The following is a 144,179-nucleotide window of genomic DNA, read 5'->3' on the forward strand; positions in this document are numbered from 1 at the left end:
TGGAAACCTGTGTAACAGAAATTTGTTAAATGGGCAGTTGAATGATTTTGGTGAATAGCTTCCCTTTCCCAACTGGATCAGTCTATCCTTACAACTCCAAATAGCAAGTTGGAGAAGATGAGAGTACAGTAGAAGGGACTTCCTCCAGTGTATCTAACAGGTTGTAAGGGTTAATTGTTTGTACTCAACAGTTGTAGGTAAAGTCATACACATGTACCGCACAGAAACCGACTTTTCGGTCCAACTCGTCCATGCCGACCAGATATCCTAAATTAATCCAGGCCTGTTTGCTGACGTTTGATCCTTTAAACCCTTCCTATTGATATACCCATCCAGATGCCTCTTAAATGTAATTGTAGCACTCTCCACTACTTCCTCTGGCAGCTCATTCCATACACGCACTGCCCTCTGCATCAAAAAGTTGTCCCTTAGATCCCTTTTAAATCTTTTCCCCCCTCATCCTAAACCTATGCCCTCTAATTCTGGACCCACGCAGCCTCGGGAAAGGATCTTGTCTATTATCCTTATCTATGCCCCTCATGATTTTATAAACCACTATAAGGTCACCCCTCACCCTCCGACACTCCAGGGAAGACAGCCTCAGCCTCTCCCTATGGCTCAAACCCTCCAATACTGGCAACTTCCTTATAAATATTTTAAGAACCCTTTCAAGTTTCACAACATCCTTCCATTAGGAGGGAGACCAGAATTGCACACAGGATTCCAAAAGTGGCCTAACCAATGTCCTGTACAACTGCAACATGACCTCCCAACTCCTTTACTCAGTGCTCTCACCAATAGAAGAAACCATACCAAACACCTTCACTAACCTATCTACCTGCGACTCCACTTTCAAGGATCTATGAAACTGCACTCCAAGGTCTCTTTTTTTTTTCAGCAACACTCCCTAGGACCTTACCATTAAGTGTATAAGTCCTGCCCTGATTTGCCTTTCCAAAATGCAGCACCTCACATGTATCTAAATTAAACACCATCTGCCACTCCTTGGCCCATCTGATCAAGATCTCATTGTAATCTGAGGTAACCTTCTTTGCTGTCCACTGCACCTCCAATTTTGGTATCATCTGTAAATTTACTAACTATACCTCCTATATCCAAATCATTTATATACAACGAAAGCAGTGGACCCAGCACCGATCCTCGTGGCACACCACTGGTCACAGGTTTCCAGTCTGAAAAGCAACCTTCCATTATCACCCTCTGTCTTCTGCCTTTGAGCCAGTTTTGTATCCAAATGGCTAGTTCTCCCTTTATTCTGTGATCTAACCTGTTAACCAGTATACCATTAGGAACCCTGTCAAATGCCTTACTGAAGTCCATGTAGATCACATCCACAACTCTGCCTTCATCAATCTTCGTTACTTCAAAAAAAGTCAAGTTAGTGAGACATGATTTCCCATCCACAAAGCCATGTTGACTACCCCAATCAGTCCTGTCCTTTCCTTTCCAAATACATGCAAATACTGTCCCTAAGGATTCTCTCCAATAACTTGCCCATCACCGATGTCAGGCTCACTGGTCTATAGTTCCCTGGCTTTTCCTTATAACCTATCTTAAATAGTGGCACCACGTTAGCCAACCTCCAGTCTTCCGGCACCTCACCTGTGACTATCAATGATACAAATATTTCAGAAGGGGCTCAGCAATCACTTCCCTAGCTTTCCACAGAGTTCTAGGGTACACCTAATAAGGTCCTGGGGACCTATCCACCCTTATGTTTCAAGACATCTAGCACCAACCACCTCCTCTATAATATGGGCATTTTCAAGATGTCACCATCTATTTCCCCACATTCTATTAGTTGTGGCCAGTCTCAGAGGCAGTAGTGTAAAACACTGTTAAAGAATGCTAATACTACATATGTGGAGATTGCCATTTCTCGGGAGGAATTTTACAAACTTTCCACCAAGCTTCAGCTGCACTATGCTGAAAACCTTCATAACAGCACAAAAGCAGCCTTTGCAGCCTCCACTGTCCACCTTTTCCACTGCAGCTACATTACTCAGTTGCAGCATCAACAGAAGCACCATCTACCTGCCTTCTCAACTGCATTTAACTCTACAGGGAATAGAGAATAGCAAGATGCAGCTGGGAGTAGTCAAGACCACAACAGAATGTCTTCAGGCAGAAGCTCATCTACTATTCCAGATGTGCCACCTCCTCAGGCTTTCATTATGGATGGGAGCTGCATCCTCAAGACAGTAGGTCGATTTACCAGTGAATCTACAGGCAGCTGTCACCTGTGCTGAAAAAGTGCATGTACTGGAAACCAACTTTCTAAAATATCTTCCAACCAACCATTAAACTCTGCCTTTCACTAATTTAAGTGCTATCTTGATATGAGGAAATAAGAGTCTGAGGTGAGTGATGTAATGGAAGGGGTCAGGTGATGGGATAAGGGAAAATTTTGAATGAATGGCATTGGACTGGTACTTCAACATGCTCCTGTTCTTTCTGTCTTTCTCAAGGTGAGTAGGTGAGTTTGTGGAGAGCAACCATTTGTGAGGAGCAGTTGAGGAATGTTTGAGAGGAGGCAGTAAAATATAAATATGTATGAAGTACCTAAAGAGTGAAATTACTCAGATTTGTTGATCTGGGGCATGTCGAGCAGGTCAGATTTATCCTTCATAACATTTGGAGAGCCCACCTCACTGCCGGCCCTCACCTCCCTCATCTGGAATTGCAGATCGGAGTACGACTGTTAAGGACCAGCTTTCCCTAATTTCCTTTTTGTTATAACTGCGGGTGGAAGTGTGCACTGTCACTCTAATCTGACTATTGCATATGGTCACAATATTAAAGATACTTTTTTTTCAGTTGCAGATTAATCAACTAGGATTCTTAATAAACAAAATTATTGGTTTAGGCACAATTTGTGTGTTTCTATGTTTTATGATGAGTCGGTCATTCAGTCCTTGGCGGAGCAGACATTCAGTGAATGGCGGAGCAGACATCATGATCTTGATGGATCATTTGTCTCAATGCCATATTCCCACTTTCTCCCCATACCTCCTTATGCCGTCAAAATCTGAAAACATATGAATATCCTTTTTGAATATATTCTGTGACTTGGCCTCCACAGCCTTCTAAAGTAGAGAATTCCAGAGGTTCACTACCCTTTGAATGAAGAAATGTTTCCTCAGGTACAAGTGACAATTAATTTAGATTAATCTGAATCAAAATACCCTGAGAATGTGACCCCTGGTTCTCGGCTGGGAAAGTATCATATAATCAAAGTAAAACTTAGTCAACTGAGGTGCAATAAATCCTAACATACACGGTCAGTAATTTAAAAATATAAATGCTTATCCCTTCAAATATCCCTAAAACACAAATGTGCCTCTTCTGGAAAAGAAAACCTATTTCTTTGCAGAGATTGGCAAAAACAAAATATTCTCAGGCAAAAGGATAAAAGTGTAGGATGTACCATAGCCTGATGCTTTGATGTTCAGACAAGTGTAGTCAAGTCACTCGTCATGCACAGTTGTATCTGAAGTCTTCGAGGAGAAAGTGAGGTCTGCAGATGCTGGAGATCAAAGTTGAAACTTTATTGCTGGAACAGCACAGCAGGTCAGGCAGCATCCAGGGAACAGGAGATTCGACGTTTCGGGCACAGGCCCTTCTTCAGGAATCATTCCTGAAGAAGGGCCTGTGCCCGAAACGTCGAATCTCCTGTTCCCTGGATGTATCTGAAGTCTCACAGACACTGCTCAGGTAATATATCATGGTGTTCTTGCAATCTTTCTTTTGAAAGAACAAATAGGGTTCATTCTGAACTCAACAAGAGTGTTTACTTCTTGAAAATGCGAGATATTATATTGACAGATGGTTCTTGGTAAACTTAGTCCCAGATCAGCTTTTCTTTAGCAAACGTTCCTCAAACTTAACAGGCTTTCCTCCAACTTTGTTTGTCCTTAGGCTTCTCTCTAACTTAGCTTGTTTTTAGCAGGCTCTCTTATTGAATCATATAAATAAGAACCTCTTAAAACCTGTCACTATTCAAAAACAGTCCCAGTAGGGATGTGCAGAAAAACAAGCACTTACCAAACTCATGTGATTTACAGGGAATTTTTTAAAAATAAAAATCTAAGTCCGCAGTGAGCTTCCAATTTAAAAAAAAATAACTGCTCCAAATATTTTCACAAAACTTGAAATAATTGTCTTTCAAAACTTAAGTTCTCCAAGAAATACTGTATACAATGTGTGGAAATTGTAGCATTAGGAAAATAGATCAACAAGCTTCTTAAAAATGTGTTCTCCTTGAGCAGAAAGTACTCCTGATGAAATGTTTGCGTCATCGCTTTCACTCTTTCTACTTTGTAAGGATGATCGGAAGTGGAACTTTGTTTGTCATAGGTAAGGAAAACCAAAAACCACCTTTTCATTTAGATTTCTGACTCAAGATCATCTTACTGCTCCAGCCAAAGGCAATATGATTCTGCTCCCAATGTTTCAGTGACACTTAGCCATCAAGACAAGGAATGCCAATGTAATTGCAGTTAAATCTCAACAGAGTGGACATAAACAAACTTTTTTCTCCAATTTGGAATCTAGTACAAGTGTGTGAAGTCTTAAAATCAGAACTCATCTATCTTGGAGTGAAATCAAAAGAAATCAGTGAAATGAGTACAACACAAATTATGTCCCCTGCACACTGATCCTCCAGCCATTTATCATCATTTGTTTTCCCTGTTCAATCTATTTATTGAACACACAGGAGAGAACCGCCATGTGATCGGACTTCAGCATTATCTCCAATCAATTTCAGGAGAAAGCCATTCTCTGACCAGTTCCAATGTGTTTAGCTTTTGTCCAGGCAATTTGAAGTCATTTGAGTGCAGATTTGATGACTGCCCCTGTATATTTTGAGTACTGTCACTTACAGGTATCAACTCACTCTTTAAACCGAGTTTGCAGCATCCAAAGTCCAGCCCATTGTTTTCGGTGAGGATAAAAACAGCCTTGCCATCAAAGTTCATCAAGTCATAAGGCTAATTACAAGAAAATAGGAAAATGAGTGATTTGTCCTCTTGTTACGACATGGAGTAAGCTCTTCTGCTTAATTTAAAACCAGCAACGCAGAAAAGATTTATCCCATGCAGTAATCTGTAAAAATCCAAGTGGCCAAGAACTATTTAAAGTAAAATTTCACAACTGTATTTCTTAAAGTATAACAGAGAATAATTAACTAACCACTATGTGCAACTCCTTACCCTAACCTACCTTTTATCTTCCCTTCTATAATACTAGTCCGATAAAACTTCCAATTAAGATTTACAAAACAACACCTCTTATCTCAAAACCAGGCACTTTTGGTTCTTCTATTTGGATCTTCCTGTTTCGTCGTTTTTTCTCAGGAATTCTGCTTCACAGGTTACTGATCGAAAAAGGTACTTTTAAGAGAGCTATTTTTCAGGCAGTCTTTCACATGCTGCGGCTTGGCAGTTCTCCTCCCAACTGTTCAATTTTTTCCCCAGTCTTATACCCCAGAGCATCGGATTATGTCGTTGACTTTTAAGATAGTCAATATACTCAATTCAAACTTGATTGCAAATTGGTATTTTTCAGGGAATAATTTAAACTGGCCTAATTTGAATCTGTTTTTGTCATTTCCAGGTAACCAGCTACCCCAGTAGCTGGAGCACATGTTACATTGTGTCTTATTGAGAACACTTGGTGCTGTCACAGCTAGCTTTTAATTCTCTTAAAAGGTATAGTTCACCCTCTTCTTCATAAACACTCTTTAAGAAAGAAACCTTTTAACACCCCACCCCTACTAAGACTTGGCATCCTTCTTGGAGTGATCTGTATGCACATGGTGCTTGTAGTATTTCAATAAAGAGGACTCGAGTCTAGACCCATTTGTTCCAACAAAGATGCTTCTCTTTTCTAATTGGGTTATAGTGTATAAACAACATTTAGCCAGATTAATCTGACAATTGGAGTCAAAATTTCTAATGTATTTTTCTGCCAAAGCTCTGTTAAAGGAACTTAATAATGCTCATAATCTTAAACTGAAATTGACTCTCATAAATAAAACATGCACTCAATCCCCATTCACCTAAAGTGTTAATCATGTAGCAATCTCTTTTACATCAGAAGGTTGTGAGTTTGTATTCCACTTCAGGAGTTGAGGACAAAGATGAAGAGAGTATACTGCACTGTTTGTTAGGTTAAGACATTAAACAGAGGGCCCATTTGTAATTTCAGTTGAATGAAGAAGAATTTATGATGCTGTTTCAAAGAGAAGCTCTGGCCAATTGACATTCCCTCAGTTGACATCACAAAAGCAGGTGTTGTAGTTCTTGTGGTATTACTGTTTATGGAAGCTTGCTGTACAAAAATTAGTTGGTGCACTTCAAAAGCACTTGATTGGCTGCAAAATATTTTGAAATATGTTGTGAAATACTATGCATAAATGCAAAACTTTTTTTTTTACCTTTTAACTGACATCTATTTGACCAAAGATACATGATGCAATATTTAACATAGAGTAAAATGATCTTGGTCATGTGGTCATCTTTTGTGTTCCTAAAGTCGCACTAAAATCTCAGCAGTAGAGCCTCATGCTGCTGTAAAATCTGCTCAATCATGGAATGTGCCAGAAGAGTTCTTCAATAAACATAATGTATTGTGGGTTAGTGATTAAATTAGTTGTTTAGTTTATTCAATATACCACAATTTCAGGCTGCATTTAGAGTACGTACTTTGTGTTTGTTTGTAAAACATTAAATCTGCCAGATTAGGGATGCAAGAAGCTGGTTTGAAAGTGATATGTATTACTGTTTGGTTGTTGTGAGATTTCTTTAGCAGTGCAAGGGTTTAAGTTCTTGTGACCTCAGAAATAGTCACTCCTTAATTGCCTAAATTTCCAAGGAATAATGGTTTTCCATTGTGCAACAGAGTTGGAGTTCTCCTGGTTAATTTCCTATAGATTCTTCCATTTCAACATAGGTGTGAGTGTGTAAAGTTTGCATCTGGCCTAAAGTTAATTAAGACTTCAAAGGCTCGCTATCCGTTTGCAAGTCAAACATCTCTCTCATTTATCACTTGCCACTCTCACTTCAGTCCACTCTGGAGAATTCATTGTTTTTTTTCTGACATAAAAAGATTGCTTTACCCAAACAACTCTGAAGTGGGAGTTTAATGCTGAGGAAAATGGAATTATCAGATCATTCAGAGAAGGCATTGTTCAATTCAAAATGTATATTCGAGTAATATATCAGTGGAAGTCTTAATATTACGAGAGCAGTGTTGACCAGTCGAACATCCTGAACTATTCCCTACTTTTTAAAATCCCTGTATTAGTTCTGTATTTATGATATTCTGACCTAGTTTATTTTAAGTGCTCACAACTGAATTTTTGTTTGGGACTTGTTTCCTGATGGCTATCTAGTTTCCTCGACCTTTGCAATTTGTATTCCATATTCTGTCTCACTATCGCTTTTCCCTGAGATGCATTCTTTTGCCCTGTTCTCTTATTTATGATTATTCTTACTCATCTTATCTACATTATTCAAGTTCACCACTTAGAATCTGCCATTATCAGCTATGTCTTCAAAATTAAATCACTTTGGCCTTGCAAACTGTCATCTTATCTTCAGCCACCCTTTCCTTCCGAAAGTTCATGTGTATATTATCTTTCTTTCCCAGAACTCCATGTTTCAATCTTTCCAATCTGGTTTCCTCATTGCCATTGTACTGAAGAGACATTTATAAATGAATTTCCCTCCTGATTCCTGTTATTTTCAGTTTTGCTAGGACTTCTTGGTGCAATGGTCATTCCAGTTCTGCCTTTTGATGTCAAGAGCAATCACTCACCTCATCTTTATAATTCTGCTCTTCTCTCCATGTTTGTGCAAGGCTTTGGTGTGGTCTGGGGTGGAGCAGCTCCGGCAGAACTCAGCTGAATTGATGAGAAGGGTGTTGCTGAATAAGTGCTGCTTGATATCAATGTTAGCAACACCTTCTATCACTCTGTTCATGATTGGGAGTAGACTCCTGAGGCAGTAGCTAGCTGGATTGGTTGTATCCTTTTTCTGAGCAGTACATACACTAATCATAAATGGCATCTTCCATGACTGTGACCATTGCCGTCCTCATGACCCCTGACTTATGGTTTTATGAAATGTGTATTGAAGCATAGTCAGTGTTGTTAACTGGCAAACAACAAGTACAGCAAGCTTCCACAGCCCGCAGTGTGATAATGGCAAGCAGTTTTTATGATTAAAGGATAAGTACTGGTCAGGACACTGGAGATAAGTCCCCGCTGCTCTACAGAGTAAAGCCAGGGAATCTTTTAAATCCACCTAACAGCCAGGAGAAGGTGGTACCTTGGCTTAATATCTCGTCAGAAAACCTGCTCCTTCAGTATGCACAGCATTCTGTTTTTGTTGCACTGGAGTGTTAGCCTTGATGTTGTGTTCAAAAGCTGGAATAGGGTTTGAATATTGCAACTCGAGAATGTGCTGCCAATTTAGCCAGAGCTGACATTTGTTATAGTCTGGTTCAAGCTACTCAAGTGTTGTTGGAGCATTACTCATCTAGGTGGTTTTAGAATTTAGGTATTGACCATTGCACATTCATCAGTGATCATTCCTATTCTGAAATAATGTAAGGAAGGCCAGTGCTGCAGCAACAAAAGATGAAAGATAGTTGGAGCATTACCCTGAGGACCTTCTGGAGTGAAGTCCTGGTGTTGAGGTAATAGACCATCCTCAGCCTCAACCACAGTCATTTTCTTTTGTGCACAATATGGTTCCAATCAATGGAGTGAAGAATTTCCCTCCTGATTCCCACAGGTTTCAGTTTTGCTATGACTTGGTGCCGTGTTCATTCCAGTGCTGCCTTGATGTCAAGAGCAATCACTCACCTTTGTAATTCTATTCTTCTCTCCATGTTTGTCCAAGACTTTTGTGTGTTCTGGGGTGGAGCAGCTTTGGCAGAATCCAGCTGTGCTGGTGAGCAGGGTGTTATACTGCATAAGTTCTGCTTTATATCACTGTCAATAACACCTTCTATCACTCTGTTCATGATTGAGAGTAGACAACTGAAGGAGTAATTAGCTGGATTAGATATTTTCTGACCAGTCCATATCTGAGCAATATTTCACATTGTCTGGTAAATGCCAGTTTTAAAGCTGTACTGGAATGTTTAAATATGGATGAAACCACCTTTGGCGGGGGGGTGGGGAGAGGGTAGAGAGAAAATCTCTTCACCACTGCAGCTAAGACATTGTGAGGACCCATAGCATTTGCTGTGCCTCGTGTCTTCCATAATATCCTGATTCATAAGCATTCATGACTTACTACGGTGCCAATTCCATATTGTTTTTGTTGTTGCAGCTACAAAATCCGAAATCAAAAATGCTGAAAATAAGAGGAGCAGCTGAACATAAAAATGTAAGAACAATTCAGTTTGGTTTCTCATGGTCATGGACATCATTTTTAAAACCTTAATTCAAGACTGAATTGTAAACTCTGAAGTTATGCAGGAAGGGTAATGTAGAAGTGGGAAAACACGCATCCATGCTACAGGGTCGCATTTCTGGGGAACTGTTGTATGTTATGCCCAACCTTGCCAACGATGGGACAGAGCATGAACAGACAATGACTCCAACCCACACCATAACGAACCTTTTTTCACTCTATGCTGATGTCACTTGACAAAATTTGAAATATTCATTCTTTTAAAAAGAAAAGGACCATTGGTTTAAAAGTTCAAGGATAGAATAAAAGTATCAGAAGGCATCAGAAACATTGCTCAGGGCAGTGCAGACCTCTCAATGCAGACCTCTGATGTGTTATGTTAACTTGTTTTTAAACAGTCGTGCACTTCATTGCTTGGTTGATTAAAGTGAAACTACAAAGCTGAGAAAGAATTATTCCTATTGAGAGCTTACATACCACATTCAACAACCCTCTTCACATTTTCACAACTATGGTAAACTTCAATGTGGCAATTGAGACTGTATTCCACTGTGTTCTAAATCAGCAACTTACCTTGACTCCGCTCTTTCCCCTTTGGTCCAGGAACTCCCCACCTACATTTGAGTCACAACCCATGTCCTCCACCTCTTCCAAGACTTTCACTTCCCGGTCCCCAGCACCTCATCTTCACCATGAACGTACAGACCCTTTACATCTGCATCCCCCACACGGAGGACCTAAAAGCCCTCCACTTCTTCTCTTGTAGGCCCAACCGATCCCCCTCCACTGACCTACTCATTCGCTTGGCAGAACTGGTCCTCACCCTCAACAATTTTTCCTTTGATCCCCCCCATTTCCAACAAACCAAGGGGGTAGCCATGGGCACTCGCATGGGCCCAAGCTATGTCTGCCTTTACGTAGAATTTGTGGAACAGACCCTCTTCCACAACTGCACTGGCACAGTCCCTCACTACTTCCTCCGCGATATCAGTGTCTGCATCGGTGCTGCCTCTTGCTCCTGTGAGGAGCTTGAGCAGTTCATCAACTTTGCCAACACCTTCCACCCTGTCCTCAAATTCACCTGAACCATTTGTGACACCTCCTTCTGCTTCCATCTCTGGAAACCAACTCACCACTGATATCCATTTCAAACCCTCTAACTCTCACAATTACCTCAACTACAGCCCCTCTCATCTACCCTCCTGCAAAAATGCTATCCCATGTTCCCAATTCCTCTACCTCTGCCACATCTGCTCCTAGGATGAGACATTCCACTCCAGGGCATCCAAGATATCCTCCTCCTTTAGTTTCCCCATCTCAGTAATTAAGGATGTCCTCAAACACCTTTCTATTTTCTGCACTTCTGTCCTCAAAGCCCTCACCCTAACAACAATAAAGATAGAGTCCCCTTAGCCCTCACCACCCCACCAAGCTTCAAATACAATGGGTTATCCTCCGACATTTTTGCCACCTGCATTCAGGCCCCACCACCAAAAATGATATTTCCTTCCCCCATCCCTGTCTGCTTTCCACAGGGAATGTTCAGTCCATGATTCCCTAGTCAACTCTAAACTCTCCACTACACCTGCAACTGCAAGAGGTGCAACACCTGCCCCAAACACCTCCCCTATCGCCTCCAGATCGGACAGAGATTCACCTGCACTTCATCCAACCTTATCCATTGCTCCCAATGTGATCTACTTATACTGGGGAGACTTGGAATGATTCTGGCTGGGTTAGCATTTATTGTGCAGCCTTAATTGGCTCTGAGAAGGTGATATTCTGCCTTGTTGAATACCTGCAATCAGTGCAGTATAGGGATTACCACAATGCCATTAGGGAGGGAGTTTAAGGATTTTGACCCAGCAACATCGAAGGAATGGTGATATTTCCAAGACAGGATGGTAAGTGGCTTGGAGAGGAAGTTGCAGCTCTTGTCCTTCTAAATGGTAGTGCTTGTGGATTTGGAAGATGTCAAACGAGCCTTGCAGTTTTGTTTGTAGATAATGTCAGCCATGTGCACCAACTGCCACCTCAAGTTAATTTCAAATTTATTACGACTTTGATGGGAGAAATACCTAACTATGCCATCAGTTTCCCCCGGAGTATAAACATGTTGATTCAGTTACCAAACGTTCAACTACTTCTCTTTTGTACTGCTACCCAGACTAAAAGAAACCACCTTCAGATTTTTTTAAATTAACTGAAAATAATCTGTTCGTGAAAGCACTAAGCATTTTAAAACAAATGGTAAATACTGGATAACGTCTAAGATGTAATCTGGAATTAAAGCAACATCGATTCATAGAGATATACAGCATGGAAACAGACACATTAGTCCAGCTCATCCATGCCAACCAAATAGCCTAAATTAATCTAGTCCCCTTTGCCAGCACTTGGCCCATATCTCTCCAAACCCTTCCTATTCATGTACCCATCCAGATGCCTTTTAAACATTGCAATTGTGCCAGCCTCCACCACTTCTGGCAGCTCATTCCATACATGCACCACCCTTTGGTCCCTTTTAAATCTTTCCCTACTCACCCTAAACCGTGGGTGGCACGGTGGCACAGTGGTTAGCACTGCTGCCTCACAGCGCCAGATACCCGGGTTCAATTCCCGCCTCAGGCGACTGACTGTCTGGAGTTTGCACGTTCTCCCCGTGTCTGCGTGGGTTTCCTCCGGGTGCTCCGGTTTCCTCCCACAGTCCAAAAAAGTGCAGGTCAGGTGAATTGGCCATGCTAAATTGCCCGTAGTGTTAGGTAAGGGGTAAATGTAGGGGAATGGGTCTGGGTGGGTTGCGCTTCAGCGGGTCGGTGTGGACTTGTTGGGCCGAAGGGCCTGTTTCCACACTGTAAAGTAATCTAATCTAATCTAATCTAATCTATGCCCCACCCCAGGGAAAATACTTTGTCTATTTTTCGAAAACATGCCCCTCATGATTTTATAAACCTGTATAAGATTAGCCCTCAGCCTCTGACACTCCAGGGAAAACAGTCCAACCTATTCAGCCTCACTCTGTAGCTCAAATCCTCCAATCCTGGCAAAGTCCTTGTAAATCTTTTCTGAACCTTTCAAGTTTCATAACAGCATCATCTTAATCCTAAACACTGATGCTCACATGATACAAAAAGACAACAGTCTCTGCAGTGGTGACATTCAAATAAAAAGCAAAGGGGGCGAAAAAATATTCCCTTGTGGACCAAGGCTGTGAAAGCAAAGAGTAAAGTATGAAGACTTCTCTTAAACCACAGAGATTCCGGTCATTGGCAATGAATTACTGACAGCCACAGACTAATGGGAAATGTTGAATTCACCCTGACTCAATGTTTTAAGATTTTATGAAGGTAGTCAACAATATTGATAAAGTTAAAAATCACACAACACCAGGTTATCATCCAACAGGTTTAATTAGAAGCACACTAGCTTTCGGAGCGTCGCTCCTTTATCAGGTGATAGTGGAGGGCTCAATCTTAACACAGAATTTATAGCAAAAATTTAGTGTGATGTAACTGAAGTTATACATTGAAAATTTGGTTGTTAAGTCTTTCATCTGTTTGAATACCATGATATAATATTGATATTTGGAAACTTCATCAAGTTCCCAGGAGCGTTTACAGAGGAAAGGAGAAAGATCTGCGGATTCTTAGGTGACTTGCTGACTACAAAGATATGTTAAAATAGAAAACTGAATCTCGAAAGGATTGTTGGTAACCATTAGCACAGAGGACCACTACTCTTTCAAAACCAGCTTTTCCTATAATTGAAGGCTGTAACTCCATCTCTCATCTCCCTGAAAGTGTTGCTTGCCTTTCTCCAAAATCACTTGATTTTCTGTGTATCCTACAGCACATGCAAGATTATTGACTTCATTTTTTTGATAAAACCATTTGATAAATCCTTTTAAATTCATGAAACATAGCCAAATCATTCCATATCTTCTATTCTTCCACTCAGTCCTTAAATATACATGTATATATTTACTGCTTTAATCTTCAATCTCTGTACAGTTTATCAAAGACAATGACAGCAAAGGAACTATTTTGGATTAGAGTCTGATAGTAGTGTTGGAAATGAAAATTGTTATTTAATGTACTGTACCTCCACACTGCTTGGATTGCTGTTGCCTTTGGTGTTACTTACTAAACTACTTGCTGTTAATATTTTACTAACTCTAGTGACAGTTCTACTGGATGGCTCAGTGGTTGGCACTGCTACCTCACAGTGCCAGGGACCCGGGTTCAAATCTGTCTGTATGGAGTTTGCACATTCTCCCCATGTCTGCGTGGGTTTCCTCCGGGTGATCCAGCTTCCTCCCACAGCCCAAAGATGTGCAGCTTAGGTGAATTGGCTATATGCTAATTTGCCCGTAGTGTTCAGAGATATGTAGGTTAGGTGCATTAGTCGGGCGTAAATGTAGGATAGTGGGGTGGGGGAGTGAGCCTGGGTGGGTTACTCTTCAGATGTTGGTGTGAACTTGTTGGACCGAAGGGCCCATTTACACACTCTGCGGATTCTATGGATAGTCCAATGAAAGGACTAACTGACTGCCTATTGTTGATTCTATTGACCCTAGTCTCCAATGAACTTATCATGAGGTAACTCCTGAGGTACACAGCCTGAGGCAGATGATGGGTTTTCTTTAAATTACCTCCACAAAGGGAAATTGTCAAGGTATTCTTGACAGAAACGAATGGTAGGGGCAGTCAATGTTACTATCAGATCCATCGCCATTACCTCAAACAGTATCAGCCAAAAAAAGCACAATAATTCGACCAAGGAAAACCGCAGTTCTGTACGTTCTCCAACCCTGGTGTCCTCGGTTATAACTCCTCTCACTTCTGGGTGGCAGGGACACCTGGGGTTTTGCAAATGAATAATAAATGTTTCGAGGGAAACAGACACGAGGGACCAGTTTAGTTTGGAATTATGGTCAGCATGGACTGGTTGGATCAAAGGGTCTGTTTCTATGTATGGGCCAGAGGTCTGGACTATTGAATCAAGGGCCCGTGTTTTGTGTGCTTATTTTTCCAGTCTGACTTTTCAGTGATCAAACCCTTAGCCTTGTGCCCTCTGCATTAGCCAAGCCATTGTATTAAACTACTGCTCAAAAGAAGTCTGAAAAATAAAAACAGATCCAGCAAAGGCACACCCAATTCAATTATTCCTCCTGCATTGTCGTCATCTACCATCTGTGAACTTGTGTCAAAATTGGGAGGGCTCTCCCACACTGCAAACGAACAGCAGCCTGACGTAGTAAAGATTTGTGACATCATGCCTTTCAACCAGTGTCCCAGAATCCTCAAATATAATCCCTGGATATGTTCTGTCCCACAGGCAGGACAGCCCAACCATAGTTACCACCAGTGTGGATTTGAGAGTCTTCAGCAATCTATGTGGATCTCATTAAGCTTCATGGCATCAGGTAAATTAACCACCTCTGATTAGCATGTTGAACATATCTTGAAAGAAATACTGAGGACAGCAATGTACATAACGCACTCTTGATTGGGAAATTCACTATTCGTCCTGGTACTGTAGTATGTGTATTGCCACCCTAACCTTATAGCTGTCTCTGTCTGAAGGACATTTGCTGCAGTGCTAGGTGTGCAATATATGGTGAGAGAAATAACATGAAGGAAAATCCAAAAAAAAAAATTCCTGCACAATTTCAGCCAATCTGGCAGGACCTATGAAGAGAGAAACAAGAGTTAGTATTTCCCGTCCAATATACCTCTTAAGAGTAAATAATGCAGCGTTGTCTTGTGAATTGTATAAATCGAGAAATCTAGAGGATTTTAGACTGTATAATAGGGTCAAGAGATCAAATTTGGAAAGATTTTGTAAATCAAAAGGCAGAGACAACGCAAAAGAGAAAGCTATTAAAGTGTGAAATACTAAAAGGAAGGATATTGAGTGTACAAATCTAAGAGTAAACCAACAAATAAGACTTAGTAACTGGAAGCATGGTGTGAAACAGATCTGTGCACAAAAAGAAATAAGTTAGTATGATATGGAGCTATATTAGAAACTCGGCTGCAGGGTGACTTGGATGGAACCTGAATATTGGAAGGTGCAAAAATATTTGTCAAACCAAAAAACTAGAAAAAGGTGGCGATGTGGAACTGTTAGTTAAGGATGATAATATAGTAAACTGAAACAGATGGGCAAGGGTAGCTCAGATGAGGAGTTCAAAGCATATTTTTAGCAGTGTCTTTGGACAGATGTTCTGCAGCTGACCAGACAGGAAGCCTTACTAGAACTGTTATCGTTCAATGAGATGAGATTAATTAAAAATCTCCCAGATTTTGACACAAAAGGGGAGGCATTCATTTTTGTTAATTCCCAGGTACAGAAATATAGAACATAGGAACAGGAGTAGATCATTTGGCCCTTTGAGACTCCCCTGCTATTCCGTATAATCATGGCCATTCAGCACCATCACAGACATTATTGCCATCTCCAATCACTTGGCTTTCTCGATTTAACTTATTTGAAGAATGTCACATGAGTTGTCTGGATAAGGGTTCACCACTGCCTGGCCTGCGATTTAATAATATCTTCATAGCACTATTTCTCCCCCAGTGTGTAAACTATTTCTATTTCAAACTGAACAGCAAAAGCAACATTTTCCACATTCTCTTTTTGTCTCTGCCTCCAATTTGAGATGGTGGGATGACCTTGGCCACACTCCAATCGGGAAGAACTGCTCTAGGGTTTCAGATATTGAAAGATGAGCACTAATGCATCCAATATTTCCAGGGCAGTTTCCTTTAGTACTCTGGAATATAGGCTATCAGATATGTCACTCCAGTAATTTCCCCACACCATTCCCTCCGAATGCTGATTTCCTTCTTATCCATTCTCTCGTGAGACCCCTTAGTCCCTAACGTTTCTGTAAGGTTATTTGTGCTCTTTTTGTGAAGACAGAACCCATCCGTGTGTTCATTTCTTCTGCCTCTTCTTTGATCCACATGAGACACATCAGAAACTGTAAGGGATCTACATTAGTTTTAACTAATTAGTAGTTCTCCCTTCACAAGAAAATCACAACAATGATGATTCAAATTAATAACATTAAGTGTCTATCAACAATGCGAGAAACCTCACCTGTATTGAACTTTCTGCCTGATCAAAATAAAGCATCAACTGTATTTTATAGGTCAGCAAATTTATAAAGTACGGTTCCTAAGATTTTGAACAGTTTCAAGATTGGACACCAAATCAAAAGCAACCGTGGTAGCATTCTTCTTTATTTTATAAGAAGACTTTTATGGTCAGATCATATATTATATAGGTAACAGGTTTATGAGAAACAAATTACAACATGTCCACACCAACCCTCCGAAGAGTAACCCACCCAGACCCATTTCCCTCTAACTAATGCACCTAACACTATGGGCAATTTAGCATAGCTAATTCACCTGACCTGCACATCTTTGGACTGTGGGAGGAAACCCACACAGACACAGGGAGAATTTGCAAACTCCACACAAGTAGTCCCTGGAGGCTGGAATCAAACCTGGGACCCTGGTGCTGTGAAGCAGCAGTGCTAACCACTGTGCCACTGCATATCTATCGTAAATAAACTTGATAGCTTGATGCTTTAGCTTGCTGCAGCAATGAGTTCCACAAATTAACCACCCTCTGGCTGAAGAAATTCCTCCTCATCTTAGTTTTAAACTGTCATTCCTCTCTGTCCAGGCCTCTCAATATTCTGTAAGTTTCAATCAGATCCCCTCCTTGTCCTTCTAAACTCCTTTGAGTACTGTCCCAGAGTCGTCAACCAGTCCTTATGTGACAAGCCCTTCATTTCTGGGATTGTTCGTGTAAACGTCCTCAGGATCCACTCTGAGGCCAGCACATCCGCCCTTAGGTACAGAGCCCAAAGCTGCTTCAGTATTCCAAATGTGGTCTGACCAGAGCCTTGTACAGATTCAGCAGTACATCCCTGCTCTTACATTCCAGCCTTTTTGACATGAATGTTAACATTGTATTTGCCTTCCTAACAGTCAACTGAACCTGGGTGTTAACCATAAGAGAATCCTGAACTAGGTCTCCGAAGTTCATTTGTGTTTCAGATTTCTGCAGAGTTTCCCCATTAAGAAAATAGTTTACACCTCTATTCTTTCTACCAAAGTGCAGAATCTTATACTTTGCCACATTGTATTCCATCTGCCACTTTTCTACCCACTCTTCTAGCCTGTCCAAGTCCCTCTGCAGCCTCCCTGCTTCCTCAGCACTACCTGTCCCTCTACTTATCTTTGTGTCATGAAACGATGGAAACATTGGTCTGAACAGGTGATGTCTGAACTTACTCAATCAAAATAGGATCTAACTCGAGAGCAAGCTGTCCAAAAATCAGTTTTACCACACCTCTCCTTTTTACAGAACACTTGAGAAATCTCTCCAGTCACTAGCATGAAATTGAAATGCACATCAATAGATAGCTTTTAAGAATGTTAAGGATATGCTCACTACCACTCCACTGACGTCATAGCCCATTACAACTCATCATATCCTATCATTATTGTTGCAAATCCCTCAGCCTTATGTATATCTTGCTTCAAGATTGCTGTTGGATGTTGGAACTCAAATCGCCATCATCAAGGAAGAAACTTTAGTGATTACATGGCCCTGTGAGAAATGTTCTGGTTGCTTTTTGGACCTCAGTGTCAACATTGAGACCAATCATCAATATTTAGTCTCTTTATTAAATGTAAAGGCATAAGCAAAAATTCACCTCTTGTACACAACCATTTTGCCTCACATGAGACTCAATGTCCATGGCAAATATCAGACATCAGCTAATGCTTTTTCCACAGCTGAGGTTGATATTTATTGGCATTTGATGGCAATGATTGTGGAGTTGAAGTACACTCTGATGCATAGACTTGACCAGCCTCCTGAAATAAACTCAACGTCATCAGGAAAACAACAAAAGAAAGATCCTGCAGGCATCAGTGTTTGCAAATACTGCACCCAAGGATTGTCTGGAGCTCAGTTAGCAGCCTGTATGATAAATTGAGTTGACTGAGCTTTATTGTCACGTACTCAAATGTGTGCAGTTTGCAATGTCACCGCTTATGGCGCCATCTTAGGTACAAGACACCTCGGTACAGATAATTATGTATTTGGTATAAAATTGAAGGAATAATAAATAAAGGTCCAGCATAAGAATAAAAAGGAAATAACAGTACTCAATTTATAGTCCTTTCAGATTACAGTCCATGCCAGCACCCCTCTCCTCTAGACCATGCTATCTCTAATTAGGGCCTCGCCTCCCTGCGATGGCCTCTAGTCAGGGACTTGCTTCCAGGACTCACCTCCCCGTTATAACCTCCAGTCTGAGACTCGCCTCCCGTCATGGCCTGTGTCCAGGAGTTGCTCCCTCCATTCCCCTCTAAGGAAGTTTTAAAAGGTAAAAGTTTAAAAAACACATACAAGAAAAGAGAAAAAAGATGGACAGAGTGGATGAGCTCTGGCATGGGAGGCCCAATCTGCCGTCATGTTGGCACTCCTTGTGCCTTTGTAGATTTACTTTGAATACAGATAATGCTTCTCTAGCATTGAGGATTTGCTGTTTTCTGGTATGTTAATTCCTTGTTCATTTGAAAATAATATTCTTCAAAGGATTCAGCAATGACTTAGGCATAACCAAGTGCAGACAAAATAGCTTGTGGAGCTGTTTGGTGGCCTGGGATCTCAAGTAGTTGGAGGACCTTGTTGCTAGTTGTATCACAGGTGCCATGTACAGAAATGAAAGAAGGTAACTTCTCAATCCTAAAGAATTCCGTTAGACCTTGAGCCCATTTAGAAATGGACTCTTTAATGTTTGAAGACTATTCTTGCCTTATTGTACTCGATTGCTACTCCAGATGGTTTGAAGTTAAAAATCTAGCATTGTTGACTATTACACCAGTTGTGAGATCCCTACATTCCAAATGGTTATTGTTTCCAACAACAGACCAAAGTTTGCTAAGAAAATCTTTAAAGCATTTGCAAAGACACTGGGGTTTCAACAAATCACAGGTTGATTTAGATGCCCTCATTCATGGAGAGGCAGAACAAGGGTTCAGACAGTGAAAAGTTTGCAAAAGAAAAGCCCATCTATTCTTACTAATCTGCTCGGTCTCCTCAGTGTTGTCCCCATTACAATTGTTGGTGGGGGTAGGAAGCCACTTAAAAACTCAACATTCTACATTACTAGGCCCAAGTGACAATGATAGAGCAATTCAGATTGTTTCTCAGAAATGTATCTGTTATTTACAACTGAAGGACCTTTCCATATGTCATTGCTCTAGTCTTTCCATCTCCCATTCTTACTGCAGGAACTACCTACTCAACGAGAACAAAATCTGGCACCACTAGCATGGTACCATGAAGCACCATTACCCTTGGGATATATTCCCCATTCCAGGCAAATGGAAAAGACTTCAGATCCCTTAAATATCTGATCTAATGAAAGGCGGCAGAGAAAATATAAACTTACGAATTTGACTGTGTGTTTCTACGCCTTGTCATAGACTGTCCTGACCCACTAATCAATAAAAAGGAATTAAGTTAAAGGTTTGGGAAGAGGTGAGAAATAGAAAAAATGTTTCAGTAAATATTGTAAAAAAAAAAGTTATTTAGGTAACTCAGTTCAAAATGTTTATGAATCTTAATGTTCATGACAATGGAAAAACGTTTAAGCAGGAGTTTTGTGCAAAGGGTTTTAGGCCCCTGCAGCAACCTTGAGAACAGGAGTACGCCATTCAGCCCCTCGAGCCTGTTCCACCAGTCAATGAGATTATAGCTGATCTGTGGCTGAACTCGATATACCTGCCTTTGGCTCATAATTCTTAATATATCCACTTCACAAAAAATGTATCTATCGCAGATTTAAAATTAAGAACTGACCAGCATCCACTGTCATTTGTGGAAGAGTTCTCCAAATATCTACCACACTTTGTCTGTAGAAGTGCTTCCTAGCATCTCTCCTGGCCACATTCTCTGAGTATGGCACCTACTTCTAGAATCCCCAACCCATGGAAATAATTTATCTTTACCTACCCTGACTCTTCCTGTTAGCATCTTGAAGACTTTGATCAGATCGTCCTTTAACCTTCTAAGTTCTCGAGAACACAGGCCTAATTTGTACAATCTCTCCTTATTACTTAAGTCCAGGCATCATTCTTGTCAACCTATGTTGTACTCCCTCCTAAAGTGTGGTGCCCAGATCTACTCACATCACTCCAAATGACATCTAACCAGGGTTTTGTATAATTGCAGCATAACTCCTACTTTCTTATATTCCAGTCCTTTCTATACAAGCCAGAATTCTGTTAGCTTTCTTCTTTATTTTCTGCATTTGTCTGGGACATATTAAAGATTTTCATACCTGAGCCCCTAAGCCTCTTCGGACATTCATTGTATCTAATTTCATACCATCCAGGAAGTACCCTGATCAATCCTTTTTAGTCCAAAATGGATAACTTATGCTTGCTTGCATTGAACTCCACCTGCCACAACTGTGCCCATTCATTTATTCTATCAACATCTCTTTGCAGCTTTATGCTATCAACGACACTGTTTACAATGCTCCCTAATTTTGTGTCATCAGCAAATTTGGATATTTGACATTCTAATATGTGACATTATCCAAGTCATTAATTAATAACGTTAATAGATCCTTGTGGGACATCATTGGTCACATCCTGCCAATTTGAGTACCTACCCATTATCACTACTTTCTGTTGCCTGGCACTCAAGCAATGTCTCTGCCATGTCAGTAATTTCCCCTCAGTTTCATGGGCTTCTCCCATAGTTAATAGTCTCTTATGTGGGACTTTAGGAAATGCCTTGTGGCAATCCATGTAGACAGCATTCATAGACATTCCCCTGTTCATTACCTTTGTCTCCTTTATCGCTTGGGTCCCTGCAGTCTTCAGAATTCAAAGTCAAGTTCAATAATTTGAGAATGTGAACACTCTTCGCTGTATTTTATCCATTCCACGCTGTACTAGGTTTCTCTCAGCATAGTCAGCCCATTTTCACTTACTTATGATACCCATTATCAGCTTTTCTTTTTCCTCACCTACCATTATCCATCCCTTTGTCTGCCTAACTGGAATTCTGTTTTTCTCTCTCTTTGGGCTTCATTTCCATCTATCTGCTCCAACTTCCCTCCCATCTTTAGTGTATGTACAACCTTTTCTGAGCTACTGTCAGTTTTGAAGAAGAGTCACTGGATTCAAAATGTCAACTCTGCTTTTTCTTCACAGACCTGCAAAGTTTCTCCATCAATTTTTGGTTTTGTTTCAGATTTCCGACGATCTTTGATTTATAGAATATTTTTCATTTGCCTGAATCATAGTCAAGAAGTCGATACCATCCTGAACAAAGTTAAAAATTACACATCACCAGGTTATAGTCCAACAGGTTTAATTGGAAGCACACTAGCTTTCGGAGCGACGCTCCTTCAACACAATCACCCGATGAAGGAGCGTCGCTCCGAAAGCTAGTGTGCTTCCAATTAAACCTGTTGGACTATAACCTGGTGGTGTGTGATTTTTAACTTTGTACACCCCAGTCCAACACCGGGATCTCCGAATCATCCTTAACAAAGCAACCTACTTGATTAGCACTCCATCCACAGCCTTTAATATTAATTCCCTTCACGCTGATTCGCTATGCAGTTGTGTGTGATACTGTGGGACTTGGTCAAGGCATCTCCAGAAGCACCTTCCAAACCTATAACCTCTACCATCTAGAAGGACGAGGGTAGCTGATGCATCGGATCAACTCTAAACCACACACAGCTTTGACTTGGAACTACATCACTATTCCTTCATTGTAGCTAAGTCAACATCTTGGAAATCCTTTCCTAACAGCATTTGGGTATACTCACACTCCACGGACAGTCGTGGTTTAGGAAGGCACCTCACTATCACCTTCTCCAGAGCAATAAATATTGGCCTAACTAGTGACATTCGCATGTCGAATGAATTTTAAGAAGTTGAATATAAAAATAGAACATAGAACAGTATGGCACAGGAACAGTGCCTTCAACCCACAATGTTGTACTGAACATGAAGCCAAATTAAACTAATCCCTTCTGCCTGCCCACGGCCCATATCCATGTTCATGTGCTTATCTAAAAGCCCTTAACTGCCCCAATCATACCTGCCTCCATCACTACCCCGACCAGCGTGTTCCAGACATCTACCACTCTCTGTATAAAAGACTTGTCTCTCACACCTCCTTAGAACTTGCCCCTTCTCATTTTAACTGCCCCAGTATTAGACATTTCAACTCTGGGGAAAATATTCAGACTGTCAACCCTATCTATGCCTCTCATTAATTTAGAAACTTCTATCAAGTCTCTCTACACCAACAACTCCCCCCCCCCCCCCCCCCAACCCCCAACCCAAACCCCAAGCCTTCACCGCTCCAGAGAAAACAGTCCTAATTTGTCCAGCCTCTCCTTATAGCTCATACGCTCTAATCCAGGCAGCATCCTGGTAAACCTCTGCTGCACCTCTCCACATCCTTCCTGTAATATCGCAACCAGAATTAAATGCAGTAGTCTTAAGTGCAGTCTAACCAAAGTTTTATAAAGCTGCAACATAACTTCCTGACTCTTGTACTCAATGCCCTGACCAATAAAGGCAAGGCGCTTATGTTTCAGTTACAAAGGGCACCAGTGAAACTCACATCTGGACTGCTGAGTACAGTATTGGTTACTGTATTTAGGAAAGGTGATAAATGCATTGGAAGCAGTTCAGAGAAGGTTTACCAGTCTAATACCACACCTCCTCCCTCACCTCTATCCAAGGCCCTAAAGGAGCCTTCCACATCCATCAAAGTTTTACCTGCACATCCACTAATATCATTTATTGTATCCGTTGCTCCCGATGCGGTCTCCTCTCCATTGGGGAGACTGGGCGCCTCCTAGCAGAGCGCTTTAGGGAACATCTCTGAGACACCCGCACCAATCAACCAAACCGCCCTGTGGCCCAACATTTCAACTCCCCCTCCCACTCTGCCGAGGACATGGAGGTCCTGGGCCTCCTTCACCGCCGCTCCCTCACCACCAGACGCCTGGAGGAAGAACGCCTCATCTTCTGCCTCGGAACACTTCAACCCCAGGGCATCAATGTGGACTTCAGCTTCCTCATTTCCCCTTCCCCCACCTCATCCTAGTTTCAAACTTCCAGCCCGCACTGTCCCCTTGACCTGTCCGGACTTGTCCGACCTGCCTAGCTCCTTTTCCACCTATCCACTCCACCCTCTCTTCCCTGACCTATCACCTTCATCTCCTCCCCCACTCACCTATTGTACTCTATGAAACTTTCTCCCCACCCCCACCCTCCTCTAGCTTATCTCTCCACATTTCAGGCTCTCTGCCTTTATTCCTGATGAAGGGCTTTTGCCCGAAACGTCGATTTTGCTGCTCATCGGATGCTGCCTGAATTGCTGTACTCTTCCAGCACCACTGATCTGGTTTCCAGCATCTGCAGTCATTGTTTTTACCTAATACCTACAATGGGCAGTTCATCTTATGAGGAAAGATTCAACAGTCCAGGCTTGTACCCACTGATTCAGAAGAGTAAGGTTGCTAGATTGAAACATTTAAGACTGTGAGGGTCTTGCCAGGTTGGGCGTGGCCTGCTGTTTTGTCTTATGAGAGTTTAGAACTAGTGCTTGGTGTTTAAAGACAAGTGCCATCTCTTTAAAATATGGATAAGGAGAAATACTTTTTCTCAGTGGGTTGTGAGTCTTTGAAACTCTATTCCCGAAAAGGTGGTGGACGCTGAGTCTTTGAATATTTTAAGGCAGACTTAGATAGATTCACATTTAGCAAAGATTTCAAAGCTTATTGGGGACTGAGTGAAATGAGATGTTAGATCTCATAGTTTCCAATGAGAGTTTGAATCATGGAATGGTATCAGGTAAACTTTATTACGATTTACAGCTTCATTTCTCCAGACCAATAAGGCATACAAAACGTTTTGCAATGTCTTAAGTAACAACTTCAAGTTTAGAGCGCCCCCACCCCTTGTTTACTGTTGTGCAGCGGCTCCGAGTTATCCCTTTGTAAAGGACTCTCTGTTACAGCATCCTAGAGAGCTCAAGCTTCCCTCAGCAATTTCCATGTATTTCCAGTTAAGCTAATCACATCACTGACCGACAGAGATGGGCAGCCTTGTGCTCCAACCGCACCCCCCGTCCCACCCCACAAAGTCCTTCCTGATGTTTCCCAGACTCTTATCTTCAGGCTTTTCGTAGTGGATACTGTATTCAAGTGACATTTGCCAGCTGCACCGTGTTAACAGGCAATTAATTGAATACTTGCCCGTCGCTTAAGGACCTTTTAAATTCTTTATTGCAGGAAAAACAAAAGAATATTGATTTTTACTAACTGTTATAATATCAGTTCCAACAAATTTATGTAGCTACACCTAATACTAGAATTCTTTAGCTCACAAGTTGTGTTTTAATATGTTCATTCAGTCTACATTCCAATGTCTGCTAATTTCTGGACCTCTGATTCATTTCTCCCTGTAATGATGTGGGGGCTGCTTTTACGATCTGAAACTGGTTTGAATCTGTTCCCTTAATGCTTTTAGTGATTTTTTTTGTATATATGTAATCTATAACTATTTCAGAATCGGTATCTGTAATTATCTGAAAAATCTTAACTAAAACCTACTTTTAATATTGTAACAGATTGATTAAATAATTCAAGAGAAACAACTAATTAGTGTGAAATGTTCTTACCTATGTCTTACGTATAAGTAGCATTCTAACTCAATCCAATAACTTTGATTCTACAGAGCTACTAGTGTTCTACTTGTGAAGACCACATTAAACAAGTATTTTCCCAAGTGCTGTCGGCCATTTTGTGCTGTTCAGACACGGGCAGTGCTAACATGAGGATTCATGTTTATAATCAGATCAGCCATAACCCCCAAACCAAAACCTATCGCAGGAAAATATAGTATTCGAAATATGCAGGACAGCCTTCTCACTGCTGTCATTGAAAGCTAGGATTAAAAAATTATCCAAACAGTGAATTTGTGCAGCCTAAAGTTACGAGGGCAAGATTATTTACAGAAAATGTAGAGTCATATCGTCATACAGCACGGAAACAGACACCTCAGTCCAACCAATCCATGCCACATTTAATCCCAAATTAAACTAGTTGCACCAGCCTGCTCCTGGTCCATATCCTTCCAAGTCTTTCCTATTCATATATCTTTGTCTTCCTCAGGAAGTTCATTCCACATATGAATCACTCTGTGTGTAAAAATAATTACCTCTTATGTCTTTAGTAAATCTCTCCTCTCACCTTAAAAATGTACCACTGGTCTTGAAATCCCTCATCCTAGGGAAAAGATAACTACCATTATCCCTATCTGTACCTCATTATTTTATAAACTTCTGTAAGGTCACCTCTCAACCTCCTATATTCCAGTAGAAAATGTCCTAGCTTATCCAGTCTTTCTTCATAACTCAAACATTCCACACCCAGCAACATCCTGGTAAATTTCTTCTGAACCCTCTCCAGCTCGATAATATTCTTCCTATAACTGGGTGACCAGAACTGGACACAATACTCCAGAAGAGGCCTCACCAACGTCCTGTACAACCTCACCATGACTTCCCAACTCCTATTAGAGTCACAGATGTACAGCACGGAAACTGACCCTTTGGTCCAACGTCCATGCCGACCAGATATCCCAACCCAATCTAGTCCCAACTGCCAGCACCCGGCCCGATTTCTCCTGGAGCATTGGAGGTTGAGAGGTGACCTTAAAGAGGTTTATATAATCATGACGGGCATGGATAGGGTAAATAGACAAAGTGTTTTACCTGGGATGGGGAGTCCAAAACTAGAAGGCCTAGGTTTAAGGTGAGAGGAGAAGGATTCAAAATGGACCTAAGAGGACGGTGCGTGTATAGAATGAGCTGTCAGAGGAAGTGGTGGAGGCTGGTATGATTATAACATTTACAAGGCATCTGGATGGATATATGAATAGGAAGAGTTTGGAGGGATATGGGCCAAATGCTGACAAATGGGGCTAGATTTATCTAGGATGTCTGGTCAGCATGGACAAGTTGGACCGAAGGCTCTGCTTCTGTGCTGTATATCTCTAAGAGTCTGTGACTGGGCAATGAAGGCAAGTGTGCCAAACACCTTTTAACCACTCTGCCTTTATGCACCCCTAAGTCCCTATGTTCTACAAAACTACCCAAGGCCCTACCATTAATTGTATAAGCCCCAGCCATGTTTGTTGTACCAAAATGCATTTATCCAGATTGAATTCCATATGTCATTTTTCAGCCCATTGACCCATTTGATCAAGATCCCTTTGTAATCTTAGAAAACCTTCTTCACTGTCTACTATGTCACCAATTTTCATCTGCAAACTTACTAACCATACCTTCTATATTCTCATCCAAACCATTTATATATATGATAAACAAAAGAGGACCCAGAACTGATCCCTGTGCAACACCGCTGGTCAAAGGCCTCCAGTTTGAAAATCAACCTTCAACATTAATCTCTGTCTCCTGCCATTAAGCCAATTAGGTATCCAGTTGGCAAGCGCACCCTGAATCCCAAGTGATCTAACTTTACTAATTAGTCTTCCATTCAGAACCTCGTTGAAGGCTTTACTAAAATCCAAATAAATAACGTCTACTGCTCTGCCAACATCAATCTTTTTGGTAACTTTCTCAAAAAACTCAAAACCTTTTGTGCGATTTGATTTTCCTTAAGTCAAGGAAAACCATGCTGACTATTCCTAATCAATTTTTATAATCACCTCCAACAATTTACCTACAACTGAAGTTAGACTAGGCACAGATCTTCTGCAAATCACCTGTCATTATTTGGACTATCCTTCTGCTCGAATATTTTGTCCAACTCTGACGCTGCTCTTCACTTCTTCCTAGATCTTAGAAATCTGGCTGTTTCATCAATGTAGAGCAAAACATCTCTCCAAAGGTTCTGCCACAGCATTGTAATGTCAGGAAGAAGACTGGATGTGTCCTCTTTCTATGGCAATAGCTAGTGTATGGCAAGTTTAAATCTGCAATGTGAACATTAGAGCATGAATGAAAGGGAAGGGTAGGTGGTTGGATGAAGTAAGTGGATATGGTGGCAAGTCAACAGAATGCGTGGGCTGGGTGGGTGAGAAGGAGGTATGGATAGGTCTGCCTGGTCAGAGGTTAGTATGGTAGGGGAAAGGGATACCTGGGGGTACTGGAGAGATCCAAGAATGAGTTGGGATTTGTGTCAGTATCAGTGACTGGGAGTCACTTCTGTCATTAAATGTTACAATTTTTCTGTCTAACCTTTCCTGAGTAACTATCTATATAAGTAATTTGGAACTATCAAAAGTCTCCAACTACAACTCGGATTTGGATACTTCTGCAGATGTTCCTGGGGAGCAGGGGAATTGTTTGTTAGATGTTCAGACATGCTGAGCAATACTAAGGAAGTCAACACAGCAGGAATTTCATGGGATCATGACGTGCAGTTTGGAATTCATGTTCAGTTGATGACAATCTAGAGACATGACAATTCAGGCCATAATGTAGATCAGCAAAAGATGGATTAGCAAATTGAGTAGCAACAACATTAGAATCAATTCACAAAAACTCATACAGAAATAGAAAAAAAAGATTGTAGATATAGCAGTAATTTTGTTTTTGTTTGGTGGCTTTCAATGCATGCTTTTCCAGCACAACTCTAATCTTGATTGTCAACAGCACCCCATAGTCTGCTGGGTTTCATGGGGTGACACAACTTTGGAAAAGAAGAAGAGAGCTCTAATGCAGAATTTCCAGTTCTTCTGCTTGTGATGTAAAATGTTCGAGAAACAAGTGAGGGAAGGTTCATTATAATATTTATTTGAGAGTTCTGAATAACAATCACACGCGTTACCATCAACAGTTAACACTTGTAGTCACACTGAGTTTTTATGGTGATTCAACAAACATTGGCCTAGAGAACTGTTACAGCATGTAGAAATTGTGACCACTGTCAGTATGCCAGTCATGATCCTATGTTGAGAGTGTGCTGCTGGAAAAGCACAGCAGGTCAGGCAGCATCCTATTCCTGTGATGACACGTAGAATCCCTATCAGTTTGTAACTTGAGACGTTTGCTTGGTGCCTGAACATGGAGTTCACCCTGACTGGGTGTTGCAGACTGGCATAGTCCAAGGTCCAGCTCTACATGTTGAGGGATGCAATTGGGGCAGCTGCTGCCAAAGCACAGTGGGGAAAGACCACTATCTGAGGTCTTCCTGCTGAAAGTAAATGGGAGTCTGTTCAGTTGTTGGACTCACCTAGTGCCTCAAATTGAGGACCTGGAACCTGAATACAGGCTGAGGTAACTAGTTGTTGTCAGGAACAATCACTTAACACATGCTCTTACTAACTTAAGTGGCAACAAAATGGCTTCTCAATGCAAATAATATGACAAAATGGCATCTAGGCTGCAAATTGCCAAGTCTGCTAAAAGCTGCATAAAATGGCTTTAACCTCTGTTACAGCGGTATCATTGACTAACCACAGTCTGCCTCAACAGAGATTAGCAGACAATGCTTCCTTTACTGCATAGCGATAACTAGACGAGATAAGACATTACTGGTCATCCTAACTGACCCTCAAGTGCAGATGCAAAGACTGTGTTAGTGAGATAAGGGTGACCCAAGTGTTGGAAAACAAAGTTGGTTCCAGGAAATATCTTTGGATGAGTAGGTGTCAGTTAAGATTATTTTGTAAGTTGATTGGTAATTGTCTGAATGTACTGTATGATTATGGTCTGTACCTTTCTTTAAGAAAAGTATAAAACAGTCTATGTTTTAAGCCATGTGCGCAGCTCCTCTGAGGAACACAAAAGTGTTTAATCTCTGTGTCTCTGGACAATATGCCCGGCCGTATGAAAAATAAAGTGTGAAGTCTTAAAGAAGCAGACCAATTGTGAGTACTTATTGACTGATCACGGAACAGAGAGACCCCTCCCCGGTGATCCAGATCTTCATTTGGCACCATGACTCAGACTCGGCACGGACGGTTTGTGGGCAGCGGTGTAAAAGCCTTGAGTCCTCCAATATTGAGTTTAGAGGAATCGGCCAGCCAGACATGAGTATTTTATCCATTTGGTTTTCCTCGTATTCAGATTCGGTTTGAAGGCACATTTGCTTATTGGTGATTGAACGTTTGTGTTTTGTTCCCTGGAGCTCGAGATCTGGGACTGTTTTGAATTTGATTTGCATTTTGGAAATTCAACATGATTTCTTTGAAGGTTAAGGATCCATCAGTGATTATGAAATGAAATATTAACCTCTGTTCTTCTTACAGGCCATGTCTGCCCTATTGTCAATTTCTAACTAATCACTTTTATGCTTACATGAAAGCCAATCTTATTTAATTTCAAATCAGTTTAATACGGAGGAAGACAGCATTATAATCTTTTTAAATAAAGTCTTCTCCTTTGATTCTGCATCATCTGACATCAGTATAAACTTGCTCTCAAATTCCCCATTATTTCATGATACTGCCAAAGGTCATTATCATCCCCCTCACCCCTACATGTTGTACTAATGAAAGAATTGACTCAAGGAAGTAAAGCAGTAGCACTAAATCTGGGCCTCGGGTGCAGAATCATTCTGTTCCAGGATGACAGCAGGTCTCTGCTCAATTTTAGTTATAATCTAAGCCTAACATTGAGGAAAATCACTTCAGACTTTAACATTTGCTCATTGAGTGGAAGAATTGCATGAACCTTGTTTAATTTAGTTAAATTTTGTAAAACTGGAAGTAATAAAGATAGATCCAAAATATCCCAAACTAACAGCATTGTTTTCAGAAAAGGATACTAGCAGATTTAATTTTTGTTTTAGACTCATTTGTTTCCACTTAATTTAAGACTGCTATGTCTCATTAGTGATTATGGTGTGCCATTCGTAGCTTTATTTTATATCAATTCCCCTCCCTCAATGGCAATTGAAGTTTCAGTTCAACATTAGGTTGTGATAAATCATGTAACAAAATTAACATCCTATGGTTAATATCACTGTCTTTGGATTCGGGCATTATTCATGCTTTAGAAGTCTTTTTGTTACCATGTGACTAGACAAGACCTCTTAAGGCAGCTGCAGTCATTTCATGGCCTATGGCATAGTAAATGAGCAATGACTGGTCAGGAACGCTTAAGGAACCTAATCTGGGATTTAAATTAAGGGACTAAAACCAGGTAATTATAATGGATTTCAGAATTGGAAACTGTATACATTTAAATATTGAATAATGAACAAATGAATTTCCAGTTTATATTGATGACTTTTCAAATGTCTTAGTCACTTGTTCAGTTTCTACCTCTGAATTACAGATCATGATTATTTTATTTATTATTTATTAATAATCAATTGTATTAGCCCTGAATCACAAAATCAGAATGAATTGGCAGGATCGCGTGGTTTTATTCCTTTACACGTTGTCAGTGATCTGTCTCGTTGCCTCATGGTTAATTTGAAGCATGGCTGCATTAATTCATTGCTAACTAGAGAATGGAAAGGTATGTTACTGGCCAGTTGAAGGAACTCTGCCTGTCATTGGGGGATAGAGGTATGTATAGCAGATGGAACTCCCAAAAGCTGGGAGGTGTTCAGAGCTGACTGTGAATGGGTAATGAAAAAAAGATGGACATGAGAAACAGTGTAAGGTCACTAAGGCTGAGCAATATACAAACAGGGTTAAAGCAACAACGCTGTAAAATAAAGAACTTAGATTCTACTCAGAATCCTGAGCCTTTGTCTGGCATACCGACCCTATTTGAGGAAGGGGAATTTATTCCTGGACAATCTCCTGATTGTCCCCCGCACACCACCACCCCCCTCCCCCATCCCATTACAAACCTCTCCTTCTTTTGAAAATGAAGCGTCCAGTCTTCATAGCCGATATTATGGATGAGTGGCCTGCGCCATCCTAAACCAGGGCCAATCCCAGCAATTAGAGTAATGTTAATGAAGCATGCCCCTGACCGCAAGAACAAACTGACCCAATTTGATTAGATTCCCTACAGTGTGGAAACAGGCCCTTCGGCCCAACATGTCCACACCGACCCTCCGAAGAGTAACCCACCCAGACCCATTTCCCTCTGACTAATGCACCTAACACTATGGGCAATTTAGCATAGCCAATTCACCTGACCTGCACATCTTTGGACTGTGGGAGAAAACCAGAGCACCTGGAGGAAACCCACACAGACACGGGGAGAATGTGCAAACTCCACACAGATGGTCCCTGGAGGCTGGAATCGAACCTAGGACCCTGGTGCTGTGAGGCAGCAGTACTAACCACTGTGCCACCACATATCTATCGTAAATAAACTTGATAGCTTGATGCTTTAGCTTGCTGCAGCAATGAGTTCTACAAATTAATCACTCTCTGGCTGAAGAAATTCCTCCTCATCTTAGTTTTAAACTGTCATTCCTTCACTCTGAGCTTCATATTGAGCCATTGTGCTCAATATGTCCAAGGGTGATACGGATGTAAATGCAGCAAAATTCTGGGAATAGCCTGTATACGAATGGCTTGTGTTACAAGACTAAAATATGTGGCTATCTTTCTGACGGAAGTGGTATACAATTGAAAAATAATCAGGAAGCTCAATTACCATTGTTTAACCCTATGCTTTTGCAACATTTTCCTCCTGGTGTCACTAACATGATCCAGACGAACAGTATGAACTAGTCCAGGACTTTCCAGTCGCAAATGAGGTGAGCGGTGGTTTTCTATTGGGATGGTCACAACCAGACTGAACCACGATGCAAGTTACATGTAAAACCAATTATATGCAGCGCCCTCGCGATCCCAAATGCCGTGTGCCAGCCCTGACAGGATTGATTGGGACCAGGATACCCACTGGGGCGGAACCTACCTCAGATGCCTGCCCTGCGACCACTGCTGAGCAACCTTTTCCCGAGGGGACCCTGGGAATGGGGACAGGCAAGCCCCAGTATTACATCTTAGAGACTGGGAACAAGACCGCAAAATCCCCCAGGGACAAATGGCTGGACCTTGCTTTAACTGTGGAAATGTGGCCACTGGGAAGTGATGTGTCTTTACTGTTACCTTGGAGCGAACGTGGGGAATTGACATGCTTGTGTCCTAACAAAAGGAAAATCTGCTAATACACACTGACTCTTCATTGTGCTTTTGGTGTAACCCACGATTAAGGAGCCTTGTGGGAACATAGAGGATCTTTAAGCCCCATGGGGGCAGCGTTAGAGTAATGCTGTTTTGTTCAATCAATCTGGCAGTTATCAAGATGTTCGGCTCATACTGAGGCAACTGATTCAGTTTCCAAAGTAATGGGCAGGTAGATGCAGCTGCCAAGCTGGCAGCCTCACACCCCAAACTTCTGGTCCCATTGGGTCCCCAGCAAAACCCGGATAGAGAGAATATTGGGATAGGTACAGAAATTACAGGGGAAGGCCCCTGCTGAAGAGCACAAACTATGGCTTCAAATAGGCTTCTCCCTCGATACTCAAACTAAAATGTGGGTGACCCCTGCTGGACAAGTTTGTGTTCCTTCTTTGCTGCGGCCTATTTTAGTTATGTGCATTTTTGTATATACTTGGGCAAGGAGGAAATGGTTTATACTCTATTACAATGGACACGCCGCGGCCTCCAACCTCAATGGGAGCAGCCCTTCCAGGTTCTTCACACCACCCCTACTGCTGATAAGGTCACTGGGCACCTCCATCATTGCAAGGTCATCGAACGAGCCCCTTGCAAGGCGGGGAGATGATGAAGATTAAACTTACCCTGTTAACTAGACTCTTCGTCATTGGCATTAGTGCTCAAGAAGGGCCTCTTCCTGTTTATCTGTGTGATCCTGATCAGCCAGAGACTGTGTACCATTTATGCCGAAAAGATGTCCTCGTGTGCCAAGAGACTGATACTTTCGATGCACGGAACGATATCAAGAATGACTTGCAATGGTCAACTCATCAAGAAGATCGGACAGTTCGTTTACAGTACAAGTCTTAATGGTCTTTACCCTGTCAAGGTGTTCGATGCCAGTTTGATTTCAGTTGTGCTATGGCCAGCCCTGGCAAGCCTTGCCCCTACCTAAAGAGGTCTAAATCTGCACGCCGCAAAAGAGAAAAGGGGGAAGTGTTAGCTTTCACTAACAATCCGTTTCTTCAAAGTCACAACAAAATATTTGGCCGAGAGGAAGTGGTCTGTTACGCCCTCACATCAGCAAAGGACTTTTTGCCCCCTTTCCAAATCCCAACGAAGGAGTATGGAATGTTTCTAAGGTGTTTACCGGACATAATGTTTCTCTTGACTATTACTTATCCCCACCAGCTGGTTGCTTGTGGACTTCCTCTAATAAGTCCGGGGTAGCCTATCCAAATTGTGACAACGGTAAGGGATGGGGGTGCATTTACGTGAATGTGAATAAGACTATTCGACATGTTTTGATCAAATGTACCAACCGCTACTGCTACCCTCTGAGTCCTCGTGCCTACTGGAGGAGTGTGTCTCTGTAATTGCTGGTATTCAGGCTCTTTGTTGTATGGGTAATGGCACCCACCTTCACGATGAGACCCCCAATGGCACCTCCATCCTCCCAGTTGTCGAAGGAAGGAACCAGTCTGGGACAATAACCACATCTCTTACCGAAAGACCCACCTCTTTTTACTGAACAGCATTCACCCTAAGCGCTCAGGCCAACCATACTTTGTAGCCATGGACTACCCATATGTTCAGGGAAGTCACTAAAACAGGCCTGAAGGATATGCTTTCAGAATTACGTCTATTCTCCCAACAAAACCTACTCGCCAAAGAGGGTGGGGTGTTAGCCATAATTAAAAGCAAGTGTATGATGGGGGTTACTGATCTCATTGAGAATATTACCAAGCATGTAGATGATATCTGCATCTTTGTCAACCAAATGACAGAAGGTACTGGATGGGGAGATTGGGGTTTTGGCTCATGGTACAACTGGTTGATAAATCTGGCCATGTATATGCAATTATTTTAATTTGTCTGTTTGCTGAAATTGCTATTGTTAAATGTATTATTGCCAAGCTAATGACTTCTTTTGACAACATCGGCTCCCCCCAGAAAATGCTTCTTCTCCGTCCAAATGAAGATGAGATGCGGTTGCAAATCTCTGCTTCTTCCTCAGAGGAGGAGGAGAAGGTATGGCAATCTCTAACATCCATTTGATTGGACTGATCTAATCTATGCTCTCCCATCCTATGGTGTAGTTATGGGATGACCAAAGAGGGGGGATGAAGATCTGAAACCTGAATACAGGCTGAGGTAACTAGTTGTCAGGAACAACCACTTAACACATGCTCTTACTAACTTAAGTGGCAACAAAATGGCTACTCAATGCAAATAATATGACAAAATGGCATCTTTAAGAAAAGTATAAAAATGTCTTTGTTTTAAGCCATGTGCGCAGCTCCTCTGAGGAACATGAAAGTGTTTAATCTCTGTGTTTCTGGACGATCTGTGCCTGGCTGTATGAGAAATAAAGTGTGAAGTCTTAAAGAACCAGACTGATTGATTGTGAGTGCTTATTGACTGATCACGGACCAGAGAGAACCCCCCCACTCCCACCCCGGGGGTCCAGATCTTCAAAATATATGTAAATATTAATATTATTATTATATGTGCAAGAGAGGTCTTTAGTTTATTGGATAGAGTCAAAGTCCAATGCTTTGTTTATTTACATGATATGCAGTAGTATAGACCCAATCTGCTTTTGTGACGATGTGTATATACAGGAGATCTTTTTATGAATGTAGTATATTTTTGAAATAAAAATAATATATTTGCTGGTGCCTACAGTCAGTGACATCCTATGGTATTGGAAAAGGCTGCAATGTGTAGACACTGATGCTTGCTTTGCACGCTCATCCCCAGGAAGTGAGAATGAAAGAAAGTATTCTCTTTCCATTGAGAGCCTCCCGTGACCTCCATTAAAGAGCAGCTTATTGCAAATCATGAGACATTTCTTATACCTCTAGCTCCTTTTCTATTATTTTCACATTGTTCAACAGATTTTGGTGTGCTGTAATTTGGGTTGTATAAATAAATCTGTGTAACTGAATAGAATTGAGTGGTGTCCATCTGGGACATTGCACATGATGGGAATCTCAAAAGTCCCACATCTGTGAATGTGATGTGTTTCCATTCCTGACATCAGCTATTCTATATATTCTTTGAGAGAGATTATCAATTTAATGTCATCAATAAAGAACACACTGTTTTAATGACTCGGTTTTAGCAGCAGTTAATCCTTGTTTGTATTCCAGTCCCATAGAAAATTGCATTCAAACTATCAGCAAAAATTTAAGTAGATTTTATAATTAGAATCATTTTAATCATTTTTAAACAGAATGAAATACAGTTTTGTAAATAGATATGTAGCTCTTTACATTTTTGCATATTATTGTATATTTCAATCCAGATTCTTATCCCTTTCCTTTATGGTGACAAAAATAAACAGTCACAAAGTAACAGTGCATTTTGAATGTGTTAAAACTTTTGACAACTGTTATAAATGCTGTAAAAGAATCTGTAACTTCTCAGAATATGTCAGAAGACATACAACACCAGGTTTTAGTCCAACAAGCTTATTTGAAATCACAAGCTTTCTTCTTGTGGTGCTCCTTCTTCAGGTGAAGAGTTCTTGGACTAAAACCAGGTGTCGTGGTTGTCTACCCCAGCGCAACACCGGCATCTCTGCATCTCAAAATATGGATCGAGATTGGTTGAAACTTGAGGGTGACCTTAGGCGTATTTGTTTGTGAGGATTTCTAGACTTTTAAGTAATATAGTTACAGCCAGGTACCATTTCACAAGTTTAGCTTCACTTTACTGTAAATTTGGCATTTCACACAGAAACTCAGCTCCCCAAAAGCGAATATAGATCAATCCCAATCCACAAGAAACACCTATCCCAAGCTGAAGGATCACCAGGAGTGTGTAAGCTTTAATCTACTTGTGTAAATATGCCCGGCTACACACATCATTAGGTTTGATGAGAATCTCAGAAGACCGGCACCCATTGCAGAAACCATTCCAATACATATTACGTGTATTCAAGTTAACCCAGCGACAGTTATTATACCAGAAGGCTCCTCTATTAATTTGTGCACAGTTTAAACGTGACCTATCCTGGTCTCGGTCAAATGTTGAAAACTTCATGTTATCATGTACAACACTGCTCGAAGTTGACACCATTGAATTGCCTGCATTTCCCATGTATCCACCTAGATGCAGCCTGTAACCACTTGTTTCATTCCCTATAGAGAATAGATCGTATTCAGCAAAACTGCTCTTGTTGTGCTTGCTTAACAGCAGGAATTTTACTTTGTAGGTTCCCTGACTTGTGATGTCATATATATATTCATTTCCTAACCAGTGATCCTGAAGGACGTTGCCAAAACCATACTTGTAAGCTGTCCAGTATTCTGTCCAGGTAATTTTAGAAGGAAAGTTATTCTTTTGAATCACAGTCCATCCACCACCGTCTGTCCTCATGTTGCAATAGACAACAATTGGAATGGAACCGGTGGGTTGGATAATGTAAACTCCACTTTTACCCCTGACTTTGCTGCAATCCGTGGGATAACCTGCAATATGGAAGATTGTTTTATTGATTTAATCATGAGATGAGATTTGAAGAAAACTAGCATATAGAAGGTCACGGCAAAGGAAAGTGGATGAAAGCAGGAAGAGATGAGGAAAGAGGATGAGAGATGGAGATAAAAGAAGGAAGCTATCAAGAGAGAAAAGGACAAAATGTGGATGGGATAAAGGAAAGGGACAGAAGGAATGGGTGAAGTAAGTTGCTGGGAGTCACGAAGAAAGTGACTCAAGGAGAGAGGTAAGAAAGAGAGTAGGGGAATGCATACAAGTGTGAAGCTGGAGATGACAGGCAGAATGTAGGAAGGAGAAAAAAAGACAAAGCAGGACAGAAGATAAAAACCAAATGTGGAGGAGGTGTGTCTCAAAGGAGGAAGATGAGGCAGGCAGCTGTAGGGAGGGGAATTCCAGATCTTGGCACTGTTAAAACAAAGGCTGCCCAAGAGTCCAAATCAAGGGGAACATTGATGCAAATTTTAAAATCAAAACTTGGTGCATGTTAAGACAGGGCAAGTAGAGTTTTGGATAACCTCCAGTTTATGGTGGATACAGCAGTAAGGAGTGCATTACAACCATCAAATCTAGGGTAATAAAGACACGAATAAGGGTTTCAGCAGCAGAGCAGTGGAGACAGAGATCAAATCAGGCGATGTTACTGAGACAATCTAGGAATATAGGATTACAATTTCATATCAAAGTCAGATGTGACATTAATGTGTCAAACACACTGATATCAGCTTTGATTGGTGCCAGGGAGAGAGAGCTTAAGTCTATTGCGTAAAAAAGCTTTTAACAGAGCTTATGACAGGGTCCCTAAGAAAAAATATTGACCACAAAGACAAAGCAGAATCCCCTATACTAACCTGATAAGGGTTTTTTTCCAAAACTTCTTGTGGTTCTTTCATGTAAATCTAACATATGCATGTTCCCGATTTCTTCTTCACAGTTTGCAGCACTCAGTGCTAAAAAAATGACTGCAGTCAAGACAGAACCTAAGGTTTATAAAACAAACAGCATTAAAAATTATGAGACAGTTGCAAAATCAAAATTAAGACACAAAGTGTAAGAATCAGGTGAGAGTCAAGGGGGTGACAATGCAAACTTTTATGAGAGGCATAACGCAAGAAACAGGAAAGGATGCCAATAGGGCAAAGGTTAGAGTGAGAAAGTCAAGATAGAGCATGGGAGTGAGACAAACATTACAGGAGTCACAAAGAATATGAAAGTGTAACAGGCCAAGAGGGTAAGACACTCCTCAAGGGTCAGAGAGAAAGCCAGACAGTATGTACTAGGGAGAGTATGAGGTGAACTTTCACCTCCTGTAGGTATGAGTCTAGTGAGATAAATATTTTTGAAATTGCAAACATGACCCTTCTCATCTGCCCCTTTTCAACTTTAATGGAAGATAGTAAAGGTGCAGCCAACTAACTTGCTTCTGAAAGCAGGTGAATATTTAATTATTATAATAAGGGCATGAGCATTATATTTAACTTTACTAACACACTTAACTACCCATGTTTCTCAGGATCCCAACAGTTCATAGGAGGGAAAGACAGCTCTGGGGGAATGCCTTTCCAGCACTGGCTTATGGCCCAGGAGGAGTGCTCCACATTGGCCTGCAATATTTTTGTATCTAGAACAAACTCCACTCACCCCAATAGGGCTTCCAAAACGTGTCTGCAGGTTTGGATGTCAGACTCACTTAGATTGGAGATTGACTCCCCTAAAGGTCTCTTGAGCAGCTATAGGCTACATTCCCCCAACTGTGGCTTGCTCTGTAGGGTTTCTGTATTAGAACATTCATCTTAAGACTGAGTGAGATATATTCAGGGTTGACAAGTGAGTAAAAGTGTTCTAGAGTAGACAGCTAATTTGAGGCTATATTCAGATCAGCAATGATCTTATCAAATGGCAGAGAAGGCTTTTGGGTTGAATGTCCTAATTCTAATCTTAACTGCTATGTTCATACTAGCCCATCAATCAGACTGATTTGCCAACTTAAAATCCTTTCAAAAGAATATTCACGTAGTGAATACCATACTTAGTCGTGTCTGGTGTAACCTGGATTTCCAGTTAAAAAAATCTGCATCCATCAATTGTTAGATCATTAGGGTCCTGTTGTTTTCTGTCCTTGCTTATTGGTAGATGAGTAAATATTATACAACAGGCTCAAGTTTTTGACACTTTAAGTATTTGCCACATATGCATAAGTTCATTAAATGCAACAGCTGAGTTGGTATCAGAACATTCAGCTCAAAGAGTTTCCAAAGTGATATGGTTATGTGAAGCAAGCGCCAACAATTTGGTAAGTGGAGCAGAATATAGGAAAAATGACAAGTGGGAAGAATGGGAGATGAAAATTTTATTTAAATAGACAATTATCACAGAATGCTGCAGTGCTAAGTGATCTGGATGACTATGTATTTGTAACATAAGTTATTTATGCAGGTTCAGTAAATAATTAGGAAACTAAATTAATGTTGCCCTTCATTCCAAATGGGGTGAAATATAGAAGTGGAATATGATGGTCATGATTGTAAGACAGCACCTAGAGCACTTATGAAAGTATTTTTTATTTTTTTTTATGAAAGAACTCATTTGCATTTCAGATTCTGAGGAAGCTTGATAGAATTGATGCTGAAAAGATATATCCTCTGTTGGTCAAATCTAGAACTGGACGGCCTAATTTCAAAGTTGCTCATTGTTCCTTTAAAGCAGAAATGTTGAGCAATTTCTTCTCAGGATATTGTGAATCCTAGAAGTTTCTATCTGGACAGCTCTGAGGGATGAATTATTGAATATATTCAGTATATATCCTAGTCGGACAGAATCGTAAATTATAAAGGAGTCTAAAGCTAAGGGGTGCACATAGGAGAGTGAATTTGAGATTATGTTCATATTTATTGGTACAGTAGTTTGAAGAGACCCTATCAGCTACCCCTATTTTTGTTGCGATCCTAGGCTGCCCTGTAAACTCCAACCCAACCCCCACCCCACAATCTGCCCAATTGTGATCTCCTCCAAGACCTTCCATCTCTCTGTGATCTCTTCTGCCTATGATCCCCGTGTACATCCAATGATGTCTTCCCCAACATTTCCTTCCCCCACAACCACCTTCGATCTTGTTCTATCTCCATTCCCTTCAATCTCTACCTACATACTACTGATACACTTACCCGTTTGACTGGAAGGAGGAATTCAGCAGCCAATCAGGCTGCTGTGACAAAATCTGAAGAAACAAATTAAAACAGGACCCGGAGCCAAGCTTTCATGGCTTTTCAGAAACCTGGTCTTCCAGGTTTCCGAAACATAACTCCTCTCACAGATTCAAACTTGTGCCTGGGTGCGAAAAGCCCTAAATGTGAAAGTGAAGGAAATACTGTATATCTGAAAGAGAGAAAGCAAGGCAGGCAGAAAGAATGGAATAAGAAAGGAGCAATGAGCAAAGCAATGAAGGTAGACATAAGGCAACCTGAGAGAATTGCAGTTTAAATAATAGGTTCATAGAATTATATGTTAAATTTCACATTGTTTAGCCAATGTTTTTAACTTAAACAATCTTTACATTCTAAACACAGATGATTAGAAGAACTTTCTTTGGTCATAGGCAGTTTCATTCTGTGATACAGTGATAGCAATTTCCCAGTTCACATCTTTTTACACTTTGTGAGATTTGAAATACCAATACGGTGTCCTTTACATTTACACTGCTTCCTTCCCTTTCTGCTCTCGTGAAAATGTATCACTCACAGGTGCCTTTCAAGCTTATCATCTAACTCAACTGGTCATCTTATCCGAGCCTGGAGGAAAGGGTCCAACAGGTCAGTTAGTGTGGAAACCTAAGTCCTTTCCATTTCCATCCTTGATGACATTTGAACTTACCAGTTGGATCACATGTGCAGGGGCAACTGATTGTGACATTAATAATCTTAATAACATTTAGATCCATTTACAGCTCCACTTGCCAGCTACGTCTCCTGCTTGTTGTTGTTCTTCAAAATGGTTACATTCAGCGATGTTGGGATGATATCGACTGATGACACGTACAATCAAATAGACTGAGGTACCAATTAATTCATCAACTGACATGGAAGAAATGACCCTTTGAGTTAAGTACTGAGGAGCACTCAATTTGCAGAGATGAACCCTACAAAAACCAGAATTTTGGGAGAAGAGAAAGCTGGAAACAAAATAAATTCTGTTTTGAGCATGTTTTTGTTTTGCAGAAAGCATTGAAATTTGGACTCACCTGCTTTGGTCGCCATCCTGGCTCAAACTGCGCAGAGTAAACTCAGCGTTGCAACCTCTACATTTTATACTGACTGAAATCAATGTATTTACATAGACACGCCTACACAGGAGTTTCAGCAGCCCTGGTCAGTGCTCATGCTTGAGATTCTTGGTAATTTGATATTGGTGCCAAGACAACTGACTAAACATTTTATTTTTAGAATTCCTCTTCACTGCTTAAGCTCTGCAATGATGATTGCTACCAATGAGGGCAAAAGAGAGATGATTAGGAATGAGTAAAACGAATTGATGGAAGCCAGAATATGACAATGAACAAAGAAATGGTCACCTTCCAATAGGCAAGGGTTAAAGAGATGATGGCAGGGTTGAATTGCATATGTGTAAATGTGCAGAGTATAGTGAGCAAAATTAGAGAACTGGAAGCAGGAATTGTTCTTGGGAGATATGACATAGAAACATAGCTAAAGCCAGAACAGGGCTGGATACTTAATATCCTGGATTATAATGGTTATAGTAGAAACAGGGTGAGTAAAAGGGGAGGAATTGGTCAAAGGTAATATCATTGTCCTTGACTAAGATGCAGTTTCTGAATTGAATATGGTTGAAGCTGAGGAACAGGTAGGAGGTAGTGACCTTGTTGAGTTTTTATTATAGACCTCCAAATAATAGGGAAGAAGTAGAAACGAGCATTTTGTTGGCAGATTATGGAAACCCGTAGGACAAGCAGGGTTGTGAAAGTTGGAAATTTTAATTTACCTAGGGTAGATTGGGAGAAAGGTGGAGAGTGGGATACAGAAGGGAAAGAATGCCAGCATTTTGTGCATTAGAACTATCGGGAACAGTACATTTCCAGTCCCATCAGGGAGGAAGCTATACTGAATCTGTTCCTAGGAAATGAGGCAGGCCAAGCGGAGAACGTGATAGAGTGGGGGAGCATTTGGAAATAAACCATGTAATAAGGTTCAATATGAAACTGGAAAGGTTAAAGATCAGCCAAGGATTAAGATCCCAAGCTGGAAAAGGGCAAATCTTAGGGTTCTAAAAGTTGAACTGGAGCTGGTTGATTATAAACACAATTTGATGGATGAAATAGTGTTTGAAAAATGGAAGACTTTCAAAAGAGAGATGAATAAGGTACAACCCACGTACATATTCATGAGAAATAAATGCAGGGTATCCAAAGGTATATGACTAAGTATGTTGATGAGAAAATAATGAAAAAAAAAGGAAACATTTGATGCAAATCGGAATAATAATTGCAATATAAATCAGGAAGAGTATCTTAAATGCAGGAGAGAGGCTAAGACTGGAATAAGGAAGGCTAAAGGGAAGCATGAGGAAAGGATGGCAGGCAGCACTAAAACAAATAGTAAAATGTTCTTCACATGTATTAATAGTAAAAAAATTAGTGAAGGATGGAGTGGGGCACATCAGGAACAAGCAGGTAAACTGTTCACTGAAGCAAAGGGTATGGTAGAGGTACTAAATAAGTATTTTGTTTCTGCCTTTACAAATTAGAAAATGGTGACAATGGCCCAGTTGAAAATGTGAGTATTGAGCAACTGAGTGGTATAGTGATAAAGAAAAAGTGCTAAAAAGGCTAACAGCATTTCAGTTAGTGATGTAGTTACATCTAGATGCAACTAGATTGCTGACAGAGTTTAGGAAGCAAATTGCAGAGCCTTGACAGAAATGTTCTAAGCCTCTCTGAACACAGTTTTATTCATAGAGGACTGCAAGATTGTAAATGTGGCACCATTGTTTAAGAAAGGGACAAAGGATAACCCAGGAAACGACAGACCTGTCAGCTTGACATCAATAGTGGGAGAACTGATGGAGATCATAATATGGGATAAGGCAAATATGCGCTTAGAGAAAAAAAAGTTAATACTGGACAGTTTACAGGGCTTTGTCAAGGACAGATCATGTCTGAAAAATGTAATTGAGGTCTTTAATGAGGTAACACAGGCAGTGGATGAGGATAGTACTGTGGATATTGTTTATTTGGACGTTCAGAAAGCATTTGATATGATGTCACAAAGCAGGGGTTGGTTTGCAAATTAGAAATGTTTGGGATTGGTGGGTCCTTGGCAACATGGGTTAGAAGTTGGGTGAAAGATAGGAAGCATAGAGCAGTATTGATGGGTTAGAGACAGGTTGAAAATGTTCCCAGGAATCGGTGATGGGGCCTTACTTTTTCTGACTTACAAGAATTATTTGCAGATGAATATTGAGGGCAAAATCTCTAAATTTGAAGATTATACCAAGTTACAGAGAATAGTGAGTTATGAGGATGATGCTGAGTGACTTCAGAGGGACACTGGCAAGTTGGCTAAATGGGCAAACACCTGGCAAATGAATTTCAATGCAGAGAAATGTAAAATGTTACACAAAAAAGAAGAAATGTCGAGACACAATACAGACATAGATGGTACAACTTGGAGGGGAGTCTAAGAACAGAGGGACCAAGTACATAATTCTTGGTGACCAGGCAAGTTGAAACAGTTGATAAAAAAGCTAATGGGATCCTTGGGTTGAGAATAGAAGCATGGAGGATAAAAGCAAAGACTGTGGTTTGTCTTCTTTGTCTTACTCTATACGAAAATGCTGTGAAAAGTAAATAACTGTAATCTCAATAGCTCAAAATTAACTCTTAATCCATCTACTGATTACTATATTACTAAATGGCAATATTGGGATCTATACTCCTTGAAGATAATGTGTAAAATGCTAGTTTTGCTGCTCAATGCTAAAAGAGCATAACTTACACTGAGGGAAATATTTGTGTAGAAATGGTGCTATGCAGACAATGTCATACAGTCACAGAGCTGTACAGCATGGAAGCCGACCCTTCAGTCCAACTCGTCCATGCAAATTGGATATCCTAAATTAATCTAGTGCCATTTGCCAGCATTTAGCCCATACCCCTCTAATTCCTCCCTATTTATATACCCATCCAGATGCCTTTTAAATATTGTAATTGTACCAGCCTCCATCACTTCCTTTGGCAGCTCATTCCATACACCTAGCACCTTTGTGTGGAAACGCTGCCCCTTAGTTCCCTTTTAAATCTTTTCCCTCTCAGCTTAAATCTATCTCCTCTAGTTTTGGGCTCCCCAAACTTGGGGAAAAGACCTTGACTATTTACCCTATCCATGTCCCTCATGATTTTATAAACTTATAAGGTCCCCACTCAGCTCCCAATGCTCCAGGGAAAACAACCCCAGCCTATTCAGCCTCTCCCTATAGTTCAAGCCTTCCAAACCTGGCAACATCCTTGTAAATCTTTTCTGAACCCTTTCAAGTTTCATAACGTCCTTCCTATAGCAGGGAGACCAGAATTGAACACAGTATTCCAACGGTGGTCTAACCAATGTCCCGTACAGCCTCAACATTCCCTTCCAACCTCTATACTCAATGCTCTGACCAATAAAGGGAAGCATACTAAATGTCTTCATCACTATTCTGTCCACTTTCAAGGAACAATGAACCTGTACCCCAAAGTCTCTTTGTTCAGCAACACTCCGGAGGACGTTACCATTATATGTGTAAGTCCTGCCCTGATTTGCCTTTCCAAAATGCAGCATCTCACATTTTTCTAAATTAAACCTTCTTCACTGTTGATTACATCTCCAATTTTGGTGTCATCTGCAAACTTACTAACCATACCTCCTACATTCACATCCAGTTCACTGTCAGTTAACCAGGGCCAGGCAGTGGTGGGCCCTTGCCCAGACAACTCATGTGGCATTCATCAAAGAAGTCAATGAGAAAGCCAAGTGATTGGAGATGGCAACAATGTCTGTGATGGTGCTGAATGCCCATGATCATACTGAGTGGCAGAGCAGTCTCAAAGGGCCAAATGATCTACTCCCATTCCTAATTTCTATGTTTCTATACCTGGGAATTGACAAAAGTCTGCTTAGTGCTGCTTGAAAACCTTTCGTATTGAAATCTGGGAGATTGTTTATATTGGCAATAGAGAAATTACATTTGTGTTCATGTCACCATCATAAATCATAAAGTTAATAATAGGGTGGGACACCTTTCAGGAACATCTCTCAATTCGATCAACCATGAATAATGGATATATTTTCATCACATGATCGACATGGCACTGATATAGATTGTTTGCCATAAATTATTTGGTAAAAGCACATTCCACTTACTGGAAAGATAATTATTTTGTGGTTTTCTGATCTGTCAAGGAAGAAGTTACTATATAATTAATTTGCCTTCAGGCAAAGAGGTTTGCATACTGGTTTGAATTTTTTTTCTCGTGTCATTTCAGGGAAATAATGTACAAATCTATTGGTCTATGCATTACAGTAATAAGAAAAACGTAGCATATTTCCTGTCCCAATTTCACCCCTGAAAGATAATTAGAAATTGCTGGAGAAACTCAGCAAGTCAGGCAGAACCTACGTTGAGAGAAACAGCATTATGTCCAACATGACTCGAGGGTGACCTTATAGAGGTTTATAGAATCATGATTGGGCAAGGATAGTGGTAATGGCAGGTGTCTTTTCTCTAAGGTGGTGGTGTTCAAGACTAGGAGGCATATTTTTAAGGTCAGAGGAGAAAGATTTAAAAAGAACACAAAGAGCATTTTATTTTCCCCCACACAGAAGGTAGCCCATGTGTGGAATGAACTTCCAGGGGAAGTGGTGGATGTGGGTATAGTTACAATGTTTAAAAGACATTTGGATAAGTACATGATTAGGAAAAGGTTTGGAAGGATATGGGCCAGGAGCAGAGCAGGTGTGTGGGACCAGTTTAATTTGGCATGGACTGGTTGGACTGTGCTGTATGACTCTATGAATCCTCTTCAGAAAGGTCTAGTTCCAGTGTTCTGACTGAGCCTTGGTTTCAGACCCCTTCTCCTAAATAGAGAAAATATGGTGAATTATTATCTGACTATAGTTCAACCACCCAGTCAAGAATTTCAGTGATCTCAACAGCTACCACTACATACAAAACTCTCAAAACGTAGACTGTGAGGTAAGCAACTAGAAGACAGTGCTGTACAACGCCGATGTCCAACTCAGTTACAATGCCAAAATATTCAGCATCCTTTTCTCTAGCCAGTGCTGTAAGGAATACTCCATGGTGACAGTGACCTGTTGTCAGAAGATCCTTAAGAACTTTAACCACTACACCTCTGTCCCAACACCTTGTATGTAGTCATTTTGGTTCTGAAGCCAAGATGTAGCTTTCATGTGACTTTGTAGCCAATCTTCCCTCGTGTTGCTGAGCTCACAATCCAGAGAATATTTACACACCCAATCAACTATGATCATTTTGATTAATTGCTGAAGTTGGTTCACTAGTAGGAACCTCCACATCTTCAGGAAAAGAATAATTGCTATGCTGGTCCAAGCAGAGTGAGATATTGCTCTTAGAACTTAATGTTGCTCAAGACACAGACTGGGGTAGCCATATAAATACAGTGGCCACAGGAGCCGGTCATAAGTTAAGAATACTGCAGTGAGTAATTATCTTCTGATTCCCCACAAAAGACAGAAAAAACATTGACTATCGAGATAGCTTGTCTCCCAGCAGAAATTTTTAGAATAAAAACAATGTACTGCAGATGCTAGAGATCAGAAATAACAATAGAAAGTGCTCAGGAAATTCAGTCAGTCTTACAGTATCTGTGGAGGGAGAAACAAAGTTAATATTTCAAGTCTGATATAATTTTCAAGGGTCTTTTTGAACTCAAAACATTAACTCTGTCTGTCTTTCTCCTTAGATGGTGCCAAATCTGCTGAGTTTCTCCAGCATTTTCTGTTTTCATTTCAGATCTGCAGCACTGTAGCATTTTGCTTTTACTTAAGCCAGTTCTCTTCCAAGTATTCCAGCCTTGACAGTTCTGCTCTTCTTTCTAATGAGATTTCTATTTGAACATTTCAATGTGTTCAACCTCATTGCTTTCTGTTTTGTTACTACTATTTGAGAAGGTGTTCACCATGGGCTGGTGTTGGAATCAGGACTGGCAGCAAGGCAGTGGGGTCAGATGCGGAGTTGGGGAAGGGAGATTGTGTCCAGTGGAAAGGAGGATTGGGTGCAGATTGAGATGTGGATATCATGGTCCTGGGGGTCATTGGCTCCTGGGGTGTGGGCTGTTGGGTTCCATGCAGGCTGTGAGCTAAGTTAGGGCCAATGTTACTACCAAATTGCCACATTCATACCATGCCTTGCAAGTGGAAATTCTATATGGATGTTTTGAATGAGCTCAAGTAATTACGTTCAAAACAAATATTTTTAATATTATTCCTTTTTATATTTTCTTAGGCGCAGTACAGGAAACTGGTGCTAGACCCTTCCTCAAAACCATTGTTGCACTGCAGAAATATAAACTGTCACAAAATCATCCATCCTGGAATTGAAATGGCTTGGATTAAAATTAAAAACACAAGTCACCCGGAAACTGGCTTCAACTTTTCCAGAAACCAAGAGGCAAACCAAACTGTGAAGCATGACATAAGCATTAATTGAGCTGTTTAATTACGGTCTGTTATTTCAGCAAGACATAGAGCCAGAATATGAATGATTAGCGACTCTATGCCATCTGTTGATCTATGTTTAATAAAAATTGAAAAACCCAGTGAATCATTTCCTTCAGCGATGTGGGCTTTTTAAAAGGTGTCAATTGGTTTCTTTGTACAGTTCAGTCCTGAAGAGTACAGTGAAAAGCGTACAAAGTCACCATTCTCCAGCACCATCTTGGTCACAAAACCAACATTAAAAAAACAGGAAAAATAAAACAGAACTTAAATGAAAGAAAACAGCCCACATCTTCAAGTTCCATCACAAAAAGGGTGTGTGGAATGTTCGACCAGCCTGTAAGTTTCATATCGATCACTGGCAGGAGTCGTATTCTACTGCTGCTGCCATGTACTGCGATCACTGGGAGGAGCTTTGCCGCCACCACTGCTGACCCTGATCGCTGAAGTAGTCGTGACCTTGCTGCCACTTCCATTGCTGCCTCAGACCGCCAAGAGGCTGCAGCCATTCCGTGCACAGCCTGCTCTCGTTGCTGTGCCGATGCCAATGACCCTGCCACAAAAGACTTCAAATAAAAGAAACAGAAAAAGAGCAAAAGAACAAAAAAAAAAGCAGATAGGAGTAGACGAATCCCAGGCACAGGAGCCCCAAGGAGCCCTGCTATTCTGCTTCCATCTTGGTAGCTGTAGGAGAATATCCAGCACTGGTTGGCAACAACAACAGCCAGTGATGCTTCTATATTAGATTCCCCACAGTGTGGAAACAAGCCCTTCAGCCCAACCTTCGACCCTCCGAAGAGTAACCCACCCAGATCCATTTCCCTCTGACTAATGCACCTAACACTATGGGCAATTTAGCAGAGCCAATTCACCTGACTTACACATCTTTGGACTGTGAGAGGAAACTGGAGCACCCAGAGGAAACCTACACAAACACAGGGAAAATGTGCAAACTTCACACAGATAGTCACCCGAGGCTGGAATCGAACCTGGGTCTCTGGTGCTGTGAGGCAGCAGTGCTAACCACTGAGCCACCATGCCGCCCATGCAGTTATACAATGTGTAGAAAACAGTTCAGAGATCTGACCACTACGATTGTGAATGTTAACAATTTGGCCTGAATATTGCTCTTCATGGCTAAGTTGGGGTACATTGGGTTCTTTGGATGCATTTCCACTGGGAGACCTAATCAGATTAGGTCTGATTAGGTCACTGTTCCTTACCGAATATGCCTCATTATCTACCTACCTCACCCATGGTGTCTCTCATGTCCAATTCTATCCCCATCTTACCACATGCTGTACCTGGAACAACTTGCAGAGATCAGCTTAAAGACCAGCATCCCTGTGCCACCTTTAAAATGCAGCGATGTAACTCGGCAAGCACTGAGATTTTGAAGCTGCCCTGCTTGGTCAAGGACATTTACAACAATGTCTGAGAAGGGGGAGATAGTACCTTTTTCTCAGAGGATGAGTAGAGTAGGCCACGACACTAGAGAATGGCAGCCTGGTCTGAAGTTGCCACCTGGGTCACTGCCATCCCCACAGTGCAGAGGAATGGCTAGCAGTGTCTTAGGAATGTCAGTGACCTTTTCTGCTGTGCTAGGGGAGGAGCTACATTTTTCTCTCCAGTACAGCAGACTCACCCAGTCTCTGCCACTGCACCCAATTCTCACCAAGGCTACCACTCTCACTGTTCCCTGCAACATCTTCCTGTGGTCAATCTCAACACTGCTCCTCCAAAATCCCCTACAGGCTGCACGGCCTCTGAACAGCTTACTCACTTACTTGTGACATCACACCAGCATTTCCACTATCTCCACAGAAAACAGCCAGCTCCACCAGCCAACCAACTCCTTGACCTTTCAGGACTAAAGAGGTTTTAGAGGAAACATTGATAAGGCTGCCTCATGCACCCCACCAGCTCAGATACTGAGATCTCATGGGAATGTTAGCTTTATAGAGTGTGAGCACAATCTGGCGAGCTCCTCACAGAAACAGCTCCCCGTAGTTGCCCAAGGAAGAAATGCATCAGATGACTGGCATTCAGAGGTCTGCTAGAGACCAGTTACCTGTTCAGCCCCAGGCAGGAGAGGGCCCTCAGCAATCAGAGGCCTTGTCCTCACGCACAAGGAATGACAGACAGGGCCTCATTGTCCAGGCGCTGCAGCAGTGCAGTGAATCATATGCTGTCTGGCTGCATCCATGGACAGGTTTGCAGCTGCCATGCAGAGCCAGGCCCACACCCAGGGACAGCTGGAGAGGAACACATAAATCGAAAGGACTGAAGGTATGCTGGCAGGGGGCAGAGTATCTGGCAAGCACTCTGCCCTTCTTCACACCCAGAGGAGGAACCACACATAGCCCTCCTCAGAAGTCTCCATTCAGGACACTCCAAAGGTAACTGGCCCCTCCACCTTCACTCTGCCTGCCCCCTTCTGACCCTGACCCAAGGAGGGTCAGCTTATCTCTGACAAGAAAACCCTTGGCATGTCTGGCCTGTCCAGACACAAGCTGTCCCCAGGATCGACTGAACAGACCTCCAGGGCCACTGCTGAGAAGAGTCCCTCCACCCAGGCTGTGAAATAACAAACTACCCGAGGATGTAGTGGAGGAGAAAGGAAGCAGAAAACGTGTTGAGGCACTTTGATGGTACAGATGATGGTGCACTGTGTATTATTTGACACAGATTTTATAAATGGTACTGCTCTGACCTTGCATTTGGTTGCTTGGTTATCTGTGTAGTCCTGAACCTAACTGTCCAGCATGAGGCATAACTTATGGCCTTACAGGATGGATCATTGATTGAAGTGACTGTTGAGGGACAGCTACAGCATCTGGAAGCAAGAGGAAGTGGGCATACTACCCCTTATCCTTCAATATCATTCTTCCTTCCCTTGGCTTCTGTATTGATGTTGGTGTGAATGATGTGGTCAGCAATGTGTGAGGCAGGGAGCACACAGGAAGCCAATCCATTCAAATCCCAGGGATTAGATACCCCACAGGTCTGTGTCCTCTAAGAGCACGACTATAAGAGTAACCTTTTCCTTTAAATGGCCTGACATTGGTTTGTCTTGCAGACTCCTCCCTGACAGTTTGAGACACTTGCCCCTCCCGGACGGAGTTTGATCGCAGCCAGTTTCTTCCCTATCGCACACTTTCGATTTCCAGCCCAATGGAAGTCTACAGTGAGCTCTCCTCACTCAGTGACTTCCAGCATCCACCTGTACCTGTTGGTGAGTCTGCAAACGTCGAGATCCTCTTCCTAATAGCTCTATTTGTAAACACCTAGTTTTCACAACTCCCATGGCCCAGAGCACCCCCCCCCCCCCCCCCCCCCCCCCACCAACCCGTCTAGATCAGCCTGGACCTGCCCATCTTTTCCATATGGTGTAACCATGCCAGGTATGGTCATTCACTGACCCCCTTCCTTATTGAAGCCAGGGTAGTCCTTACTGTGGATGGGCTTCCCTCCTACATGACCCTTCCCCTTTCCACCCACACCATATCCCCCACCCTTGCAAATTCAGTAGTTCCCACTTCATTATTGTTATCATCCCACACCCCAGATTGCAGCCACAATCCCCAGCAATAACTCTCCAAGTCTCCTTCCGGTGGCTGTGGCATCTTTACCATATCCCTGGCACCCCCATTTTCTTTTGCTTCTGTGGTTGGAACTGAATGACTGACCATGGCCCATCTGTTTCAGCAACCTAACCACACAGCCCTGATAAGAATAGACCAGGCATCTACTGCCTGGGAACCTCTGTGCCAACTTAAGCCCTGCTCCATTGTGGAGATACAGAAGTGGTTATGAGCCACTGCCTGGACTGCAAAGCTACAGACCCCGTGATTGAGATCCCCCTGACCATGGTCCATTTCCAGGACTGGTATAGGGCACTGCCCTTAATTACTATGCCAAGATCCCCGATTGATGGGCACTACCTTGGACTTCGATGAGACTATTACCCTATTTGAGACATGGCTACTGTGTGGTGTGTTCGCTGTATAAGCTGCTGGCACATGGTGCGGTTGTAAGATTGACATTGCATATTGCCACACAGCAAGATATATGCCCCCTTGATTGAGGACTCCTGCCAACAAGGCAAATTGCCTGGTGCTATACCTGTGCTAATTGGCACCACAAGGCAAGGCACAGATGTTGTGAGCATACAGGTAGGCACGAATTAAGTGAGTGCTAAAAGAATATTATAGAGGCAAGTTAGACTGCTAATAAGGCATATTAATTAATAACAAGCAATAATCGCTCTCAATTGAGAAACATGCCACATTATTGTATAAAAGATGGAGTGAAATGTTCCTGACATCGAGATAGGTCTCCCTTAACTTCTCATCTGATTCTCCTACAAATCCTACCATAGCTCATGTTACACAGATCCCTGCCTAACCTTAATCCTATAAGGAGCCACTCATGGTGTCTCTTAACATGGGAGGGCCACTCTATAATCTCCCATGGAGGATGTGAGAACCATCAGGAACATGCCAATGGCACCTCACATCAGGCATTCATGTGAGCATCCTTTGCAGGTTTGGTGGAAGCTCAAGCATTTGAGCAGTCTCTGGGATATACAATGAACAGAATGTCTGATTGAATAGAAAAGACTCTTTGGTGGGAACAATCATCTTCTACAATATTGCCTTCCACAGATTACTCAAGTGGAAAAACTTTCAGCTCTGTGGGTGAGAGTGACATAACAGAACATTTCTGCACTTCTGCCCCTCCAAACTAATACCCACAGTGGCATCTCCAGGCTAGCTCTGCCAGATTGCTCTGGCAGCAGCTGAATTGGAGCAGACATTGGCCAAACCTCCTCACGCTGTTGAGCGTATGGAGACCATTGTCTATAAACAATGAGGCTCTGTACATAAGGAACAACAGCTATCTACCATCTGTGACTAGACCAGTAAGTAAGAACTTTGTTGGTGTAGCAGACTGAAGAAAACTTCTCTAAAGAATACGACCATTGGGGTGATCACCTGAATATGAAATACTTGGAGGATTTGGAATGCCACTGTTTGACTTTATTACCTTTGGAACTTTTATAATGGTTTAATGTGAGCCTCTAAGACGTTTTGCTCAGAATATCATTTTTAAATGGTTTGAATCTCCACAGCATAATGGAGAGAATGATGAAAATGGTGTCAATGGCTTTCTGCAGGAGCACTCTTTGTAAGTGGTCAGCAGGCAATGAGATGCTCAGAATGACTGAACTAAAAACTGAGCACTGATACCTCTTAGTACAAGGTGCTTAAGTTCAGTTGGTGGATGGCTGGTTTGCAATGCACCATGATGCCAGCAGTGTGGGTTCAATTCCAACACTGGCTGAACATACCACGAAGAACCCTCCTTCTCAATCTCTGCCATTGCCTGAGATATGATGACCCTCCGGTTAAACCACCACTGGTCATTTCAATATGATGAGAGAGCAGCCCTGTGGCCTGGTGGGATTTTTTGATTTTATCTGGGCAGGTTGGTTATAGCTTAGCTGGCTGATTTGTGATACAGACTGATTCCAAATGTGTGGGTTCAATTCCTGCACCAGCTGAGGTTAATATGGAGGACTCTCCCTCTGCATGAGACATGATGATCCTCAAGTTAAATCACCATCAGTCATCTCTCTCTCATGAGAGAGCAGCCCTACAATCTGGTCAGACTATGGTGACTGTACCTTACATTGCGGGTGCTCTGACTCTGCTTTTCTGACATTGGGATGAAGAAGCATTGTATTGGTGCTGCTTGGAAAAGGTTTAGTTCAAAGCTAATCCATGTTTTTGCTTAGAAGTGCTTGTTTCTGACACTGGGTATGGAAAATAGAAAAGTGCTTTATTCCTCAATGTTGGTTTTACAGAATTGAGCACAAAATTATCCAAGTGCACAAGTTTAATTCCTCAACACTTCTCCAAATGTAAGAATGAATAAAAGATTGCCTGTGATGAAATTTTGTCATTATTCTCCAGCCATGTACTTCATACAGTCAGCTGTGATATCATGTCTGTGACTTTCTTCCCCATATGGTTAAAATTAAGACAATTAATGAAGTAATGTTGAATTAACTCATCATGTTTGGCAATTTGAAGCCACCCTTTACAGGAAATATTCTGAAAATGCAACTCGCTAAAAATAAATCCTTCCTTATATTCACAATTTTCAGTTAAAGAATGTGGCATGTTGGGAGATCGTTACTTTATCCTCATTGATTTACTGACAAGCCTACTGTCAAGTTAAAATTGTCCACAAAGTTAAAATGCTAAATATACAAATTACCTTCTGGGTAATTCTGTACATTTTTCTTCCTTATGAAATTATAATTAATTCAACCAATAGAGTTTTCTTGGAACCTGACAGATTAGTTGATACATTCTTACTGGATAATAAGGTGAACACCCAGAAAGTAAATATAAATTATTCCAAACACAATGTTGAATTAAGGAATGTAACATGCTAAGATTTTTGTCTATATCAAACACACCTTGTAGATATGAGACATTTCTGCATTTTAATGAGGGGAATTTGCTCTCAATGCAAACATGAAAACCATTTGGACAGTAAGGTATAACAAATTGTGAAGAAATGATTAGAGACCAGTTAATAGTTCAGAAATAATTAGCATGATAAATGTACACAAGAGCCTTGAAATGTTCACCTTCTTCCTCAACCGATGATTCCCTAGCACCATTGTTGTTGGTGCCCTCAGCCGGGTTCGACCTATCACCCGTGCTTCGGCCCTCACCTCTTCCCTCCCACAACAGCGAAAGGTTCCCCTTGACATTAGCTACTATCCCTCCGGCATCTACATCCAGAGGATCATCAGTTGCCATTTCCACCACCTTCAGTGAGATGCTACCACCAGGCACATACTCCCCTCCCTTGCCAGCATTCTGGACATCCCTCCGGGACATCCACTTTTCAATCACTCTGAACAACCCCCACCCACAGCCTCATGGCACCTTTCCCTGCAACCGCAAAAGGTGCCTGTCCATTCTCTTTCTCCCTCCTCAGTAGCCAATGGCCAAAGCAGTGCTTTACGTGCACTTCACAAACTCAAGTCTAACACATTTGCTGCTCACAATGTGGTCTTCTCTACACTTATAAATCGAAACGTAGACTGGGTAATCACTTTGCAGAACACATACATTCTGTCTGCAGAAAAGATCCTGAGCTTCCAGTTGCCTGCCATCTCAGCACAATACTCAGGTCCCTGGCCAACATTTCAGTCTCAGGCTTGCTGCAGTCCTGTAGGGAAGCCCAACCCAAGCTGGAAGAACAGCACTTTATTTTCTGCGTGGGGGACCCTGTATCCCTCTGGACTCAATATCGAGTTCAATAATTTTAGGGCTTGAGCCATGTCCTTCCCCTAAATCCCCACACATCAGGACTTATTAAGACACAGTCAGCTACTACACACAACCCATTGTTAGCCACTAACTGTCCCCATTAATACCTATTCACCCTCCTAGCCAGATCGTTAACCAATCCTTTGTCTATCCAACTGTTCTTCTCTCTGTTTGGACTCTATCCCTCCCTATTGTTTACTCCTTACCCTCTTCCTCCATTCTATCTTCTGCATATAAACCAACATTTTTCCAGCTACCAGCAGTTCTGAGGAAGGGTCAATGGATCTGAAACATAAACTCTGGCTTTTCTCCACAGATGCTGCCAGACCTGCTGAACATTTTTAATAATTTCTGTTTTTTTCACAACAGTTGCATTGTGCAGACATTGGCCAAATCTCCTCACACTGTTGAGCATATGGTGACCATTGTCTATAAACAATGAGGATCTGTACATAAGGAATAACAGCCATCTACCAAATCTGACTAGACCAGTAAGTAAGAACTTTTTGGTGTAGCAGACTGAAGACAACTTCTCTACAGTATATGACCATTGTGGTGATCACCTGAATCAGAAATACTTGGAGGATAGTTGAATGTTTGGAATGCCACTGTTGGACTTTATTACCTTTGGGACTTTAGTAATGGTTTAATGTGAGCCTCTAAGACTTGCTCAGAATATCATTTTTAAATGGTTTGAATCTCACAGCATAATGGAGAGAATGATGAAAATGGTGTCAATGTCTTTCTACAGAAACACTCTTTGTAAGTGGTCAGCCGGCAATGAGATGCTCAGAATGACTGAACTAAAAACTGAGCACTGGTACTTCTTAGTACAAGGTGCTGAAGTTCAGTTGGCTGGATGGCTGGTTTGCAATGCAGCATGATGACAGCAGTGTGGGTTCAACTCCCACACTGGCTGAACATACCATAAGGAACCCTCATTCTCAACCTCTCCCATTGTCTAAGATATGGTGACCCTCAGGTTAAACCACCACTGGTCATTTCAATACAATGAGAGAGCAGCCCTGTGGCCTGTAGGATTTTTGATTTTTGCAGGTTGGTTATAGCTTAGCTGGCTGATTTGTAATACAGACTGATCCCAACTGTGTGGGTTCAATTCCTGCACCAGCTGAGATTACTATCAAGGTCTCTCCCTCAAACTCTCCCTCTGCATGAGACATGGTGACCCTCAAGTTAAATCACCACCAGTCATCTCTCTCTCATGAGAGAGCAGCCCTACAATCTGGTCAGACTATGGTGACTCTACCTTACATTGCGAGTGCCCTGGATGTGCTTTTCTGACATTGGGACAAAGATGCATAGTATTGGTGCTGCTTGGAAAAGCTTTAGTCCAAATCAGACCCATGTTTTTGTTAAAAAATGTTTGTGGCTGACACTGGGTATGAAAATTAGAAAAGTGCTTTATTCCTCAATGTTGGTGTTACAGAAATGAGCACAAAATTATCCAAGCTCTCAAATTCTACAGTCTCATTTATTTCCTCAGCACTTCCTCCAAATCTGTGATGGAATTTTGTCATTATTATCGAGCCATGTATTTCATGGTGCCAACTGTGAGCTCGATATCGCTGTCAACTGAAATTCTAAAAGATGCCAGAGGTGTCAAATGAACTGGTGATTCACTATTAGAAAAGTAAACTTATTCAGTACAGGGAAAAGAAAAATGTCCGTATGGCAGCTGTGATGATTAACACAATTAAAATAGTGTTGAACTAACTAAACATGTTAAGCAAGGAATGTGAAATGTTGGGAATTCCTTACTTTACCCTCATTGGTTTACAAGCTGATAAGCCTTTATCGAAAATAGTCCAGCCAAATCTCTCTCGAATGGAATATTTATATAAAGATCCTGAGACTGTAAGCAATTAAATGTTTATGTTATCTTAGAGCTACTGCATCTCAAGAACATACCAAAAAGGTTGCATTATTTCAATGATGACAGGCATTAGTTCAGAGATATTGAAATTCTAAAAAAACTCTGAGTGTGGAATTTTCCAGTCAGTGAGATGTGAGCAGCAGTGAGGAAGTTGGAAACTATGGACAGGATGAAATACAAATCAGAATCTCAATGTTGAAAAATATTTTTGAGGTATTCCCTCAAGCCTACAGTGACTTGAGAGTCTTGCTATTGAGTAACAACAACATTATTTCCAAGCATTTGCACTTCATCAGTACCCCAACTCATCTTATTTCAACACCACTTCCAATTATTGTCTCCTTCACCAAGAAATTAAACAGTGCAAATTCCCACCGTATGATTCATGGTGGGTACCTGGTAGGTTTAGGCTATTGAATGCTTAGCCTAACCATCATGCTTCTTCATCCCAATGTCTGCATTTTGCAGGGATATCATCCTCCTCAAACTTTTGGCAAACCACCAGCCTCATCATGTCACCATACCTACTCTCACACCTCAACTCTTCAACACATTACGATGGAGCTCAGGACATTGGTAACTTGTATGTTCTGCAAGACTGGGAGAAAGTGAGGACTGCAGATGCGGGAGATCAGAGTCGAGAGTGTGGTGCTGGAAAAGCAGAGCAGATCAGGCAGCATCCGAGGAGCAGGAGAATCAAGTTTCAGGGATAAGCCCTTCATCGGGAATGAGCTCAGCACGGGATGCATTTTATGGTTCATAGCTTGCTTTCTTAGTCTTACTTACTTTGTGCTGACTTACAGACTGCCAGCCTCTAGTCACTTCACATTACTTTTTTACTGCACACTCACTGATTTCAGCACTGATTCAGAGGCTGCCAGTCTCAGTAGCTTACATCGATTTTTAATACAAAGTTAGAGGCAAGCAGTTTGCTACGGTGGGGAACAGAGTGATGGCAATGGACATGTCACTGTGCAGTGCTGTGCCAATTTGATGGCACATCTGCATGTGCTGGCAGTTCATACCTCAAACACACTGCATATACAACAAGCAAATGTCCATGTGTGAGAGTCAAGGAAAGCAGTACTAGTGAAGTGAAGGACTTTGCAATCAGGAGTATCACCACAGCTGGGCAAGGGGCTTGTTTGATTCCACTACAGGATTTGGCAGTCAGTCTGTTGTTTGGTCCCATCAGAGTCCAGGTATCCATCTCTTTGCAGTCTACAGCTTGGATCATCATCAGTCCTTCAGATCAAGTACAATTATTTCAGAGATTACAGATAGTTGGTTCGTGGTAGTGTGGAACCATCCATGCTAGGGCTGGGCAAGGCTAGTCAGGACTATCTGCTAGACCATGGTCAGCGCTGGTCGTTTAGTCACTACTGTTCTGGAGGCAGTCTATGGAACCCTGGGAAATATGGCCAGCTGAGGTCTGGAGATGGGCTTCATCATATTGGCTTGCTGAGGGAATGGTTAATTGTTTAACATTCTGTTGGTAATCTTGAGAACAGCCCCTAGTTGGTGCAGAGGACAAGTGGATCTTGTTATATTTGCATTCCCTGACTGATCATGGTCACCTCCTGGACAGAATTTGATGAGCCTCTTGGCTGGCATTGGTACTACCCCGTGACTGACCTTAGCCCTCTTCTCCCAGGACTGCTCCCCTTTGTCTTTCTTATCAATTGCAGTATGTCCTGGACCTTTTGTGTGTGGCTGACTCAATGTTTCATTATCCACCTGATTGAATGGTTGATTGTGAAATCATTCAAGGATATCAAATATAGACAGATTACATGTCATACTGACCATGGGGATAAAAGCAACAGTGAGACAATTCCAGCACCACTCCAATCTTGACTCTAACCTCCAGCATCTGCAGTCCTCACTTTCACCTAACAAACTGACATTGTATGGTGCTAAGATTAGGTATCTGTTGAGGCTTCAGCCAGCATATCATATCTGGGTGCTGTGCTGTGTCTCATGATAGCCAACAGCTTCTTAGGAATCCTGAAGAATCTCCTTTTGATACTTCTTTTCAGGTGAAAGAGAAATATTTTAAAAGGACGGGCAACTATTTTACATAGGGAGTGGTTTATGTGTGGAATGAACTTCCAGAGCAAGTGGTAGATGTGGGTACAGTTACAATGGTTAAAAAATATTTGAATAAATGCATGAATAAAAAAGTGTTTAGAGGGAAATGGACCAAGTGCAGGTAAGTGGGAATAGTTTAGTTTGGGATTATGGTCGGCATGGACTGGTTGGACCGAAGGGTACTATATGATTTATGACCGTACGAGTAACTCCATGTTTCAGAGTGCACATGGACTGCTAAGTTGCTCTGAAATGTTTCAGCATCCTCTGGAGTAGAGTTGAACTTGACAGATTTAGAGCTTATCTCAACAGACCGATATGCTGTGAGAGAGAGTGGACATATGAACTGTCCAGTAGTGTGTATCCTTGAAAATCTGACAGATAAAGTGAACCATCCCCTACAATGATTTGTGAAAACATCGCTTTCTAGTTTCACTTGTCAAAAAAGTGTAAGTGTGCAATGATGTGGGAAATCTTGCAAAATCCCTGAACATTGTGACTAGTCTCAATGGTGTCCATGTTAACATGCAACACCTTAGCTGCTGTCCTTAACATTATGAACAAGGAACAAGATTTGGCCTTTCAATCCTGCTCCACTATTCCAAAAAATGGCATCATCACTGATGTAAATTCAGCTTCAACTCTAGATTTCTTATTTTTATCCTATGACCTCTAGTTCTAGACCCTTGAACAAGAGGAATCATCCTTTCCACACATCCACTCAGTATCTTATATGTTTGAATTAAGTCAATTCTGCCTCTTCGAAACTCAGAGGATACAGATTTAGCCTGTTATAGTTCTTAATGTTTGAGGCTATCTGCAGTTAAGGAGTCAATAGCTTGTCACAGAGAAGCAATGCTTGGTCATTTCAACTTCTTTCATCCTGAGGATCTATAAAGAGACTGCCCATCTTTCACTTATCATTTGAAGATGAGAGCATCTCAAACAGGTCTGACAGTAAAAATTACATTAGGGTGGACATTTAATCAGTGCCAATAGTTACAAAAGTGAAAGTTTATTTACAATCATGTCTCAACTCCCTCTACATCTAAGTGTAGTCCTGACTTCAGCAGCAAAGGTGGATGGAATCTCCTTTGTGATTTTTCCTGTTGGCTGGAAAACTTAGGGGTTATCCCCAGTTGGCTGAGAGTCTCCAGCTCAGACACACACTCGCTCTCCTTCATTTGAATTTCTGAAATCTTAAGGATCACAGGCAGTGGAGAAGGCAAAGGGCTGAACATTCCTCTAAAGTATCTTGAGAGGAAGCTTCTGGAGACACTGTCTGATGTTCCTCCTCCTCCCTGTTGGTGCCTCTTGAGGAAGAGGCAACTGGAGTAGGCTTGAGGTCCTTTGTCTCCCACATACATTGTCATTGATGCTGAGCAATTATGGCTGGTGAAATGAAGTATAGGTCCATGCATAAATCTAGAAGACACCGAGTGTGCTGGAACTGATTCTGTAAGGCAATCTTCTTCCTGTCCAATGTTCTTTGGCCCAGTTTACTGAGTGCCTCTCACAAAAGTGCCTGGTGTTGCTGTGCCTTCCTGTGCTTGGGTGTGTCTTCTGCCTAGGGCTGAGCAGGCACCAGATCTCTGGCAGTCTTCGAAGTGCCAAACGTCTGGGGAGTTTCTCTCTGTGAAGATATGGTAGTGATGTGTTCACCAAACTGTGCTTCTAAGTCTAAACTAAATAAGGAACCAATGTAGGTGGAAGAGTCGAAGCCGGTGGAGAGTGTAGGTAAAGGCCTTGCTGGTGCATCCTCTGAGAGCTGATTGACCTCTTCCTCAGAGGTGGAGGTAGGACTGAAAATCTCTGGCATTGCCCACTTTGAAAAGGCTCGCTGAGTGCAACTACTGCCTCCGTATGAGAGGAAATCAATTGTCTAAGAGGGATAAAAGCTGTGGACATTAAGAATACATTTGCAGTGGTGTTAATGGGAAAGCAGTGCAGCACAGCACAGTAAGGCTTTTTCAACTGGTTTATCATTGAGGACTCCTTGACCCTATATCAGTAGTCACGCTCTCTGGCTAATTCCAATACTTTCTCTTCACATGCAGTATGGTATGATAAAGGTGGGTTTTCCAATCTGTTGTACTTAAGGAACGTTCACTTACATTTCTGCAATTCAGCTGCAAAAGCCCCTGTTAAGAAGTATTTCAAATTTCTCAACACAATTCCTCTGGACATACAGTATAAATCTATAAAAGCAATGATAAAAGTTCACGGACAACTTTCAATTTGCCTGGCGGGGAAAGGATAACGTTTCTATGGTGTCATTTGGACTGGGAAAATTGAATTTGGTACTGCACATTGAGGGTTTGGTTGCAATCACAGCCATCTGAGGGTGACTTGAATGTTTGTGTTTGTGGCTGACAGTGGGTGTGTAAAGTAGAAAGAAGTTTTCATTTCTTAGCTTCCTTCAGCTGAACACAAAATTCTCTGAGCACACACACACACATTTAACATTCTTGTTTATTTTCACAGCAATTTTCAAATATAAAATTTATCAGAAGATTGATTGTTGTGAAGCATTCTGTTATTATTCTTTACTATATTCCACACAGAATATGGTGGTGACTGGTGAAGACTTCAAGTTCTGTACTAATCAGGCATCGTGACCTAAACACTTTTTAACTTTGAATGCGGAATGGGCAATGACTGTATTGCATTGGCAGAGCATGAAAATAGAAATTCTAATTGGGAGAGATTTCAGTTAACTCACTATCATAAACTAGCACACAAATTTCAAATTGTCCACACAGTTAAAATGTTTCTTCGAGATAATTCTGTAAATTTTTCTTCCTTACATGACGATAAGTACTGAAATTGATAGTGTTTTTGGAACCTGACAGGTTAGTTGACAATTCTTACTGGATAAGCACGTGTGGGTGGCACGGTGGCCCAGTGGTTAGCACTGCTGCCTCACAGCGCCAGAGTCTGGGGTTCAATTCCCGCCTCAGGCGACTGACTGTGTGGAGTTTGCACATTCTCCTCGTGTCTGCATGGGTTTCCTCCAGGTGCTCCGGTTTCCTCCCACAGTCCAAAGATGTGCAGGTTAGGTGAATTGGCCATACTAAATTGCCCGTAGTGTTAGGTTAGGGGTATGTGTGGGTTGCGCTTCGGCGGGTCGGTGTGGACTTGTTGGGCCGAAGGGCCTGTTTCCACACTGTAATGTAATCTAAAAGTAATGTAATCTAAAAAAAGGTGAACAGCCAGAAGGTAAATATAAATTGTTCTATACACAATGGTGAGTTCAGGAATGTAGCAGGATATGATTTTGAATCAAGTCCATCGCCATAGCTGATTGCTTATTTTGTCTATATCAAACACATCTGGTTGTTAGGTGACATTTCTGCATATCAATGAGGGGAATTTGCTCTCAACCATCTTGTTTCAAAAACAAACTTAGATACTATTTTGGACAGTAAGGCATTACAAATGGTGAAGAATAGATTAGAGACCAGTTAACAGTCCAGAAATGGAGAGCACGATAAATATACACAAGAGTTGTGTAGCACGGACATTTTGATAAACAATTAACCTGCTGCACTTACGAACTACACAGTCAACACGGAAAATTCATTTCAAAGATTATTGGATGCACCCACGCTACCCATGGTGTCTAATGGTTGCAAGCATGATGCCGGAGGGGGAGTATTGGAGGGCTACAGCGCAATTTAAAGGCCCCCAGAAATTCTAAAGTGGGAGGAGCATTTTGCCTGGAAAAACTGTCAGGGTACCTGATAGTCAAATTGCTGTCATACGTTTAGGTCACGATGCCTGATTAGTACAGAACTTGAAGTCTTCACCAGTCACCACCATATTCTGTGTGGAATATAGTAAAGAATAATAACAGAATGCTTCACAACAATCAATCTTCTGATAAATTTTATATTTGAAAATTGCTGTGAAAATAAACAAGAATGTTAAATGTGTGTGTGTGTGTGCTCAGAGAATTTTGTGTTCAGCTGAAGGAAGCTAAGAAATGAAAACTCCTTTCTACTTTACACACCCACTGTCAGCCACAAACACAAACATTCAAGTCACCCTCAGACGGCTGTGATTGCAACCAAACCCTCAATGTGCAGTACCAAATTCAATTTTCCCAATCCAAATGACACCATAGAAACGTTATCCTTTCCCCGCCAGCCAAATTGGAAGTTGTCCGTGAATTTTTATCATTGCTTTTATAGATTTATACTGTATGTCCAGAGGAATTGTGTTGAGAAATTTGAAATATTTCTTATCAGGGGCTTTTGCAGCTGAATTGCAGAAATGTAAGTGAACGTTCCTTAAGTACAACAGATTGGAAAACCCACCTTCATCATACACCACACTGAATGTGAAGAGAAAGTATTGGAATTAGCCAGAGAGCGTGACTACTGATATAGGGTCAAGGAGTCCTCAATGATAAACCAATTGAATAAGCCTTACTGTGCTGTGCTGCACTGCTCTCCCATTAACACCACTGCAAATGTATTCTTAATGTCCACAGCTTTTATCCCTCTTAGACAATTAATTTCCTCTCATATGGAGACAGTAGTTGTACTCAGCGTGCCTTTTCAAAGTGGGCAATGCCAGAGATTTTCAGCCCCACCTCCACCTCTGAGGAAGAGGTCAATCAGCTGTCAGAGGATGCACCAGCAAGGCTTTCACCTCCACCGGCTTCGACTCTTCCACCTACATGGGTTTCTTATCTAATTTAGACTTAGAAGCACAGTTTGGTGAACACATCACTACCACATCTCCACAGCTGGTTAAGACAGAAATTCCCAGGCGTTCAACAAGAACCTTGGGTTCATGTCACACTACAGGTGACCTGATTGTACTTGCACTATACACACACACACTCCTACAGACCCATACATTCACGCAGACCCTCTCTCATATGCTCACACGTACATTCAGACATGAACCCTCTCACAGACTTTTACCCCTTCACACTCTCACTCATACACATACACTCATAACCCCCAATGCCCCACACACATACCCACATGCACGCATACACATGTAAGTTTGTGCGGTGAATTTGTACTTGCAGAATTACATTTTACTTTGCTCCAAAACTGCATGAATCCATGTAAGATTGTGTAAATCCATTTTTTAGATGAGAATCAGTCTGACCATTGTGGCACAAACAGCCTCACACAGGGCAGCTCACACCTTCAATACCTTATCTGGGCCGACATGACACCAATTGTTAAAGTTCACTTGAGAATGTAAGTTTTAAATGTGTTGTGATTTACATATGAAAGAACTGAAACCAACATGTCCCTTCTAAAAGATGAGAGACTTAACAAACAATCCAGGTCTTTTTCAATATATAATTTCAATTTCATTACATTATTTATTTTGCTATAAATTCTGTTTTACAATCTTATACTCCATAATCACCTGAAGAAGAAGCAGCGCTTCAAAAGCTAGTGCTTCCAAATAAACCTATTGGATATAACCTGGTGTTGTGTGATTTTTAACTTTGTCTTCCCTTTACTCTAAGGCTGTGCCTTGGATCCTAGTCTCTCCTACAAATGGAAACATTTTCCCAACATCTACTCTGTCCAGGCCATTCAGAATTATGTATGTTTCAATTAGATCCCTCCTTATCCTTCTAAACTCCATCGAGTATACACTCAAAGGCCTTAAATATTTCCTCATATGTTAAGCTTTTCCTTCCTGGGTCCATTCTTGTGAATCTCCTCTGAATACGCTCCAGGGCAAGTACATCCTTCCTGAGATATGGGGCCCAAAATTGCAAACAATACTCCAAATGTGGTCTGACTAGAGCCTTATAGAGCCTCAGAAGTACATCTGTGCTTTTATATTCAAGTCGTCTTGAAATAAATGCCATCATTGCAATGGCCTTCCTCAGTACTGACTCAACCTGCCAGTTAACCATGAGAGAATTCTGCACTAGAACTCTCAAGTCTCTCTGCACTTCAGACTTCTGAATTTTCTCCCCATTTAGAAAACAGTCCATGCCTCTATTCTTCCTACCAAAGTGCATGCCCTCACACCTTCCCACGTTGTACTCCATCTGCCACTTCCTTGCCCACTCTTCTAACCAGTCCAAATCTTTCTGCAGCCTCCCTGCCTCCCAATGCTCCCTGTCTCTCCAACTATTTGTATCATCTGCAAACTTAGCCAGAATGCCCTCAGTTCCTTTATCTAGTTTGTTAATGTATAAAGTGAAAAGTTGTGGTCCCAACATCACTTGTAACAGGCTGCCATCCTGAGAAGGACTCTTTTATCCCCACTCTCTGCTTTCTGCCAGACAGCTAAGCTTGTATCCATGCTAACATGTTGCCTCTAACACCATGAGCCCTTATCATAGTCAATAGCCTCCTGTGCAACACCTTGTCAAAGGCCTTCTTGAAGTCCAGGGAGATATCCATGTCTGCTGTTGTACAGTTTTTACTGTCAGATTGCTTAAATCACAACCATGTGAGAGATTATCAGCCTCTTAAAATATCCTGAGAATTTCCAGTTATCAAGCATTGCTTATCTATCAGACCATCAAACATAGTTGCAAAAACAGGGCATTCAGTCCATCTAACATGCTCCACTATTCATCGTGATCATGGCTAATCTGACAATCCTCAAGTCCACTTTGCTGCAATTTCCCCATAACCTTTGATTCTCTTACAGATTAAAATCTATCTCAGCCTTTAATGATTCAACAGTCAACAGTCTTCTGGAATAAAGAATTCCACAGATTCATTGTTCTTGCAGAGAAGAAATTCCTCCTCAGCTCTATCTTAATCCCTTATGCTAAGATTACGCTGTCTGGTACTAGATTCTCCCATAAGGGGAACCAACCTTTTCCTACCTATCCGGTCAGTTCCCCAAAGAGTCTTGTAGGTTTCAGTAAGGTCACCTCTCATCCTTGTATATTCCAGCGAGCACAGGCCCAACCTACTCAAGCTCTCCTCATAAAATAATCCCTCCATACCTGGTATCAGCCAAGTCAACATTCTCAGAACTGCCTCCAATGCCGGAATATCTTTCCTTAGATATGGGACCAGAATGTTTCACAGCATTCCAGTCATGATCTGACTCATGCCTTGAATATGTTTCAGCAAAACCATCCTTCTTTTATATTCCATTCCCTTTAACATAAAGGCCAACAATTCATTTGCCTTTTCTATTACTCACTGAACTTGGAAGTGAGTTTTTTGTGATGCATGAACGAGAACTCCCAAATCCCTCTGTTCCATAGCTTTTTACTGTCTTTCTTTATATAAATAATACTTAGCTCATCTATTCCTGCGAAAGTGCATAACTTCATACTTACTCACATTATATTCAACCTGACAAGTTTTTGCCCACTCACTTAAACAGTCTACAGCTCTCCGTCGGCTCTTTGTGTTATCCGAACCAATTGCCTTCTCAGATAGTTTTGGCTATGGTATAGTCACTTTCTCCATTCAACTAATTCGTATATGTTGTAAATAATTGTTACCCCAGCACTGATCCATGTGACATATCATTGTCATTCCTAAAATGATACCCCTCCCACCTTATCCCAACTCTCTTTCTTCTATTCATTAGCCAATCCTCTATCCATGCTGACAGGCTACCACCAATACCATGGGAACTTCTTAAATTGCCTGATGTGCAATACCTTCTCAAATACCTTTTGAACATCTAAATATATCCACTTCTTTCCTGCTTGCTACCTCTTCAAAGAATTCCAGTAAATTTGTCAAGCATGACTCCACTCATGAAGGCATGTTGACTACTTGATCATGTTGTGTATTTCTAAATGCTCGGCCTTTATAATAGACTCTAATTTTTCCCAACAACAAACATGAAGCCAACTGGCCTATAGTAACTTGCTGTCTCCTTCCTTTCTTAAACAAAACTCTTACATTGGCAGATTTACCTCCCCTCCCCCCCACACCCCCCAACCCCAAACCTCTGGGGCTTTTCCAGAATCAAAGAGTTCCTGAAAGATTACTACCAATGCACCCACTAACTGTAGCTACTTCCTTTAATATCCTAGAATGCACAATATCAGATACAGAGGTTTTATCAGTCTTTAGCCACATTGGTTTCCTTAGCTTGTTTTCTCCAGTGACAGTTAATGAACTCATTTTCTCCCCTCCTTTTGTTCTTTGAATTTTTAATAATTTTGGGATGCTATTTGCGTCTTCTACTGTGAGGACTGAAGCAAAGTGTATATTCAATCTCTCTGTCACTTTCTTGTTCCACATTCTTTTTCCTCCGCTTCGTTCTTGAAGGGATCTATGTTCACCTTGGCTTCTCTTTTCCTTGTTATATACTTCTAGAAGCTCCTACTAACTGTCTTGATATTCCTTAGAAGTTTACACTTGAAGTTTATTTTCTTCCTCTTTTGTTTTGGTTGTCTTTTGTTTGTTTTCAGAACTCTCCCAATTTTCTGGTTTACATTACATCTTTTTTCTTTCAATCGGGTGGTAACTTTAACTGCCTCGGTTGACCATGGTTTGCTAATTCCTTTTGTAGAATTCTTCTTCCTTATTGGAATATGAACTCACTGTGAGCCATCAATCTTTTCTTAAAAGGCTGCCATTGTTCCTCAACTGTCTTTGCTGCTAAACCCCTTCCACAGTCCACAGCAATCAACTATGTAAATTTCTTCATAATTAATCTTTGCACAGTTGTTTCTGGCCCAGGTTTATCACTCTCAAACTGAATGCTAAATTCTACCATGTTATGGTCACCATTTTCAATGGGATCTTTTACCTTGTCCTCATTTATTGAACGTGCCTCATTATACATCAATAGATCCAACATAGATCCATTATACATCAACAGATCCCTGGTTGGATCCACAACATATTGTTCTAGGAAACTGTCCTGAATACACACTATGAATTCTCTGACAATCTGACTATTCCAAACTACATGAAGATGAAAGTCACCCATGATTAATATACTGACTTTTTTTAACATGCCCTCATTATATCCTGATTTATTGTCTGTCCTGCCATAGAGCTGCTCTTAGGAGACCTATAGACCACTCTTACCAGAATATTCTTCTACTTTTTGTTTCTTAACTTTCACCCATATGAATTCTACAACTTCCACTTTAACACCAGTTCTTGCTAGCATTCCTATTCTGCCCTGTCATGCTGTCCCACTACTGTTTCCTTCCTGCCTGTCCTTTCAAAAAGTCACATTTCTGAATATTTACTTACCAGCCTTGATCTCCTTGTAACCATGTTTGTGAGATGGCGATAAGATTATACCCGTTAACCTGTCTCTGTGTGGTGAATTAATCTATTTTGTTCCACACACTATGCACATTCAAGTAAACGGATATTAATTTTGCCCTTTTACGATTATTTCCCTTTAGACCCTATTTACTGGTGTTTTTCTATATTTGCACACTCTGTCCCTTCCTATCATACTCTGCTAATTATTATGCAAGTAGCTGCCCTTTAATTCAGTAACATTTTCTTGCTTTGTAAGCCTAAATTTCCCATCTTCCAAACCATAATGCAACAGAGCACAAATTCTCCAAACATGTAAACTTAGTAATCTTGTTCATTTAGTAGTTTTCCCAGTGCTAAAGTGACTAAAATATTATTTGCATTGGAACTTTCTGTTATTATTCTTTGTTGTTTTCCCTATTGGGCAGGGTGACTGGTAAAGACCATTGTTTTGTGCCATTCATACATTGCATGGATCAGCTGTCACCTGGATATGGAACTGGAGACATTTGACTTTGTGCAGTATTGTAGAATCAGATTAGATTAGATTACTTACAATGTAGAAACAGGCCCTTTGGCCCAACAAGTCCACACCGACCCTCCGAAGAGCAACCCATCCAGACCCATTCCTCTACATTTACCCCTTCACCTAACACTACGGGCAATTTAGCATGGCCAATTCACCTAACCTGCACACCTTTGGATTGTGGGAGGAAACCAGAGCACCCGGAGGAAACCCATGCAGACACGGGGAGAATGTGCAAACTGCACACAGACAATTGCCTGAGGCAGGAATTGAACCCGGGTCTCTGGCGCTGTGAGGCAGCAGTGCTAACCACTGTGCTCACCATTATCGATGATAATGAATGGAGAGTTGTGAAATAGACTGCCAATCAACTATTACCATTTTAAGCTGAAAATGTGTTGCTGGAAAAGCGCAGCAGGTCAGGCAGCATCCAAGGAACAGGAGAAACGTCGATTCTCCTGTTCCTTGGATGCTGTCTGACCTGCTGCGCTTTTCCAGCAACACATTTTCAGCTCTGATCTCCAGCATCTGCAGCTCTCACTTTCTCTCGAAGATTATTACCATTTTAACCCCACCCAAAAAGTAAAATGAAGTTCCACTAGATTCCAATTCAATGCTGGTAACATTAAATATTTCCTTCTTTGAAATTCTTTTGAGTTTTCTTCCTCATATTAGTAGAAGTGATAAGTATTGAATGAAACATGTTATTTTAAACATTCCTTACTGGAGCCACTGAAAAGCCACAAGACCAAACAATAAATCATATCTTTCCATTCTGCCTTTCAAAGGAATGTGCCACTGAGTTTTTTTTAATCAGGTCCATCACTTTGTATTTTTATGACAATGCCACAAATCATTCAGGACGAACTTGCTAACATTTGAATGTCCACCTCCAATGTCTCTGTTTGAATGGATCATGACCTGAAATTCATCAGGTTATGTCTTAACATTTTCAGGATATAAACAGAATTCTGGGTATAAACAGTTGAAGATTACTGTCTATCATCTGCAAATACAGGAAGCTTTGGACAGGAAATTTGGACCTCCAGAATAATGATTAAGATCTATTATCATGAGTAGTCACACAGGAATGGGATGAATTTTTGTTTTGCCTTTGTCATAGAGATGCTCGAATGAATCTACTAGATTTAGCCCTTTTGAATTGCTCTTATGGCCAATCCACAGCCTCTGGAGGAACGTGTGCTTTGCCTACACTCCTTTTGGATATGCAGTACATAAAATCATAAGAAGGAGCAGAATCAGGCCATTCAGCCCATCTAATCTGCTCTACCACTTGATCATACCTTTCTCCTACCTTCTCCCTGACACCAATGATCCCCTTACAAATCAAGAACCGATATATATTTGTCTTAAAGACACTCAATGATTTGTCCTCCACAGCTTGCTGTGGCAATGAGTTTGACAGATTAACCACCCTTTGCCTGGAGAAATTCCTCCTCATCTCAATTCTAAATGTCACTCCATTCTGAGGCTGTGCCCTCAAATCCTAGCCTCCCCTACCAATAGAAACACTTTATCCATTCCACGCTGTCCAACCACACAGTATTCTATAAGTTTCAAAGAGATTCCCCACATCCTTCTAAAATCCATCGAGTATTGAATTATCTTTATTGTCACATGTATTCAAATGAGTAAAGCCAAAAATTTACAGTCACTGCATTACAGCATTATCTTAGGCATAAAGTTACCTAGAAACAGATACTCATGATCAAATCCTTAGGAACCAAATTCTTAGGAAAGGAATAAATAGTCTAGCATCCAAAGTCAAAGGAATAAATTTTAAAAATAAATAACAAGTTCAGAATACCAGTCTTTCTGACCCCATCAATGCTAGCACATAGCATCAAGGGAGACTTCCACTGCCTTGCCACCGCTTAAGCCAACCACACCAACATAGGAGTTGCCCCACTTTACGCAGCATCTTTTTGCTGTTGGGCTCACTTTGTGTTGCTGCTGGACGCACACTCATATCACAGCCAAGCATCTCTGGCTCTGGTGCCAGGCTAAACCGCTGCCAGGCCACATGTCCCGTACTGGCTGCAAATGTTGCTTAACCAGTGCTGAGATCTTGAAGAGTCCACTGCCGCCGGTGCTGCCGTCCCTATTTGCAGGAGGATAGTTTCTGCTCTATGCCCGAACAACGAGAGGACAATCCCGCTGCTGCTGCTGCCTCTATCCCCGAACACCAGTAGGACAATCCCGCTGCTGCTGGCATTGTACCCGAACACCGGGAGGACAATCCCATTGCTGCTGGCATTGTCCCCGAACACCAGGAGGACAATCCCGCTGCTGCTGCCTCTGTCCCCGAACACCAGGAGGACAATCCCACTGCTGCTGCCTTTGTTTCCGAACAACGGGAGGACTATCCCGCTGCTGCTGCCTCTGTCCCCAAACACCAGGAGGACAATCCCACTGCTGCTGCTGGCATTGTCCCCGAACACCGGGAGGACAATCCCGCTGCTGCTAGCACTGTCCCCGAACACCGGGGGGACAATCCCACTGCTGCTGCTGCCTCTGTCCCCGAACACCGGGAGGACAATCCACTGCTGCTGCTGGCACTGTCCCCGAACACCGGGAGGACAATCCCGCTGCTGCTAGCACTGTCCCTGAACACCGGGAGGACAATCCCGCTGCTGCTAGCACTGTCCCCGAACACCGGGAGGACAATCCCGCTGCTGCTGCTGCCTCTGTCCCCGAACACCGGGAGGACAATCCCACTGCTGCTGCCTCTGTCCCCGAACACCGGGAGGACAATCCCACTGCTGCTGCCTCTGTCCCCGAACACCGGGAGGACAATCCCACTGCTGCTGCCTCTGTCCCCGAACACGGAGAGGACAATCCCGCTGCTGCTGCCACTGTCCTGAACACCGGGAGGACAATCCCACTGCTGCTGCTGCCTCTGTTCCCGAACACCGGGAGGACAATCCCACTGCTGTTGGCACTGTCCCCGAACACCGGGAGGACAATCCCACTGCTGCTGGCACTGTCCCCGAACACCGGGAGGACAATCCCACTGCTGCTGCTGCCTCTGTCCCCGAACACCGGGAGGACAATCCCACTGCTGCTGCTGCCTCTGTCCCCGAACACCGGGAGGACAATCCCACTGCTGCTGCCTCTGTCCCCGAACACGGAGAGGACAATCCCGCTGCTGCTGCCTCTGTCCCCGAACACCGGGAGGACAATCCCACTGCTGCTGCCTCTGTCCCCGAACACCGGGAGGACAATCCCACTGCTGCTGCCTCTGTCCCCGAACACCGGGAGGACAATCCCGCTGCTGCTGCCTCTGTCCCCGAACACGGAGAGGACAATCCCGCTGCTGCTGGCACTGTCCCGAACACCGGGAGGACAATCACTGCTGCTGCTGCCTCTGTTCCCGAACACCGGGAGGACAATCCCACTGCTGTTGGCACTGTCCCCGAACACCGGGAGGACAATCCCACTGCTGCTGGCACTGTCCCCGAACACCGGGAGGACAATCCCACTGCTGCTGCTGCCTCTGTCCCCGAACACCGGGAGGACAATCCCACTGCTGCTGCTGCCTCTGTTCCCGAACACCGGGAGGACAATCCCACTGCTGCTGCCTCTGTCCCCGAACACGGAGAGGACAATCCCGCTGCTGCTGCCTCTGTCCCCGAACACGGAGAGGACAATCCCGCTGCTGCTGGCACTGTCCCGAACACCGGGAGGACAATCCCACTGCTGCTGCTGCCTCTGTTCCCGAACACCGGGAGGACAATCCCACTGCTGTTGGCACTGTCCCCGAACACCGGGAGGACAATCACACTGCTGCTGGCACTGTCCCCGAACACCGGGAGGACAATCCCGCTGCTGCTGCCTCTGTTCCCGAACACCGGGAGGACAATCCCGCTGCTGCTGCCTCTGTCCCCGAACACGGGGAGAACAATCCCACTGCTGCTGGCACTGTCCCCGAACACCGGGAGGACAATCCCGCTGCTGCTGCCACTGTCCCCGAACACTGGCAGGACAATCCCGCTGCTGCTGGCACAGTCCCCGAACACCGGGAAGACAATCCCGCTGCTGCTGGCACAGGCCCCGAACAATAGGAGGACAATCCCACTGCTGCTGGCACTGTCCCCGAACACCAGGAGGACAATCCTGCTGCTGCTGGCACTGTCCCCGAACACCGGGAGGACAATCCCGCTGCTGCTGCCTCTGTCCCCGAACACCGGGGGGACAATCCCGCTGCTGCTGGCACAGTCCCCGAACACCAGGAGGACAATCCCGCTGCTGTTGGCACTGTCCCCGAACACCGGGAGGACAATCCCGCTGCTGCTGCTGGCACTGTCCACGAACACCGGGAGGACAATCCCGCTGCTGCTGCCTCTGTCCCCGAACACCGGGAGGACAATCCCGCTGCTGCTGCCACTGTCCCCGAACACTGGCAGGACAATCCCGCTGCTGCTGGCACAGTCCCCGAACACCGGGAGGACAATCTCGCTGCTGCTGGCACAGTCCCCGAACACCAGGAGGACAATCCCGCTGCTGTTGGCACTGTCCCCGAACACCGGGAGGACAATCCTGCTGCTGCTGGCACTGTCCCCGAACACCGGGAGGACAATCCTGCTGCTGCTGGCACTGTCCCCGAACACCGGGAGGACAATCCTGCTGCTGTTGGCACTGTCCCCGAACACCGGGAGGACAATCCTGCTGCTGCTGGCACTGTCCCCGAACACCGGGAGGACAATCCTGCTGCTACTGGCACTGTCCCCGAACACCGGGAGGACAATCCTGCTGCTGTTGGCACTGTCCCCGAACACCGGGAGGACAATCCTGCTGCTGTTGGCACTGTCCCCGAACACCGGGAGGACAATCCCACTGCTGCTGGCACTGTCCCCGAACACCGGGAGGACATTCCCGCTGCTGCTGCTGCCTCTGTCCCCGAACACCGGGAGGACAATCCCGCTGCTGCTGCTACCTCAGTCCCCGAACACCGGGAGGACAATCCCACTGCTGCTGGCACTGTCCCCAAACACCGGGAGGACAATCCCGCTGCTGCTGCCTCTGTCCCCGAACACCGGGAGGACAATCCCACTGCTGCTGGCACTGTCCCCGAATACCAGGAGGACAATCCCGCTGCTGCTGCTGCCTCTGTCCCCGAACACCAGGAGGACAATTCTGCTGCTGCTGGCACTGTCCCCAAACACCGGTAGGACAATCCCGCTGCTGCTGCTGCCTCTGTCCCCGAACACCGGGAGGACGATCCCACAGCTGCTGGCACTGTCCCTGAACACCGGGAGGACAATCCCGCTGCTGCTGGCACTGTCCCCGATCATGGAGAGGACAATCCCACTGCTGGTGCTGCCACCGACCCCGAACTCCGGGAGGACAATCCCGTAGCTACTTGACAACACTACATTGGACAAACAGGCAGAAAAATAGCCACCCGGATACATAACCATCAACTACCCACAAAAGAACATGACCCTCTCTCACTAGTATCTTTATATACAGATCAGGAATGATACCACTTCGACTGGGACAACACATCCATCCTAGGACAAGCCAAAGAGAGATACACACGAGAATTCCTCAAAGTATGGCATTCCAACCGGAACTCTATCAACAAACACATTGACTTGGATCCCATTTACCACCCGCTGAGAAAAAGAACAGGAAATGACATCACCGTAGGAAATGATGCCACCACAGGAAATGACATCACCCATCCAAGGTAACTCAACATATAAATAGAAAGCAGGATACACCACCAGTGCTTCATTCAGAGGCTCACTGAAGATGTTACCTAGTATGGTGACGAAACGCCTGAAAACGAATGTTCCAGCTCAGCGAGCAAACCTACATCTAAATCCTTGTAAATCTTTTCGGTATACTTTCAAGTTTCACCACATCCTTCCTATAGCAGTGAGATTAGAATTCCACACAATATTCCAAAAGTGGCCTAACCAATGTGCTGTACAGCTGCAACATGACCTTCCAACTCCTATACTCAATGCTCTGACCAATAAAGATAAGTATACCAAACGCCTTCTTCACTATCCTACCCACCTGTGACTCCACTTTCAAGAAACTATGAACCTGCACTCCAAGGTCTCTTTGTTCAGCAACACTCTCTAGGACCTTACCATTAAGTATATAAGTCCTGCCCTGATTTGTCTTTCCAAAATGCAGCACCTCACATTTATCTAAATTAAATTCTATCTGTTACTCTTTGGTCTCCAGACCATCTGATCAAGGTCCTGTTGTACTCAGAGGTAACCTTCTTCGCTGTCCACTACACCTCCAATTTTGGTGTCTACTGCAAACTCACTAATCATAACTCCCAAGTGAATATCAAAATCATTTATAGAAATGATGAAAAGCAGTGGACCCAGCACTGATCTTTGTGGCACGCCACTAGTCACAGGCCTCCAGTTTGAAAAGCAACCCTCCACCATCACCCTCTGTCTCCTACCTTCAAACTAGTTCTGTATCCAAATTTCTTGTTCTTTCTCTATTCCAAGTGATCTAACCTTGCTAACCAATCTACCATATAGAATCTTGTCGAATGCCTCACTTAAGTCCATATCAATCACGTGATTCTGCCTTCATCAATCTTCTTTGTTACTTCTTCAAAAAACTCAATTAATTTAGTGAGACATGATTTCGCACACACAAAGCCATGTTAACTGTCCCTAATCAGTCCATGCCTTTCCAAATACATGTCAATCCTGTCTTTTGTTTAAACTTGCTCTAATAAAGCTAATGTAATAATAGTAAATTGTTCATTCTTTTGTTTAAGCTATAAAGTTGGTGTCTGCTATTGATTATTCACAAAGTCCAATCTTGGTTATTCAGAATGTCTGGTGAGGAATCACTGGGGTCAATTTTAAGAGTCTTTGAGTGTTTTAACTTCATTGTGCTGTGCATACACAGACAGGAACGCTAATTTGTTTTGATTCCCTATCTTTGTGTCATAACACTATTAACTGGAAATGTCTCTGCTCTTTGCCATTTCCAGTACCTTTCTATGTTTAAATTGGCATTTCAATTGGGTTCCAAAAAACAGATGAGAGGATGGATTCCTCCTACTGAGTTATACAATGTCACAAAAAGTACAATATGTTCCTCATACCAAAAAGGAAAGTGATTGTTCGGATTAAAAATTCAACATGTTACCCTCCTTCAGAGAACATTGTGATGAAAGATAATTTATGTTTATTCTCTGGGCTGCTTCTCGTAAGAAATGCTTAAAATAACATGTCAGATTAAAACATACCTCAGTGTTATCACTTGTGTTAATTATAGAATTATGAGGAAGCAAAAAAAATTCAAAAGAATTTCCAAGAAGAAATATTTCATTTTACCAGCATTGAGTTTACAATCTATTTGAAAAATATCTTGCATTTCTGGTAGAGTTTTAAAAATTGTAAGGATACACATTCACGGAGACAGAATGCACGAAATGCCCGACTGATTGTGCCCAACCCTTTGCAGATAATGCCTTTGACTGACTGTGAAGGTACTTTCTGATTGATCATAGATCCCTTGACTCAAGCAAAGACTACCCTTTGATTTTAAGGCATGACCATTTGGTTGAAACTTATGCAGTGTGTTTGCTGTGTAAGCTGTTGGCACATGTTTGTCCAACTCATCCATGCCGACCAGATATCTGAACTTATCTAGGCCCATTTGCCAGCACTTGGCCCATATTCATCTAATCCCTTCCTATTCATATATCCATCCAGATGCCTTTTAAATGTTGTAATTGTACCAGTCTCCACCACTTGCCCTGGCAGCTCATTCCATACATTCCATACACCCTTTGCGTGAAAACGTTGTCCCTTAGGTCCCTTTTAAATTTTTCCCCTCTGACCCTAAACTTATGCCCTCTAGTTCTGGACTCCCCCACCCCAGGGAAAAGAGCTTGTCTATTTATCCTATCCATGCCCCTCATGATTTTATAAACCTCTATAAAGTCACCCCTCAGTCTCCAATGTTCCAGGAAAAATAGCCCCAGTCTATTCAGCCTCTCCCTATAGCTCAAACCCTCCAACCCTGGCAACATCCTTGTAAATCTTTTTGGTACACTTACAAGTTTCACAACATCCTTCCTATAGCAGGGAGGTTAGAATTCCACACAATATTCCAAAAGTGGCCTAACCAATGTCCTGTACAGCTGCAATATGACCTCCCAACTCCTATACTCAATGCTCTAACCATTAAAGGAAAGTATACCAAACGCCTTCTTCACTATACTACCTACCTGTGACTCCACTTTCAAGAAATTATGAGCCTGCACTCCAAGGTCTCTTTGTTCAGCAACACTCCCCAACACCTTACCATCAAGTGTATAAATCCTGCCCTGGTTTGCCTTTCCAAAATGCAACACCTCACATTTATCTAAAATAAACTCCATCAGCCACTCCTCAGCCCATTAGCCCATCTGATCAAGATCCCGCTGTACTTTGAGGTAACCATCTTCACTTTCCACGACGCCTCCAATTTTGGCGTCACATGCAAACTTATTAACTATACCTCCTATGTTCACGTCCAAACATTCATATAGATGACAAAAAGCAATGGACCCAGCACTGATCCTTGTGGCACTCCACTAGTAACAGGCCTCCAATCTGAAAGGCAACCCTCCACCACCACCCTCTGTCTTCTACCTTTGAGCCAGTTCTGTATCCAAATGGCTAGTTCTCTCTTTTTTCCATGTGATCTAATTTTGCTAACCAGTCTACCGTGAGAAACTTGTCGAACATCTTATTGAAGTCCATATAGATCACGTCCACTGCTCCGTATAATTCCCTTCGGCTTTCAACTTTATCCTTCACTTATTATTTCTACAATTTTGGAGTTTTTAGCTACAAGATGTACTTCTGTCATGGTTGTTTTTGATTCTGTGGGAACTTGTTGAGATAAAACATGGTCAGGTGGGTGTGCTTCTGTTTACTTGTTGTGTAGCTTATGTCTATCACCATATTGTTGAGGGCAATAGCAGTGAATATGTGTGAGCACCAGAAGTATTCAAAATAGACAGACTGTAATACCAGATAGCATGTAACTCTGACTAATACCATCTCTTCGTTACAAACAACTGAACAGACACTCAATAACATGAGGCAAGCCCTATCAGAATGACTTCAGGTTGGCTCACTAAAGGTTGATTAAATCAGTAAAAAAAAGTATTGCTGTATATTGGAATGGTATCGTGTGCTTCTGTGCATACCTCTTACTCCTAGTCATTCAGACTATTGTTGTAATCTCCTTGGGTTGCAGGATCAAAGAGAGATAGAGCTGAGGCAACAAAGAAAATAAGTTTTTCATGGAGAAAACAGGAGGACTTTCAGCAAGAGGTTGCATCCTTTAAGTTGATTTGAAAGTACTTCTATCTGCACCTTAATCAGACCAGCTCCATTTCACAAGGAAAGCTCCTAGAGCCATCCCACCTCTTCGAACCAGATCTGCAGCTTCAGATGCAGGACCTCGTTTCTCTATGCACAGATGCTGCCTGGCATGCTGAGTATTTTGAGCATTTCCGATTTATGTTTCAGGTTTCCACATTGGCATACTTTGCCAATGATATCGTATGTTCCAAGACAGACATTTGTAAGTCTGCTCACTTCAACTCAAAAGAGAAAATGTCTATCATTCTGTTAGAGATTCATAGTTACCACAGTTGGATTTAGAATCATAGAGTCATACAGCATGGAAACAGTCCGTGCCAATCATGATCCCAAACTAAACAGGTTCCACGTGCCTCCTCCTGGCCCATATCCTTCCAAACCTTTCCTATTTATGTACTTGACCAAATGTATTTTAAACATTGCAATTGTAACCACATCCCCCATGTCCTTAGGTAGTTCATTCCACACATGAATCACCTTCTGTGTAAATGATTTGCCCGCAGATCTTTTAAATCTCTCTCCTCTAACCTTAAAAATGTACCTTTTAGCCTTGAAATTGTCCATCATATGGAAAAGACAGCTACCATGAACACTACCCAGTTTCCTTTTTTGTAAATGCTCACAACTGTGGCATCTCGGAGCTCTTCCAGGATGCTCTCCTCCTTCCATAAAAGGCAGACAGTGTTATGTGCAGCAGGACCTCTTTGCCTCCACATTTCAATGTTTCAGAGATACCATCTGGTCCGGCAGCCTCATTTTACTTTAGCTAGCAGACGGCCTTCACTACTTGGTGCAGGGCTGGGGTGTTGTTCAGCTTGTAGCAGTGTAGTGTGCTGTGGAATGCATTCAAGGATGCTCGAATCTACTAGAGGCCCCTGATTGAGGAGGCCTCTAGTAGAGGCCCCCCCAACCTCCCCCATGTTGTTTGATGGCTTCTTTGTGTTTAGTAAGAGTCACTTCATCCTTGGCCAGCAGTGGGGTGGGGCCTTGGGTGCTTGCTCCATAAGTGATCTTAACAGCACAGTAGAAACCCTGCAGACCATGGTTGTCAACCAAATTTTGGGTTTGCAGTGCTTTTTCCACCCACCATCTATTCTTTATGTCACAGGTTTGTTGTTGGATCTCGGCCTTTAGTCACCTGTCGGCCTTCCTTTTCTGTTCCAAGTGCAGTTGTTATTTTACAATCCGAAATACCATCCACCTCTGACTTTTAACTACAGGGGAACCTCAGCTGTCGACCGTTGGAAAGTCCTCCTCAAGCATCCTCTCCCTGTGGCTGAGGAACTCCCAGCTCATTGGCGCAGATCAAGATTCTTCGATAATTTTCTTCTCTGTCTACTACACCACCAATTTTGGTGTCATCTGCAAACTTAGTAAGCCATGCCTCCTATATTCTCATCCAAATAATTTATGTAAATGATGAACAACAAGTGGACCCAGCACCTATCCTTGTGGCACACCACTGATCACAGGCCTCCAGTCTGAACAACCCTCTATCACCACCCACTGTCTCCTACGATCAAGCCAATTTTGTATCCAATTGGCTAGCTCTGCCTAGATCCCAAGTGATCGAGCTTTACTAACCAGCCAACGGTTACTGTTTTACCTTCATCTGTCTTCTTGGTCACCCCTTTAAAAAATTGAATCAAATTTGTGAGTCACTATTTCCCAACTCAAAGCCATTCTGACTATCCCTAATCTGTCCTTGCCTTTCCAAATGCATGTAGATTCTGTCTGTCTGAATCCCCTCTAATAAATTACCCACCACAGACATTAGGCTCACTGGTGTGTAGTTCTCTCGCTTTTCCAGACAGCCTTTCTTAAATAATGGCATAACATTAGCCACCCTCCAGTTTTCTGGCTCCTCATCTGTGACTGCTGATGACACAAATAACACTACTAGGGGCCCTGCAATTTCTTCCCTGGCTTCCTATAATGTCCTGGGATATACTTGATCAGCTACCAGGGATTTATCTACCATTAAGTGAAAATTGGCCCTGTTAAAATTGCCCATAGTGTTCAGGGATGTGTAGGTTAGGTGCATTAGTCAGGGGTAAATGTAAGGGAATGGATCTGGGTGGGTTACTCTTCAGTGGGTCGGTGTGGACTTGTTGGGCCGAAGGGCCTGTTTCCACACTGTAGGAATTCTATATCTATATGTATTATGCACCTCCTCCTCTGTAATGTGGACTCTTTTCAAGATATTACTTCCTAATTCGCTGAGCTCCCTAGCTTCAATGTCTTTCCATGGATATCCCACAAATGTTTAAAGTGGAACAATGGATGAAAAGGGTCTGTGCTCTATTGCCAGTGTATTAACTGTATTTTATTGCAAAGAATAAGTCACAGACCATAGAGATGTACAGCATGGAAACAGACCCTTCGGTCCAATTCGATCAGATACCCTAAACAAATCTAATCTCATTTGCCAGCACTTAGCCCATATTCCGCCAAACCCTTCTTATTCATATACCCATGCCAGATGCCTTTTAAATGTTGCAATTATACCAGCTCCCACCACTACCTCTGGCAGCACATTCCATATGGGTACCACCCTCTGCACGAAAAGGTTGAATTTTAGAGTCCCTTTTAAATTTTTCTCCTCTTATCCTAAACCTATGTCCTCTAGTTCTGGACTCCCTCAACCCAGGGAAAAACCTTGTCTATTTATACTATCCATGCCCCTCACGATTTTATAAATCTCTACAGGATCACCCCTCAGCTCCACGGAAAAGAGCCCCTGCTTATTCAGCCTCTCCTTTTAGGTCAAACATGCCAACATCCTGGCAACATCCTTGTAAATCTTTTCTGAACCCTTTCAAGTTTCACAACATCCTTCTGATATGAGGGACACCAGAATTGCACACAGTATTCCAAAAGTGGCCTAACCAATGTCCTGTACGGCTACAACATGATATCCCAACTCCTGTACTTGATGCTCAAATCAATGAAGGAAAGCATACCAAACACTGCCTTCATTATCCAATCCACCTGCGACTCCACTTTCAAGGAACTATAAACCTGCACTCCAAGGTTTCTTTGTTCAGCTTAGGTATTTAATACCTAGCTCAGATTTTATTACAATGTATAAAAATAATATCTGGCTTAAACCAATTGCTTGTACTCTGCTCCCTCAATCCTAAATTTTTTCTCTCATCTATTATAGGGTGACATTTCTGTTGTTTGATATGGCATCTTGGGGGCTTCAGAAAAGCACACTGGAAAATGGAAAACAAGTTTCACCAAAGAGCAGCAATCATTGTGGACAGGAGAGGGAAGCAAGCAGACTTTTTCATGATCAAATTAGCTCCACACTGACAAGGCATGCAATAGATTGACAAAATAAAGCCAATTCTCAGTAGCAAACATGTCAGCAAAAATCTGAACTAGACTGACCTGCAGTGATCCAAAAAGAACAAAATAAGGTTCAATCATACTGCAGAAATCTCAGTGCAAGTTTATTCTTTATGTACCTTTATGTTCTACAATTGGTATATTAAGTAAAGTGGAAATTCACTTTTTAACCCCCATTTTTACTTACTGCCAAGACATTCTCCCCCCTTTACATCTCTATAATCGCTATGTCAAATTAATCAAACATTCGCATTCAACTCATGCTCTCGTGAAGCTGGTTTGACAGGTGTTGAGAGAATGTCAACACCTTTATTATACGTCACATGCATATAACTTTAATATGCATTACTCAAGCCCTTCAAATATAGTGTGCCTTCTAAACTCTCTGTGACTGGAAACCTGTTCATGGTGTAAGTAACTCAGTATCTATGTAGCTTTGCTTGTTGTTCTGAATTGCAATTTGCAATCTGTTATATCTTAAAAAAAATGAATTAAGCGGATCACATTTTTTACTTGTATGTGATTTTAAAACCATGTTCATTATATATAGTTTATAGAGGTGTTCTCTGAAAGATCTGACTTTATGGTCCACACACTTTACGCTGGTTGTTCTTGATCGATGTGTACTTGTTGATCTGAATACATTTATTGCTTTTATACAACAGAAGCATATTATAGGTTATATGTTAATAACAATGAGATACTTCATATATATTAACAAGATGACTAAGTAATATAACTGGTTTATAGACAGAGATATTTAATTAATGGCATGAATAACTTATTACTATCGAAACATATGCTAATGAGGTTTTAATCTGTAGTGCAAAAATAACTTACATTTATATCATGTCTTTAATGCATCCTAAGGTGTTGAACAAGAACTTTATTAAACAAAAGCTGACATCCTACAACATAAGAAGATATTAAAACAGGTAACTACACCTTCTCAAAGTATTAAGTTTTAATAAACATCTTAAAAAAGTGGAAAAGGAATCATGAGGAAGTTCTAAAGCTTCAAGTTTAGGAGTCAAACTTTCCAATGTTGAAGCACGGTGGCCCAGTGGTTAGCACTGCTGCCTCACAGCGCCTGTAGACCCGGGTTCAATTCCCGACTCAGGCGACTGACTGTGTGGAGTTTGCACATTCTCCCCGTGTCTGCGTGGGTTTCCTCCGGGTGCTCCGGTTTCCTCCCACAGTCCAAAGATGTGCGGGTCAGGTGAATTGGCCATGCTAAATTGCCCGTAGTGTTAGGTTAAAGGGGTAAATGTAGGGGTATGGGTGGGTTGCGCTTCGGCGGGTCGGTGTGGACTTGTTGGGCCGAAGGGCCTGTTTCCACACTGTAAGTAATCTAATCTAATCAACTAAAATTGTGGAAATAGGAAGTCAGAATTAGACCAGCACGTGGATCTTGGAGGATTGTACACCTGGAGAAGGTTCCTGAGATGCGGTGAAGCAAAGCCATGAGGTCTGAGAACAAGGATATAAGTTTAAATTTGAGACATTGCTGCAGGACAAGCCAATGTAGTTAAGCAAGCACAGGGGTGATGGTTTAACCAAACATGGTGTGAATTAAGCTATCTGGAGAAGAGATTTGGATAAGCTTAAAGTTATTAATTTTAGGCTATACTGTTAGTAATTTATGGTTGTACTGACTGACAGAGCAATAACTGGTCTGTTTCACTGAATAATGAATTTTAGCAAGCAACATGTAATCACCTTGAAGGGATATCTGATACCATGTAGGCATCACAGCTGCTAATGGATCCCTACACATAACTTTTTAAAGGAAAACTTTTAAAAATACAAGTTTAAAATAATCCATCAAATCAACAAGTAAATAAATTCTTCACTTACTATAGAAGTACAGTATCAGAAACACTGAATAAGACTCTGATGCTTTTTGTTTGAATACACAAATACACAGCAGCCTGTTGCAGCACGGAAGGTGATGCGATTAATTCAGTTATTCTGACAATTCTACAAAGTTATATTTGCACGCAAGCCTCTCATGTGAGTAATGTCAAGTCTACAATAGGTTCAGAATGTCATCAGTCACAGGGATGCTCATGAGTCATATCATATTTGAAGAGAAATTTTAGATCAATACATGTATTCAGCAACACTCTGTACCTCTGCAGATTCAACAAAAGAAATTGTTCACAATAAAGGAAGGAAATGTATTTTAATCCCAACTGATGGCATGACGAGACAAGATATATCCTATATATATTTATGTGTACTTATCTTGACTTTAACATGGTGGTCACTCACTGAACATAAGCACACAAGACTGCAGATTTCCTTTAACAATATAATAGAATTTTTTCACGTGAAAAAGCTATCTAAATATAGAACCTTAAAAATCACAGCAAACTAAGTCTCATATATTCTCCAGCACCATCACTTTACAGCATTTCAGATCCAAAGAAATTACACTTCAATATCTAATTTATGGGTTCAGTTTAACTGCGTTTCCCCAGTTCAGTCCTGTGAACTGTGAAGTCTTCTTAAATGAACACTGACAAGACTGAAAGGTTACATTTTCTATCTTTTACTAACTTGCAATTTCTAACCAAATATTCATGCATAGAAGTTTGACAAAAAATTAAATTTTAATCTTAAGGTAACTGTGATTTCCTGAACTGTCCAATACTCATTTCAAGAAAAAAACAACTAAATTTGCATCTGACCCCAGACATATTGCCTCCAAATCTGGCCTAAAAGCTTTCAATCTCTGAGTTTTGTTTTAAGCTAAAGTCAGTCCTTAGTTATTTTGAACCAAAAGTAAGCTATTGCCTTCGATGTTTACACTCGCTGTCGCAGACCACACCCTCACACTCCAGTATCAACAATCTTCCATTAACATTCCACGAGTTTTACAATCACCTGATCTCTAACCTTGTTTTTTAAAAAAAATTCTTCACAAAAGTAAGCACTAGTTTGAAACCCAAATTCTAAAAATGATATTAATGTATACAAATCACACACTCTTCATCACAAATGAAAATACCAGTGTTTTATGGTGCATAATTGGTTAGGGTGGACATGACTCATGACTTGATATCAGTTAGATGCTGTAATACCTATTTCTTTTTTGTTTATAATATTACATGAAATACGCAGCAATCAGATTTGTGCTAACCTTACAAATGCTCCTGTATCATCTATTCAAACAGGCTCTGGAGCTTTCCTTTCACTACAGTTGTTGTATTCCTTATTGCTTTTCAGACAACGGACCGTTCTTACTGGTGAGGATAATGGACCACAATTATTACACATTACTAATCTGGTTCAATTTTTGAAGTTCCATCACCTTCATGGTCCATCTCCGAAGCTTCCCTTTCCTTTCTGGAATTTTTTGTCTCCATTTCTGGGGAAAAGACAATCAAATCATATTCATCATAAGCCCACCAATCCCTTGGCCACCTTGACTACACTTCCTGCCACCCTGCTTCCTGAAAGGACTATAATTCCATTCTCCCAGTTTCTCAATTTCTGTAACACCCAATCTGATAATGGTTCCTCCCACAATGGAGCTTCCTAGGAATTGCAACAAAGAATCATCAAACTGATTCTGAGAACGACAGCATTGTCCTATGAGATCAGTTTGAGTAACTGGGCCTGTATTCTCTGACATTTAGAAGAATGAGAGGCAATCTCATTGAAACACACAAATTCATACAGAGTAGAATTCGTACAGGTAGAGTCAAAAGGTACATGGCCTGGCTGAGGGGTTGAGAATCGGGGACACAACTTCAGAATATGATGTAGAGATTTAAGACTGAAATGAGGAGGAATTTCTTTACTGACAGAGCACTAAAATGTTTCGAATTCTGTACCCCAACAGGCTGTGGAGGCTTAATCATTGATGGATTTCTAGATGTTAAACACAGGAAATGATATTGAGGTAGAATTGAGATTAAAGTTTGAATGGTGAAGCATGCTGAAAGGGCCAAAGAGCCTATTCCTACCCTTATTTCCTATCTGCCCATGTCTTTCATTTTGCTGAACTGAGAATTCCCCTCCACTGTGTTTGACAGGGCTGTCGAACATAACCAATCAATTTTCCACACTTCTGCTTTCACCCTTTTCTATCCCTCCTAGAAATGATAGTGTTCCCTTTGTCCTCATATTACAGATGATCAGCCATCACATTCAACTGATCATCCTCCACCAATTTCTGCCACCCTCGTTTGATGTCACCAGCTCCAAAGAAGAGTCATATTGACTTGAAACATTAACTTTGCTTTTCTCTCCACAGGTGCAGACAGACCTGCAGAGTATTTCCAGCACTTCCAGTTTCCATTTCAATTTTTGAAGCACCCAATGCAGGGTCTAGCTGTCAAGGCTGTTCTTTGATAAACAGTAAAGTTTGTCTTACGATATCTTCTGCAAAATAATATTTTGATATCCTGATGCATGCAGGTGCCAATATTAAAATGTAAAATCGATGACAGGATTATTCATGTAAAAATGTGAGAGATACATGGCCCCATGTAAGAAATATGGAGTTGGGTTGGTGGAAGTGTTTTTTGTACAGTTTTCAGGGTTGTCTCCTTTTTGTTCTTACTGAAGGAGTCACCAAAATAAAAAAAAATTAAAAAGCTTGAATATAGTCTCAGAGAATGTTTTGTGCAAAGAGATGTTAATTGAGCACTATAAAATCGGTGTCACTGTACGAGAAAATATTAAATAGTTTACAGACGGACAACTTAATTACAGAGCAAATATCCGATAAATAATCGTCTCACATTAATCTGCTGGCATCAATGTCATTCAGTAGATGGGGTGAAGTACAGTCACAGATCTTGCCTGCTTCTGATACTTGCACCTCTAAAAATTTTAGACACCAAAGGAAAGTTAGGTGTGAAGGTGCAGAGGTGAACGCATTTTCAGCATATTATGGGGCTAGGAGTTATTAGCAGTAGTATCGTAGTAATGTCAGAACTATGACAGCAGCAAATTTCCACTGCTGACCTTGGGTATTTGAGGAAGGTTCCCTAATTTGCACTCACATGGTGGTAGCCAATTCCATGTGGTTAACAAGCTAGAAATCTGGCTGAAAACTACAAAGTCAGACAGGTTTGCTGGGTGTCTTCAGAAAAATCATTGTGCAGCATCTCAACACCAAGGCAGAAAGCTCAAATCTACCGGTCAGTGCCGGTATTTATCATGTTGTCGAAACATCAATTCTCCTGCTCCTTGGATGCTGCCTGACTTGCTGTGCTTTTCCAGTGCCACACTTTTCGACTTTGATCTCCAGCATCTGCAGTCCTCACGTCCTCCTGTCCTCTAAGCAGCCAGGGATGTGGAGTCTCCAATCTGAGGTCCTATCCCTTCCTGCATCAATGTCCTTATTCCAGGCAACTAATGTACTACTTTCATAATGTTAATGAAATTCTAGGATAAGGTCATAAAATCAGGTAAATCAAATTAATTTTTTTGGCCACTCTGCCATGTTTCTGCTGGAGTAAGATGAGCATAGGACATTAGAACCGCAGACTCTGGATTCAATACCTTCCTGCATTTATAATCTGCTCCTTCAAATTGCAGTGGCAGTGACTGGAGGAGAAGACTTTGCTGGAGATGCTGTGACTACCATTAAATAGGAAAAATCAGTTTATTAAGCCAGTAAAGTAGTGGCCACACAGAAAATATGTATTGATACAATTTATTTATTGTGCTATATGGATTTAAGTCACTTCTTCATTGAGCTTTTCAAGAAGTAGAAAACTGTGCCAAAAGTCTGATGAATGATCATTTCTTTACAGGAGAATTACGAAAATGCAGCGAAGAACCTTCTTTCAGATTGGTTTCTTCCTTTTAGCTAGCATTGAAATAACTTCAGCAGGTAAGAAATATTATGATTAAAATTAACATTAAGACCACTTGCTTTCTAAATTTTCAAATGAAAACCATACATTAGTTCTACTGTAGTTTGAAATCTCAAACCACAAAAGCATACACATCTGCTGAGCTTGAATCAGAGGAATAACACGTCAGCTTCCAATGAAAGGTGATGAATTATGAAGAAAGGTTAAGTGTCTACAATCTAAAGACTAAATTACAAAAGTGAAAACCTACTGAGATATAAAGATTTAATTGTTATATGGCAGCTAAGCACATAGAGTCATAGAGATGTACAGCATGGAAACAGATCCTTCGGTCCAACCCATCCATGCCCACCAGATATCCCAACCCAATCTAGTCCCACTTGCCAGCACCCAGCCTATATCCCTCCAAACCCTTCCAATTCATATTCCCATCCAAATGCCTTTTAGATGATGCAGCCCCCACCATTTCCTCTGGCAGCTCATTCCATACACATACCACCCTCTGCGTGAAAAAGTTGCCCCATAGGTCTTTTTTTATATCTTTCCGCTATGCATGCTTTCCCCTAAACCTATGCCCTCTAGTTCCGGACTCTTCGGCCTGAAGGAAAATACTTTGTCTATTTATCCGATCTATGTCCCATATAATTTTAAACCTCTATAAGGTCACCCTTCAGCCTCTGACGCTCCAGGGAAAACAGCCCCAGCCTGTTCAGCCTCTCCCTGTAGCTCAGATCCTCCAACCCTGGCAACATCCTTGTAAATCTTTTCTGAACCCTTTCAAGTTTAATAGCATCTTTCTGATAGGAAGGAGACCAGAATTGCATGAAATATCCCAACAGTGGCCTAACCAATGTCCTGTACAGCCGCAACATGACCTCCCAACTCCTGTACTCAATACCCTGACCAATAAAATAAAGCATACCAAACACTTTCTTCACTATCCTATCTACCTGCGACTCCACTTTCAAGGAACTATGAACCTGCACTCCAACGTCTCTTTGTTCAGCAACACTCCCTAGGACCTTACCATTAAGTGTATGAGTCCTGCTAAGATTTGCTTTCCCAAAATGCAGCACCTCGCATAATGTATCAGACCTGAGGGTCAAAGCGCATAAATTTAAATGAATGAGAAATAGCTTTCAGTTATTAGAATGAATTTATTTGCATAAAGACAAACATGTACTTGGAACTTTTTCTCAAGCAAAGTAGTGAAGATAAATATATTAGATGGCTTGCTTCAATGGATGAAAGGCCTTTAAGACTTTTTCATCCTTGAGTTATCAAAACTGGACTTGTTCAGCTTATTGTATTCATTTGAGATGATGCTATTATTTGAGAATGACCAGAAACCTAGTTCCCTTCTCTCGAGGGATTATAGAGTATGGAATAAAATTGATATCATGATTGTGCTTGTCTTTAGTGCTACACGACTGCACAGAAATTCTACGAAACAACAGGAATGCTACTTCTGGGCTTTTCATCATTCAACCTGTCCGATCCCCTCCACTTGTGGTCAACTGTGTCATGAGAAACGATAGTGGCTGGACAGTGATTCAAAGTAGCAGCAGAGGTAGCAAGATCACGTGGACAGAGAGCTGGTCCACATATAAATATGGCTTTGGTGATGTTCTGAGTGATCACTGGTTGGGTAATGAGTACATCTACCTTCTAACCAGGCAAACTCGCTACAAACTGAGAATAGAGTTCATAAATTATCGCAATGCAATTCAATATGCAGAGTATTCCTCTTTTTACTTAGAACCTGAGAGTGGGAAGTACACAATCAGGCTTGGTTTATTTTCTGGGAATGTTATTGACCAAATGACAATACTTACAATGAATAGAATGATTGTTAACCAGGGTTTTAGTACTAAGGATAGGGATAATGATAACTACAGTCGCTGTTGTGCCAATGGTCGTGGTGGATGGTGGTTTGATGCCTGTGGTTCTGCACAGCTTACTAACAAGAACCCATATTGGACTGGAATTAGCATTAAGAAAGTTACCATGATGGTTCAACCACTGTGTTAATTGTGGCTTCACGAGCAATATCAATTTATTTGTCACTTATTTATTCAGTGGCCATTAACATCATATTGCTATTATGGGGAGAAAGCAAATTATTTCCATTATTACAAAATACCAGTAGTGTTCAGTATCCAGTCTACTCTTACTTCCACTATATGACCCCACATTATTTCAACTGGGAGGCATAAATATTTACCACTCCTCTCCCTCCCAGTTGCCCCATTATTCATTACACTCCTGGATCCAAACGCATTTACTATCCCAATAGTAAATGACTTGGAGCATCACAATATTCATCACTGTTCCCATTCCCCAGGTTGATAGTCACTGAATAAATTAAATCAGGTTCTTTGCCAGAGGAGATGTCTTTATTTCAGGATGCTAAAAATTGGTATAATCCGGTATGTTCATAAATTCATGTTTTTCATGTTACCACATAAATACTACAGCACACTATATGCAAGGAAAGCTTGACTTTTTTCACAGCTCAATCAATTTTTACAAAATTTGAATGCAACAAGTCATTTATCCAGAGCGCATGTGAACATGCTTGAAGCCTGGAAAATAATGGACAGCAACATGTAAATTTGTGAGGAAAGTTTATTGGCTGCCACATGGGCTGATTCTATTGGGGCAAGCCTGCATTCTAATTGGCCGAGAATTCCATTAATCTGCTTTAGCTCTTTTCCAGATCTACTTATGTTAAAAATTAGTGTATGTTTGATTACTGTAATCTTATCCAATAAACTTTCATGAGCAAAGACCTTATAATTATATGCTTTAAATGATGAGCATTTTGTACTGAAATTGCCATACAACTACTCAGTATAATCGACTATTTACATTTTTCAACAATTTCATTCAGAATTGATATAATTAGTGTTGCAATGTTATTCCACATTCAATTCATCTTCTCTTCAAAATTCTTTTTATCTTGTTTGTTTCGTGTGTCTGAGTCAACATTTGCATCAGCAGAAAGAATATCAAGTTCACGCACAAAGCAACCCATTGCTCATATCTTTTTTGATTGTGAAGAATCTAAAACTAAGCACATTTTAATACCAAGACTATGGAAGAGTTATTATTAGAGGGGATTGTTACAAATATAAATATATTAAAATAGTGTAGAGCAGAAGTTGATACAAGCATATAAAGATAATGTCACCACAGTCCTACCAGACCATATGACTGATGCGAACTGGTGGTAGTTTAACCAAAGGGTCACTACACCTTAGCAGGTGTGAGAATTAAACCCATGCTGTTGGCATCTATGTATTACAATCCAGCCATCTGAATGAATTGGTCCCCAAGCATGTACTTATACAATGGCAAAGCCATTTAGTTTCTATCACAGAGTCATAGAGTCAGACAGAATTAAACGCTGAAAAAGTAGAACAGAGAAATACTATTGGATAATAAAGTATTGGAAAGGTGTTCACAGGAAACTGAAATAGAGTTATAGTCACAGAGATGTACAGCATAGAAACTGACCCTTCGGTCCAACTCGTCCATGCCGAACAGATATCCCAACCCAATCTAGCCCCGTATGCCAGCACTTGGCCTATATCCCTCTAAACCCTTCCTATTCATATACCAATCCAGGTGCCTTTTAAATGTTGTAATTGTACCAGTCTCCATCACTTCCTCTGGCAGTTCATTCCATACACGCACCACCCTCTGCGTGAAAAAGTTGCCCCTTCAGATCCTTTTATATCTTTCCCCTCTCACCCTAAACCTATGCCTTCTAGTTCTGGACTCCCCCACCCCTGGGAAAAGACCTTGTCTATTTACTCTATCCGTGCCCCTCATGTTTTTATAAACCTCTATAAGGTCACCCCTCAGCCTCCGATGCTCCAGAGAAAACAGCCCCAGCCTATCCCAATATTGTGAAGTCAGATGAATCCAACAGCACAGAATCATCATATTTTGCACCACAGAAGGCCCATTATAGCCAATGCTGGCCATACTTTTCTCATTTTTATTTTTCAAGTATCCTTGTAATTCTCATTCAAAAGTCATTGCAAAATCTGCTTTTATGCCTTTTTTTGATGAAACACTGAACAAACCTGTGCAAAAATATATCTGCCTCTTTTTATGACAAACATGCATTGATAGCTTCAAATTACTGACTTAGTAAATATCCAAAACCATACTGCCTTCCTTATCTTTACAAATTCTTCCATAATTTAAACATCATCATCAAATTTTCTCTCAACTTGCTCTGTTCTGGTCTCTCTGCAAAATATCTCTCATCCCTTATATTATCCTAATCGATCTCTTGAAATCAGATCCCAGAACTGAAACCTGTAATCCAACTGCCACCCAATCAATGACATAAAAAGCTCCACAATGACCTGGTTGCTGTTGCGCTTCTTACTCCCATTTTTACAGCTTTAGAACCTGTATGTTTTCTTTACAGCTTTATCCATTATTTCTGCTAGACTTAACAATGTTGAGAATGCATAAAAAAACTTTGCACTACTAAGACCATACTATTCTGCTCATCATCTCCAATCACCCCTAGAAATATCAGAGACCAGGTAAATAATGACACCAGGCTTCAGTGATGGCTCTCTAAATGTACTCCTGAAAGCTGTCAAGGAGAGAAGGCAAGTTTTTCCTATGCATGGTAATGAGAGGCATCCCAAATGAAGAAGGCAGCCTGGACAGAGATGGCAATGGAGTTTTGTGCCCAGAAGTATTCAAAAGAATCTGGTTCCAGTGCTGCATGTGAATGAATAATCTGCTGCACTGTGCCTGATTAAGTACTACCGTATACTCAATGCTTCAATGGAGTTGCATTGTAAGTTGCCTCAGTCAATGTCAACAAAAAGATGAATCCTATATTATGTTTTATTATGTTTAACAACTTGCACCACTGTGGCACTGCCTCTCATGGTCTGCCAGATTTCACACTTAAAACAGAAAAGCACCTACAATACTCAGCCATTCACGCACGATCAGCTCACCAACCTTTCATCGCAACTCCATAAGACCATAAGACCATAAGACATAGGAGTGGAAGTAAGGCCATTCGGCCCATCGAGTCCACTCCGCCATTCAATCATGGCTGATGCGCATTTCAGCTCCACTTACCAGCGTTCTCCACGTAGCCCTTAATTCCTCTAGACAACAAGAATCTATCAATCTCGGCCTTGAAGACATTTAGCGTCCCGGCTTCCACTGCACTCCGTGGCAATGAATTCCACAGGCCCACCACTCTCTGGCTGAAGAAATGTCTCCGCATTTCTGTTCTGAAATGACCCCCTCTAATTCTAAGGCTGTGTCCACGGGTCCTAGTCTCCTCGTTTAACTGAAACAATTTCCTAGCATCCACCTTTTCCAAGCCATGTATTATTTTGTACGTCTCTATTAAGTCTCCCCTTAATCTTCTAAACTCCAACGAATACAATCCCAGTATCCTCAGCCGTTCCTCATATGTTAGACCTGTCATTCCAGGGATCATCCGTGTGAATCTCCGCTGGACACGTTCCAGTGCCAGTATGTCCTTCCTGAGGTGTGGGGACCAAAACTGGACACAGTACTTCAAATGGGGCCTAACCAGAGCTTTATAAAGTCTTAGTAGTACATCTCTGCTTTTATATTCCAACCCTCTTGAGATAAGAGACAACATTGCATTCGCTTTCTTAATCACGGACTCAACCTGCATGTTTACCTTTAGAGAATCCTCGATTAGCACTCCCAGATCCCTTTGTGCTTTGGCTTTATTAATTTTCTCACCATTTAGAAAGTAGTCTATGCTTTTATTCTTTTTGCCAAAGTGCAAGACCTCGCACTTGCTCACGTTAAATTCCATCAGCCATTTCCTGGACCACTCTCCCAACCTGTCGAGATCCTTCTGTAGCCTCCCCACTTCCTCAGTACTACCTGCCTGTCCACCTAACTTCGTAACATCGGCAAACTTCGCTAGAATGCCCCCGGTTCCCTCATCCAAATCATTAATATATAATGCGAACAGCTGTGGCCCCAGCACCGAACCCTGCGGGACACCGCTCGTCACCGGCTGCCATTCTGAAAAAGAACCTTTTATCCCAACTCTCTGCCTTCTGTTAGACAGCCAATCCTCAATCCATCCCAGCAGCTCACCTCGAACACCATGGGCCCTCACCTTGCTCAGCAGCCTCCCGTGTGGCACCTTATCAAAGGCCTTTTGAAAGTCTAGATAGACCACATCCACTGGGTTTCCCTGGTCTAACCTACTTGTTACCTCTTCAAAAAATTCCAACAGGTTTGTCAGGCATGACCTCCCTTTACTAAATCCATGTTGACTTGTTCTAATCAGACTCTGCTCTTCCAGGAATTTAGAAACCTCATCCTTAATGATGGATTCTAGAATTTTACCAACAACCGAGGTTAAGCTGATTGGCCTATAATTTTCCATCTTTTGCCTTGATCCTTTCTTGAACAAGGGGGTTTCAACAGCCATCTTCCAATCATCCGGGACCTTTCCTGACTCCAGTGACTCTTGAAAGATCTCAACCAATGCCTCTGCTATTTCCTCAGCCACCTCTCTCAGAACTCTAGGGTGTATCCCATCGGGGCCAGGAGATTTATCAATTTTAAGACTTTTTAAACTTTTCTGGCACTATCTCTTTCGTAATGGCAACCATACTCAACTCAGCCCCGTGACACCCTTTAATTTTTGGGATATTACTCATGTCTTCCACTGTGAAGACTGACGCAAAGTACTTGTTAAGTTCTCCTGCTATTTCCTTATCTCCCATCACTAGGCTTCCTGCATCAGTTTGAAGTGGCCCAATGTCTACTTTTGCCTGTCGTTTGTTTCTTATGTACTGAAAGAAACTTTTACTATTATTTCTAATATTACTGGCTAGCCTACCTTCATATTTGATCCTCTCCTTTCTTATTACACTCTTTGTTATCCTCTGTTTGCTTTTGTATCCTTCCCAATCTTCTGATTTCCCACTGTTCTTAGCCACTTTATAGGATCTCTCTTTTTCTTTAATACATTTCCTGACTTCCTTTGTCAGCCAAGGTTGTCTAATCCCTCCCCGGTTAATCTTCCTTTTCTTGGGAATGAACCTTTGTACAGTGTCCTCAATTATACCTACAAACTCCTGCCATTTTTGCTCTACTGTCTTCCCGGTTAGCCTCTGCTTCCAGTCTATTTTAGTCAGTTCCTCTCTCATGCCCTCATAATTACCTTTATTCAACTGTAACACCATTACATCCGATTTTGCCTTCTCCCTTTCAAACTCCAGACTGAACTCTATCATATTATGTTCGCTTCTTCCTAAGGGTTCCCTTACTTTAAGATCTTTTATAGAATCTGGTTCATTGCAAAGCACTAGGTCCAGAATAGCCTGCTCTCTTGTGGGCTCCATGACAAGCTGTTCCAAAAAGCCATCCTGTAAGCATTCCATGAATTCCCTTTCTTTAGATCCACTAACAACATTATTTACCCAGTCCACCTGCATATTGAAGTCTCCCATGATCAATGTAACCTTGCCTTTCTGACATGCCTTCTCTATTTCCCGGTACATGTTGCGTCCCTGGTCCTGACCACTGTTAGGAGGTCTATACACAACTCCAATTATGTTTTTTTTGCCTTTGTGGTTCCTCAATTCCACCCACACAGACTCCACATCATCCGACGCTATGTCATTCAAACTCGGAGAACTTCCCCATCTGATATATTTTCTTTTGTTGTCAAGAGCAATTGTAGAAATTGTGAAAAAAATTACACATGGATGGAGTTGAGATTTACTCCAGGGTGATGTTTTGGTAAGAATAAAGGTTATAACTCCATCTATAATCACAAAAAGTCTAAATAAGATTAAAGAGACAACAAAGAACAAGTTCCAGATTTCTTTTAAGATGTGTAATGACCAGAGCAATCATGCAAGGAAGTTCATCACCAGAGGTCAAAGCAATGCCACAAGCTGAGTAAGAGGTGAAGATGGTGATAACTCAAAGAGAGTTTCTGCCATGTCTTCATATTTGAGGTTCAGAAAGCAGTTGGGTAAGCTGATACAGACAGCTCACATAGAAGCTGAAACTGAAGGGGTTCTGGAATGCTATTGTATTAAAAACAGCATCCCAATGATGCTACAAGGAATGCATTGTTGTTCATCAGACAGTGATACTGCCCATTTAATATAAGTAGCACATGAAATTCCTACGGCAGGACATTTAGAATTTTAAAAACTCAAGCATCAATAAACAGGCATTTTACCTAGTCTAGAATTCATTACGAGGTAGGGCAGTGTTGTAAAATGTCATACATGTCAGGTAGTTAGAAAATTTCCACATGGAATCAAATTGGCACCTTTAATATTGACACCAAATTTTGAAAAAATACATTCAATTCACTATTAGTAGATTATAAAGGACCATTAAAACATAGAGCAGTACAGTACACCACAGAAACAGGCCCTTCTGTGCCAAACATGATGCCAAATCAAACTTATCCGTTCTGCCTGCCCATGTCCATATCCCTCCATTCCTTGCTTATTCACGTGCTTATCTAAAACCACCCCTATACATCTGCCTCTACCACTATCCCTGGCCGCACGTAGACAGGCATCTACCAATCTCTGTGCACAAAACTTGCCATCCAAATCTCCTTTGAGCGTTCCCCCTTTTAAATGGATTCCCGCTAGTTTGAAACACTTCAACTCTGGGAAAAAAGATTCTGATGTATTCTGGACATCGGAGTGCGTCTGGGAAAATTAACAAACAGTAAAATTCACAACTGATCTTGGAAGAACTGTTTGGGCGAAGTTCACAGCACAGAATTAGATAAGTTAATTGTTTTAAGTGGCCTACATAAGGTCTGCAGTAGTGAGTAGAGTGGGTTCTTTCTTGATGATATGTTTTTTGAGATATGTCTCTTGATTAAACTTCACATACAAGCCGTAACTATTAATCTAACTTGGGGCAATGTTTTGTAGAGGAACAAGACAGTGTTATTTTCTGGGTCTGTAGATTGTGAAGGAGCAAAAATAGCCTTCAGTAGTGATATGTGCTTCTTGTGAGATGTGGGAGTTTAAAGAGAGTTCAAGTGTTACTGCAGATTATATCTGCAATAAATTTTGTTGGTTATGAATCTTATCAGATCCAATGGATCGGTTGGAGAGACAGTTAGGAGAAATGAGGAATTTGCAACAGCAACAGTATGTAATGGATGGCAGTTATAGGAAGGGGGGGAAAGTCTCAGATACAGTCACAGAGATGAGTTAACTCCAGGAAAGGTAAGAGAGGTATGCACCTAGTGCAGGTGTGTTCTGTGGCTATACCCATTTCAAACAGGTATGCTGTTTTGGAAAATGTAGGGGGTGACAGATTCTCAGGAAAACATAGCACGAACAGCCAAGTTTCTGGTATTGAGACTGGCTCTAATGCAACAAGGGGCACATCGGGTTCCAAGAGATCAATTGTGTTAGGGGATTCTCTAGTCAGAGGTACAAGCAGACATTTCTGTGGCCAGCAGAGAAAAAGCAGAATGGTGTGTTGCTTCCCTGGTGCCAGGATCAAGGATGTCTCAGAGAGGGTGGAGAATGTTCTCAAGGGGAAAAGGGGCCAGCAAGAGGTCATTGTCCACATTGGAACCAACGACATAGGAAGGGAAAAGGCTGAGATTCTAAAGGGTGATTACAGAGAGTTAGGCAGGAATTTAAGAAGGAGGTCCTCCAGAGTAGTGATATCTGGATTACTCCCGGTGCTACAAGCTAGTCAGGGCAGGAATAGGAGGATAGAGCAGATGAATGCATGGCTGAGGAGCTGGTGTATGGGAGAAGGATGCACATTTTTGGATCATTGGAATCTCTTTTGGGGTAGAAGTGACCTGTACAAGAAGGACGGATGCACCTAAATTGGAAGGGGACTAATATACTGGCAGGGAGATTTGCTAGAGCTGCTCGGGAGGATTTAAACTAGTAAGGAGTGGGGGTGGGACCAGGGAAATAGTGAGGAAAGAGATCAATCTGAGACTGGTACAGTTGAGAACAGAAGTGAGTCAGTCAGGGCAAGCAGGACAAGGTAGGACTAATAAATTAAACTGCATTTATTTGCAAGGGGCCTAACAGGGAAGGCAGATGAACTCAGGACATGGTTAGGAACATGGGACTGGGATACCATAGCAATTACAGAAACATAGCTCAGGGATGGGCAGGACTGGCAGCTTAATGTTCCAGGATACAAATGCTACAGGAAGGATAGAAAGGGAGGCAAGAGAGGAGGGGGAGTGGTGTTTTGATAAGGGATAGCATTACAGCTGTACTGAGGGAGGATATTCCAGGAAATACATCCAGGGAAGTTATTTGGGTGCAACTGTGAAATAAGAAAGGGATGATCACCTTATTGGGATTGTATTATCGACTCCCTAATAGTCAGGGAAATTGAGAAACAAATTTGTAAGAAGATCTCAACTATCTGTAAGAATAATAGGGTGGTTATGGTAGGGGATTTTAACTTTCCAAACATAGACAGGGATTGCCATAGTGTTAAGGGTTTAGATGAAGAGGAATTTGTTAAGTGTGTCCAAGACAATTTTCTAATTCAGTGTGTGGATATGCCTACTAGAGAAGGTGCAAAACTTGACCTGCTCTTGGGAAATAAGGCAGGGCAGGTGACTGAGGTGTCAGTGGGGGAGCACTTTGGGGCCAGCAACCATAATTCTATTCGATTTAAAATCGTGATCTAAAAGTTGAAGTTCTAACTTGGAGAAAGGCCAATTTTGACGGTATTAGGCAAGAACTTTCGAAAGCTGATTGGGGGCAGATGTTCGCATGTAAAGGGACGGCTGGAAAATGGGAAGCCTTCAGAAATGAGATAATGAGAATCCAGAGAAAGTATATTTCTGTCAGGGTGAAAGGAAAGGCTGGTAGGTATAGAGAATGCTGGATGACTAAAGAAATTGAGGTTCTGGTTTAGAAGAAGGAAGCATATGTAAGGTATAGACAGGACAGATTGAGTGAATCCTTAGAAGAATATAAAGGCAGTAGGAGTATGCTTAAGAGGAAAATCAGGAGGCCAGAAGGGGACATGAGATAGCTTTGGCAAATAGAATTAAGGAGAAGCCAGAGGGTTTTTACAAATACATTGAGGACTAAAGGGTAACTAGGGAGAGAATAGGGCCCCTCAAAGATCAGCAAGATGGCCTTTGTGTGGAGATAATAAATGAACATTTTGCATCAGTATTTACTGTGGAAAAGGATATGGAAGATATAGAATGTAGGGAAATAGATGGTGACATCTTGAAAAATGTCCATATTACAGAGGAGGAACTGCTGGAGTCTTGAAATGCATAAAGGTGGATAAATCCCCAGGACCTGATCAGGTATATCCTCGAACTCTGTGGGAAGCAGGAGAAGTGATTGCTGGGCTTCTTGCTGAGATATTTGTATCATCGATAGTCACAGGTGAGGTGCCAGAGGGCTGGAGGTTGGCTAACGGGGTGCCACTGTTAAGAAGAGTGGTAAGGACAAGCCAGGGAACTATAGACCGGTGGTGGGCAAGTTGTTGGAGCGAATCCTGAGGGACAGGATGTACCTGTATTTGGAAAGGCAAGAACTGATTAGGGATAGTCAACATGGCTTTGTGCATGGGAAGTCATGTCTCACAAACTTGATTGAGTTTTTTGAAGGAGTAACAAAGAGGATTGATGAGGGCAGAGCAGTAGATGTGATCTATGTGGACTTCAGTAAGGTGTTCGACAAGCATCCGCATGGGAGACTGATTAGCAAGGTTAGATCTCATGGAATACAGGGGGAAGTAGCCATTTGGATACAGAACTGGCTGAAAGGTAGAAGACAGAGGGTGGTGTTGGAGGGTTGTTTTTCAGATTGGAGGCCTGTGACCAGTGGAGTGCCACAAGGATCGGTGCTGGGTCCACTACGTTTTGTCATTTATATACATGATTTGGTTGTGAGCATAAGAGGTACAGTTAGTAAGTTTGCAGATGACACCAAAATTGGAGATGTAGTAGACAGCGAAGAAGGTTACCTCAGATTACAACTGGATCTTGACCAGATGGGCCAATGGGCTGAGAAGTGGCAGATGGAGGTTAATTCAGATAAATGTGAGGTGCTGCATTTTGGGAAAGCAAATCTTAGCAGGACTTACACACTTAATGGCAAGGTCCTAGGGAGTGTTGCAGACCTTGGAGTGCAGGTTCATAGCTCCTTGAAAGTGGAGTTACAGGTAGATAGGATAGTGAAGAAGGCATTTGGTATGCTTTCCTTTATTGGTCAGAGTATTGAGTACAGGAGTTGGGAGGTCATGTTGTGGCTGTACAGGACATTGGTTAGGCCACTGTTGAAATATTGCATGCAATTCTTGTCTCCTTCCTATTGGAAAGATGTTGTGGAACTTGAAGGGGTTCAGAAAAGATTTATAAGGATGTTGCCAGGGTTGGAGGATTTGCGCTATAGGGAGAGGCTGAACAGGCTGGAGCTGTTTTCCCTGCAGCGTTGGAGGCTGAGGGGTGACCTTCGAGAGGTTTACAAAATCATGAGGGGCATGGATAGGATAAATAGACAAAGTCTTTTCCCTGGAATGGGGGAGCCCAGTACTAGATGGCATAGGTTTAGGGTGAGAGGGGAAAGATATAAAAGAGACCTAAGGGGCAACTTTTACCACCATACAGGGTGGTAGGTGTATGGAATGAGCTGCCAGAGGAAAAGGTGGTGGCTGGTACAATTGCAACATTTAAAAGGCATTTGGGGGGGATCTACGATGGCAGCGATCTGAGAAGATCACACTGCAGAGCTTTGCATTGCAGCAGGAGCAGGACGGTCCTTTAACCCACCCAACCCAGGTCATCAGGATTTCTTGGGGTGTTGGAAAGATTGTGGAGCCCCAAGAAACATTTAAAAATTGACTTACCTGCATTTTTAGCTGTCCAGAAATGCCTAAAAAGGGAGGAGGAGCATCTGAGGCCGGACCTGCAGTTTAGCCTGCAGCAGCCTCAGAGCAGATTACTCTCCAGGACCTGGTGAACCAGCTCTAGAAATCTCGCGAGATGTTGGGGAAACAGGTTGAAGAGAAGCTGGCTCCAGTCTCTCTCATGCTGCAGAAGCATGAGCAGCAGCTGGGAGACCTGGACAAGAGGACAGATGAGGTGGAGCACAGGGTCACAGTGATGGAAGCTGATGCCAGTTCATTCAAGGAAGAGATCCAAGCCCTGAAGACACAGGTTCATAATTTGCATGACCAAGTGGATGATCTTGAAAACAGGGGCATGAGAAAAAACATTCGGATCATCGGTCTGCCTGAGGGTAAGGAAGGTGAGTGGCCTGCAGAATTTGTTGATGATTAGCTGCCAAAGTTCCTTGATTGGCTTCTGAAATTCCTTGACTTGGAGACTGGCATGAGAGGATTGAAGATAGAGAGGGCTCATCGGGTTGCAGCATGGAGGTCGGGTCTGGGTCAACGCCCTTGTCCTTTCCAGGTGCGGTTCCATCATTACCGGGATAAGGAGATAGTCATGGAGGCTTCCAGGCTCCAGGGGAAGGATCCAAAGGCCCTAATTTATGAGGGGTCTAAGATCATGCTTTTTCAGGACTTTTCATCTGCGGTGATCCAGAAACGAAAATCATATGATGGTGTCAAGAGAAGATTGAAGGAGCTTGGTATTCAGTACTCCGAGATATCCGGCAGTGCTTCGGATCACCTTAGATGGATCCATGCATCTCTTTGACACATCGGAGAAGGCAAGAGACTTTGTGGACAAACTAACCTAATTTAAACAATTGTAGTATGCATAAATATTGTTGCTTGGGTATGCGTTTATCGCTCTGTAAAAGAAATGGAGGAAATCCAGTTGGAACTTTGTTTTTCCCCTTTTTTTCCTTCTATTGATAATAATTTGGTCAAACTATGTCTGGCAGTGGTTAAGATGTACATTTTAAATTTCTAAGTTAGGACATACTAAAGGATGGGTGGGGTATTTATTCCCCTCTTCTTTATATAAAAGAATGTTTTATTATTCATATTGATATTCTATGGGGTATTTATTCTTTTTAGCTTGTGCTTGCGATGCGGCTCTAGCTGGGAGAAGTGAAGGTGGTTGAGATGGTTAGATGCATATTTATGGGCAGTTCAGGATGGGTAGTTGCCCCCTCTGGGCAGGGGGTGAGTTCCCCTATTCAGCGCTATTGGCGCTTTATATGTTGGTTTGTTTTCTGGTTTTTGTTGTTTTATATTTTTAATAATTTTGTATGTTTGTTGAAGGTAGTGGTTTTTGTTTATGTAGTTTTTATATTTGGTGGACCATGCGACACTAAGGCTCAACAATTTGTGGTTCGGGTTCCTCCTCTCTGGAATTTAAATGTAATTGCAGAAGATTATGGCTAATGATTTGATTAAATGGTGTACCTGGAATATCAAGGGCAGTCACTCGCCAATTAAAAGGAAGAAAGTACTCTTGAGTCTTAGAAAAGAGAAGGTGGATATTGCTTTGTTACAGGAGACACATTTGGATGATAAGGAGCATCTGAAATTACAGCAGAATGGCTTTGACTGAGTTTATTTTTCATCATTTAATACCAGAAGTAGGAAAGTGGCTATATTCGTTCGGAAAAATCTCTCATTTAAACTGTTAGAATGTGTTAAAGACACATACAGGAGGTTTGTAATTCTTAAAGCCTTGATAAATGGGGAAGAATATGGCATTTTAAATGTTTATTGTTCCCCCAGCTCATCCTCTTAAATTCTTGGCAGACGCTTTTTCTAAACTGATAAGTCTCAAGTCTTGGCACATTATTATAGGGGGAGATTTTAACTGCCTCATGGACCCCACAGTAGACAGGTTGCCTAAAGGTCTCTTGATACCCTTTGCACAAACTAAACAGTTATTGGGTTTGTGTGGGGAATTAGGCTTGGTGGACGTCTGGAGGTGTCTCCACCCTACAGGTAGGGATTTCATGTTTTTCTCCAATCCGCACAGATGTCTCACGAGGATTGATTTTTTTCTGACCCCTGCAGTAACCCTGGATCTGGTGGCATCCTGTATGATTGGTAATATTGCCATCTCTGATCATGCTCCAGTGTACCTCATGGTTAAAATTAAGGATGTTACAGTGGATTCAAGGTACTGGCGAATGGACCCCTTTATTCTCATGGACAGCAAGTTTGTGGAGTATTTCCCGAGGGAATTTCCGGCATTCCTAAACATCAACATAGGCTCGGTTGATAGCTCATCTTTTCTCTGGGAAACTGCCAAAGCTTATGCCAGAGGGTTAGTTATTTCATATTCCACCAGTAGGAAGTGGCAGAAGGGTGAGCAGCAATGTCTCCTTGAAGCACGGTTGAAGGCAGCCGAGAAGGCCTATTTTGACAGACCCTCGTTGGTCAAACTACAGAGGGTTACGGCACTGTGGTCTGCATTAAATTCCATGCTCACGCAGCCGGCAAAGAAGGAGCTGGCTATTGCAAAGCAAAGGTTTTGCGAGCATGGTGACAAGCCAGGCAAATACTTAGCATACCTTGCCAGAAAGAGAAGTGCCCCACAAACCATTACAGCGATTTGGCAAGGGTCTGGGAACCTAACATGTGATTCTAAAAAGATTAATGTGGCGTTCCAGAGATTCTACTCTAAGTTATGTCAGTCTGAGAATTGTGAGGAGGGGCAGGCCAAAATGGAATCCTTTTTTAGAGATCTGAAGCTCCCGGGCGTGACTCCCGAACAACAGTCCTTTCTCAATGTCCCATTATCAGAGCAAGAAGTGCAGGAAGCTGTGAGGCAGCATCTGAGTGGAAAGGCGCCTGGTCCTGATGGACTTCCCAGTGAATTCTATAAGGAATTTATAAGTATACTGTCAGGCCCGATGCTGAATATGTTTAATGATTCATACAGTCATGTTTGTCTCCCACCATCTCTGAGAGAGACCAATATTTCACTTATCCTTAAAAAAGGGAAGGATCTGGAGGACTGTGCTTCATACAGGCCCATCTCGCTCTTAAATGTGGACTTTAAGATCCTCTCTAAGGCTCTTGCGTTAAGGCTGGAGACTGTGTTACCCTCTATTATTAAAGAGGATCAGACGCGCTTCATAAAGGGTCGCAGATCTTCCAATAACATTAGGAGGCTGCTTAACGTAATTCAAGCAGGCCAACAGCAGTCAATACAGGGATTGGTGATTTCTTTAGATGCAGAGAAGGCATTTGACTGAGTTAAGTGGCCGTATCTTTTCTATACTCGAGACCGGTTTGGACTGGGCGAAGTTTTCATAAGATGGGTAAAGGTTCTCTACAGTGTACCTCTCGCTGCGGTCATTACCAACGGGGTACGACCAAGCAATTTTAATATTTCTAGGGGCAGCCGGCAGGGCTGTCCCCTTTCAACATTACTTTGTACATTGGTGATTGAACTGTTGGCAGAGGCCATTCATGGGGATCTAAATATATCAGCTCCAGAAGTGGGGTCAAAATTACATAAGATCTCGCTGTATGCAGATGATGTTCTAATTTTCTTGACAAATCCAGCAGTCTCAGTGCCTTGCCTGAGACAATGCATTCACGCGTTTGGCGCTTTTTCAGGGTATAAGATTAATTTTGCTAAACCAGAGGCGATGCCTGTGGGTGGTCTTAGAAAATAGTTGGCTCTTGAGAGTGACTATAGATTCCCATTTAGGTGGTCACAGGGGGGTTTTGTGTATTTGGGTATATTCATAACTCCAGTTCTGGATTGGCTGTTCAAAGCCAATTTTACTCAATTATTTGAAAAAATTAAACAAGATCTCCAAAGATGGGAGCACTTCCAGTCTCATGGTTGGGTCAGATAGCGCTTATTCTCCCTCATTTGTTATACCCTATACAGATGCTCCCCCTGATTTTCAATAAACAAACACTCAGGAGACTGAATAGTTGGTTCAGCTCCTTTATCTGGCACCGTAACGGCCCCTCATTAAATTAGCCAAACTGCAGTTGCCTCATAGATTGGGGGGAGTAGACTTCTGGACATTAAAAATTTGACCTACATAAGTGATTGGGTTTATGCGGACCCTCTTTCAATATGGCTAGATATCGAAGTCTCCAAGGCAAGGTGCCCCCTTACCAGTTTGCTGTTTTTGGACAAGGTGAGGACAGTTAGGGAATATTGCCATAACCCAATAGTCATCAATACTGTTAAAGCACGGAGGGCAATTTGGCAGAGGGAAGGTAGTATTGGCAAAACATCTTTGTTTACGCCTTTAGTGGGTATGCCGAGTTTTCAACCAGGTATGATAGATTCAGGATTTAAACGTTGGGCAGCTAGGGGTATATCCTGTATGGGTGATTTATTTGAGGGAGGTGTAATGATGTCCTTCGATCAGTTAGTACGGAAGTACGAGTTACCTAATAGAGACCTCTTTCGTTTTTTTCAAATTAGGGATTTTATTCAAAAAAGGACCACACTTTTGACTGATCCCTACAAATCTGACATAGAAAGAGGGGTATTAAGGGCTAAGAGTACACTCTCTGTCAGTACTCTATATCACCAATTGGGGGGTGCCACCTCAGATGAGTCTGATCGACTCTGCAAGATGTGGGAAAGAGAGCTGGATGTTGAAGTTTCTGCAGAGGCATGGGAGGATATTTGGGAGAATGCAAGAAAGATATCAATTTGCGATTGGACCCATGCATTACAGTTGAAGATTCTCCACAGAGTCCACTTAGCCCCAGACCATTTGTCAAAATTTAAACAAGGTGTATCTTCAGCATGTCCCACGTGCAAGGTCTGCACGGGTACTCTTACCTATTGTCTTTGGTCTTGTGACAGGCTTCAAACATATTGGAGTGCTGTGGTGGGTGCAATGGAGAGGATTTTAGGTATGGGGTGGAGAAGGACCCTATTTCATTCCTTTTGGGCCTACCCACTATATTTCCTGCAGACTTGCATAAGGCAAAACTTTTTAGTATTCTTACATTCTGTGCAAGGAAGAATATCTTGCTAGTTTGGATATCAGAAAGCTCCCCAGGCCTGTCGGGTTGGTGGAAGATTGTTATGGAGCATATTCCCCTGGATTTTCTCACAAATATGGTACACCACAAAACTGAGAATTTTTATAAGACATGGCAACCCTTTTTGAAATACCTGGACACAGATTTATCTGCCACACTAACAAGGGCTTTTATATAGCCGTAACGATTGTGTTTCATGAGTCCAATATCCAGGGAGGAGGAACTGTGAATGTATGAGTGTTTTGTTTGGCTGGGCTAAGTTATTACTATTTATTTGTTTGTTGTTAGGTATTTATTTAGTTAGTTAAATAGCTAGTTTAGGTCTTTTTTAAATTTTATACTTCTCTATATATGTTTATACATTCGTATAGGAGGGTGGGTTGGGGAATTTTTTTATTATTTGGGTTTAGTTTTGAACTATTTTTGTACTGTTTTGAAATGCATTGTTTTGTATTTGTTGTAATATTTAAAAATCTATTTTTTTCTTAATAAAAATATATTATAAAAAAAGGCATTTGAATGGGTATATGAATAGGAAGTGTTTGGAGGGATATGAGTCGGGTGTTGTCAGGTGGGACTAGATTGGGTTGGGATTTATGGTCGGCATGGACGGGTTGGACTGAAGGGTCTGTTTCCATGCTGTACATCTCTGTGACTCTATGACTCTTATCTGTGCTCGTCATAATTTTGTAAACTTCTATCAGCTCTCTCCTCAGTCTCTGCCATTATAGAGGAAACAATCCTAGTTTTTCCAGCCTCTCTTTACAGCTCATACCCTCTAATCCAGGCAGCATCTTGGTAAACCGCTTCTGCAACATTTCAAAGGGCCCCATATCCTCCCTGTAATGTGGCAACCAGAACTGAACATGATATTCTAAATGTGTCCTAACCAATGTTTTATAAAGATGCAACATGACTTTGTGGCTCTTGTACTCATTGCCAAGAGTCAAAAAGTGTGGTGCTGGAAAAGCACAGCCAGTCAGGCAACATCCAAGGAGCAGGGGAGTCATTGTTTCGAGTTAAGCCCTTCATCAGCAATCCTGAAGAAGGGCTTATGCTTGAAACGTCAACTCTCTTGCTCCTCGGATGCTGCCGGACCTGCTGTGCTATTCCAGCACCACACTTTTTGACTCTGACCTCCAGCATCTGCAGTCCTAACGTTCTTCTTATACCCATTGCTCTAACCAATAAAGGCAGGTGTTACAACATGGCAGTGAATCCTTCCGTTAACTAAACCAAACTCCAAGAAAAGCTCATCTCACCTCGTAATCTATTAAAATATGAGTGACCGAGAACTCCCAAATTCCACTACTTAAAAAAAATTACTCTTTAACTCTACAAGTACACAGTAAGCAACAACTATTCACAACTCTTAGCCTTAATTTCTCGTAACTGCTTATTGCTTGCCTTGAAATCTGTAACAATATGCTGTTCCAATAAGACAATTATTATAATTATGATAACTTTATTTCAAAACCATACACCGGCTGTCGTCTTCGGTGTCTTCTTCTTCTGGCTGAAGATCTCCCTGGGTCATCTTTCTTTTTACTGCAAATTGTTTTATATGAAAAGATACCTTTTTTGGAGAATGGTTCCTAATTTCTTGGGTCTCTCTTGATGGCAGTTGCTCTGTCTCCAATTTTCAAAATGCCTGCATTTGTATATCCCTAACACCGTATCGTCTCATTGGTTCGATGTTCGATTGGGTTTTAGTACCCTGGGGCATAATTTAAACTGATTGGTTAAATTCAAAGTTATTGTCAAAACAGCAACCAAAATTCAGGTATCCATTTCACAGCCAAATGCTACATATTTTCAATTTTCCAGTACACTCTGAGACTGCCATCCACTCATATACACAGGTGTTTGTAAGCTCTCAGTTCAGAACAGCATTCTCTCCTAAAGATATAGTATTCACCTTCAACTTCTTAACATAAGCATGCCATCTGACTTCTTTACTGCCGTATCTACTTGTGTGGCCACTTTCAGGGAACTATGGACTTGGACTCCAAGATCCCTCTGTAAATCAATGCTATTAAAGGTCCTGCCATTAACTGTATTCTTTCCCTCTATATTTGATTGCCCAAACTGTAACAACTCACATTTACAAAGTCATAGTCACAGAGTCATACAGCATTGAAACAGACTCGGAGGTCCAACCATTCCATGCGAAACATAATCCAAAGCTCAACCAGTTCTACCTGCCTGCTCCTGGCCCATATCTCTCCAAACTTTTCTTGTTCATGTACTTATCCAAACGTCTTTTAAACATTACTGATGTCCGTCACTACCTGCACAGACGGTCAGTTCTGTGTCAGCCTAGTCAATTTCTCTTCCAGCCATATCGCTTGTAATAAACAGCTTGTCAATTTCACCCGATCTGGTTTGTGTGGAATCTGCTGTATTGGGCTAATTTCTCCAACAGTTTGGCGTTAGTCGGCAGGCCATTTTTGTCTCTCAACAGGGTAAGCGAACCTAAGATTTTAAATTGAGCCCAAGTCGGACCTGGCATTCAGACCTGCCCCAGCGGGTCAGACCAGAGGAAAGCTGGACAACTGCGGAGGGTGTCCACAATTCTGACCTCGTGACTGCAGCGAATTGGCTTCAGCTGCCACGACTTGGCCTGTCGAGGTAGACTGGTCAGTAAATAAATTAATCACCAAATTATTTAGCAGCCGGTTGCTGTGGCAATTCAGAATTGAGCTTAGATTTGGCCTATGGAGGCAGTCATTTGGGCTCATAAATTTGTGAACTAAATTTTAAGCTGCCAAGGCTCGGCCTGTGGAGGTAGTCTGGTGAGCAAATAAATTAAAGTTAACTAATTGGCAGCCGACAATTTGGAATTGAGCAGCCTTAGACTTGACCTGGGAAGGTAGTCAGGTGTACTCCTAAATTCATTACCCAACTTTTATAGAAACAGCAATTTGGCCCGTGCGTGATCCAACTTGAGCCAGGACTTGTGTCACGATCCTGATTCAGCCAGGGGAAAGATGGTCAGGCAGAGAAAGTATGGTAAAACTGAAGGAGAGATTCGCCAATTACATTTTCGCTTTAATACTAAGAAATCCACAGATCATGGGAAATTGACAGGGGCCCTGCTGTCTTGTGTTTGTCCGTGCTGTAGTCGGTCTCTATTCCCAGCTTAAAACAGAGGTCCATAAGGACCGCCCCGGGAACAAGTCTAACTTGTCCTGCTGAGGCAGTGCTCCGCGGACACCGACCCTCTCAAGGAAGTAACAAGCATCAGGTAACCACTTACACCTTGAGAGTAAGGTAGGGAATACCCTGTTTATACAGGTCACCAGCCAATATTGTTGGGGAGCAGAATAGGGAAGGTAGGTTTGGCGACCCTTCGTGGCTTGAGTTTAAATAAGTTTAGGGAAGTGGTCAGCACCCCCCACCCCCCAACCCTTAAATTAAAATCACAGTCCCGAAAACTCTGAAAAACAAAGGACCCCTCCCACCTCCCTTCCTTCACTACCCCACACTTACCTTGTTACTGAGGAACTTGATCCTGGGGGTTGGGATGAGGTGGCTGAGCTACTGGCTTCCCAGCTGCACAGGGCAGCAGAGAGAGAGAGACTGGCCGGCAACCTGTCAGAATTCAGGTTTGTACTCAACAGGGTCCTAGTGACCAGATGCATTTATTCACTAAACCCTGGAGAAACTTTTAACTCTGTGTTCGGCCTTGCATGCACATTTGCTTGCTGGGGATTGAATGTCTGTTTCAATCCCTGCAGCTCAAGATCCAGAGATGATTTGATTTTCAAAGTTTGTGCGAAGATTTGTAGCTCGGGTGCTCGTTGCTGTGGTTCTGTTCGCCGAGCTGGAAGTTTTTGTTGCAAACGTTTCGTCCCCTGGCTAGGCGACATCATCAGTGCTTGGGAGCCTCCTGCGAAGCGCTTCTTTGATGTTTCCTCCGGTGTTTATAGTGGTCTGTCCCTGCCGCTTCCGGTTGTCAGTTTCAGCTGTCCGCTGTAGTGGTTGGTATATTGGGTCCAGGTCGATGTGTTTGTTGATGGAGTTTGTGGATGAATGCCATGCCTCTAGGAATTCCCTGGCTGTTCTCTGTCTGGCTTGCCCTATGATAGTAGTGTTGTCCCAGTCGAATTCATGTTGCTTGTTGTCTGCATGTGTGGCTACTAAGGATAGCTGGTCGTGTCGTTTCGTGGTTAGTTGATGTTCATGTATGCGGATCGTTAGCTGTCTTCCTGTTTGTCCTATATAGTGTTTAGTGCAGTCCTTGCATGGTATTTTGTACACTACATTCGTCTTGCTCATGTTGGGTATCGGGTCCTTCGTTCTGGTTAGTTGTCTGAGCGTGGCTGTTGGTTTGTGTGCTGTTATGAGTCCTAGGGGTCTCAGTAGTCTGGCTGTCAGTTCCGAGATGCTCCTGATGTATGGTAGTGTGGCTAGTCCTTTTGGTTGTGGTATGTCCTCGTTGTGGTCTTTCTCTTAGGCATCTGCTGATGAAGTTGAGCGGGTATCCGTTTTTGGCGAATACCTTGTACAGGTGTTCCTCTTCTTTTTGCAGTTCTGGTGTACTGCAGTGTGTTGTGGCCCTTTTGAATAGTGTCCTGAATGTAGTGTACAAAATACCATGCAAGGACTGCACTAAACACTATATAGGACAAACAGGAAGACAGCTAACGATCCGCATACATGAACATCAACTAGCCACGAAACGACACGACCAGCTATCCTTAGTAGCCACACACGCAGACAACAAGCAACATGAATTCGACTGGGACAACACTACTATCATAGGGCAAGCCAGACAGATTAGATTACATTACAGTATGGAAACAGGCCCTTCGGCCCAACAAGTCCACACCGACCCGCCGAAGCGCAACCCACCCATACCCCTACATTTACCCCTATACCTAACACTACGGGCAATTTAGCATGGCCAATTCACCTGACCTGCACATCTTTGGACTGTGGGAGGAAACCGGAGCACCCGGAGGAAACCCACGCAGACACGGGGAGAACGTGCAAACTCCACACAGTCAGTCGCCTGAGTCGGGAATTGAACCCTGGTCTCTGGCGCTGTGAGGCAGCAGTGCTAACCACTGTGCCGCCGTGCCGCCCATAACAGCCAGGGAATTCCTAGAGGCATGGCATTCATCCACAAACTCCATCAACAAACACATCGACCTGGACCCAATATACCAACCACTACAGCGGACAGCTGAAACTGACAACCGGAAGCGGCAGGGACAGACCACTATAAACACCGGAGGAAACATCAAAGAAGCGCTTCGCAGGAGGCTCCCAAGCACTGATGATGTCGCCTAGCCAGGGGACGAAACGTTTGCAACAAAAACTTCCAGCTCGGCGAACAGAACCACAGCAATGATTTGATTTATTTGGCATTTGGTGATCTATGATCGTTTTTTTTAAGAAATTAAAGTTCTGCATAAGTTTTATTAATAAGGTTAAATTAATGCTCCCACCCTTCTCTGCTTGCTCTGCAGTCACTGAGAGCTTGTCTTGTCAATTTCTGGCTGGGTTTGTTCAGCGCTTAAGTGGTTGTTTACTTTGCGGTCTGCGATTACACGCTTGATTACCCCTTATTGCCAAACCTGTCAATCACTCCCTGCCTGTGTGCTCTGTGAGCGCTCTCTCTGTTTGTGTTTCCTCGAAAGCCGAAGCACAGCACTTAGAAATCAACCCAGGACGCCTTGGGAGCACAGACATTCACCCTCTGCCGGGAGAGCCAGCTGTGGGAGCTGGGCAACAGGCCAGGACCGAAAATGAACAAGAGTACCCAGAAAAGGCATGCTAAATACGTGAATTTCAAGAACAAGGAAGGAGAGGCTCTTGTTAAACCTGGGTCACAGGCAGACACAGGGGACAGCCGTTACATTATCCCCTTCACAAGGGACCTTCACACCTGGTCGCAAGAGAACTGGCCATATGGGGGTCCTTCAAAATTGATAAAACTGACTATTGGACCACAGCCATTACAGGAGGGCGAGGGCACGGGCACCGGGATCCCTCATGAGACACTGTCTACATGTTACAGTGTTTCACAAAATTTTGGGTCCTTGCCAAACGCCATCAGCCCCCTAAAGTAAAAGACCGCGGCAATAAAACTCCGACAGTGGAGACCCCAATCACCCCTGGCACAGCCCCGCCGCCCTACGCCCCACAGTCCCCAAAACTTCCCCGACCGGCCCCACTGGCCGACCTGCTGCGAAATGAAATGGCTGCCTTTGTTACCACGCAGCCCACAAGGAGCTCGCAGCAGGACACAGCAGCCGTCAGGCAGCCTGGCTCACTACCGCTACCCAACCCAGACAACAACTTCAGGGTCACAGGTAGCGCGACTGCTGCCCTGAAAAACCAAGGCACTGCCAACTTCCACGTATTGGATCTACTCCCCTTGATAAGGCCGGAAACCATGCAGAGGTCCGGGTCATGTTGCAAGATGCCCCAGACCCATTGAAACTACCACTCGCATTTTATAATTGGCTGCTACAACTCTCCACCATTTACAACTGTCTGCAGCAGGATGTGCAGATCCTGTTACAACTGGGCATCGACTGGGCGATGATTTGCTCTACCACTAGCTTCTCCACCCAACCCTGGGACACTGCTGCAGACTGGGAAAGATGGCTGGCAGCACTGTGAAGGAGAAAGTGAGATCTGCAGATGCTGGAGATCAGAGATGGAAATGTGTTGCTGGAAAAGTGCAGCAGGTCAGGCAGCATCTAGGGAACAGGAGAATCGACGTTTCGGGCATTAGCCCTTCTTCAGGAATGAGGAAAGTTGGTCCAGCAGGCTAAGATAAAAGATAGGGAGGAGGGACTTGGGGGAGGGGCGTCGGAAATGTGATAGGTGGAAAGAGGTCAAGGTGAGGGTGATAGGTCAGACTGGGGTGGGGGCGGAGAGGTCGGGAAGAAGATTGCAGGTTAGGAAGGCGGTGCTGAATTTGATGGATTTGACTGAGACAGGCTGGGGGGAGGGGAAATGAGGAAACTGGTGAAATCCGAGTTCATCCCTTGTGGTTGGAGGGTTCCTAGCCGGAAGATGAGGCGTTCTTCCTCCAACCATCGTTTCGCTGTGGTCTGACGATGGAGGAGTCCAAAGACCTGCATATCCTTGGTGGAGTGGGAGGGGGAATTGAAATGTTGAGCTACAGGGTGGTTGGGTTGGTTGGTCCGGGTGTCCCAGAGGTGTTCCCTGAAACGCTCCGCAAGTAGGCGGCCCGTCTCCCCAATATAGAGGAGGCCACATCGGGTGCAAAGGATGCAATAGATGATATGTGTAGAGGTACAGGTGAATCTGTGGCAGATATGGAAGTTTCCTTTGGGGCCTTGGAGGGAGGTGAGGGGGGAGGTGTGGGCGCAAGTCTTGCACCTCCTGCGGTTGCAGGGGAAGGTGCCGGGAGTGGAGGTTGGGTTGGTGGGGGGTGTGGATCTGATGAGGGAGTCACGGAGGGAGTGGTCTTTACGGAATGCTGATAGGGGACGGGAGGGAAATATATCCTTGGTGGTGGGGTCCGTTTGGAGGTGGCGGAAATGGCGGCGGATGATGCGCTGTACATGGAGGTTAGTGGGGTGGTAGGTGAGGACCAGTGGGGTTCTGTCCTGGTGGCGGTTGGAGGGGCGGGGTTCAAGGGCGGAGGATCGGGAAGTGGAAGAGATGCGGTGGAGGGCATCGTCGACCACGTCGGGGGGGAAATTGCGGTCCTTGAGAAGGAGGCCATCTGGGATGTGCGTTTTTGGAACTGGTCCTCCTGGGAGAGTTTCCTCATTTCTCCTCCCCCCAGCCTGTCTCAGTCAAATCCATCAAATTCAGCACCGCCTTCCTAACCTGCAATCTTCTTCCCGACCTCTCCGCCCCCACCCCAGTCTGACCTATCACCCTCACCTTGACCTCTTTCCACCTATCACATTTCCGACGCCCCTCCCCCAAGTCCCTCCTCCCTATCTTTTATCTTAGCCTGCTGGACCAACTTTCCTCATTCCTGAAGAAGGGCTAATGCCCGAAACGTCGATTCTCCTGTTCCCTAGATGCTGCCTGACCTGCTGCGCTTTTCCAGCAACACATTTCCAGCACTGTGAAGGAGGCAGGAAAAGCTACTGCAAGACAACATGCTGACTTTGGTGCTGTTACCCGGTGTCTACAGAAAGCAGACAAGCCCATGCCAGACTTCATTGCCCACTTTAGGGAGGTCTGGGAGTCGTCAGCAGACATCCCCTTAACAGAGAATGAGAAGCTGGCTGTACAGATTCTCGTAAATTGCATGCTCCCTACATATGCCCACATATACAAACTACATAATTTAACCTGGCAAACAACGTCCTGGGGGGACACGTTACACCCCTTTTGAAGTACTTATGTATGGCCCATGCAGATGACCAACATAGATACAGCCCTTCTTCTGACACAACAGCCCCTGCTAGAGTATGTCCAGGACCTTAGCAGGAGTATTAGTGTTACACACGAGCAGGTCAGGGCTGAATTGCCCACACCCTCATCAGTGCCCGTTCATCCATTCTGACCCGGGGACTATGTCATGATGAAATCACTAGAAAAGGATTCTCTCTCCCCTAGGTGGAAGATCCTGATGAGGACCCGGACAGCTGTGAAACTGGAAGGACGGCCCGAATGGACACATGCCACCTGCTGCAAGAGGGCTCCACAAGCAATGAACAAGGACCGGACAGAAGAAACATTACCCTGAACACCAAGGATGGATCTAGCTGCTCACTGCAGCCATCACCATCAGCACCCTCAGTCTGACCTGTCTGACCATCACACTGTAGCTTGCTGGTAAACAAGGACAAAGGGTGAGACACTGGCATGCCTGTGTGCAATACTACTACCCTCTGCCCCCCTCACCACTCAGCTAGCACAGATTCACTGGGGTAACGTTCCCTGTCCCTGAGATATCCTCTGCTGAGTCAAGCTCAGACACAAAGAGATACCTGTCTGCAACCGAGCCACACCCCTCCCCCAACCACCTAATAATCCCCTCACTCCAGCTACATTGCCTTCTCATTCCTCCCCTAAGCAAAACCAAAAAAGGGTGAATTGTGGGAAAAGATTTGCTCCCCTGCCAACCCATAATAGGCCGACACAGAACATAGGAAGCAAACTTGGCCAAACTTTACCAAAAACACCCAGAATGCCTCAGCAGGAATCAAGCAGGCTCACAAGCGAAACTAGACAGCACTCGCAAACAAGGGAATACACATCCCAGCACCCACTAACAATGGCAGTGCATCACAGCTATCCCAAAGCCCCGAGGGCAGCTTCACAAACCAGCAATACCAAAGCCACACAAAGAACAGGTCAGACAGAGGCATTGCGCTCAGGAGAAGACAATGGAAGCACCTTACTGTTTCAGAGGAGACATTAGCGCCTACCTGCGAAGAGGAATGGAAGCTTCGGATACACTGATACTGTCAGGATGTTGCATTTTCCCCATTTCTAATTAGCCTTATTGTACAGAATTATTATAAACACTGGCTTCTTCCACAGCTCGAGGAAGAAAACCCTTGGTCTACCTGCACAGACTGTCAGTTCTGTGTCTGCCAAGTCAATTTCTCTTCCAGCCATATGGCTTGTAACAAACAGCTTGTCAATTTCACCCGATCTGGTTTTGTGCGGTCTTGGCTTTATTGGGCTAATTTCTCCGAAAGGGTCTTTCTGGATGGCCTCTGCCAATGGTTCAATCACCCATGTAAATGATAGTGGTGAGAGAGGGCACCCTTATCGGCTGTCCCTGCCGACACTAAAATTATCTGACCATATACCATTAATGAGAACCGCTGCTTTCTGGTCACTGTGTAACACTGCCATCCACCTGGCAAAAACCCCTCCAAGACCAAACCGCTCCAGTACACAAAAGAGATACAGCCACTCCACCCAGTCAAACACTTTCTCTGCATCCAGGCAGACTACCAAGCCCGGAATCAACGCTTGCTGGCATACCTGGACCATGTTTATTACTCTTCTAATATTATCGGTAGACTTATGACCCTTCATAAAAACCTGTCTGGTCCTCCTTTACAATGAGGACAAAGCCCTCTCCAACCTTAATGCCAGCATTTTTGAAAAAATTTAAAATCCACGTTCAATAACGATATGGGCCTGTACGAAGTGTAATCCTCTGGGACTCTTAAGAATAAGAGAAATATTTGCTTCTCTTGGTGAGGGTGGGAGGCTATCCTGACTGTACGAATAGTTATACATATCCAACAGTGGCCCCACCAGCATGTCTATTAACCCCTTGTAAAACTCACTTTGAAATCCATCTGGGCCAGGCGCTTTACCACTCTGGAGCTGCCTCACTGCCCCCTGTATTTCTTGGATTGTCAAGGGGCTTTCAGAAAAGACGCCGGCTCTGAAGTTTCACCTTGAAGGTCCAGGGTCTTAAAAAAGGACTCCATCTTCACCAATCTCTTAGTAGCCCTGAGGGCTGTAATCCGCTGCAATTACAGATGGTCTGTCAAAGTCTGCTAACTCAACTGCCTTAAGATGAGCCCCAGGCAAACGCTGCTGCTTTACCCTCTGCAGCTTCCACATCACCGAGTAAGAAATAATCAAAACCTGTGCATAGACCTTGGCGGTCTCCCAGAGCACGGACGGATTACTGGCCGTACCCCAAATTAATGCCACAAAAGATTTTAAATTCACGCGAAAAGTACTCATTAAACTTGTTACCTTTCTAGAGGAAAGGATCCATGCACCAGTGCTGCGAGCCTATCCCGTTACCATCGACCTTGACCTCCATGTACATTGCCGCATGATCGGAAATGGCTATGTTCCCAATTCTGTAAGACACCAAAATCTAAAAGGTCAATGGGGCAAAAACATGTTGATCCTAGTATAGCACTTATGTGGGTTAGTAAAAAACCTATGGGCAGCACGGTAGCACAGTGGTTAGCAATGTTGCCTCACAGTGCCAGGGACCCGAGTTCAGTTCCAGCCTCGGGCAACTGTCTATGTGGAGTTTGCACATTCTCCCTGTGTCTTCGTGGGTTTCCTCCGGGTGCTCCAGTTTCCTCCCACAGTCCAAAGATGTGCAGGTTAGGTGAATTGGTCATGCTAAATTGCCCGTAGTGTTAGTTGAAGGGGTAAATGTGGGGGAATGGGTCTGGGTGGGTTGCTCTTCGGTGGGTCAGTGTGGACTTGTTGGGCTGAAGGGCCTGTTTCCACACTGTAAGTAATCTATCTATCTAAAAAAAAAGGTGAAATCCCGACCTTCAGGATGAAGACATCTCCACACATCCACCAACCCCAGCTCCCTGTTCAGGTCCACCAGCTACCTGGATTGCAGGGACATACCCGCAAGGCCCCTAGGCATCCCGTCCACTTTGGGATCAATAAGTCAATTAAAGTCTCCCCCTACAATTGTATGATGTGCTTTAAGGGTCATCAACCTGGAAAGCGCATCCATTAAAAATTTGAGATGTGCTGAGAGGCAATATACATTCAATATCCCATACTCCTCTCCATGTATTAAAGCTTTAAGAATCATAAAGCGCCCATATCCATCTTTAATTTGGTCTAACAGTTGAAATGGGACATTCTTCTGGATGGGTATAGCAACTCCTCTATGTTTTGAATTAAAGGATGAGAAAAACACCCGTCCGAACCCTCCCTGCTGCAACTTCAAATGCTCCTTATCAATTAAATGTGTTTCTTGCAGCAAGGCTACATCGACCCTTTCTTTTCTAAGGCTTGAAAGTATCTTTTTTCTTTTAATTGGTGAATGACACCCCTTAGCATTCCAGGTGCACCATTTAAATGAATGGTTAGCCACAGCCGTCCGAGACAGTGCATGACCCTCTGGGAGGAAGGACCCTACTCATAGTGCGCTGAATGAAAACATCAGTTTGTGTAAATTTAAAAATTCAATTACCAAAACTACCAAATCAAAACTTCTAACAACTGCTTCTACAACAGACCAACATATATCACAAATGAAGGAAGACTTTCTTCCTTGATCATAGGGGACAGTCATACTACCCACTGACCCCTCCATGGCTGCTTCTAGCTGAAGCTGTACCCCCGCCCCAGGCAACACAAAGTAAGAAAACATTACACAAATCTTATAACAAAAAAGTTAACAGTGGGCACTCAACCTATGCCATCGAATACTGTAACTGTAGGCACACCTGGTAGAAAAATAATATATAACCCCCCCACAGCCTCCCTCAAATCCCGCGCACCACCAATGCCCGGGACGGCACGGTGGCACAGTGGTTAGCACTGCTGCCTCACAGCGCCAGAGACCCGGGTTCAATTCCCGCCTCAGGCGACTGACTGTGTGGAGTTTGCAAGTTCTCCCCGTGTTGCGTGGGTTTCCTCCGGGTGCTCCGGTTTCCTCCCATAGTCACGAAGATGTGCACGTCAGGTGAATTGGCCATGCTAAATTGCCTGTAGTGTTAGGTAAGGGTAAATGTAGGGGAATGGGTGGGTTACGCTTCGGCGGGACGGTGTGGACTTGTTGGGCCGAAGGGCCTGTTTCCACACTGTAATCAAATCAAATCTAATCTAAAGCCCCCGCATCTCATACCAAGGGAGAAAAACAAAAAGGGTAATGGGAGGGGAGAGAGAAGGGAGAAGAGAGAGAAAAAGAAAAAAACAACAATTAGGACCCCCATGTATATTACACAAACCCCGACAACCAGATAAGCCAGGTAAATTACAGAGAAAAACAAAGTAAACATTATTGTCCATATTATTCAAGCCAGCCAGATTATTTTAAAGTCCTTTGCCTTTTCCGGTGAGTCAAAATTAAACATGGACCCTCTGTGGTTGAAACGTAATATTGCCAGATATCTTATGGAATACTGGATATTCAAGCCCCTTAGCTGCTTTTTACCTCATCAAAGGCCTTCCTCTTGAGAATCACGAGAGCAGAAAAGTCTTAGAAAAGCATAATTCATGATCTTTTGTATATTAGCCTATGGATCCTTCTCCAGGGCTGTTGATGCTTCCAGCACCATTTACTTGTGAGAAACAAAGCTCACACACTTCAATAATTTCAGTCCAAGAAAAAAACCTGAATCAGTAGTGTCATTTATTTTACACTTGCAAGTGGGTGTGATGTCACAAGGCAGGGACAAAACACACACCGAATTCGACAAACGCTCGATATTTATATAATTTGGCTTCTTTTGTTTTACATTGCTCTTCCCCTATCTACATCCTCCAGTTCCCTAAGACTGGCCCCATTATTCCTGTTTATCCGGTCTTGTCTGTGACAAAATGCTTACTCTGACCTCACAAGGCCGTTTGACCTCATCCCATCCTTTGCTTACCATTATCTACTCCCTCCATCTGCGCTGCCCCTCACAGCATCTTATCACTAAGCCCTTTTAATTGGGGTTTGTTCCTGTGTCTCTGCACAAGTGGGAAACCTACTGTTTATACAGGCCTCTCTTCACAGCATTTTATCTAGTGCCTGTATTTCTACCATTGTTTTGCAATCACGTTTCATGCTGGCATATAATTATATATTTCCTCCACATAGTTTCCATTCTTGTTGACTCAGCTCCTGGCCGAAACAACCACACACTGATGTGAGTTCATTTACTTTGTATCAGAAATTATAATTGCAGAATTGCAGAACTGAAGAAGAAACATTAATTTACCTATATCCCACATACTTATCTCTGTAATGCTGGAGTCGCACTAGGACCGGGCAGGGCCCCTGGTCTGATCCGGGCCTGCGCACTGTGACCCGGTAGGCTCTCTCAACCCGCACCCATCCCGCCCTAACTTCCAGTTTCAAAAACTGTGGGATCCATTGCTCCAGAAAGCTGACGAGCCCGCCTTCTTCCTCCTGTTCCGGAAGCTGCACTAGACAGTTGTTCTTCTGTCAGCCTTGATTTTTGAGGTCATCGACCTTCTCCTCCAAAACTCATACCTGCCGTTCCAGGGCCTGGACCCTACCCTCCAAGCATTCTACTGCGGATCTGGAGGCTGCGGTCAGTTGTTCCGCCTCCATGATGTGCCCGAGATGCTGGATCTCCTGGTCATGCTTCTGCAGCATGACTGAGATCTGTTCCAGCCTGGCCCGGTTTCCTCCATTGCTGAGTCAGTATTCTCTCAGAGTTTCACAAACTCTGAGACTAGGCTCTGCTCCACAGCTAAGTCCCCGGGGCGTACACGGAGGCCGATGCTGCGGCCGTGGGCGTGTCCGTTGCTGCAGGGGGGTGTTTTGCTTGTTGCAATCCTCACGGTCCCTTCCCTTTAGTCATTTTTAAACTATTTTAAAATAGCACAGAACAATTCTGGGGGTCAAACTCGTTCAGTTTCTACCACAATAGGTAATAAAGGGAGGGTGAGTGCACCACTTTGTCTGGGTTCTGGTGCAGAGCTTAGCAGGGCAACCTATTGAGTCACTGCCATCTTGAATCCCCCCACCACAAGCAGTTTAAAAGAAAAAATAGATTTTAAAAAACCCTACCCATGCCACAATTCAATAAATAATTGAACAAAAAAAAACTAAATTAGATCAGATTGAACCAAGGCAAAATAAATTAAATTAAGTTATAACACTCAATACAATCCCATCAAAGCTCCCCATCACCAGGAGCATCAGTTGGCATACCCATATTTATTCAGGATTCTTCCTCTCAGGGGCTCCCGGCTAACCAGACACAGCCCCCCGCCACTATATAAAGACTCTGACCAACATAGCCAACAAGTCTGCATCTATATAGTTCAGAAAGAACCGCCACATCCTATTATAAAGTTCAGTTTTCTGGTGCACCATACTTGTAAGAAAGTCCAGGGGAATGTGCTCATAACTAACCTACACTACCCCGAAAGTCCTGGGGGACTTTCTGACACCCAGCTAATCTGTTTTATATTTAGGGCACATTGGAGACACTCCTGTCTTAAATTTTGCAAGCCACTCCGGTGCTAAACAAGCCTCATTGAGTACCTTCAGTTGCATAAACTGTGTCCTGTTACAAATCAAAATCTTTCTTACATTCTCCCAAATATCCTCCCACAGCTCTGATGAGATCTCCACCCCTAATTCCTGAGTCCAATTCCACACAGCCGCTCAATGTCCTTCGAGACATCATCTCTTAGTAAATAGTAGAGAATACTGATTGAGAGAGTACCTGCGGACCGAAGTGTTCTTCTCTCGACATCTGACTTTTTGGGATAAACCAATAATGTAGTCTTTTTCTGCATAAAGTCCCAAATCTGAAAATAAGGAAAGAGGTCCCTCCTAGATAGTTCATATTTCTGGCTCAGCTGCTCGAAAGACATCATGACCTCCCCCTCAAATACATCTCCCAAACAGGAAACTCCTCTCATTTCCCAGAGCCTAAAGCCAGAATCCATCAATCCTGGCCGAAATCCTGGCATTCCGAATATGGGAGTAAATAGGGAAGTTTTATGCAAATTGCCCTCGCTTTGTCGCATCTTTCTCCATGTTTTAACCATGTTAAGGACAATCAGGTTTCTGCAATGCTCCACTACAGTCCTCATCTTGTCCATAAACAACAAATTAACAAGGGGGCATTTTGCCTGGGAGGCCTTGATGTCCAGCCAAACTGACCTCAGGTCCTGGCAAGCCCAATATGCCACATAGGATAATAGGGAACTTAACTGATATTTCTCAAAATCTGTAATGCCCCATCCCCTGCAGGAGCTGCAATTTAGCAAACTTAATATGAGGTCACCTCTGAGACCAGATGAAAGAATCGAGCCAACTGTTCAGCCTCTGTAGCGCTTGCCAAAGGCAGCGTTCACATGGCATATAATAAACGAGGAAGAACATTCATTTTAACCATAGCTATTCTACTCAACCAAGATATTGGAAGAGCCTCCCAGCGTTGAAGGTCCTGTCTTATCTTCTCTAGCAACAGCACAAAATTAGCTTTGTATAACTGATCAAAGGCCAGAGTAATAAAAATGCCTAAGTACAGGAAACCTCCCTGTGACCACCTGAAAGGGAATCTGATTCCGCCCCCAAGATCGGGTAATCTGACAAGACCCCCAACAGGCATGGCCTCTGACTTCATAAAATTGATTTTATACCCCTAGAAAGAACCAAATAAATTAATCATTTGTATTAAATGGAGCACAGATACCCGTCGGGTTAATTAGAAAAAGAAGAACGTCATCTGCATAAAGGGTGATCTTATGTCCCTCTCTGATCCCACCTCTGGAGCAATTATATTGGGGTCCCCTCCAGATTGCTTCTGCCAGCGGCTCAATCAGTAATGTAAACAGCAACAGTGAAAGGGGGCACCCTTGTCGGCTGCCTCTACCAATACTAAAATTGTCAGAGCTTATGCCATTAGTGAGAACTGCTGCCTTAGGGTCACTATATAAAACAGGCACCCACCTGGCGAAGGCCCCGCCAAGACTAAACCATTCCAGGACATAAAAGAGGTATGGCCACTCCACCCAGTCAAATGCTTTCTCTGCGTCCAGGGAGACTACCAAGCCCAGAAACAACCCTTGCTGGCAAACCTGAACCATATTCAGTACTCTTCTAATGTTGTTAGAGGACCTGGGACCTCATATAAAATCTATCTGGTCCTCCTTTACGATGGAGGGCAAGACCTTCTCCAACCTTAACACTAGCATTTTCAACAAAATTTTGAAATCCACATTTAATAGCAACATATGTACGAAGTATAATCCTCTGCGGCTTTCCATCTCTTCAGAATAAGGGAGATATTAGCTTCTCTTAGAGAGGATAGGAGGCAGTCCTGACTATATGAATAATTGTACGTGTCCAACATTGGGCTGGCCAACATGTTTATAAACTCGTTATAAAACTCGCGCTGAAATCCGTCTTGGCTGGACTCTTTAACATTCTGGAACTGCCTCACTGTCTCCTGAATCTCTTGGATTGTTCGAGGGGCATTCAAAAGAGACACCTGCCCCAAAGTTACACCTGGGTGGTTCTAGTTCTTAAAAAAAAACTCCATCTTTGCCAATCTGTCCTCACAGCCCTCCAACCGGTACAACTTACAGTAGAATTTCCTGACTGCCGCGTTAATCTTTTTGGAATCGCAGGGGAGATATCAACACACTCTCTGATGGATGTGATAGATTGGGGGTCACTCTTCTTTCTGGCCAGATACACCAGGTATCTACCCAGCTTATCACCCTACTCGAATAACTTCTGTTTCACAAAGGAAATATCCCTCTTTGCTGTTTGGGTGAGTGCAGAGTTCAGAGCAGCACTGAGGGCAGTAATCCACTGCAACTTGGTCACAGGTGGCCTGTCAAAGTATGCTGTCTTGGCTGCCTTCAGCCAGGCCTCAAGCATACGCTGCTGCTCTCCCTTTTGCCGCTTCCGGGTTGCCGAGTAAGAAATAATCAAACCCCTTGCATAGTCCTTGGCAGTCTCCCAGAGCACCGACAGGTTACTGGCTGTACCCGAATTAATATCCCAAAAATTTTTAAATTCCCATGAAAAATACTCAGTAAACATACTGTCCTTTAGGAGGAAAGAATCCATGCGCTAATGCTGGAAGCCTGTCCCATTGTCTCTGGCCTTAACCTCCAGATACACTGCCACATGCTCAAAAATGGCTGTGTTTCCAATTCTACAGGTCAGCACTGAATCGAAAAAGGCCGAAGGAGCAATAAACATGTCAATCCTGGTGTAGCACTTCTGTGGGTTAGAGAAGAAGGCAAAATCCCTACTCTTAGGTTGAAGACATCTCCACATGTCCACCAACCCCAGCTCCCCACTCAGGTCCACCAGTTGTCTGGATTGCGGGGATATGTTCATGAGACCCTTGGGCATCCAATCTATCTCAGGATCCATAAGTTGATTAAAGTGTCCCCTTTAATTGTATGCTGCGCTTCAAGAGCCATCAACCTGGAAAGTCCATCCATTAAAAATTTGAGCGGGTGTGCCAGGGGGGCAATATACATTCAAAATCCCATACTCCTCTCCATGTATTAAAGCTTTAAGGATCACTAACCACCCATTTTTGTTCTTAATTTGGTCTAACAGATGATATGGGAAATTCTTCTGAATATCGTTACTCCTCTGCTTTTAGAATTAAAGGACGAGAAAAACACCCTCCCTGCTCTAACTTTAAATGCTCCATATCAGCTAAATGTGTTTCTTGCAGCAGGGCTACATCGACTTTTTCTTTTCTAAGCCTCGAAAGTATCATATTTTTCTCAATATTGGTGAGTGACTCCCCTTAATATTCCAGGTGCACCATTTAAACGGACTATTAGCCATAGCCATCTGAGACAGCCCGCAACCCCCCCGAGCGGAAGAACCCCACTCAGAATGCGCCAAGTGGAAACTAATACATTCATATAAACTAGAAAATACAACTACAAAAACTACCAAGCAAAACTTCTAACATCTACTTCTACAATGAACCAACACATAAAAGAAGTAAGAGGAGACTTTCCCCCTAGCTCACAGGGGGCATTCAGACTACTCACTAACCCCTCCTCCATGGCTCCTTCCAGCTGAAGCCGTGTCCCAAACCCAGGTAAAACAAAATTTAAAAAAACCACGCATCTTATAACCAGAAAATTAGAAGTGGGCATTCAACCCACCCCGCCCGTACTTTGACCCCAGTCAGTACTAATAAAAATTCCCCCCAAACCCCTCCCCATCGCAGACCAAGAAAGAGAAAAGAAAAAGGAATAATAGAAACAAGAGAGAGAAAGAAGGGAGGAGAGAAAGAAGGGAAAAGGACCCCCTCATATTAAAAGAGCAAAACCAGAAAACAAAGAAAACACTATTGTCCATCTTACGTGAACCAGCCAGTCTATTTTAAAGTGTCCAGTAAGTCCTTTGCCTTTTCTGATAAGACGAAATTAAACATGGACCTTCCGTGGCTGAAACATAATACTGCCGAATATCTTACAGAGTACTGAATATTCAAGTCTCTCAGCCTCTTCTTTCCCTCATCAAAGGCCTTCCTCTTATAAATCATAACTGCAGAAAAGTCCTGAAAAAACATAATTTTTAATCCCTAGTATATCAGGGACTGTGGATCCTCCCCTAGTGCTCTGGAAGCTTCCAACACCATTTGCTTATCTCTATCGTGCTGGAGTCGCACTAGGACTGGGCGGGGCGCTGGTCTGATCTAGGCCTGTGCACTGTGACCTGGTGGGCCCATTCAACTCACACTCGGCCCTCCTCGACTTCCAGCCTCAAGAACTGCAGAAGCCATTGCTCCAGAAAGCTGATTAGCTGGCCTTCTTCCTCCAGTTCCGGCAGCCTGATCAGACAATCGAGGTCATTGACCTGCTCCACTAAGGCCCGTACTTGCCTCTCCAGGGCCTAAACCCTACCTGCCAAGGATTCTGCCGTGGTTTCGAAGCCGCGCTCCGTTGCTCCACCTCCACCACATGCTGCCCAAGATGTTGGATCTCCTGCTCATGCTTCTATCACATGGCTAAAAGCAGGATCTTACCAATTAGTGTATAAGTTCTGCCCTGACTTGCCTTTCCAAAATGCAGCACCTCACATTTATCGAAATTAAACTCTATTGCCACTCCTCGGCCCATTGGACCAAGATCTCGTTGTACTCTGAGGTAACCTTCTTCACTGTCCACTACACCTCCAATTTTGGTGTCATCTGCAAACTTACTAACCATACCTCTTTTGGTCACATGAAAATCATTTTTATAAATGAGGAAAAGTAGTGGACCCAGCACTGACCCTTGTGGCACACCACTGGTCATAGGCCTCCAGTCTGAAAAGCAACCTTTCACCACCACCTTCTGTCTTATACCTTTGAACCAGTTCTTTAATCAAGTGACTAGTTCTCCCTGTTCTCTGTCACCACCCAAGCCCTACCCTTGTGTGATGTATCAAAATGCAAAACCTCACATTTATCCAGATTGTACTCCATTTGCCATTTTTCAGCCCATTGACCTATTTCATCAAGATCCCGTTGTAATCTTAAGAAACCTTCTTCATTGTCTACTATGCCACCAATTTTGGTGTCGTTCGCAAACTTACTAACAATACTTTCTATGTTCTCTTCCAAGTCATTCATTTAAAGACAAACAAAAGAGAATCCACAATCCATCCTGATGCAACATGGCTGGTGTTAAAAAGCAGTCCAAAAAGCAACTCTCCACCATCACTCTCTGTCTCCTGTCGTTAAGCCAATTATGTAACCAATTGGCAAGCTCACTCTGAAGCCTATGTGACTTAAATTTGCAAATTAGGCTACCATTGAGAGTGTGGTGCTGGAAAAGCACAACAGCTCAGGCAGCATCTGAGGAGCAGGAGAATCAACATTTCGGGCATAAGCCCCTCATAATCTTATGGAGATTGTTCTTCAAAGGATGCCTACCTTGAAGAAGCTGTCCTCCTCTCTCCACAAGGATCTTAGTGAGTCCTTCTCTCACTGCACTCTCCAGGTAACCTCCTCTGCCCTGAAACTTTTCAGCCTGAAGCAGACTCGCTACCACGCTCAGTGCCTGCCTACGGAACTGACTGATCCCACATGGACTTCGGACTACATTCAGACCAACACAATTTGGACCTGAACAGAATACCCAGTAAATGCTACAAATCTGAAACCTTCAGCAACGATTCTCTTTCTGGATCCTCCGCTCCACACTAGTAGCCATGTGGCACCATCTACCCTACCTGCAGTCAACGCTGCCTCAGCTCAGGGCCACACTCTCCCAGACCCTCATTCCTGATGAAGGGCTTATGCCTGAAACGTCGATTCTCCTGCTCCTCGGATGCTGCCTGACCTGCTGTGCTTTACTAGCACCACACTCTTGACTCTGATCTCCAATATCTGCAGTCCTCACTTTCTCCAAATTAGTTTACCATGCAGCACCTTGTCGAACGCTTTACAGAAGTAAACAATGTCTACTGGTCTCCCCTCATCAACCGTTTTGCTAACTTTCTCAAAACATACAATCAAGACATGATTTTCTCTGCACAAAACCATGCTGACTATCCTTAATTAATTTTTGCCTCTCGAAATGTCCATAAATCTGATCTTTTAAAATCACTTCTAACAACCACAATCAGCCTCACATATCTATAGATCCCCAGTTCCTTCTTACAACCTTTGCCTGGATTAAACTCCACCTGCCATTTTTTTGCCCATTTTTGCAAGTGATCTATATCCTGCTTTATTCCCTGACAATCTTCTATACTATCCACAAATCCCCAGATCTTTGTGTCCTCTGCAAACGTACTAACCCATCCACCTACATTTTCATCCAAGTCTTTAATACAAATCACAAACAGCAGAGATTCCATTATGGATCCCTGCGGAACACCATGACTCACGGACCACCAGCCATAAAACCAACCTTCCACCACCACCCTATGTCTTCAATGGGCAAGCCAATTCTGAATCCAAATGGCCAAATCACCAAGAATCACATGCATTTTAGTCTTCTCAATAAGTCTACCATGAGGGACCTTGCTGAAAACATTACTAAAATCCATGTAAACAACATCCACTGTTCTATCCTTATCACTCAACCTCGTCACTTCCTCAAAAAAGATCTTTCAGTCCATTAGTCCAAACGAAAGGACATCAGTTTTATCCTTACAAATATGAAATATGACTAACCTTCAACCATTTCTATTTAGATATAGAAGGGCAACAGATAGATTGGAACACCACCACCTACAATTCCCCTCCAAGCCACTCACCATCCAGACTTGGAAATAAATCACTGTTCTTTCAATGCTGTTAGACCAAAAAATCCTGAAATTCCCTCCATAATGGTATTGTGGATCTACAGACAACACATGGACCGCAATGATTCAAGAAAGTAGGGGGACCTTCTCAAATGCAACTAAGGATATACAGTAAATGCTACCCTAGCCAATGATGCCTATGTGCCAGAAGCAAATGAAGAAAAAAATGACAGCCTATTTTCTAAAAGCTATTCCTGAGTTATTCCATAACCCATTATGAACTACCAATTGAAATACAATCTGATCAGGGTTCAAACTTCACGTTTCAGTCTTCCCAGGATATGAGCAGCCGAGTATAAGCAAGTAAGGTCACATGAGGAAATATCAGTTATGTCATTGAACATGATGATGTAATATCGTTGCAGGGAAGAAGTTAAGAAAGAGCAAGTATGTCAGGTGGTAAGAGTAGTGCGGGATGACAGGCAGAATGAGGTAGAAGGAGAGGCCCTCCAAATGAGACTAGCCAATACTGAAATATGAGACCAGTTAGACACTGCTTCTATATTTAGAGGAAGGTCAATGGGAAGATCTAATGATGTCACGTAAGGAAATCTATAGAGATATACCTGGATGCGCAATGCCAGCTTAATATGAAAAAAGAAATAGACGTAGATGACTCAGTAAACAATAAAACAAATTCCTTATCAGTTAAGCACAGGAAAACAAAGATGCAGTATATGTTGGTAAATCGCTTGATTGAGCGAGCTAAATCAACTGGAGGTTATTGATTCTTATGGGCCAGGTCAACCCCCTCAAAACATTTCAAGAAAGTAGCCCGGACTCTAACTTTGCGAGTTGTAGGTATGAAGTCAATATTCCAGGAGTGATGCAGCTGGCCCAATCACTTATTTCAACCAAAACAGAATTTATTTGCAAGATTACCACATGAAAGACAAAGAGAACAGAATATAGAATAATTTAACCTATCTGAAAATCCAACAGATTATCCCAATTTAATGATGCTGTTCCTAATACTTGCAACAATCCCCATAAACACCCCTTGGCAAAAAAAATGTAAAGTCAAACATAGGTTCATAGAGATGTGGAGACAGGGAGGATGAGTATGAACCTGCTTCTTTGGGTCCAGCAGTTTCACCACTGACCAGCAGCCTTGAACAGCCAGACTGCTAAAACCAAACCAAACCAAACCAGACTACTGCTGAGCTGGGAGAACTGGCTCCTCCTCTTTCATTGTACAAGTGTTTTTTTAAAAAGACTTGAAAGCATTCTCAAGTAGTTCAACCCAGACTTTTCGGAATTGCTGCTTTTACGATCTCTCTGAAAAAAAAATCAAGGACAGCATAACCTTGTTAAAGGAGAAGTATTGTCACACGATGATATTACTCCCTAAGTTGGATGGATCACATAGTTTCTGAATCGACTACAAAAAAGCAAACACAATAACAAAACAAACACATACTCTATTCCTCAGTTGAAAGATTGTATTTAGAGGTTTGGTAGTGCCTCATTACCTCCTAAGATTGAACCATGGCAAGTGCCATTAACATCAAGCACTAAGAATTGTAAAAGTGAAGGATCTAATCAAATTCTCCATTCCTGAAACTAAATGGGAAATCATTGTTTTTTTTAAGAAACGTATAGGTGTTATCAGACATTTATGTCCAACATAAGCACAATAGCTTAACTTTAATAGATTTGGTGGAAAAACACGCAAAGATGGTATGGTCAGCAGAATTCCAAACTGCCTTTGAGAAGCTGAAGGCAATAAATGTTCACCACCCCCGACTTTACCAAGCCTTTAAAAATGACAATTGATGGCAGTGACGTGGGGTCGGTGCAGTCTTATTGCAAGATGGGAAATAGAGAAAGTTAAAAATTACACAACATCAGGTTATAGTCCAACAAGCTTATTTGGAAATACTAGCTTTTGGAGCTGTCTGGATTGAATACCTGCATTGACTGATTGACTGCCTGCAGATTGTGCGCTTTTTGAGCAAAATATTATCTTTTTTGAGCAACTTGTATCTGCAAATACATTTCTGCAAATGCAAATTCACCCCATAGGCTTATATGTGTGTGTGTGTATGCATGTGAGGGAGAGAAAGAGAGTGTGGCTGTGTGCATGTGAGTTTTATTGCATGTGAGAGACTGTGTGCTTGTGTGTGCGTGAATGTGACGGAGTCAATGCAGGCAGTCAGTCCATGTGTCATTTTATCAGTTCCTACTTTGGAAATAGAACTGGTCTGACTCAAGGTTGGAATACAGACAGACTCTAACCTCACACCTTTAATACATTGTTTGAGCTGAGATGTCACCTTTTTTCGAAATAAATCCTTAAGTTATTTCGAGAATGTGACTGGAAAGAAGTTCTGGGATTTACATATTAATGAACTGAAACCTGCAACCCATTCTAAAAGATGAAAGACTTAATAACAATCTAGTTTGTTAAATATATTGTTTCAGTTGCATGACACTGAGATCTTCTGTGTCTTATAATCCTACTCCACAGCTATCTGATGAAGGAGCATCCCTCCGAAACTTCCAATTTAGAACTTTTGTACTATAACCTGGTGTTGTGTGATTTTTAACTCACCCCAGTCCAATACCTGCACCTCCACATCATGGAAATAGAGGAGGCAGTGAGGTACTTTTCTAAGAAACTAAACCAATATTAGAAGAAGTATTGCACACAAAACAAAAGGATACTTTGTAATTGTTATTGGCTCTTCAACATCTTGAAGTCAATGTTCATCATGGTTGCAAAGAAACATGAATACATACTGATCATGGCCTACTAACAGTCATTGAAAAATTTAAACCCATAGTGCAAGACTGTTCTGATGGGGTTTATTGATTCAACTATTCAATGTAAGGATTATTCACTAAAGATAATAGACTGTAGATACTTCTTCTCAAAATGTAAAAATGATGGAATAATTTAAGAATTTAAGAGAAAGATGATAAACGATCACCTAAGATTTGTTACAGGGATGAGTGAGAATGAATAGATATTACTTTTGCATCTTGTTGTCTAGTTTCATATTCCTTGTGATGAGATTCATTTTTGAAATGATGTTTTACTTTTCTTAAGAGTGGAAACACAGAGAGGCCTTTTTTTTGGATTGGGAACTAAACGTGAGAAAACATAATGGTTTAAAATAAATAAACTGTGCAAGATGTTTCAATTTTTAAAAAAACACAATTTACAAGAGCACCTATGAGTTGTATGTACATGTTGCCTTATTGCAGCAGTGAGAGGGAAATCCAAGCAAATTGGCACAATTTGTGTTTCAGGCACTTCTGCCTAAAGACAGTCTTCTGATTGGTTTTCCAATTGGCACCAAGTGTTGCAGGCTTAGGAGAGCTCAGCATAGTAATAGCATCTTGATTGGTTCCTGATCATGTGACTACAACATTGTGTTTGGAGAGCACAGCAGATATATTTAACTGCAGAGAGAAACCATGCATCCCTCCTTCTCTTGCTTCAGTGTGGCAAAGTATAAGAAAATATCCTGTTGCTAGCTACTGTCATTCACGTGTTCTTTGTGAGCTGCTCTCTGCAAATCCAAAGTTGAAAGAGGAAAAGTAAAACCATCTTCGGATACGTTGAAAGTTTAAATTCTCGACAAGAAAAATGAAAGACTGTGAATCAGTGTACCACAACCTGTGAAATCAGCAAAGAATTGGAAGAAACCAAAGGGAAATAACTCATTAATGTCTGTGATCTAAACTGTTCCTATTGTAACTGTGTTTCCCTAATTTTTTTGTCCACTCATATTATTCATGTCTTGTCTTTCTTTTTGTATCTGTGTGTGCGACTAAGAATTTTTAAAAGGGGTGAAGTTGTAAGTTATATATCTATGGTTAGCAACTCATCTGATCTACTTTTGGCATTGGTTAAAAAACAACTTGATTACAATAAGTAGTTATTTTCTTGTTAACAGTTGAAACTAGGCATGCGCATTCTTTGAATTGAATTGGACAGCTCGTTGAAATTGGACGATTTGGTGATTATGTAAATTTGCACATTTCTGATAACTCCCAAAATAAGGGAGAGGTGGGCGCCGCAGGGAGTGGAGTGCATCATTTCTCCCTTCAACTCTATTTTGATTTAGTCCCTGCCCTCCCCTTCACTGTTTTGATCACTCAGCACTGCCCTTTGATGTGAAGGGCAGTGTTTGTCACTGGCCATTCGGGTGTTTTCCTATCTTCCTGGTGGTGGAATTTGAATAAAGATTTGCACACTTTGTGTCTTTCACTGTGTCTCACACCTGCACACACACCATGGGTGCTGGGGAAAAAATTAAGCACTACTGCACTTAGGTGGTAGTGTGGTGGAAAAAAAAAGCAAGAGTGTCTTTGATCACACAGCACTGCCAGGTGGTGAAAAGAAAAGAAAAAAAAAAAAATTTCAGGAGTCTCAGAGGAGGGAGGGCAGGTCTGAAGTCCTCCTTGTGGGAATGAAAAAAAAAGAAAAATAAAAGAACTCCCAAAATACTTGGTCTTGAATCCTGGCACTGACAGTCAATGAGTTGGGCATTGTACCTCGTTCTTGTGAGGGCATCCCTGAGTACTTCAAGGTGTCCGTCACGTTCCTCCTCATCTGAGCAGATCCATAGGGCTTGTCCATAGGGGATGGCTGTTTTAATATGTTTTGGGTGGAAGCTGGAGAAGTGTAGCATAGTGAGGTTGTCTGTGGGTTTGTGGTAGAGTGTGGTGCTGAGGTGTCCTGAGGTGTCCATCCTTGATGGAGACGCATGTGTCCAAGAATGAGACAGATAGTTGAGAGTAGTCCATGGTGAGTTTAATGGTGGGATGAAACTTGTTGATGTCACTGTGTAGTCTTATCAGTGACTCCTCGCCATGGGTCCAGAGGAAGAAAATGTCATCAATGTACCTGGTGTACAATGTTGGTTGGAGATCCTGCATAGAAAAGAAGTTTTGTTCGAACCTGTGCATAAAAATGTTGGCATATTGGGTTGCAAATTTGGTCCCCATGGCTGATCCGTGTGTCTGGATGAAGAACTGGTTGTCAAAGGTGAAGACGTTGTGATCAAGGATGAAGCAGATGAGTTGTAGGATGGTGTTTGGAGATTGGCTGTTGTTTGTGTTGAGTACTGAGGCTGTTGCCGCGATGCCATCATTGTGGGGGATGCTGGTGTAGAGTGCGGAAACGTCCATTGTGACGGGGAATGTTCCCGGTTTGACTGGTCCGTGGGTGCTGAGTTTCTGTAAGAAATCCGTAGTGTCATGACAGAAGCTGGAGATCCCCTGTACAATAGGGTTCAAGATGCCTTCCACATAGCCGGAGAGATTCTCACACAGGGTCCCATTGTCCAACACAATGGGACGTCCCATTGTGTTGGCTTTGTGTACCTTTGGAAGGCAGTAGAATTCGCCTACACGAGAAATACGTGGGATGAGGACGCGTAGGGATCTCTGAAGGACTGGATCCAAAGTTCTGATCAATGTGTTTAATTCACGGGTGTGTTCTTTGGTCGGATCAGCTGGTAGTTGCCTGAAGTGTTCCTGATTGTTCAGTTGTCGGTACACTTCCTTGCAGTAATCTGTTCTATTCTGAATGACAATGGCTCCTCCTTTATCTGGTGGTTTGATGACAATGTTGTGATTGGTTTTGAGAGCCTGGATGGCATTGCGTTGTGAACAGGTGATGTTTTGCTCTACCTTGTGGGTACGGTTGATGAATCTGGCATTTATACATTTCCTGACGGGTTGAGCATACATGTCAAGCCCAGGGCAGCGGCCCTCCGGTGGGGTCCAAGTTGACACCTTCTTTGGTCACTCCTTTACAGATCCATGTGATGACTGTTCTAGTTCATCAGTGGGCTCATTGGGATCACTGCTGGCACCTTGAAAGAATTCCCGGAGTCTCATTCATACTTCACCTGGAAGTACTCAGGGATGCCCTCACAAGAATGGGGTACAATGCCCAACTCATTGACTGCCAATTCCGACGTGCCTCAGCAAGGAACTGTAATAACCTCCTCAGGAGACAGACACATCCTGCAACCGACAGGGTACCCTTCGTTGTTCAGTATTTCCCAGGAGCTGAAAAATTATGCCATGTTCTTCGTGACCTGCAATACATTATCAATGCGGATGAGCACCTCACCAAGGCCTTCCCCACATCTCCACTACTTGCCTTTAAACAACCGCTAAACCTCAAACAGATTGTTGTTCGTAGCAAGCTGCCCGGCTCTCAGGACAACTCCATACAACCCTGTCACGGTAGGCGCTGCAATACGTATCAGAGTGTGGACATAGATACCACCATTACGCGTGGGGATACCTCCCACAGGCAGGTACTCATGTGGCTCAGCCAACATTGTCTATCTTATATGTTGCAGGCAAGGATGCCCGGAGGCATGGTACATTGGGGAAACCGAGCAAAGGCTACAACAACAGATGAATGGGCACCGCACAACAATCAACAGACAGGAGTGTTCCCTCCCAGTTGGGGAACACTTCAGTGGTCCAGGACATTCGACCTCGGACCTTCGGGTGACCATCCTCCAAGGTGGACTTCGGGACAGGCAGTAGCGAAAAGTGGCCGAGCAGAGGCTGATAGCTAAGTTCGGTACCCATAGGCAGGGCCTCAACCGGGACCTTGGGTTCATGTCACATTACAGGTAACCACCATTGCACTATATACACGCACAGATACTCCTACACTCACACATACTCTCACACACACACAGGCACTCCTATACACACATACACACGGACACACATACACACAGACGCGCACACAGACACCCAGACACACCCTTACAGACATACACACTACCACACACTCACATGCACCCCTCACAGACTTAAGACACTCTACACTCACTACACACACAGATACACTTTCTCACACTCACAACCCCCAACACAGACACACACAGACAGACAAAGACCCACATGCACACATATATATTTGTGGGGTGAATTTGTACTTACAGGGTGACATTGTACTTTGCTCAAAAACTGCATGCATTCATGTAGAGCTCTGAGCTCAAAAACTGCATGAATTCATGTAAAACTCCATTTTCTCACTTTTTAGATTAGAATCAATCTAAACATCATGGCGTAGACAGAGAACACAGGGGGCCAACACCTTCAACATATTGTCTAGCTATCACCATTGTTAACAGCTAACCCGAGAATGCAACTTTGTAAAAAAAAGGTTTTGTGATTTACACATGAAAGAAGTGAAACTATCACGGTATTCTAACATATGAAAGGCTTAACAGACTATCAATTTTTCAATGCATAATTTCAGTTACATCACACTGTAAATTTTTGCTATAAATTCTGTGTTAGGATTGAGCCCTCCACTACCACCTAATGAAGGAGCGTCGCTCCGAAAGCTAGTGTGTTTCCAATTAAACCTGTTGGACTATAATCTGGTGTTGTGTGATTTTTAACTTTGTACACCCCAGTCCAACACCGGCATCTCCAAATTATAAGTCTTTAAATAGTATCAAAATTTCAACTGTTTTGCAAGAGATTGCAATTCTTTGTTTTCAAATATCAAGCATTGAAACTCACTCAAAAGCCATCATGGACTGCCTCTATGACAGCTCACATCTTGTTAGTTCAATCTCTTCTTTGAGACTGGATTTCCAAAGCAACACTCCGACACTTCTCACTCACACAATTCCAGCTGACCAGCAGTCTCTTGCAGCTAACATGGAGTCACCTTCACTAACTAAAACTCAGTGAACAGATCTCGGTGATTTCTCAAAATTCTCTGAGGATGGGCCATTCTTGTGATAAAGCAGGAGTAAATGTTTCAAGCACTGGAACATCTTGTGCTTAAATTTTACAATCTTGAAAGGTTACCAGCCCACAAGCATGCATGAATAAATAACAGTGGGTTTTATCACAGTACCCTTGCTGGCAAACCACTCCACACAAATCTAAATTGACTCATTCACCTGTCAATATTTCACCCTCGTGAAAGCCACAGAACACAACCGGCAGCAACTGCCAGATGCTGGTTTCTGCCATACTTCTTTTGGAAGCCCATCAGAGCTCACATATGTGTCTGATTCGAATTGAGCAGCACTTATAGGGGTGACATGAATTTTCCTCCTGTTCTTCGGCTGTTTCACCGGACTCACGTGTACTTTTTACTGGCTTTTGAGTTTTCTGCCAACCCATATGCTGCTTTGCTGCCTTTTTGCTGGATGAAATGATAATATCACTTCGTCACCAGTAACAAATGCTTGTATTTACGTAAAACCTGAAGACACTGAGACCAATGGTGGAGCAATAATACTGCAGATGCTTGAGAGACCAGAATTAAATCAGTACATGCCTCTGGGAGAGTTGTATGACTGCGAGAATATAGAAATAATGAGGGATGAGACTATGCTGGGAAGTGACAGCAAGAATACGAGTTTTAAAATGGAGCCATTGTTTAACCAGGAACCCACACAGGCAAGTGAACACAGGTGGATGGGTGGACTGCATTCCATATGAGTTAAGGCATGGGCAAAGTTTAGAATGTAGAAAATGGAAGTCTGTCCAGGAATACATTAGAGTTGTCAAGTCTAGTGGTAACAAAAGATGTAGCAACGGACTTGAAGCAGGAGCAAAGTCAGAGGTGGAATTACTCAATCTCAGTGATAGCACAAATTGACTGGTCAGCTTCAAAAATGACATTAGGTTCGTGAACAGACTAGTTTGGTCTCTGGTAGTTGCTAGAAGAGAGATGGAATCAGTGATGAGGGAACAAAATTTGTGGTAGGGTTTTAAGACAATTGTTCCAGTCTTCCCAACATTTAATTGGAGCAACTTTGTCTTCTTCTGATACCAGTGACATCGAGGAAGGTCATGCCTCACCAAGCTGATGGAATTTTTTGAAGAGATGATAAGGATAATTGATGAGGGAAAGGCTATGGACATAGTTTATATGGACTTCAGTAAGGCATTTGATAAAGCTCCACATGACAGATTGGTACAAAAACTAAAATCTCATGGGATTTGGGGTGGGCTGGCCAGACGGAGACAAAACCTGCTTATTCACTGGAATGGGTGCTTTTCAGAATGGAGACTGGGAACTAGTGGTGTTCTACATATCAGTCTATGGTCCTCTTGATTTATAGTATATATCAATGAAATAGACAAAAATTGGGTGGTTGATTATTAAATTAGCAGATGACATGAGGATTGGTGGGGTTGCAGATAGTGCCAATGATTGTGAAAGGATACAGCAGGATATAGATAGATTGAAAAAACTCAGACATTCTGTCAGCATCTGTGGAGAGAAAGTAGAGTTAACATTTTGGGTCCAATGACCTTTCTTTGGTGATATATTGGCAGTGCCTATGTGGGCCACAACAGCTGTATCTTGCTCCTCCCACTGTAACTTCAGCCTCTGTAGTCAGTAATTGATTCTGAAATGGCTGAGCCAGCCATTCAATTGAAGGTCAATCAGGAATGGGCAACAGGCTGGCTTTACCAAGGACACCCACAAAAGCTGGCTCTTGACCAGCACAGCTGCTTTGAGGGCAGAGTGCAGTGGCACAGAGATTCTGGGCATACACAAAGGATCTGACAGGCAGTGCCTTTCTCAGCACCAGCCAAGCCACATCTTGGTGCATGTTAGAAAGTCTGGTGATGTGGATTTCTGCCAAATAACTTTGAGACTCTGCTCAGGGAACCAGCTGACAGGATCAACCCTCTCTTTTTCCTGCAGGGTCTCAAGGACACTAGGTACTGACCACTTCCTGATGGATTTGTGGTCAAAAATGTGTTTCTTTACAAATATTTCCACAAGGGACAGGTGTTATGGAACAGTCCAACTACTTGGAGAGTTCCATGTGCCAAAGCCAAGCCATTCCTTCGGAATACCAGGGACAGGTAGAACCTCAGTACACAGTGACACTTGGTGTTGTGTACCGAGGGTCCACGCAGAGTTTGATGCAACCACATACAAAACTGGTCATCGGGATGAGAGTGGCATTGAGTACATCCTTCCCATGACCCCTCCCCCACAACCCCACCCATCCAGAGCTTTGTACGCGATATCCCTGAGGATAGGGTCCACATGAAGTGGAAGATAATTCAGGTGAATGAAATGATGCAGGTTCTGGAAACGGGCTAGACATCCGGCACATACTATAGCAACTGATGGCCAGGTTTTCACCTGCAATGGAGAGGTAATGGTGCTCCCATTTGCCCAGATTCTGCCTCAGCTTGCTGACACAATCTGCCTAAGACCTTTTCACATGCCCAGTCTCTTAGAACAGTATTCCTAGCACTTTCGGATAATCTGACCCGTTGGTGAGGAAGATAAAGGATAAAGGATTAGTCATCCAGTTCCCAAAGATCATGGCATTGCTCTTGCCTCATTTACCTTAGTTCCTGAGACCAGGAACTGGTCGCAGTTGCTCATGGATCTGCGCATTGACAGTGGATCCAAGCAGAAGGCCGCACATCAACCATGTACAGGGAGGTTTTGAAATGCAGGCCTCCACAGCTTGGAATAGTCACCCCTTTCAGGTTCGCATTCCTACTGATGAACTCAGCAAAGTGCTCTATACACCATACAAACAAGGCAGCAAAGAAAATGGTCAGCCCTGTCTGACTTCAGACCTAATTAGGAAGCTTTCCAATTCCCACCTATTGACACTAACAATGTTGGTGTAGAGCAGTCAGATCCAATAATGGATTCCCTCCCCAAAGCCCATTTTGAAGAGCACATACCTCATATAGATGTGCAACATCCTGTCAAAGGCTACCTTCTGGTCCAGGTTGATTAGGCTGGTGTCCAACCTCCTGTCCTACACATAGGCAATCCTAACTCTGAGGAACGCAAAGTTCTCAGAGATCTTCCTTCCTGGTACACTACAGGTTTGGTCGGGGTGAATTACCGATTCCAGAGCAAATTGGACCCTTTTGATGATGACCTTGGACCACATTTAGTAACTAGTACTGAGCAGTGAGACTTGTGATGATGCTGTGGCTTTAAGAGCTGTGTTTTGTCCTGCTTTCTTATACAGAGGGATTGAGGGACATGTGCTGAGCAGTCTATGAGACGATAAACAGCTTGTAAAATTTTGGGTTTTTTTTTAAAGTTGGAACAATAGATATAGCCTGAATGGGTGTGGTCAAACATACACCCACAGACCCAAGGATTTTAGGTTCAGTTTTCAGCAGTTGCTGTTGGGGTCTCAGCAGGGTTGGAAGACAGTGAATCTCTCCCGACTGCTTCACTGTCTCTTGGAATTGTCCTTTGATGTTCTTTCAACCAGGATTGGAGAATTGCATGTGAGACAATCTGTATTCTGAATTATTATTTTGCTAATGGTGTGTTTATGGGATGGTGTTATATCCGAACATATACTTAGTAATAGTTACTGTATCTATTATTCTGTTAAGTTTTCCAAGAGCGTTGTTATTCCAATTCTTTTTTTTGTTGTATTTTAACTAGAGTGTACAAATAAATAGGTTTGCTTAACATCGAGTAGTTTGACAAATCAAATTGCATCTAGAACACAGCACCTTACATTTGCTTTAAAATTATTAAAAAAGTTAGGGTCTAGGCTATCTCCTTAATATATTTTGAGAGGGTCTGGTCTAATACATAACAAATTGTTTGCCAATTTCTGATTTCCTCCTTCTCCCTCTTCCGCTTGAAGATCAGGATAATGATGCTTTTCCTTATGGATTCACATATGCTCCCTGCCAACTGTCACTTCTGGGAGTTTTGCTCTTCTCAAAGGACTCAATAAACTTGGTCAGCTCATCCAGAGATAACGGCTGGTCCAGTTCTGACATGCAAGAATTCCATGGTAGAGGATAGGAATGGCTGGGAGGTCATACTAGATTACAGTGGTGCTGGAAAAGCACAGCATGTCAGGCAGCATCTGAGGAGCAGGAAAATCGATGTTTCGGGCAAAAGCTGTGCTCCATCTGCACAGAATCAGATTATAGACATTAAATTTGATAGGCCACACTTACAACTATCCTAACAGTTACAATATATTGTTGAAAGACGTGTAGGTTGTGCTTGATCAACTGACTTTTGGCTTTTTATGGACACACCTTCAACTATTTTATCACATTTTTAAGAACTCTCAGTTTTAAAGAGGGGTTGCTACCTTCTGGTGCCTGGCCAGTGGAAGATGTTCATAGGGTCTCTGGCAGTGGCCTGCCAGCCAAGGAGAGTTGATGGCGTCTCTGGACGTTGCCTGGCAAGGGAAGAGAGTTGATGGTATCTCCGGCGGATGCCGCTGGGGGCGGTGTTTCTGGAGGTTGCTGGTCGGGTGAGGGTGTTCATGATGCCTCCGCGGTTTGCTTCGCCGGTGATGCTGTCTTTGAACGTTGCCGCTGGGAAAGGGTGTTGATGGTGTCTCCGGGGGTTGCCACTGGAGGCGGTGTCCTTGGAGGTCACTGGCGAGGGACGGTGTTTCACCCTGTGAAGCGGTTCTCGCGCTGGGTTTGAATACCGCGGCTGGGCCAGGAGACGGTTGGAGAGTGTGGAAGCGGAGCGGGGCAAGAGGGACGCTCGGAATTGCACAGTTACCGAGGGTAGAAGTGCACCTGTGAGTAGCTGGGAGCATGTCCCAAATAGGTATATGACAAGGTGTTGAATAGCTGGGAGCATGTCCCAAATAGGTATATGACAAGGTGTTGAATAGCTGGGAGCATGTCCCAAATAGGTACATGACATATATGACAAGATGTTGAATTTGCACCCCATTCCACCCCCCATATAATGTGTATCTATCTCATTCACCAAATGGCTATCTCGATGGAGGAGTGTGAGCACCTCCTTTTTGTGGTCCTACTCCTTTAGATCTTTCCCAGTGAGCACCAAAAGGATGCTAAAATCAATTAGGGGACAAACAGTGCATTCACTGGGCATTCCTCCGCAGGAGCCAAAATGTTTAACATAAATAACCCCAAAACACAATTATCGTTTTCCAACTTTATCCAAGTGTGAACAGCACATGTAACACCTTGTCCAAGGCATAAAAGCGAAAAAAGGTCAAAATACTCAGCAGTGGCAGCATCTATAGAGAAATAGAGTTAACATGTCAGGTAGTTGCATTTCTTTGAATGGAAGTATTAATTATAATCCCATCTTGGCTGATTTCCAACATCTTCTATCTTTTGCTTTTGTTCAACACCATCATCCAAGGCTTCAAAGCCCATTCCTTGGCAACAATATTTTTTTTGGTGCATTCACCAAATCAGTATCAGACACATGAAAATACTTGAGAAAGTCATCAATTCTTGCTGCACCTGTGGAAAGAGAAGCAAAGTTAACATTTTGAGATAGGTATGACTCTTCAGTTCAATCCCCTGCCCTTTAAACTGTCAGATCATACATACTGCTGATGTTTTGCCAAGTGTAATCCTAAATCATGTTTTCTGACCTTGCTATTTAAAGTACTTGTCTACTAGGCACTTTGCTTCCATCAGTTCTTAATAGTGAATTAAACAATGTTACAATTGCTGCCTTCCCCACTGTCAACGTTTTGGGCAGATGCTTACATTCACAGAAACTGAACTGGACCAACAATGTAAATACTGTAGTTATAAAAGGTCTTGATGGGAATTCTGCAGCAAGTAAAACCACCTGATTCCACAAAACCTGTCTACCATCGAGAAGGCACAGGAGTGTCATGGAATGCTTCCCAATTGCCTGGATGAATGCAGCAACAACACTCAAGATGTTTGACGCCATATGGGAAAAACAGCCAAATTGATTTATGCTGTAACACCTCTAATGGTCACTCCCTCCACTACCGATATTTAGCGGTAGCAATGTATATCAACTACTGGATGCACTGCAGTAAGCCATCAAGGCTCCTTAGATAATATCTTTAAGCCCCGACCTCTATTACCTAGAAGGACAAAGGCAGCGAATGCACGAATATCATGATTAGATTAGATTACATTACAGTGTGGAAACAGGCCCTTCGGCCCAACAAGTCCACACCGATCCGCCGAAGCGAAACCCACCCATACCCCTACATTTACCCCTTACCTAACACTACGGGCAATTTAGCATGGCCAATTCACCTGACCTGCACATCTTTGGACTGTGGGAGGAAACCGGAGCACCCGGAGGAAACCCACGCAGACACGGGGAGAACGTGCAAACTCCACACAGTGAGTCGCCTGAGGCGGGAATCGAACCCAGGTCTCTGGCGCTGTGAGGCAGCGGTGCTAACCACCGTGCCGCCCACTGCAAGTTTCCTTCCAAGCTATCTTTATTTGAAACTATCTTGTTCCTTCCATCAAAATTTTTGAATTCCCTCCCTAACAGCACTGAGTATCCCTACACCACATGGATGTCAATAGTTCAAAAAGATAGTTTGGAGCAATAAGAGATGAGCAATAAATGACATACTGCGAATAAATTTTAAAAACTTCTGAATGTGCCTTTCACAGCCAACTCATATCTCCTATGGTATATGCGTGGTAACTATCATTAGTTAATGCTATAATGTACATGCAATGTTATTTGGCATTGTTCTGTTAACTTTTTTAATTTGATTCTGTCATTTGATGGATAATTCATGGTATGAGAAGGAGAATAACGATGAAGTTCCTAACTGCTGTATATCCTTCATTATATGAAGCAGTTGTGTTGTGAACGGAAATTGTTATTAGCATGTACGGGCTAAGTATTTAAATGATTCACAATCAGATCAGTTCTCCATGTTCTATAGCTCATAATCCATCATGTTGGAACTCAAAGGGTATCACCTTCCTGTTGATTCTAATGAAAGAGGTGTAGCATATTGAAAGAATCATTAGTCCATGTTATTAAATATATAGTATACACCAAATATTATTACATTTTAATGTTTACTCCAATGTTTAATATACTTTGATGCCCAAGATCATGGTTAAGATTATGGGTTTCTTTATTCTGTTGCCTTCTGTTTGTTGTTATTGCTATCTGAAGTTACATACTTTAAAAATTCCATTGTATTCTTCCAAAAGAAAGTATAATATTTAGGATACATTCTCTTAAAATTTTGATATGCTTCTTCATAATTTTAATTTTTTTTTCTTTATGTAATATGTCATTAAGATTCATGAAAAGCTTGCATTTTTGAGACCAAATGTTTAGGCTAAAGAAGAGGGTTGATTAATACATGAGTAATATCTTTAAGGGACTGAAATTCATGCCAGTTCTTGGTCTGGTTGTCTGTTTGTTTCCTGAGCTGCTGGGTTTGTTTTCAGACATTTCGTGCATGTTAGGTAACATCATCAGTGAACCTTCAGTGAACTATTGGGTTTGTGTCCCACTTGCTATTTATGTATCTTTGTCTCTTGTGGTGGACAGTATCACTTCTGGTTCTATTTCTGAGAGGTTGGTAAATGGGGTCCAAATCTGTATGTTTATTAATGTAGTTCTGGTTTGAATGCCAGGCCTCGCAGAATTCCCATGCGTGTCTTTGTTTGGCCTGTCCCAAAATGGCTGCATTGTCCCAGTCGAACTGGTGGCCTTCTTCAGCAGTGTGTGTGGATACGAGTGATAGTTGGTCATGTCTTTTGATGGCTAGGTGGTGCTGATGTAACCTGATGGCTAGTTTCCTGCCAGTTTGTCCAATGTAATGTTTATTGCAGTCCTTACAGGATATTTTGTACGTCATGTTTGTCCTGCTGTCTGTGGGCATGGGGTCCTTTAAATTCAGCAGTCGTTGTTTTAGTGTAGTAGTAGGTTTGTGGGCTACCATAATGCCTAGGAGCGGGAATAGTCTGGTGGTCTTCTCTGAAATATCATTCATGTATGGTAGGGTGATTAGAGTCTCTGGGCATGTTGGGTCTTCCTGCAGGAGTTGGTGGACTGTGCTTATCAGGTAACTGCTGTTTCTGAATACATTGTTTTTCCTTGGCTTCTTGTAGTACTGGGGTGCTGCAGTGTGTTGTGGCTCATTTAAATGGTGTCCTGATTCAGCTCTGTTTGTGGGTCTTAGGGTGGTTTCTTCTGCAGTTGAGTATCTGGTCAGTGTATAAAGTTCTTTCCTGTAAACACTAGTCCGCAGTTCTCTATTGGCTTTTCGTTCTACCGCGACGTCCAAGAAGGGGAGCTGGTTATTGTTTTCTTCCTCTTTGATGAACTTTATACCGGTGTGGATGTTGTTTATGTCTATGGGTTTGTTCTAGTTTGTCATGTTTCGTGATGACAAAGGTATCATCCACAAAGCGGACCCAAAGCTTAGGCTGGATCTTGGGAAGGGCTGTTCGTTCTAACCTCTGTGTAACTACTTCTGCTCTAAGTCTGATATTGGTGACCCCATAGGCGTCCCTTTTAATTTATTTGCATATCTTGTCATTGAAGGTGAAGTGGATTGTGAGGCACAGCTCCCAGAGTTGAAGATGTTGTCCTTGCTGATGGAGTTGACACTGTTGGGTGTTTATATCCCTGGTTTGTTTAATAGTGAGGCCAGTGTTTCTTTGCTGATGTTTATTGATGTGACGTCTCGTTAAAGGAAACCATGACCTTGTAGTCCTCTATCTTGGTGTCTTTGATGTTAAGGAATTCCTGGGTGGAGTGGGTGGAGTGGATGGAGTGGGTTGAGTCTTCTACCAGGTGGGAGAAAGTGAGGACTGCAGATGCTGGAGATCAGAACTGAAAAATGTGTTGCTGGAAAAGCGCAGCAGGTCAGGCAGCATCCAAGGAGCAGGAGAATCGACGTTTCGGGCATAAGCCCTTCTTCAGGAATTTCTGAAGAAGGGCTTATGCCTGAAACGTCGATACTCCTGCTCCTTGGATGCTGCCTGACCTGCGCTTTTCCAGCAACACATTTTTCAGCTCTTCTACCAGATGCTTTAGTTTACATGCAGTTCCTTGGCTAGCCTATATGTCGGTGTGCCAGGAACTGAGACTATGGGTCTGAGGCAAGACCATTGTTTGTGTACCTTTGGTAATCTGTAGAAATGGGGTGTCTTGGCCCCTTCTGGTTTCTTTCTTAGGAGGCCTGTCTTGTTAATTTCACCTGTCTTGGAAGTCACGGTAGAACAAAAAGCCAATGGAGAACTGCAGATCACCATTTACAAGTAAGCCACGCACACTGA

General features: G+C 42.7%; 2 protein-coding genes and 2 long non-coding RNA genes across 5 annotated transcripts; 2 read left to right on the top strand and 2 right to left on the bottom strand.

The window, feature by feature from the left end:
* Positions 1–15,087: 15,087 nt before the first annotated feature.
* LOC148141902 (uncharacterized) lies at positions 15,088–109,026 on the bottom strand. The gene is made up of 3 exons (XR_015752377.1): positions 108,980–109,026; positions 100,430–101,340; positions 15,088–15,139 (listed from the first exon to the last, which is right to left on the bottom strand). It is a non-coding gene; the product is annotated as an uncharacterized LOC148141902 (long non-coding RNA).
* On the top strand, positions 27,886–47,979 carry LOC148141903 (uncharacterized). Its single transcript, XR_015752376.1, has 3 exons — positions 27,886–29,431; positions 41,356–41,505; positions 47,675–47,979. It is a non-coding gene; the product is annotated as an uncharacterized LOC148141903 (long non-coding RNA).
* Positions 35,836–41,409, bottom strand: LOC148141904 (fibrinogen-like protein 1-like protein). The gene is made up of 3 exons (XM_087977461.1): positions 41,379–41,409; positions 37,993–38,121; positions 35,836–37,116 (listed from the first exon to the last, which is right to left on the bottom strand). Exons 1-3 carry the CDS (start codon positions 41,392–41,394, stop codon positions 36,479–36,481), a joined length of 783 nt encoding a protein of 260 aa, XP_087833587.1. The 5' UTR covers positions 41,395–41,409; the 3' UTR covers positions 35,836–36,478.
* Positions 82,040–90,324, top strand: LOC148141905 (fibrinogen-like protein 1-like protein). 2 transcript variants are annotated; one of them, XM_087977058.1, is made up of 4 exons: positions 82,040–82,105; positions 82,566–82,630; positions 87,470–87,549; positions 88,953–90,324. In XM_087977058.1, exons 3-4 carry the CDS (start codon positions 87,483–87,485, stop codon positions 89,561–89,563), a joined length of 678 nt encoding a protein of 225 aa, XP_087833184.1. In that variant the 5' UTR covers positions 82,040–82,105; positions 82,566–82,630; positions 87,470–87,482; the 3' UTR covers positions 89,564–90,324. The 2 variants fall into 2 exon arrangements, with proteins under 2 accessions (XP_087833184.1, XP_087833185.1); XM_087977059.1 differs by lacking the exons at positions 82,040–82,105; positions 82,566–82,630 and adding an exon at positions 84,922–84,946.
* Positions 109,027–144,179: the final 35,153 nt, after the last annotated feature.

Source organism: Chiloscyllium plagiosum, unplaced genomic scaffold (assembly GCF_037043375.1).
Source record: "Chiloscyllium plagiosum isolate Xiang-an unplaced genomic scaffold, Cpla_swu_hap1 HiC_scaffold_31, whole genome shotgun sequence".
Lineage (NCBI taxonomy): Eukaryota > Metazoa > Chordata > Chondrichthyes > Orectolobiformes > Hemiscylliidae > Chiloscyllium > Chiloscyllium plagiosum.

What these genes read in the sequence shown, in the direction of transcription:
- LOC148141904 (XM_087977461.1), bottom strand. An exon ending in TGGAAAAAAACCCTTATCAG is followed by an intron (nt 37,117 to 37,992) that starts GTTAGTATAGGG and finishes TCCATATTGCAG; the next exon opens with GTTATCCCACGGATTGCAGC.
- LOC148141905 (XM_087977058.1), top strand. Translation starts at nt 87,483, where the DNA reads ATGCAGCGAAGAACCTTCTTTCAGATTGGTTTCTTCCTTTTAGCTAGC. An exon ending in CATTGAAATAACTTCAGCAG is followed by an intron (nt 87,550 to 88,952) that starts GTAAGAAATATT and finishes GCTTGTCTTTAG; the next exon opens with TGCTACACGACTGCACAGAA.